The sequence below is a fragment of the Saimiri boliviensis genome, chromosome 19, assembly GCF_048565385.1.
Source record: "Saimiri boliviensis isolate mSaiBol1 chromosome 19, mSaiBol1.pri, whole genome shotgun sequence".
NCBI classification, from domain to species: domain Eukaryota; kingdom Metazoa; phylum Chordata; class Mammalia; order Primates; family Cebidae; genus Saimiri; species Saimiri boliviensis.
In genome coordinates, this window is record NC_133467.1 from 36,173,071 (window position 1) to 36,315,063 (window position 141,993).

General features: G+C 47.9%; 4 protein-coding genes across 7 annotated transcripts in view; 2 read left to right on the plus strand and 2 right to left on the minus strand.

The window, feature by feature from the left end:
• The first annotated feature begins 3,617 nt into the window (after positions 1–3,617).
• Positions 3,618–12,411, plus strand: UBE2Q1 (ubiquitin conjugating enzyme E2 Q1). Of its 2 annotated transcripts, XM_010348603.3 has the most exons (13): positions 3,640–4,129; positions 6,383–6,487; positions 6,822–6,926; positions 7,544–7,594; positions 9,189–9,329; positions 9,548–9,632; positions 9,905–9,965; positions 10,183–10,273; positions 10,397–10,455; positions 10,557–10,605; positions 10,884–10,979; positions 11,378–11,444; positions 11,912–12,411. In XM_010348603.3, the coding sequence occupies exons 1-13, from the start codon at positions 3,803–3,805 to the stop codon at positions 11,941–11,943; spliced, it is 1,269 nt and encodes a 422-aa protein (XP_010346905.2). In that variant the 5' UTR covers positions 3,640–3,802; the 3' UTR covers positions 11,944–12,411. The 2 variants fall into 2 exon arrangements, with proteins under 2 accessions (XP_074246285.1, XP_010346905.2); XM_074390184.1 differs by lacking the exons at positions 10,183–10,273; positions 10,397–10,455 and having other exon boundaries at positions 3,618–4,129.
• A 1,826-nt stretch (positions 12,412–14,237) lies between these two features.
• Positions 14,238–65,142, minus strand: TDRD10 (tudor domain containing 10). 2 transcript variants are annotated; one of them, XM_003937756.4, is made up of 13 exons: positions 64,635–65,142; positions 60,539–60,567; positions 60,123–60,202; positions 58,625–58,683; positions 41,357–41,427; positions 39,924–40,080; positions 19,881–19,923; positions 19,168–19,258; positions 17,868–18,015; positions 17,458–17,603; positions 17,041–17,195; positions 14,895–14,965; positions 14,238–14,698 (listed from the first exon to the last, which is right to left on the minus strand). In XM_003937756.4, coding segments are annotated over exons 2-13 (1,056 nt in total). In that variant the 5' UTR covers positions 60,541–60,567; positions 64,635–65,142; the 3' UTR covers positions 14,238–14,665. The 2 variants fall into 2 exon arrangements, with proteins under 2 accessions (XP_003937805.1, XP_074246286.1); XM_074390185.1 differs by lacking the exons at positions 39,924–40,080; positions 41,357–41,427.
• An 87-nt stretch (positions 65,143–65,229) lies between these two features.
• Positions 65,230–90,916, plus strand: SHE (Src homology 2 domain containing E). Its single transcript, XM_039460051.2, has 6 exons — positions 65,230–66,247; positions 68,730–68,856; positions 78,841–79,146; positions 82,430–82,586; positions 83,051–83,170; positions 84,787–90,916. Exons 1-6 carry the CDS (start codon positions 65,645–65,647, stop codon positions 84,971–84,973), a joined length of 1,500 nt encoding a protein of 499 aa, XP_039315985.1. The 5' UTR covers positions 65,230–65,644; the 3' UTR covers positions 84,974–90,916.
• A 10,244-nt stretch (positions 90,917–101,160) lies between these two features.
• The window catches only part of IL6R (interleukin 6 receptor), a 58,420-nt gene continuing 17,587 nt past the window's right edge, over positions 101,161–141,993 (minus strand). Inside the window, exons 2-10 of one of the 2 annotated variants that reach the window (XM_039460259.2) lie at positions 138,332–138,580; positions 136,853–136,976; positions 132,412–132,593; positions 131,959–132,125; positions 130,978–131,119; positions 118,718–118,764; positions 117,219–117,288; positions 112,621–112,714; positions 101,161–105,918 (exon numbers count right to left, since the gene is read on the minus strand). In XM_039460259.2, coding sequence (XP_039316193.2) covers positions 105,672–105,918; positions 112,621–112,714; positions 117,219–117,288; positions 118,718–118,764; positions 130,978–131,119; positions 131,959–132,125; positions 132,412–132,593; positions 136,853–136,976; positions 138,332–138,580 — 1,322 coding nt within the window. In that variant the 3' untranslated portion in view covers positions 101,161–105,671. Of the gene's footprint in view, positions 107,862–112,620; positions 112,715–117,218; positions 117,289–118,717; positions 118,765–130,977; positions 131,120–131,958; positions 132,126–132,411; positions 132,594–136,852; positions 136,977–138,331; positions 138,581–141,993 lie in introns of both variants that reach the window. The other variant, XM_074390067.1, reaches the window with a different exon arrangement.

The following is a 141,993-nucleotide window of genomic DNA, read 5'->3' on the forward strand; positions in this document are numbered from 1 at the left end:
ATTACAGGCACGCGCCACCATGCCCAGCTACTTTTTTGTATTTTTAGTAGAGACGGGGTTTCACCATGTTGACCAGGATGGTCTCGATCTCTTGACCTCGTGATCCACCCGCCTCGGCCTCCCAAAGTGCTGGGATTACAGGCTTGAGCCACCACGCCCGGCCTGTAATATAGCTTTTTAACCACCTTTCTTTTTAAAATTTTTTAAATCTTCAGCTCACTTCAGTCTAATCTTTTTTATTTACTATATCTCAAACTCCATACCAATTAAGTATTTTCGATAACTATTTTTCACACCTACATAGTGTTCCCTTTTAGGCAAATCTGTGCACATACCTTTTCTTTCCAAGTAAAATTGCTGGGTTAAAGTTTTACTGTTTTTTTGAATATTAATGACTAAACTGACTTCCAGAAGCATTGACACTACCAGGGTTACCCTGGGATCTAGGGCAACAGCACCAATGACCAACACCTCTTCAACTCTTTCCCTGCTTGTCCCTTTCCTTTTTTGAGTCAGTCTCCCTCTGTCACCCTGGCTGGAGTGCAGTGGTGCCATCTTGGCTCACTGCAACCTCTGCCTCCAGGGTTCAAGCGATTCTCAAGCCTCAGGCTCCTGGGTAGCTGGGACCACAGGTGCCTTCCACCATACCAGGCTAAATTTTGTGGTTTTTTTTAGTAGAGATGGGGCTTCACCACATTGGCCAGGCTGGTCTCAAACTCCTGACCTCAAGTGATCTGCCCACCTCAGCCTTAAGAGGTGGGGTAAGAATATAACAAGAGTAATGAGTAGGAGCTATCCTGTAAGGAGCCTCTCCTCTGTACCACAAATCATGCCAAAGCTTCCCACAGGGGCCATCATTCTCTTTTTTTTTTTTTTTTTTTTTTGAGACACAATCTTGCTCTGTCGCACAGGCTGGAGTACAGTGGTGCCATCTTGGCTCACTGCAACCTCTGCCTCCCAGGTTCAAGCAATTCCCCTGCCTCAGCCTCCCGAGTAACTGCGATTACAGGTATGTGCCACCATGCTCAGCTATTTTTTGTTATTTTCAGTAGAGACAGGGTTTCACCATGCTGGCCAGGCTGGTCTCAAACTCCTGACCTCGTGATCTGCCCGCCTCGGCCTCCCCGGGCCCGGCCCCTGCACCTGGCTGGGGCCATTATCTTCTTCATCTCTGCATCCCCAGTGCCCTCTACAATTCCTGCAAAGATCAAGTGCTCAGGACATTATTTGTTGAGTCAATGACAGAATTTTATGCTCAGGGAGCAAGTCAAAGGAGAAGGTTGCTCACTCTACTCCAAACATGGGCACCTGTAACAAATGACCTTTGCAGAAAAATAAAAATCCCTACAATCCATTTTCCAAAGAACAGCCAGAGTGAGCTTTTAAATTTTTAACCCAGCTGATGCCAGTCCCTGCTTAAAATCCTCCAGGGGTTTCCCACTGAGCTTTGAATAAAACCCAATGTACTGTGATCTCCATAATCTAGTCCCTACTTTCTTCCCTGGACTCATTTCCTACCCTCTGTCGTTTCACTAGATACAAGCCAGGCTGAGTCCTGATTTTTAAAAAAGCTTGTTTTCTTCCCATCTGCACTATTTTATGCACTTTACATTGTGTTGTGTTCTCACATAATCCTCCTAACAAGTAGGTACTATTATGATCTCCATTTTGCAGGTGTGGAAACTGAGGCACAAACAAGCTAAGTAATTTACCCACAGTCACATCATTAGTAGTCGGCAGAACTGGGGTTCAAAGCACTAAAAAGGCAGAGTGGGGTACAAGGGCATGGACTTTGGAGACAGACCTAGGAACTCTACTTAACAGACTGTATGTCTTTGCAGTCACTCTTTTTCCCCACTTGTAAACGAGTAAAAATACTTACATTGCAATGTTGTTGGGAGATTTAAAAATATATGCACTGGCCCATCACGGTGGCTCACGCCTGTAATCCCAACACTTTGGGAGGCCGAGGCAGGTGGATCATGAGGTCAGGAGATCGAGACCATCCTGGCCAACATGGTGAAACACTGTCTCTACTGAAAATAGAAAAATTAGCTGGCCGTGGTGGTGTGCACCTGTAGTCCCAGCTATTTGAGAGGCTGAGGTGGGAGGACAGCTTAAACCCAGGAGGTCAAGGCTGCAGTGAGCCGAGCCTGTGCCCCTGCACTTCAGCCTGGACGAGAGAACAAGACCCTGTCTTATACATATATTTTAAATATTTGCAAACACCCTGGCTCAGGAAATACTCAATAAACCGGAATTCCCACCACAGACTTTTATGCTATCAGCTTGCATACACAAAGTCAACATGTAGCAAACTGTTCAGGCTACTCAAACCAGATAAATGGCCCCAAGAGGACCAGGAAGAGACTGTAATCATCTTTATCCACACCCCAACTTGGCCAACGGAGGCTTCTGCAAAGACAAGTGAATAGCCTTCCAGCAAAGGCTAGTTCATTATAGCCCAAGTGGGAGAGAAAGGGGGCAATCCGGCCAGTGGTTTAAGGGCTGAGTTGGCCCAGCAGAACTGAGCAGGCCTTACCACAGGCTAATGACACCTGCCCTTGGCAAAGGAATGCCAGCTCGGGATTTCTGTAGCTTCAGCCAGCTTTGTCCTTTGTGATAGTGCCACCTAGCGAGGGTCTGGAGGCACTACCTATTCCCGGCAGCTGCCAGGACCACTGCGACAAGGTGTTAGCCATTTAGGCTTAGGACGGGGCATGGGGTCCACCCAAGTCCGCACTCCTTCATGACTCCGTAGAGGAAGTCCATGGTGCCCATCCCCCAACCTCGTCCAGACCCATGGGGTCTAAAAATCGCAAAAGGCCAGCTACTGACTACCACTTACACATAATAAAGCAGTGATCTATTACCATTCCTCATTTCATGGTCTCCTCTCATCGAATCCCTCCCTGGAAATAGGAAAAAACAGGCATCATCCTCATGAGAACCATTGTACAATGAGGAAACTGAGACTGCGCGGGAAAGTGATTAACCCAAGGTCACCAAACGCCGACAGAGCCAGGGCTGGGACGAGAATCTACGTCTCTTGCATCCTGGTCCCGGGCTCCTTCCCCGACCACACGCCCCTCATTCAGTGTGATGATACAGTATGCCCACCCCGCACGGGGAGCAGAGGCTCCGGGATCCTGCGCCGAAGACCAGCATGGGGGGCGCAGGATAAGGACCGCACGGCGGAGACTGCACTTCTTTCTTCTCTAACCATGGAGTGCCGGGCACACTCGCCACGGCTCGAGGGCGGGGGAAGCCGTGCCCGGGGCAGGAAACAGCGTCCTGCGCGGGTAGCCCCTGGGAGCACGCGGCGCTGGGTCACGTGAGAGGGGAGCGCCGACGAAGAGGCGTCTCGCGCAAGCACGCACGACGTACGCAAACACGCACTGAGGCGCTCACAGCGAGGCAAGCCCCAAGCCCCGGGTCACATGTGGAGGGTGGCAGGCGAGAACAGAGGGGCGGGAAAGACGGAGAGATCACGTGGAGGAGGCCAGAGCAGGGAAGTCACGTGAGGGGGACGGAGGCGGGGCCGCCGAGGAGGAGGAGGAGGAGGAGGAGGAGGAGGAGGAGGAGAAGGAGGTGGAGGAGGAGGAGGGGCGCGCGGCTTCCGGCGGCTGGAGGGGGCCAGTGAGCGGAGGGGGGGGCCTGTCCCGGAGGTGGCGGCGGCGCCATCTTGGCGAAGGGGGGATCAGGAAGTGCGGACCGCGGCGGCGGCGGCGGCGGCGGCGGAGCCCGGAGCGGAGGCCGGAGGCTCCCGGCCCGCCGGCCCCGGAGCGGAGCGGAGCGGAGGATGCAGCAGCCGCAGCCGCAGGGGCAGCAGCAGCCGGGGCCGGGGCAGCAGCTGGGGGGCCAGGGGGCGGCGCCGGGGGCCGGGGGCGGCCCAGGGGGGGGCCCGGGGCCGGGGCCCTGCCTGAGGCGAGAGCTGAAGCTGCTCGAGTCCATCTTCCACCGCGGCCACGAGCGCTTCCGCATTGCCAGCGCCTGCCTGGACGAGCTGAGCTGCGAGTTCCTGCTGGCTGGGGCCGGAGGGGCCGGGGCGGGGGCCGCGCCCGGACCGCATCTCCCCCAACGGGGGTCGGTGCCTGGGGATCCTGTCCGCATCCACTGCAACATCACGGTGAGGACCCTCTCGCTTGCGCTTCTGTGGGGGCCCCTTGTCAGGGACCCAGGATCACTACATCCAGCTTTTTGCTCTCGAAGGACCTGGGAGGCCGAAGCCCCTTTGGGGGCTCAGCTCTTTCCCTCCAGGTTACACTTGTTTCTGCTGCTTGAGGTTCTGCGGTGCCCCCAGAATCGCTACCATTGACCCCGATAGCGAGGGACACCCCGACATATGGCGCCTAGACTACCCATTTCCACGAACCCACCCACATCCCAGGGTTCATGATTTTGGCTTTTTTGGCTACTCCTCCACAACTTTTTTTCTTGCCACCTAGGAATGCGTCTTTCTTCCCCTTACTCCTGTTTCAAGGTTTTAGGCCTCGGCACTGACCCCAGCTGGAAAGCCCTGGCCTGGAACTCTCTGCACATTTCAGTGATGCCCCCTTCTCAGTAGTACCTCTGACTTAGGACGTTGCCACCTGTGGGATCCCCGCCTAGGCATCCCTCGTGGAGCCCCTCTTGCTCTCTGAACTTCACCAAGTCATAGTTTGCAATTCACTGACTCCTCTTCTTTTTCTGGATTCCCTCTTTCTGGTGTAACCTCTAACTCTCCTCTCTCTGCCTCAGCTGGTAGCAGTTGTACCACTCCCCTCCCTGTTCCCTGTGGATATGTCCAGTTGCCGTGGGTTGTTGCCTTTCCTGGTAATGATAGTGATGTGATGTGCCAGGGCTACCCCCATTTCTTCTGAGCAGTACCGGTTGCATTTCTCCCCTGTGAGCGGCATTCCATCCTAGGCATACACCTTACATGTCTCCTGCCTGGTCTACCCTCAGACATCCCTTGAACAGAGAACTGGCTTCTGCTAATCTGGGAATGTCTGGTACTGCATGGTGTAGCACTTACATTGGTTGATGTTACCTGCTGTGACGGTGTTCTCTCTACCGGGAGCAGTAGCTGAAATGCTAGCAGACAGTACTTTATCCAAGCAGGCAGACCGAATCGGAGTAGCCTGAGGAAAGGCAGAGTTGTGAATTCTCTGGTACTTCGGTGCCTAAATTCAACTGACACGGTGTTTTCTGTCCCTTTTCTCAATCAAACCAGGTCAAGGTTTGGTGAGGTAAGCCTCAGTTTGGATTGATTGGTGCCCCACCAAAACTCATACCATTTCATACCCCACTCAAACCATTTCTCTCATTTCCTTTCCTCTTTCCTGCTGAAAAGTTAGAATTGAAGGGCTAGGAGTGGCTTAGTCAAGTGAAGACTTGGGCGTCTTTGATAATTATTTTTCTCCTAGCATTGAGGATTAGAGCCGTGGCAGTGCCGAGATACCCAGTAGAGGTGGTTAGGGATTCCTTGGCTTGTATGGGAACTTCAAGAGTTAATTTTGTTCCTGAATTAAGCTTCTAATTCCTTAAGGGTAGGTTTGCCCCCATCCAGCTGCTTTCTGTTGCCTGAGGCCATTTACTGCCTTTGTCTCTGGCAGGAAGTTAAATTTAGGGAGTCCTCAGCCAGATGCCCCTTGGCCCCTAAACAGGAGACTTGGCCTAAACTAGCCCCCTTGGTTTGGGCAGAGGGGGAGTCTGGTCAGGCTGCATTTGGCACCGTGGCTCAGGAATGCTGGGAATGTCAGCAGCGTAGGCCAGCCTGCCATGTGGAGCCCTACAGCCCACGCCTGGACTGAGAAGGTGGCAGGTTCCCAAGGGAGAGGTGGGGAGAATTGGTCTTTGAGGGGTTCTTCTGGGAGTGGTGTGGAGAGATTCTCGCCGGTACCCTTTTACTCTTGGGTTCTAGAGATACAGTCGAGTTCTTATACTTCTTTCCCTACTGAACTCTGCTTTTTTCACTTCAGTGTGATTGTGATGAGGTGATCCCTTCCTCAATTGATTCTGGAGTTTGAAAAGCAAGCTTGGAGGACTCTGTTCTGGGTCCAGGGAGAACTTGAAGTCTGGAACTTGTATAGGCAGTGCAGGAGATCAGAAGCCCCCCCTCGCTGTTAGCTAAGTTTGGCTGTGCCGGGTTTCCTGGTTTGTACTCTTAGGAAAGAAAGAAAAAGGTCCCAGCCTGCTTCTCGGAAAGAGTCCTTCCAAGGACTGTTGTTTTTTTTTTCCAGTTTAGGATTTGTTGTGAAAGTGCTTGGTTAGATGCTGACCTGAATTGGGGGTTTATGTGTTTTGGGGGCTAGAAGTCTTGGGGGGCAGAGGGCAGGCAAAACCTGGCTTTCCCCCGCATCACCCATTTTGATTGCTTTTGTTGCTCTCTTCCCCTCAGGAGTCATACCCTGCTGTGCCCCCCATCTGGTCGGTGGAGTCGGATGACCCTAACTTGGCTGCTGTCTTGGAGAGGCTGGTGGATATAAAGAAAGGGAATACTCTGGTGAGGGGGCCACAAGGGTAGGGGTGCATTTTATTACTGTGAGGCTCATGCCATGAAGGCATCCTATGAAAGGGATCCTCAAAAGTGGACGGTACAGGCAGCTAAACATTTAGGGGCCAACCTCCCAGGGGAATTGCTTACTGAAGCCAGATGGAGACGCTGCACCAGCCCTGGGATTGGTCCATCAGGAGACTCATTCCCACAGCCACATGGCCCATAAGGCTTAGAGAACTAGGTATTGGTTTGGGGCCCAAGCTAAGAGCTCGTCCATGCACTTGTCCAGATTGGAGTGGGGAAGGGAGTATTTGATGTTTCTGTGGTCCCCTACCTGTAGCTATTACAGCATCTGAAGAGGATCATCTCCGACCTGTGTAAACTCTATAACCTCCCTCAGCATCCAGATGTGGAGATGCTGGATCAACCCTTGCCAGCAGAGCAGGTGAGCAGCTGAGGGTGGGCCCTGTTGTGCGGAGTTGCCCCACGGAGAGTACTCAGTAAATAATTGAGACAAATCTGCAGTAGTTTCTCTCCATGCCCACCGGCTTCCAAACACATACGTGTCTTATGACTCTCACCCTCGTTCTTCTCCAGATGGGAATCTACTCTTGCTAAATGGGGCACTAGTAGCTTTATCTCTCATATCAAAACTCACTCTCATGGGCAGCATCCCAAATGTTGAAAGGGAGGGGGAATTTTTACTATTATTTTAGCAGTAGCAGTTGGTGGCCACTGGGGACCAAGGCCCCTACCAATGCAGTATGAATCTAAAGAAGATCAAGTAAAGGAGGGGTTCTTAGGAAAATTAAACTGAGATTTATGAGGTGGGTGACATAGCCATTTTGCTTTTTTTTTATTCTGTGGCAGTGATAGGCGAAAAAGGTAGCAAAGCCATTCCCTGGGCTCTTGCTTCCACTCAGATCTGGCTGGTGGAGGGACTGGCAGCATTACAGGCAGGCACAGAGCTTCCAGACCTGGGGGCTCAGGGGAGTAGGCTGAAGGCTGCATTCTAGCAAGCCACTGGGGCTCTGATCTCCATCTTTCCCTTCCCCACTGCAGTGCACACAGGAAGACGTGTCTTCAGAAGATGAAGATGAGGAGATGCCTGAGGTAAGCTTGCCCCCCAAGGTGGCATGGGCTGAAAGCTCTTTCGGTCAGCAGCGTTGATCACCCATTACCCAGAACTCCAGTCTAGAAATGGAGAGAGAAAAATATCAAAGGAATAAAGACAGATTGACTGATCTGGAGGAACAGCCAGTGTAGTAGAGGAGACAGGGCACCCATATCCAACCACTGAAGACAGGTGCAAAGCAGGTACAACCAAGTACTTGGTAAGTTAATTTCAAATGGCTTTGGAGTCCAACAAACCGATGTTTGCATCCCAGCTATCCTAATTGAAGAATTTTATGTAATCTCACTGATCTACAGTTTTATTATCTGTAAAGAAGGATTGTAATACCTAATACATATGGTTGTCTTGAGATTAAGTGAGATGTTATATATAAAATGCCTCAGACGAGACACGATAAGTGCTAAACAATCCATCTGATGTATTCTCTAAAAACGTACTTGTACAGAATATAAAGTCATGGTTAGGAGTTTGAGCTTTAGAGCTAGACAGACTTGATTGAATCTTAGCTCTATTAAGAGTTCTGTGACTTTGGGCATGATAATTAACCTCACTAGACCTCGGTTTCCGCATCGGTAAAATGGATACTGACAGAATAATGATGTGGTGGTTGAAAGAATTAAATGAGTTAGCATGTGCGGCACCTAGGACAGAACCTGCCACGTAATAAACACTCAGTAGACCTTACCTGCCGATGTGATAATTAGGTTAGTATATCCTGCCAGAAATGGGAGATCACTCTGATTTATTTCCTAACATTAGATTAATATCCCAGGTTCTATAACTCCTTAAGGGTCTTGAGACTGGCAAAGGGCTGATGACACATGAAATTTACTCCTCCCAGACATTGGACAACCCTCTGGGCCACACCCCCAACATCTGCCCGAGGGGCTGAACCCTAGATATGGTCTCCTTCTCCCCCCATGCTCAGTGAGTTAGCCGCTTGCTTACTTGAAGTGGGATGAATAAGGGGCTAACTCTGTTCTTGACCTCTTCCATATATCTCTCTGGAAGTCCTTTCTCATTTCCATCTGGCAGTGGGTGCCTCTGCATATCCAGTTCATGCTGTGCATGCCCTCAAAAAACAGATTTGTAGCGAGGAGAGGAGATTTAATGATCCAGGTTTCTCCTTTAGGCTTGGGGCCCTGAGAACTCCCAGGTGCAATAGTCGCCCGGTGAAATAGGAGCTTTGAGTCACAGGGTCAGGCCCGAGTCATTTCTGGTAGGAATTAGGGAAGAGTCTCTGCTGCCAAGGGTTAGGAACAGTTGGAGCAGGGTCAGTCTAGAAAACAAGAGGGCTGAGTCCCTGCCTTGGTCTCAGCTGCAGCTCTGCTCACTCCCTAAGTTCTTGCTTAGCTTGAGAGCTGAAGAGATTCGCCTCATCCTTTAGATTGTGGAGGGATAGGGCTGGAAATTGTTCTAAAAATGGGACGTGTGTTGTGTGTGTGAGACTGCTAGATGGACTGCGGCACTTTAACTTTTGGCTCTTTGCCAGATGGGACTGCGAAGGTGACGGCCATTCTCTAACCTGAATTTTTTCCTTTTCATTTCACTCCCACCCAACACCTCCCCCAGGACACAGAAGACTTAGATCACTATGAAATGAAAGAGGAAGAGCCGGCTGAGGGCAAGAAATCGGAAGATGATGGCATTGGAAAAGAAAACCTGGCCATCCTAGAGAAAATTAAAAAGAACCAGAGGCAAGATTACTTAAATGTACGTGCCTTCTAGGGAGGGGCTGGCGAAGGGGTTGGTGGGAAATGGCTGGGAAGTAGTAGGCTGTCGCATCTCAGTATGGAGAGCAGACTCCTTTTTGGGGGTATGCCTAATCCTTCCCTAAATCCCGGGTAAGCTGCCAGACTGCCCCTAAGGTCTAACACGTGTGTGTATACACCACACGACCAAGGAATGTTCCTGTCATCCCTCCCTCACAGGGTGCAGTGTCTGGCTCGGTGCAGGCCACTGACCGGCTGATGAAGGAGCTCAGGGATATATACCGATCACAGAGTTTCAAAGGCGGTGAGTTTGCGCCAGAGAAGGGCCTGCACGGGCGTCGCCCAGAAAGGGGTTTGGTGGCATGGGGCCCCAAGAAGTCCTCTGATCCGGGAGTGCTTATGAACTTTTCAGGCCAAGGAGAATGGAGCTCTTCCAGCCAGTGGCTTGGTTGCATGTCCATCTGGGTCACCCTAGAGCTATTGATCTTTTTCTCTCAGTCTGGAAAAGGAGTTTGCATTAGAGACCACTCACCACCTGGACCGTCCTACTAACACCTATCTTTTTCCTCCTTCCAGGAAACTATGCAGTCGAACTCGTGAATGACAGTCTGTATGATTGGAATGTCAAACTCCTCAAGTGAGTGGGGACTCTGGGATTGGAGAGGAAGTTGAGGAGGAGTGTGAGTGGGGCTATTGTGGTGGGATCTCCAGGGCAGCCCCATCCAGCATTTTGGTTCAGGGTCCCAGAGCGGGTGTGGGCAGTAGTTCGGTGGTCTGCTGCTAGCCAGGGAAGGGCCCTTATGAAGCTCCTGAGCTGGACCCAGGCAGCTGAGCCCAGGCTCGTTGCTTCATAGAGTTGACCAGGACAGCGCTTTGCACAACGATCTCCAGATCCTCAAAGAGAAAGAAGGAGCTGACTTCATCCTACTTAACTTTTCCTTTAAAGTAAGGCTTTTCCTTTCCGGTCTCTCCCTCTGGCCTCGCCGTCTGCCTGACAGTCCTATGGAGGATGCTGGCCTCCCTCCCCTGACTGTCATCCCTCTCTCTGTCTCTCTCTCTCTCTCTCAGGATAACTTTCCCTTTGACCCACCATTTGTCAGGGTTGTGTCTCCAGTCCTCTCTGGAGGGTGAGTGGCTGGCATGCAGAAGAGGGCATCTCCTCTGGCTGAGGGCGGGGAAGGGACTTGGAGCTTTTGTCAGGCACAGCTGACTAACCTTTCTCATGCAGGTATGTTCTGGGCGGAGGGGCCATCTGCATGGAACTTCTCACCAAACAGGTGAGCCCGTCTCTCTTCCTTGGCCAGGCCGGCCTGGGCGAGGGTTGGCTGAGCTTTACGGCACACACACCCCTGCGGGCTGGGTGATAGGCAGTGATGTGGCCCTTTCGTTCTGCTGGGCTGGGTCTGCACCCACTGACCTAGACAGACAGGTGGCAGTGCTGGGAACAAAGGGCAAGGGCCCTCCTATATACCCAGCTGATTGCCAGGAGGACAAGCGTGAGCCTTCTCTGGAAGCTCCATCTGGACCTGCTTGCTTTGTCCCTCCCATCACCCAGGGCTGGAGCAGTGCCTACTCCATAGAGTCAGTGATCATGCAGATCAGTGCCACACTGGTGAAGGGGAAAGCACGAGTGCAGTTTGGAGCCAACAAAGTAAGGATCCTGGGCCTGGGGCCGTGGGGCTGGGTGAAGCCAAGTATACTTGGGGCCGCTAGCAGGCCACAGCAGCCGCCTTTAGAGGAAGGAGAGCCTGAGGCCCCTGCGCTGGTGGCACTGGATGAGAGGGCCTAGGGTGCCCATGGTGGAACAACTGTGGTTTGGCCCCTAGGGGCACCCCTAGGACTTTTGGGAGGTTGGGGGGTCTGGAAAAGGAAGACTGTGGGATTATGCCCCCAAGGGCCCTCCTAGGTGGAAGGTACTTAAGTGTTGTACTAGACCACAGTGCTGGGAGCCAGGACTCCAGGGTCTCTGGGTGACAGCCTGCAGAAGGTGAGGGGCAGCTCACAGGCCACAGCTGGCCATGGCCTGATGTGTTGGCTTCCTGTCCCCAGTCTCAATACAGTCTGACAAGAGCACAGCAGTCCTACAAGTCCTTGGTGCAGATCCACGAAAAAAACGGTGAGGCTGGAGCCAGGACTCAGGAGATTCGGACACTTGCCACGCCCAGGTTTTCACTTCCAGCCAGAGCAAGAACCCCTTCTTTTGGTTTCTGATACTTACCACCCATTAACACAGCACCTGCTCCAGTTCTCCCAGGAGGGACTGGCAGTGGCTGACGTTCACAACCTTTTCCAGAAACACACCAAAATGATCATATCACCGATAAGCTTGGCCAATAAGCTCCTCGGCCACCCTTTGAAAAGCTCATCTAACTCTCCCATCGTCTCAGGTTGGGCACATCATGCCCCTTTCTTTCTCATCTCCAGGTGTGCAGGTTCTCAGCTTCCCATACACCTCTCCCCACACTGAGTAGCCTTTCCCCATATCCTTTCACCTCTGACACTGGAGACGTCTTCAGAGATTGGGGCAGGGCAGGGAGGGTGGGCCCGAACCTCCACCTCGCTGACGGCTCCATTTCTTGGCAGGCTGGTACACACCCCCAAAGGAAGATGGCTAACCCCGGAGTATCACCCTTCCTCCCTCCCCAGGCACCACTGGACCAATTACCTTTGAATGCTGTATTTGGATCTCACGCTGCCTCTGTGGTTCCCTCCCTCATTTTTCCTGGACGTGATAGCTCTGCCTATTGCAGGACAATGATGGCTATTCTAAACGCTAAGGAAAAAAAAAAAACAAAAAAACAAACACAGAACTGTTTCAAGTACTCAAGACTGACTTACAGACCAACCAACCACCTTGCTGGAACCCTTGCTAGCCGGCATTCTTATAAAAGAAACTTTCGAGCCTCCTTATATTGCTGGAAACTCAGCTGTGCTCCAGACTAGAGCCTCCTTACCTATGCTATGGATTTTTAATTTATTTTCTCTTATTTCATGTACACTGCTTTTTTTGGTTACAGTGTATGATGGATGTGTATGAAAAAAAATGTATCTTTGGGAAAACAATTACAGTTTGTTAATTTGAAGATGCTGGTCTTGACTCATCTTTATTTTTATTCGCACATCCCACCCCATCCCCTGAACTACTTGGGAGGTGGGGAGGGGTACGAGTCCACTGTTGCTCTGGTAGAGATGAAAGGCTGCGTTTTGCTGCTAAAGCAAGAGAAACGTGGAGCTGAAGCACACCTGGTCCGCCCCTAGATTTCGCCTCAAGGCCTCTGGAGCAACCAGGACTTGCCCCCTTGGAATGCAGAGCCTGGCCTGCTAAGCTACAATGTAGTAGGCTGAAAAGATGGTGTCAATTCTTAGGACTACTTTTCTAGTCACAGATGTTTTCAAATTTCTAAGAAAGGAAAATGAGGCTCAAGAGGCTGCTTCATAGAATTCCTTTTGAATGAATTGAGTGGGGATGGGGACACAGTATCTGAGTGTGTATGTGGTCTTTTCTGATCTCAGCTGTGTGGCTGCAACTCCACTGCTCATTGGTTCCTCTCCTGGAAAGTGGCTTCTAACCGGCACCGGGTGGTGATCATTGGTAAGCTCTGCTCGCCTTCCTCTCTCTTGCTTCATTTGGTTTTGTCAGAAAGAAAAGGCGTAGCTCTGAAGTTGTTTGGCTTGGAAAACTGTAGATTCTTTGGAGCCATTCCCAGAAGGGTTAGCTTTTTAAGGGGGCTTGTTCTATACACCTGTGTCCTTACCCCAGGCTCAGGAACTGCCAGGGAGGGAAGGTGAAGTGGGGAGTCTGTACTGAGATGGAACTGTCAATGCTGTGTTGTATGTACTTGCTGTTGTAAAAGTTTGGGCATGACTTTGCATCTAGCGGGTGCTGCCTGCATCTCTTTGTCTGTAAGCTTGCTTTGGGACTGAGACAGCCTCTTAGGACCTACGATGCCAGCAGCTCTCAAAGATTGAAATGACAGAGGCCAAGGATGGCTAAGTGAAGACCCAAGTCTCCAAAAACCCAGACTGGGGACAGCTGCCTGGGAACTGTAGGATGCTAGGAGTTCTGCAATACTTTGAGACACAGCAATGTTCACATTGGCCATTCTGCCCCCCTCCCCCACCCCTTTTCTTTTGAGGGACTTTAATGTTTGCTGCTTTAGGTGGATGGAGAGTCCACCAGTCCCACTCAATGCTGCTCTAACTCTACCCACACCCACCTAATTAGGGGTGCTAATAATATATGCCGAGGTTGAGATAAAGACGGGACACAAGGGGAAAATTCATTCCATAGAGCTGAAATCTGGTTTTCAAGGCCTCTGTGGCTTTCTTCTGAACTTAACACCAGCCCTGGCTGGAATGTAGATTGTGTTTTTAGTAATGTGTACTGTGAGCTGTCTTCTGTATAATGTATTTTGTAATGTATTTTTCTCATCTACCAAAGGGTGAAACAAATAAAATTATTTAAATAGTTTGGCTCTAATAAAATTATTTGAAGAAATAGTGAGGTTCACGTTCACTTGACGTAGAGGAAAATGCCTGATCCCGTGAGCTGCAGAACACCAACTCTAAGAGTATCCTCCATTTTTCTTGCCAAACCCAGCACTCCCTTTTTTATGACCTTAAGTTTAGGGTTCTAATAAAGTACAAAGTATAAAAAAGAATCAAGACCATATCATCGTGAAACAATTTTCTTCTCTTCACTTAGAAGGCAAGGAGAAATGAAACGAACTCTTAGGTCATTACTCTACACTTTAAACATGTATCATCTATATCCCAGGCAGGGTTTGCATGGCCCAGAGCCCACACGGGCAGGCTCTAATCTCACTGCAGCAGTTTTAGAGGGCTGAGCAGGGCAGTGGAAGGGTGGCTGGAAAGAAATACCAATCACTCCAAACTCATGAAACATGCCAACATTTATTTGCTCATTGGTTAAATGTTACTCTACCTATTCTACATGGAATGCCAGGAAAACTAGCAGAGGAGGGCTTCTCCATTATCCAGAATCTGTTAGGACCGCCTCTATCGTGCTCTGGGGTGCAGAGAAGAGACATAGGAAAGAACATCCCCGCTGCCTCAGGCTTTCAACCTAATGGCAGCTTCCTAAGTTGGGTTCAAATGTTCATGCCAAGTTGGGGAACTGAAGACACATGACAAATGAGACTTCACTCTCTTCTGAGAGGGGAGCTGGGAGTAAAAGCAAAATGGAAATCAATCCTGGGCACAGTCTGGCCTTTTTCACCTCCTAGGCCTTAAGGGTTAAAGGGGCACAGGAGGGCAGGGCGGGCGGCCTCTGGATCCGTGGCACACAGGAGAGGGAACATGCTGAGGGGAGCCCCATTATTTAGACTCTTCAAACTTTAGGATGTGCGACTGGAAGAGAAAGAGAAGCCTTGATGGGAAGGTAGGCCCACACAGCCAGTTCACCCAACCCCTCAGAAAACCAGCTTGTTTGATCTAAGAGAATGCCAGGTAAATACTGTATCCAGGCCTGGGCAGCAGCCACTGCAGAGACCCCCAAGGGCAGGAATGGAGGGAGAAGAGCCAAGTTAGATGCAGAGGCAATTACCTCCGAGTTCAAAGCACCAGTGATTTTCCCTTTGAGGATTCGATGGACAACCTCATACGAACTCAAGATGTCTGCAAAACAAGACACAACAACCAAACCTCACTGGCACTGGGCTGGGCAGGAGAAGCAAAGGAGGGAAGCAAAAGGCGGGGGCTGCAGGGCAAGTGCTGTAGCCGCCAGCCAGCTCCAAGCAGCAAGTCTCTGCTAGTTCCTGCTAAATCCCTGCTGCCAGGATCAAGTGAGATGATAAACGCTGAAAAGGCAGCATGGGGGGAGGGCAAAATAACAGCAGATAAAGGGAGGAGGGACTTGTTAAAATAATCACAGGGATCTGGGATTTTTAAGGAGAAATTCTAGTGGGGACAGAAAATCATGTTCACTGAACTTTGCTCTGAGTTTCAGCTGGAGAGAGGAAGGTTAAAAGTGGAGTTTTTCACCATGAGAAGCAAGCTCTCTTACATGGCTGGAAACAGGAAGTGCAGGGAGCTCATCAAACACCCAGCTTTCCTCAGGACCTTGTCCCCTACGCAACTCCTCCCATCCCACCATATCCCTGAAACTCTGGGACTGTTTGTATGCATGAAACTGAATCACGAAGAGTCAGACCTAGGTTTCATCCCCAGCTATACCATTTTCTTGCTATTATAAATATTAGTTCATTTCACTTTTCTGAGCCGTATTTCCTCATCCATAAAGGAAGGAAAACTGAACACCTATCTTGACTTATCTCTGGGTTGGGGAATCTGGTCCTTCTGACAGGCTGGGAGCTGCACTTTGAGACAGGAAGCTCTTCTTCCCTGGGTCACCTGAAGTAGCTCCTGATGCCTGGCTGTTCGCAGGCTGGGCAGCAGGGACCCTCTTCATGCAATGACTCAAGACAACCTCTGGGTGGTGCTCCCTGCCCACTGGGCACAAACACCACCAGCCTCCCAGGAAGCTCTGGCCCTGCACTTTTGGGAGATGCCTTTCCATTTTTAAAAGACTTGTTTGTCTGTAAAATGTTTCCATAACAGCCAAGGCATGGAAGCTCATGCCTGTAATCCCAGCACTTTGAGAGGCCAATGTGGGAGGATCGCTTGAGCCTGGGAGTTGGAGGCTACAGTGAGTTATGATTGTACCACTGCACTCCATCCTGGGCAACAGAGTGAGACCCTGCCTCTAAAAAAAAAAAAAAAAAAGACTTTTCCATCTTACTTTCTGGGTAGGTATGCTTCTTCCCCTCCACTTCTGACTGCCCCCTAAAGCATTTACATTTAAATGTAAAGGATAAAATTTTATCCTTTTACATTTCACCTAACTTTGATCTTAAAAAGGGGCCTCGGGCCAGATGCAGTGGCTGACATATGTAATCCCATCGCTCTGGTAGGCCGAGGCGGGCGGATCACGAGGTCAAGAGATTGAGACCACCCTGACCGACATGGTGAAACCCCGTCTCTACTAAAAAATAACAAAAAAATTAGCCGAGCATGGTGGTGCATGCCTGTAGTCCCAGCTACTCGGGAGGCTGAGGCAGAATTGCTTGAAACCAGAAAACGGAAGTGGCAGTGAGCCGCGATTGCTCCATTGCACTCCAGTCTGGCAAAAAAAAAAAAAAAAAAAAAAAAAAAAAAAAGAAAGAAAGAAAGAAAGAAAGAAAAAAAAGAAAAGAAAAAGAAGGGGCTTCTCCATTTCCACCTATGGGGAAACCCACAGGTGTCTGAGGCTAAATGAAGCACATTAAGAGAAGACCCTGAGTGCAGTGCTCTGGCGTCTATAACTGGCATTCGAGGGCTAGTTTTCTTCTACCGCAGAATCCTTTTTCCAGTGAATCTGAAGCAACATGCAAAGTGTGTAAAACAGATGAAAGCTGAGCAGCTCTGGGTGGAAGCAGGATGGGAAATCCGCCCTCTTCTCTCCCCTCCCAGAGAATTCAGCTTTTGGGCAGCATCTGAGGTCCCTCCTGGGATCTTGGGGCTCCAGAGCCCAGGAATGAAAACCATTACCGGAGAAGCAGCTTTGCTAGGGTCAGATGCTGAAAATCAGGGTTGGGTGGAAAGAGAGACTGAAGCACCTTAGCCGCCCACTACGCTGTTCCCCACTCAGGTCCCAGAAGCAGGCATGGCATCTCCTGTCCCGAAACCCTCAGGAGGAGGGTAGAATATCTCACCTTTCTCCAGCATGAATGGCTGAGTCAGGGGTGGGATGGTCCAGAAGTCGTCGCTGTCCAGGCTGCGCAGTGACTGCACAGGGACGGTGGCCAACTGCCCAAAATCAATGAACATGACCACAGCCCAGGTGTCCACCCTGTCCAGCACCCAACACCTGGCCACAGGAAAGGGGAAAGACAAAGGAAAATCATTCCCCCCAGTGCCATGCAAGGCAGTCCTCAGCAAAGCGGGTGTGAACGTGGAGCGAGTTGGTTGCTTCTCCCCAATCCTTGAGTGGGGAAATGATGGTGAGCAACAACAATTTTGAGAGAAGCACCCACCGGGGAAAAACGAGAGCCCAAAGGAAGGGAACGCGAGGAGGGAGCATTCTCCCCGCAGGCCTCTCCCGTAGGCTCTGCCCATGCCCGGGCACACACCTGTTCCAGGCGCATCCATAATCCCCCAGGCGGTACTCTGCCAGACACCGGGTCCCACGCTGCACGGCGGACTCCTTCAGGTAGGGCTGCTGCTCCTCCGCCTGAGCCAGGGTGCTGAACAGCGCCTGCATGTTCTGGTGCAGAGCCTGTGGGGTATAAAACGCAACGGCCCCACTGCCTGCACTGCATTACGAATCTGCCTCTACAGATGTCACTTGTTATGTTAGCACTGATAATCTGTCCCAAGGGAATCAGGTATGAGGTGGGAAACAGAACGAGACTTAACCCGGGGATCAGACTGTAGTTACCACAAGCATCCTCACCACTGACCGGCTCTGTCAATGTGCCCACCCCAGGGAGGCCATACAGGAAGGCACAGGAGCCCGAGGGGGCCACCAACAAGTCCATACCTCAGTGATGTGCATGGCCCAGAAAAACGGGGTCTTTGGGACGATACTAGTCACCAGCAGCCCCGCCTCCCCACGAATACTGTGGATGAGCGCCAGCCAGCTCAGGTCTTGGAAGCATTCCCTCAGGAGCGCCACCAGGAAGGACCCTCTGCGGGAAGAGCAAGGGGGAGCAAGGAAAGGAGCGACCGACCGGACCCACACCTGTCCCGCAGGAGGCTGAGCTGCCTGGGGGATGGGTCCCCTAAGCAGGTAGGCTGTGCCCGCCCGCTCCGCTCCGCAGTGGGGGCCAGAGCGAATTCCCAAGTAATCTCAGTGCACGGAGGAGGAAAGGAAGCGCCGTTCTGGGGACGCAGGGGCTGGAGAGCTCAGGAAGAGGAAGCAGCAGAGGGAAACGAAAACACATAGAGAAACTCCGAGAGAGACAGAGAGATGGACAGAAGTCCCCACTGGTTAGATCTGGGGCCTCCTAAGTGATTCCCGAGCCTCCGGATGATGCATGTGTGGACTGTCTACCATGCAGGACATGCCTTTCATCCCAGAGCTGCTCCTCTCTGCGATTACGCACGTTCCAAATGTCTCCCTGCTGCTCCACTAACTCAATCACCTGCCTAAACCACATGTGGTTAGCAACAAAACCAAAGCCACAGGCCCTACAGTATTTCAAGTGAAACCAACGATTCTGGCACTCCTGACATTAAGAACGGTATCTGCTGTTAAAGCAAAGCACGGGTCATAGTGGCATGATGGTCTCCTGGCATCCAGGGTAGGTGACAGTCACAGGCCTTTGCTGTACATAATGGAAACTGATTTTATTATTATCATTTTTTTTTTTTTTTTTTTTTGAGGCAGAATCTCACTCTGTCACTCAGGCTGGACTGCAGTGACGCAATCTCGGCTCACTGCAACTTCTGCCTTCTGGGTTCAAGCAATTCTCCTGCCTCAGCCTCCCGAGTAGCTGGGACTACAGGCACATGCCACCATGCCCAGCTAATAACTTTTGTATTTTTAGTAGAGACAGGGTTTCACCATGTTGGCCAGGCTGGTCTCGAACTCCTGATCTCAAGTGATCCACCCACCTTGGCCTTGAAAAGTGCTGGGATTGCAGGTGTGAGCCGCCACGCCCAGCCGGGAAGCTGATTTTCTAAGTCAGTGTGAGTCACAGCCTGACAGCCTGGGTCTGACACAGGAGTTCCCGAAAACTATCCCCCACCCCAGTACTATCCCTGTCCCCACTCTCGGGGGGTCAGAAGGACATTTGTACCTGCCATTTGCCCTGGTGGTCTTTCTATATCTTGCTCACCTCATTTCCAAGGGGACTGCAAAGAAGGCTGCCCTCGGTTTCTCTGTCTCACACAGGTCAGCAGGAGCTTTAGAAGCGAGTTGTGTAATAGCTAGAAGGCAGAAGACTAAGTCCTGGAGAGCTACCCAGAGAGGCATGCACTCCCCTCACCCACAAGAGGCCTTGGCCCTGCCCTCAAAGGAAGCATAAAATGGGCCAAGAAGCTGCTCCCTCCCACTTCCCAGTCTCTAGATTCTCATCCGGGTGGGGAGGGTCAGTCAGATGATATTCTTTAAGAAAGCATCCTAGGGCTGGGTATGGTGGCTCACACCTGTAATCCTAGCACTTTGGAAGGCTGAGGTGGAAGGACCACTTAAGGCAAGGAGAGCAGCCTAGGTAACATAGAAAGAGTCCACCTCCATAAAAAAATTTAAAAATTAGCCAGGCGTGGTAGTCCTAGCTACCGTGGAGGCTGAGGTGGGAGGATGGCTTGAGCCCAGGAGTTTGAGGTTGCAGTGAGCTATGATCACGCCACTGAACTCTAACCCGGCTGACAGAGCAAGACCTTGTCTCAAAGAAAAAAAAAGCAAGCAAGCAAACATCCTGGAGAAAGAAAGGGAAAAGGGATATTTCCTAGACTAAGGATCATGAGGGGACTGAGCTGGAAGGAAGGCTGCAGCAACTGGGGCTGGAAGAGCCACATCCCGGAAACGGACGGCAGCGCAGAATCTCACCGGCGGTTTTGCCAAATCCTTCACCAGAAGCCTTCTCTGAAACCTGGGGAGAAAAATGAAAGGTCTCAGTCAGCCATGGTAGCCTCTGTTTTATTGATTTCCATGTTGAGTCACTCCAGGTAGACTGGGAGACAGAGCTTTGGCAGCCCCTGTTCTGACTCTGACTTTAGCTGACTTTTGAGACATCCACCCACTTTCTCCATCCTCAAGGCATCCTAAGCCAACCCAAGGAAAAGATGATCAGGAGCAGGGAAGGCAGGGAGCAGGGGCTGCTGCCAGGGAGTGCTCTTCTAGAGCTACAGCCACAGAATGAGCTGCCCAGCACAGCAGCCATCCCCACACAGGGGCAGAAGGCACTGCCAGGATGCTTAGCCTGGCGCCCTGCTGGGAGGAAAAGAAGGGATGGCAGTCACGCTGAAGCAGGGCTGGGTGGGGACAGAAAGACCTGGGTGCCCTGCTGCTCCCCACAGCCCTGCAGCCCCAGCCCACGTTGGTCTCCCTCTCTCCCCTGTTCTCACCTGAAAAAACCCCAACCCTGGGGAAACCCAAGTATCTGTCCCCCTTCCCACTGCCCTGCATCCAGGCACTTCCATCCCGCTACCCCCCGACCCCCGGCCCCCCACGTGCCTCAACTTTTCTTCTCTCCAAAGAACCTCACGTCCTCTCCTTTATTCAAAACACCCACAACTCCTGCCCATTAACTTGTTTCTTCATCAGAGGGCAAACAGGAAGCAATGAGTCAGGACTCCCTCATCCTCTCCCCACCCAAACCACCAACCCCTGTCCCACTCCTGCCTTCCCCGCCACCCCTCCCTGGCACACTCGGCTGCACGGACCTGCTCGGGCTCAAGCCCTCACTCTGCAGACCCACTCTCCCGCTCCTCCAGCACTGCCTCCCTCACATTTGAGCCTTTCCCACGGGAGACAAGAAGGTTCTATCACCCATTTGGAAAGACCCTGACTGACCTCACGCTCCCCCGACTCCTGATTCTGCGCTCCTCTCACTGCCATGCCGCGGTTTCACAGCCTCTGTGCTGCTTACCTCCACACTCACATCTGTCTCCTCTCGGGCTTCCCTGAAATGGCCCTGCACAGGGTCAGCACGAACTGACACGCTGCCAAATCCAGCGGTCACGTTCCTGTTCTGAATCCACCTGCAGTACCCTCTCGGCTCCCTCTTTCCAGAAATGCTTCTCTCGGCATCCCTGACAGACATCACACGTATCTGGGTCTCCTTCTCTTTCCATGGCTGGCCCTCTCAGCTCAGCTGCTCAACACTGGCGCCTCCCAGGACTTGTCCTCTCCCCATCCACCTTCTCTCTGAGGCCAGTTCCAGTGCCACAGATTTAGGTATCAACAGTATAGCACGGACTCTCGAAGCTGCAGGCCCAGCCCTCATCATTCTCTGGAATTCCACTCACATGCAATGTCCGCTTGACATGGGAGTGAAGAGGTACACAGACTCAGTGTGTCTGCCACAGGCCCGCCCAAGGAGCCTGCAATCACCAACAAACAAGGCAGATCTTCCCCAGCCCAGCTTTCTCCATTGGAGTGAACTGCATCATTATCTTTTTTTTTTTTTTTTTTTTTTTTTTTTTTGTAGAGATGGGGTGTCACCATGTTGCCCAGGCTGGTCTTGAACTCCTGGGCTCAAGTGATCTGCCTGCCCCAGCCTTCCAGAATGCTGCGATTACAGGCGTGAGCCACTGCACCCAGCCTACTACATCACTATCCACAGAGTAGTTCACCTAAGTTCTCTCTCTTCCAAGCTCCCTACATCAAACTCATCAGCAAGCCAAGCCACCTCCTCCTCCAAAACACACCCAAGTCCATGAATACTTTTCTCCGTGTCCATATCCACCACCCCAGTACTTGCCACCTCTTACCAGGATGACAGCAACAGCAAACAGGACACCCTGCTGCAGCACCTGCCCCCACAATCCAACCACCCGAGGACTGTGATCTTTTTCAAACAAAAAGTAGATCACATGATATCACTGGTTAAAATCTTCCAACATCTCCCCATTGTGCTTACAAATAAAACCCAAAGTCCTGACCTTGGTTCTCAAGGCTGCACCAATGGACGCCCCTTCCCAGTGACCTCTCCGCCTAATCCCCTCCCCTTCACCCACCAGGCTCATACACCTTGGGGCACCTGCAGGCCTCCCTCTGCCTAGAATGTTCTCAGTCGGGTCTTCAAGTGGCTGGATCTGAGCTGGCACTCAGATCTCAGTAGAGATGTCACTACCCCACAAAATGGGCCTCCCTAAGAACCATCTAAAGAAGGGACCTCTCGCTCTTCATCACATAATCATATTTTAGTTCTACGGCTGCTACTCATGATCTGGTATTTCCTTGTTTATTGTATCTTTTACCACTGGGATGTAAACACCACAAGAACAAGAATGACAACTGTCTTCCACCAATTAGCTTGATCACAGAGGTAACACCAGGGCCTAGGAAATGCCTGGTGCATGCTAAGCTCTCAGTAAATACATACTGAATAAAAGAATGAAATAAGAAATGACCTGGGGGCCAGGCACTATAGCTCACACCTGTAATCCCAGCACTTTGGAAGGCCTAGGTGGGCAGATCACATGAGGCCAGGAGTTCAAGACCAGCCTGGCCAACATGGCAAAACCTTCTCCCTACTAAAAATACAAAAATTAACCAGGTATGATGGCAGGCGCCTGTAATCCCAGCTACTTGAGAGGCTAAGGCAGAATGACTTGAACCCTGTAGGAGGTGGTTGCAGTGAGCTGAGATCATGCCACCGCACTCCAGCCTGGGCGATAGAGCAAGACTCTGTCTAAAGAAAGAAAGAGGGCCGGGCGCGGTGGCTCGAGCCTGTAATCCCAGCACTTTGGGAGGCCGAGGCGGGTGGATCACGAGGTCGAGAGATCGAGACCATCCTGGTCAACATGGTGAAACCCCGTCTCTACTAAAAATACAAAAAATGAGCTGGGCATGGTGGTGCGTGCCTCTAATCCCAGCTACTCAGGAGGCTGAGGCAGGAGAATTGCCTGAACCCAGGAGGCGGAGGTTGCGGTGAGCCGAGATCGCGCCATTGCACTCCAGCCTGGGTAACGAGAGCGAAACTCCGTCTCAAAAAAAAAAAAAAAAGAAAGAAAGAAAGAAAAAGGAGGGGAGGGGAGGGGAAGGAAGGGACCAGCCTGACCAACATGGTGATACCCATCTCTACTAAATACAAAAAATTAGCCGGGTGTGGTGGCACATGCCTGTAATCCCAGCTACTTGGGAGGCTGAGGCAGGAAAATCACTTGAACTTGGGAGGCAGAGGCTGCAGTGACCCAAGATGGCACCATTGCACTCCAGCCTGGGCGACAAGAGTGAAACTCTGTCTCTTAAAAACAAAAAACAAAAAACAAAAAAATACCACAAAGGTTCATTTGTGCAAAGGTCCAGAAGGCTTGGAGGCGAGGGGCCAGGGGTGAGGGGTGAGGGGTGAGGGGTGAAGGGTGAGGGGTGAGGCAAGGCGAGGTGAGGTGAAGAGAGGAGAGGAGACAAGACAAGACAAGAAAATAAAAAACAATCTGGGCAAATTCTTCCCTCTCTAAATCTTGGTTTCCTCTTCCACACCAGGAATTCCACCTGCCTTGATGTGAGGATTTAGTTGGGCTCAGGACAATGACATGCAGTAGGTACTAAGAAACAGAAACAGCACAACACAGCAGTTACAAGTGCAGACTCAGGAGTCAGGGTGTCCAGGCCACAATCCTATTTGGGGGATTGACTGGCTGCTTAAGTCTGGGTGAGTTTCTTGGTGCTCACATCTGCAGAATGGGGTAGTTCCCAGCACCTACTGCGGTAATTAAATGAGTTCATACAGCAAAACAATTAGACAGTAAGTCCTCAGTGAAAGTTAACTACTGCTGTCAATCAATGAAACACTGAACATATCCTCTGTTAAACCACAAGGTCTGCCTCTCTTGTTTACCCATAACAAAGTCAAGCCACAACGCTAAAAATTGGTCCCCTCCAGGCAACCACATAAGGTGCCTTTTTATTCAGAGTCTCCTAAGGCAGTTCTAAATACCAACCCCACAAACCAATTATCACCAGCAGTTTCGAGCTAAAAATGATTATTAATACAGAAGCATTTTACATCATTTTTGGTCTAATTATTATTCCCTAATGATTTAAGAGATAAATATAACAAGCCCGTTTTGACAGTTTGCAAAATTAAGTTCCAGAGGAAAATCTACATAATTATCATCCAACAGCCACAGCAGGCATGTCACCTAAACACAGAACTCCAATTTCCGGATGTGTCTGTAATACTAAGGTAACCACGTGGAAGCCACAGAGATCAAGGCAGCACCTCAATAGCTGCAAGGGCAGCTAATTTTAATTAATTTCCATTGTTGCTACAAGCTCAGTCACCCACATGCCCACATCAATCAGCAGCTGTTAATTATCCCTTTACTTTGTCCTGGGACATTTCTACCAGCTAGCCAAGTGTTCTAAGAGGTGCACCTGCTCCAGAGCAATGCTGGGGAGTCCGTGCAGTGGGAGAGGAGAAACAGGAATGCAAAGGTTGGCCGGGCACAGTGGCTCACACCTGTAATCCCAGCACTTGGAGGCTGAGGCGGGCAGATCACCTGAGGTCAGGAGTTCGAGATCAGCATGAGCAACATGATGAAACCCCGTCTCTACTAAATACAAAAAATTAGCCAGGCATGGTGATGCATGCCTGTAGTCCCAGCTACTTGGGAAGCTGAGGCAGGAGAATCGCTTGAACCTGGGAGGTAGAGGTTGCAGTGAACCAAGATCATGCCATTGCACTCCAGCCCGGGCAACAAGAGTGAAACTCTGTCTCAAAAAAAGGGAATGCAAAGGTTGGTGGCCAGAAGGCTTGGGGGCAGGACGATCCATCCAGTCCCCTCCACATGCCAGGGATAAGTTCTTACATACACTCAGCAGAGCACAGCCTCACAATACCCAGAACACAGGCAGCTTCCCAACCTGCAGCCTGCAAGTCTTCTTGCTGCCACAGCCATGGGCCATCTCTCTTTAAGCGGTGTCCTCCTCCCCACACCGCCCCTACCTCCACCAACCTGGGGAACTGCACCTGCGCACACACGAGGGGGCCCATCCTGGTGGAAATTTCGCACTTGCAGCTTTAGCCTCAACTGCTTCCCTCCTAGCCTTTAATCACGTGCACTTCGATGTGCCAGACACAAAATGACAAAGATGAAAAACAAAGATCTTTGCGTGGGCTCTACAGGGAGCCCCCCTTTAGTCATCCACAAATATAAAATGCCACCATGAAGCTCACGTTCCGACGGGGAGAGCAGATGCTAAATAAGTATACAAGAGGAATAATGTCTTTGGGTGGCAGAAAGAGAGATGAAGAGACTCAAGTACGGGAGAAGGGGTGAAGGGTGCCGGGGCGGGTGCTGCCTCACAGAAAGTCCTCCTAAGGTGGCGACTGCTGAGCAGAGCCCAGAGTGAAGGGAGACGGCAAACCCTGCAGACACCTGGGAGAAGAGCCTTCTGGGCTGACAATCATAGGTCCAAGGCCCTAAGGTGGGGACGAGCTTGGTGTGTTTAGGGGGCAGCCCCCAGGGCTGGTGTGACAAGACATTTTCATCTCTTCCCTGGACTGCCTGAAACAGGTCTTCCTGCCTCCACTCTAGCCTCCTCCAGTGGGTTCTAGGGGGTCCCTTTAAAAGTTAAATCTAGGCACAAGGACGAATAAATGGTGGCACATGATACAACAGAATATCACTCAGCAATAAAAAAAGAACTGCTGATGGTGCAACCACATGGATGCCTCTCAATCACATTCCGCCGAATGAAAGAAGCCAGACACAAAGCAGCACGCACAGCCTGATGCAATTTACAGGACACGCTGGACAAGCTCCATCTCATCCAAAGGATGGACACCAGCTCAGGGCTGCTGGGGGCCCTGAAAGGGGAAATCTTTTGGGTGACTGAAATGTTCTCTATCTTGATTATAACAGTGGTTACATGGCTGCATGCACTGGTCAAAATTCATCGACTGTACACTTAAATGGGTTCACTTTAAGTAAATTGTACTTCATTAAGTATACTGAATACGTCAACGAAGTTGACCTTCTAAAACATGTGAATGGGTTCTATCTGGCTATGTCACCCCCTGCTCAAACTCTCCAGTGTTCTATTATGTGACTGCCAATCCTGAGCACTGCTGAATCAAATTGTGTTCTTTTTATTCCCATGGAACCTTTTCTTAGGAATTAACTGCTGTTTTTTCCCAAGTCCATTTACTTGGATTTCCTTGAATCCCTGGCTAAGCTTTCCTACGACCTCTGGTGGCTCTTCATAATACTGCTCCTCTCAATTTTCCATTTTAATTCCTGCCAACATCACCCCTAGAGTCTCACCACACCCTGCTCTGTTCTGGACTGCTTGCTACACGGTGACTGTTACAGGACAGCCTTTGACTAATCTAGGAAGTGTCTCATCTCCCTTCTCTTGGATCTGGATTGGATACCAGATCCTGTCTTTTTTTGGCTTATTGATTCATTTTGTTGGAACACATTCCTTCATAGCTTTCTGAGAACAGGTACTTGGGGCATACTTTTTTTGAGACCCTACCTTTCTAAGCAAGTCTTTTTCTACCTTTTTAAAAAAGCAACAGTGTCTTACTCTGTTGCCCAGGCTGGAGTGCTGGCACAATCATAGCTCACTATAACCTCAAACTCCTTCGGCTCAAGTGATCCTCCCATCTCAGCCTCACCAGTAGTTGGGACTACAGGTGTGCACCACCACATCCGGGACATTTTTTGTAGAGATGGGTTTGCTCAGAATGTTCTCAAACTCCTGGCCTGAAGCAGTCCTCCTGCCTCTGCTTTCCAAATCCCAAATTTGAAAGCACTGGGATTACAGGTGCATACTACTGTGCAGTGGCATGATCTTGGCTCCCTGCAACCTCTGCCTCCTGGATTCAGGTGATTCTCCTGCCTCAGCCTCCCAAGCGGCTGGAATTATAGGTGTACACTACCACGCCCAGCTAATTTTTGTATTTTCAGTAGAAATGGGATTTCACCATGTTGGCCAGGCTGGTCTCAAACTCCTGACTTCGAATGATCCACCCATCTTGGCCTCCCAAAGTGCTACCCTTATTCTTGACTGACTTGTTTGGGCAGAGATATTATTTTCCTGAAGAATTCAATCATACCATGATTCCATATCCTTCAATGTGGATTCTCTTCCTAAAGCTTTATCCCCAATATTCTAAAACTTCTCTAATGTGCCTTCATGTAGGTTTTTATTTTCTTATTCATTATCCTGGGCACTCATTGGCTGCTTTGTATCTGAAAATTCACATCCTTGCCCCATGTGAAATTGTCTTCTATCATTTGATAATCTCTCCCCTAGTCTGACCTGGATGTGTGTGTTGTGCCACGTAAGCTGATCTTCTAATTTTTACTACAAAATATTTCAATCAACAAATCCCATCCCCAAAACCAGTAACAAATCTTGACAAATTGTCAAAAACAACCACTTCAGTACCCTGGAAACTGAAGCATATAAGACATTGAAAACATCTATTTAAAAAATAATAACAGTAACAACAACGACCGACACTTGTACAAAAACAGTGAGCATCTGGGGCTTCCCCACTCCCAGATCCTTCAGTGGATAGTTCTGCCAGGATAGGCAAAGCTATGGAAACCAGGAGCCTCAGAGGTGGCTGGCTTAATCGCAGCAGGTTGTGGAAAATCACCAGGTGTCTGGGTGTTGTCAGAAACTGCCACCTTGTGGTAAGCGATGGGAAAGTCGCAGCCTGAGGATGTGGTCCCATTGGCTTTGATGCATCTTCAGCTACAAAATGCCTATTCCTAGCTCTTGCCCATTTTTCTATTAGGTTGTTTTTTTCTTGCATTGATTTCCAGGCATTTTCATTCTGTTTATTTTTATTTCATTTTATTTTTTTAAAAAAGAGCCTGTATCTTAATCCAGGAACTGGCAAACTTTTTCTGCAAAAGCCCAGATGGTAAATATTTTCGATGTTGGGGGCCTTACAGTCTGTCATGAGTCCACTCTGGGAGCGAGGAAGCAGTGACAGGCAATGTGTAAACAAAAGGCTGAGGCTGCATGCCAGGAACGCTTTGTGGACACAAACAGAATTTCATACAATTTTCATGTGTCAGGAAATATTCTTCATTTTTTTCCCATTTAAAAATACACAGCTGAAGGGTCTCACACGTATAATTCTAGCAGTTTGGGAAGTGGAGGCAGGAGGACTGCTTGAGCCCAGAGGTTCTAGACCAGCCTGGGCAATATAGTGGGACCCCCATCTCTATAAACGATAGAAAATTTAAATATATATATATATACACACACACACACACATACACACACACACAGACACACATACATGACTGGGCATAGTGGCTCATGCACACACACACACACACACAGACACACATACATGACTGGGCATAGTGGCTCATGCCTGCAATCCCAGCACTTTGGGAGGCTAAAGCAGGAGGATTGCTTGAGGCCACATTACACGCCTGTAGTCCCAGCTACTCAGTAGGCTGAGGCAGAAGGATTGCTTGAGCCCAGGAGTTCAAGGCTGCAGTAAGTTCTGATCACGCCACAGCACTCCAGCCTGAGTGACAGAGCAAGACCCTGCTCTAAAAATGTAAATAAATAAAAACCATTCTTAGAACCTCCACTCTGAGAAGATGAAATATACATACTTCCTCTTAGCTCTGTTAAACACAACTAACAGCCTGGGACACTGCATATAAAACAAGCGTAAGAAGACTCTGAGAGGTGGAGAGAAGGCAACAGGCTGGCCAGAGACTTTGGAACCCAGGGTACAACATGGTGGTGGGTTCTCTGGGTTTTCCTTTTGCCTTATATATTCCAGACTTAGAACTGAAAAGGCCAGCAACCCAGAAACACTAATAGGCACAGAAACAAAACAAAACAAAAAACAGCAAAAGCCTGCTCTTTTTCACCAAAGCACCAGAAAAGGGACAGGCTAGCAAGACAGAAAACTTGCAGACAGTAACTCCTCTACTCCAGCTAAATGCCACCAAACAGGCGAGCCCACCTCCACGCACACGAGCAAAGACAGCGTGCAGGGCCCAGACTTCTGCCCTAAGGAGGCTGGGATAAGTCCCCCAACACCCCAACCCTGACGGTGTCGCATCAGGGCCAAGCAGGCAGCCAGGAAGTCCATCCCCAAGCCAATAACAAAACTGGCCTCTCCTTACAGCCACCCTGCCTGGGTGTCAAAAGAAACCCCCTGGGAAGTCTGGACTTCCATACCCACCTCACAGAAAGAAGGCCCCTCTCTCTCCCTGCTGGGGTGGTGTCAGAAAATGTCTAGTGGAGAGTCACGACTTTTCCCCGGGGTAGTGAGGACATCCACGCCAAGATGTCAGTGGAGACCATAAAGCAGAACTAGCGGTAACAAGGGGCTCCCGGCTGCCTTAGAGGCTGAGCGGGGAGCCCGACTTCCATCTGCAGCTGGCAGCAGCGAGGTACTACCGCGTCCCCCTGCAGGAGCAGTGTCAGAGGACGCCAGCTAAAACGCAAGGTGGACACACAATCTAGTCTAGCAACGTAACAGGAAAATGTCCAAGTTTCCAGTGACACTCACTCATCACACCAAGAACCAGGAAAATCTCACACAGAATGAAAACAGACAATTAATATCTGCCAATGCCAAGATGGTACTGGTGCTGGCACTACCTGAGAAATATTTTAAAGCAGCCATGACAAGAATGCTTCAAGGAGCAATTACAAGCACCCTTAAAACAAATGAAAAAATAGAAACTCTTAGCAAATAACCAAGTCTCAGCAAAAAACAGTATTTTAAAATGGAAATTTTAAAACCGAAAAACACAATAACCAAAATAAAAAGCTCAGTGGGTAACGTCTACAACAGAGCGGAGGGAACAGAACAAAGAATTGGTGACTGGAAGGCACAGCAATAAAAATTACGCATTCTGAACAACAGAAAGAAGGTAGACCGAGAAAACTTCGACTCAAAAAGGCAAGTGAACCCAGAACAGCAAAAATACAAAGAAATGCATGCCAGAACACATTCTAATTAAACTTCTGAAAACTAAAAACCAAGCAAAAATCTTGAATGCAAAAAAAAACAATATCCTCCTTTAGGGAAAAACTATTTGAATAATAACAGATTTTTCATCACAAACCATGGAGGCTCAGCTCGGTAATCTCAGCAATGTGGGAGACTGAGGCAGGTGAATCACTTAAGTCCAGGAGTTCAAGACCAGCCTGGGCAACATGGTGAAATCTTACCTCTGTTTCAAAAAAATAATAATTTAAATGAAAAAAAAAAAAAAAACTTAAAAAAAAAAAATAAAGAAACCATGGAAGCCAGAAGAAAGTGACACAATTATGTTTCCAGTGTTGAAATAGAAAAAACTGTATAGCTAATGAAAATGATTTTAGGCCAGGCACGGTGGCTCACGCCTGTAATCCCAGCACTTTGGGAGGCTGAGGTGGGCAGATCACCTGGTTCAAGACCAACCTGGCCAACACGGTGAAACCCCGTCTCTACTAAAAATACAAAAATTAGCCAGGCTTGGTGGTGAGTGTCTGTAATCCCAGCTACTCAGGAGGCTGAGGCAGGAAAATCACTCAAAACCAGGAGGCAGAGGTTGCAATGAGCCAAGATTGTGCCCCTGCACTCCAACCAGCCTGGGAAACAAGAATGAAGACTCTCAGAAGAAAAAAAAAAAAAAGAAAATATTCTTTAGAAATGAAGGGGAAATTAAGACATCCTCAGATGAAGGAAAAGTAAGAATTTGTTACTAGCAGACCTACCCTAAGAGAACAGCCAAAGGAAGTTCTCTAAACAGGAAAGAAATGAAAAAAGGAAGAATTCTGGGACATCAGAGAGTAAGAACACAGTTAGAAAAAATATGAGTAAATATTCAGTTGGTGCAAGTTATTGTGGTTTTAACAATGGCATTACTTTTCATGGCAAAAACTGCAATAACTTTTGCACCAACCAATATATTTTTCTTCTTCTCTTGAGTTTTCTATGTTATATTTGACAGTTGAAGCAAAAATTTTAATACTTTCCAGCCGAGCATAGTGGCTCATGCCTGTAATCCCAAGATTTTGGGAGGCTGAGGTGGGTGGATCGCCTGAGGTCAGGAGTTTGAGACCAGCCTGGCCAGTGTGGCGAAACCTGGTCTCTATTAAAAAATACAAAAATAGATGGGCGTGGTGGCGCACGTCTGTACTTCCAGCTACTCAGGAGGCTGAGGCAGGAGAATCACTTGAACTCGAGAGGTTGCAGCAAGCTGAAATTGCGCCACTGCACTCCAGCCTGGGTGACAAGAGCAAAACTCCATCTCAAAAAAAAATTGTAATTCTTTCTGACTTGGATCTAAATGTATATACAGTAAATTTTTATTTCAATTACAACTGCACTGTTAACAGGGAGAGGTAAAGGGAAGTAAATAGATGTACTCCATTTGGTAAAACCAACATGAGTAGGCTATCAGTTATGTGTATATGATGTAATAATGTAACGTCTAGCACAACCATTTAGAAAGGTATACACAGAGTTGTACTTTACAGATTAAATAAAAACAGAATTCTACTTATTACTGTTATTACACTTGTAGCCCAGGCTGGAGTGCAGTGGTGTGATCTCAGCTCACTGCAACCTCTGCCTCCAGGGTTCAAGTGATTCTCCCACCTTAGCTTCCTGAGTAGCTGGGATTACAGATGTGCACTACCACACCCGGCTAATTTTTGTATTTTTAGTAGACAGGGTTTCACTATGTTGGTTAGGCTGGACTCCACCTGCCTCAGCCTCCCAAAAGTGCTGGAATTACAGGCATGAGCCACCGTACCCAGCCTACTTATTATTTTTATGTTTAAAAAAATTTTTTGGCAAGGCACAGCAGCTCACACCTGTAATCCCAGCACTTTGGGAGGCTGAGGTGGGTGGACCACCTGAGGTCAGGAGTTCTAGACCAGCCTGGCCAACATGGCAAGACCCTGTCTCTACTAAAAATACAAAAAAATTAGCCAGGCATGGGGGTGGTGCACGCCTGTAGTCCCAGCTACTAGGGAGGCTGAGGCAGAAGAATTTCAAACCCAGGAGGCAGAGGTTGTCCAGTGAGTGGAGATCGTGTCACTGCACTCCAGCCAGGGCAACAGAACAAGTCTCTGTCTCAAAAAAACAAACAAACAAACTTATTTTTGGAGAAACAAGGTTTCCCTATGTTGCCCAGGTTGGCCTCAAACTTCTAGCCTCAAGCCATCCTCTTATCTTGGCCTCCCAAAGTGCTGGGATTACATGCAGTGGCATGAAGCCACTGCACCCGGCCAAACAATGGAATTCTAAAAAATGTTCAAGTAAGCCTCAGGAAAACAGAGAAACAAAAACAAGAGAACAAACAAAAGACAAAAAGTAAAACGTTCTATTTGGACTAGGTCAGTGTTAACGTCCTGGTTATGATACTGTTTTGTAAGATGTTACCATTGAGGAGAAACTGGATAAAGAGTATACGGTCTGTATTGTTCTTACAATTGTATGTGAATCTGCTATTATATCTCAAAATAAAAAGTGTAATTGAAAAAAAAAAAAAAAACATTCCTAGCTTGCCAGCAGTATAAAACGGGCAGTGGGCCAGATGTGAATCACTGGCCAAAATCTGACACCTTTCCTGATCCTTTGTTAGCTACATTATTGCAAACATCTTCTCCCAGATCTTGGCTTGAATTTATCTCCCTTTATGTATCAACTTTGGAAGAAGTGGTCTTGTATGTTTACTTACCCATCTTTCTTTTTCACCTGACAAATCTTTATGCCTTGACAAATCTTATCCTGAGATCATATCTGGTAAGACATTTGATAAGATCAGCTTAACTGAGATCATAAAGATATTCTACTATGTTTTTTTCTAAAAGTTTTTAAGTTTTGCCTTTCACTGTCAAGTTAATAATCCACCTAGAATTCTTGTGCATGGGATAAGGTAGGGATATAATTTCATAGTTTTCTACACGAATAGGCAATTGTCCCAGTTCAATTTATTCAAGTGTGCATCCTTTCCCCAGAGGTCTACCACTCCACCTGAATAATAAGTAGTTTCTGCATACAAATGTGCCTCTTTTTAAGTTCTCTATTACATTTTATTGGTCAAACTGTCTGGCCCTAGGCCAATACAGTTAGTCTTCCACATCTGTGGTTTCTGCATCCACAGATTCAACCAATATTAAAAAAAATTCAGGACCGGGCACAGTGGCTCACACCTGTAATCCCAGCCCTTTGGGAGGTGGAGGAGGGTGGATCACCTAAGGTCAGGAGTTTAAGACCAGCCTGGCCAACATGGTGAAATCCCGTCTGTCCTAAAAAATACAAAAATTAGGTGGGTGTGGTAGCAGGCGCCTGTAATCCCAGCTACTCAAGAGGCTGAGGCAGGGAGAACTGCTTGAACTGGAAGGCAGAGGCTGCAGTAAGCCGAGATCACGTCACTACACTCCAGCCTGGATGACAAGAGCGAGACTCAATCTAAAAAAAAAGAAAAAAAAAAAAAATTCGGGCCGGGCACAGTGGCTCACACTTGTTATCCTAGCACTCTGGGTGGCCGAGGTGTGTGGATTACTTGAGGTCAGGAGTTGGAGACCAGCCTGGCCAACACGGTGAAACCCTGTCTAAACAAAAATACAAAAATATTATCCAGGCGTGGTGGTGCTCGCCTGTAATCCCAGCTGCTTGGGAGGCTGAGGCAGGAGAATCGCTTGAACCCGGGAGGTGGAGGCTGCAATGAGCCGTCAGGCAAGATGGCACCACTGTACTCCAGCCTGGATGACAGAGCCTCCATCTCAAAAAATAATAAAAATAAAAATAAAAAGTAACAACATAAATTTTAAAATACAGTATAACTATTTACAGTATAAGCATTCACACTATTATCTGGCATTATAAGAAATCTAGGCCAGGCGCGGTGGCTCACGCTTGTAATCCCAGCACTTTGGGAGGCTGAGGCGGGTGGATCACGAGGTCAAGAGATCGAGACCATCCTGGTCAACATGGTGAAACCCCGTCTCTACTAAAAATACAAAACATTAGCTGGGCATAGTGGCGCGTGCCTGTAATCCCAGCTACTCAGGAGGCTGAGGCAGGAGAATTGCCTGAACCCCGGAGGCGGAGGTTGCGGTGAGCCGAGATCGCGCCATTGCACTCCAGCCTGGGTAACAAGAGCGAAACTCCGTCTCAAAAAAAAAAAAAAAAAGAAATCTAGAGCTGATTTAAAGTACAAGAAGAGATGTGTACATTACATGTAAATACCATGCTATGTTACGTTATAAAAGGGACTTGAACACCAGTGAATTTTGGTATCCATGGGGGTCCTGGAGGCTAAAGGATGTACTACAATGTCGTCTAGGAGAGCAAATTTCTCATCTTCCTTTCTTCCAAGAAGTGTCTTAAATATTCTTAGACTTTGGATCTTCCATATAAACTTTAATACCATCCTGTCCTGTTCTTAAGAAAATATCTGAAAGGTTTTTTTTTTTTTTTTTTTTTTTTTTTTTTTTTTTTTTTCAGGTTTTTTTAGAGAAAGGGTCTTACTGTGTTGCCCAGGCTGGAGTGAAGTGGTATGATCATAGCTCACTCCACCTCCCAGGTTCAAGTGATTCTCCCACCTCGGCCTCCCAAAGTGCTAACTGCAACCTCCGCCACCCAGGTTCAAGCAATTGTCCCTGCCTTAGCCTTCTGAGTAACTGGGATTACAGGCACCAGCCACCATGCCCAGCTAATTTTTATATATTTTTTTTAGTAGAAATGGGGTTTAGCCATGTTGACCAGGCTGGTCTTGAACTCCTGATCTCAGATGATCTGCCCACCTTGGCCTCTCAAAGTGCTGGGATTACAGGGTGAGCCACTGTGCCCAGCCAATAATGTCTACTTTCTACTTGGGTTTTAAAATGTTTTTACCTGCTTCTTCAATCAACTCTTAGCTCATTAATATTCAACCTTTCTTCTTTGCTCATTTAGAATTAGATGTTTCTCTCTAAATATTGCTGTCACTGTACCCCAAAACTTTTCAGGGGTAGTATTTTCCTCATTATTCAGTTCTAAGCGTTTTTAAGTTTCTTTATAATTTCTTCCTTGACCCATGTGTTGTTTACATAGGAATGTTTGTAAATGCCCACATGTGTGATGATTTTGTGTTCAGCTTTTGTGTACTTATTTCTAATTTAAAAGCAGTGGGAATACTGGGAAATCATCTTTATCCCAAGATTAAAAAAAAAGGTGAGAGCCATGATTCTCTTTCCCAATGTTTGGTTCTGGCATGACACATGTTAACTCTCTCACCCCAAACGACTCTAAAACTGGACAAAATACAGGAACTCACAGTTTCCAGCACAAGACTAATGAGAGTGAACAGCAGAGGGCTGTTTCCTGAGCAAAGGAAAGCCAGGGAGAGCCACATTCACCCTGGCCTGGGGGCATTATCTGCCTGGGGGCATTTTCCCAAACCACAGCAAAGGGAAAGGAAGCCCAGGCAGAAAGTGACAGTCTCACTGGACAGCAACAAACAGAGTTTAGGTGACAGGAATTTGTGGGACAGAGGACCAGAGAGGAAGGAGCCACCCAGAGGTCCAAGGAATCTAGGTGTCTGCCTCAGGTCCTTGGCTGAAGCCCATGCTGTCCACCTGAGGGACAAGTATGGGGAGGCCTTAAAGAGAACAGCTGCTGTCAGGGTAGGAGACAGGGCACTGAGAGAGGACACAGATGCCGGAGGTCTCACAGTGCGGGAGACAACGGAGTTCCAACCTAGCAAGGGGAACAGACCTTGGCAAGCACCCAGAACACTCACCTGAGAAGCTACAAAAGCCAAGCCTTCGGAAAAATGACATGACCCAAGAAGAATGCCCCGAGTGAAACATTCCGCTTCTATGATACACACAAAAACCCTTAACAGGATAAAAGATTGGCTAGTCATTTCATTTTTGCTAAAAAAAAATGTTAACATCATTTAGAGGATAATAACATAAGTCTCTATAATATAGCATCCATAATGTCCAACATACAATAAAAAATTACTGTAAGCTGGGCGCACTGGCTCCTGCCTATAATCCCAGCACTTTGAGAGGCCAAAGTGGGCAGACCACTTAAGCCCAGGAGTTTGAGACCAGCCTGGGCAACATGGCTAAACCCCATTTCTGCAAAAAATACAAAAATTAGCCAGGCATAGTGGTGCATGCCTGTAGTCCCAGCTACTAGGGAGGCTGAGGTAGGATGATGGCTTGAGTCCAGGAGGTGGAGGTTGCAGTGAGCCATGACTGAGCCACTGCACTCCAGCCTGGGTGACAGATCAAGACCCTATCTCAGGAAAAAACAAAAAAACTATTTATAAAGGGGCTTGAAAATTGTACCCATAATCAAGGGATAAATGTCAATAGAAGCAGATCCACAAATGACCCAAATGGAATTAGCAGAAAATGAGTTTATAATAACTATCACAAAACTGCTAAAGAATCTTAAGAAGGCTGGGCACGGTGGCTCACACCTGTAATCCCAATACTTTGGGAGGCCGAGGCAGGCAGATCACCTGAGGTTGGAAGTTTGAGACCTGCCTGACAAACATGGAGAAACCTTGTTTCGACTAAAAATACCAAATTAGCCGGGCATGGTATCCATCTGTAATCCCAGCTGCTCGGGAGGCTGAAGCAGGAGAATCACTTGAATCCAGGAGGCAGAGATTGCAGTGAGCCGAGATCATGCCATTGCACAGCCTAGGCCACAAGAGCGAAACTGTCTCTCAAAAAAAAAAAAAAAAATCATTAAAAAAAGAGATGAAATAGGGGAAAAGATGAAAAAGTTAAGCAGAGAAATGGGGGGAAAAAAAAGAACCAAATGAAAGTTGAAAAATCTCTAAAATGGAAAATTCATTTGATGGGCTTAAGAGTCAATTGGACATAGGAGTGGAAAAGATCAGAGAATTCTAAGACGGGTCAGTTTGGAAGAGTAGGAAAGCCTGTGACCACACATAAAAACCGAGACCAGTTAGCAAGGTTGTGTGAATGTCTTCAGTGGCTCAGAGGGTGGGTTCAGAGGAGGCAGAGGGCTGGGTTCAACTAGGATTAGTGTTTTGCAAGCTATAACCTAGTGAGAAGTGGGCAATGGAGTTAAAGACGTTTGAACTAAGGGAGCTATTGACTCTAGAATCTAGGCTGAAAGGGAAATGAGAGAACAAAGAGAGTACTGAACAATGGAGAAACGGTGGGGTCAGTGGACTTCGGATGCCTATGTGTGCCGGTGCATTAACTGTTGGACGGAGGCTGTAAAGCCTTGCTACTAAAATGTGGTCCTAGGGCCAGGAGCACCAGGGGCATCAGCACCACCTGAAGCTTGTGCAAATTCCCAGGCCCTGCCCAAATCTACTAAATCAGAATCGCTGCGGCTAGGGCTCAGAACGCTGTGTTCACAAGCTCTTTTGCTGATTCTGATGCTCGTTAAAGCTTGAGAACCACTATTCTAGAGTGAGAGAGCTGCAAACATTGGCGGACGGCACACAGGGAGATGCTGGAAATGGTCACAGCAATGACGAAGTCTGAAATACAGCTAGGGGAATGAGAAACCGTGACCAAGCGACAGAAAAGATGATTAAAGATGCAAACTCCAGGCAGGCTGCCATGGCTCACACCTGTGAAGGCTGGAGGATGGCTTAAAGCCACAAGTTTGAGACCAACCTGGCCACCACAGCAAGACCCCATCTATATAAACGGGGGAAAAAGAAAAAAAAAAAAAAAGACTGTCAGAGGTGGCTCCCTTTGCTAATTTCAAACTCTTTCCCGTTCTTTCTCTCTTAACCCCTCTTTGAAAGGGAAAACTGTAAGACTGTCCTGCTTACAAACCTTTCTGGTTGCAGTTGTCTGCTCTTCTCTGTTACTCCCTTCACTGAAAACTTGAGCTTCTGGCTCACTATCTGTCTTATCATCATGCAAATTTAGCATCCCCGTGGATGATTCGTCTAAGAGTCCAGTCACTTCCTAGACCGTTGTGTCTTGTCTTTGAGACAGGGTCTCATTCCGTGGCCCACACTTGGAGTGCAGCGGAGCCATCTCAGCTCACTGGAACCTCTGCCTCCTGGTTTCAAGGGATTCTTCCACCTCAGCTGGGACTACATGTGCACGCCACCACCCCTGGCTAATTTTTATATTTTTTGGTACACCTCTGAAAATCTTTGTGTGTGTGTGTGTGTGTGTGAGAGAGAGAGAGAGAGAGACGGAGTTTCGCTCTTGTTACCCAGGCTGGAGTGCAATGGCATGATCTCGGCTCACTGCAACCTGTGCCTCCAGGGTTCAGGCAATTCTGCCTCAGCTTCCTGAGTTGCTGGGATTACAGGCATGTGCCACCATGCCCAGCTAATATTTTGTATTTTTAGTAGAGACGGGGTTTCACCATGTTGACCTCGATCTCTTGACCTCGTGATCCACCCTCCTCGGTCTCCCAAAGTGCTGGGATTAAGGTTTGAGCCACCGCGCCCGGCCCCTGAAAATCTTATTGTAGTAATTCCAACCCACCTCTGGGCCTCCACCTCCAACTTCTCCAGTTTTGTGGCTGACCTTCTTAACTGCCAGCCATAGGCATGCTCTGCTTCCTTGCTGATAGAACCCCAAGTTTAGCAACAAGGTGTCCATCTTTTAAAAGGACATCTCTCAGCACCTGTGCACTGAGTTACAGGGACAACCAGTGAAAAATAAGCAGAACTGTGGTCAGGGCTTCTGGAAGTGCACCTTTTAAGAGAACACAGGCCCCTTTTGCCCTCTGCTTCTCCCCTTCTTCCTGCCTGGAACCCTGATACCATCATGGAGGCCTCACAGCAACCCCAGACTCCCTACTCCTGACTTCTACAAAAAAGAAAAACAAATCACTAACTTGTTTAAGCCACTATTGTTCAGATTTCCTCAAATGTGCAGCCAAGTCAGCTTCTAGCACTAACACTTAAGGTTCTGGAATGGGATCTTTTCCTCCTGGTTCACATCTGCAAACCAAGAATGGGCCCTCTTCTTTTGAGAGAAGCTCCCAGGGGTTACTTATGGACCTTCCCTTCTCTGCCTGCAGAGGCAGCCCCCACCATTAACTGACTCCCGTATCTCATATTTGGCCACGTTTATCTTCCTCCCAAGAAGAACGAGTTTGTTTTTTGTTTTTTGTTTTTTTTTTAATTAAGATGGGGTTTCACCATGATGGCCAGGCTGGTCTTGAACTCCTGACCTCAGGTGATCCATCCTCCTCAGCCTCCCAAAGTGCTAGGATTACAGGCGTGAGCCACTGCACCCAGCCGAACGGGATTTTATTGACTTTTGTCTTACACTTCATGCTGGCAACCAGAACAAGGCTATACAAACAGTAGACACTCATTGTCTGCTACATTAACAAGAAAAACCTGAATTTCAATAATCTAGGTTGAAAAAGCCCTGACTGAATTGCCTAATGACCCTTTTTATCCTTGCCAAAAATACAGTCCCCTTAATTTACACATTCCAGGTTTTCTGCATCTGACTTACTTCTGACTGTTTTTTTTTTTGTTTGTTTGTTTTGTTTTTTTTTTGAGACGGAGTTTCGCTCTTGTTACTACCCAGGATGGAGTGCAATGGCACTATCTCGGCTCACCGCAACCTCCGCCTCCTGGGTTCAGGCAATTCTCCTGCCTCAGCCTCCTGAGTAGCTGGGATTACAGGCATGCGCCACCATGCCCAGCTAATTTTTTTGTGTTTTTAGTAGAGACGGGGTTTCACCATGTTGACCAGGATGGTCTCGATCTCTCGACCTCGCGATCCACCCGCCTCGGCCTCCCAAAGTGCTGGGATTACAGGCTTGAGCCACCGCGCCCGGCTACTTCTGACTGTTAAAGGTCGTAGAAGTTCTCTGACTTCACCCAGGACCCTGCCTTCTTCTCCACAATCAGACTGGACTGGAGGAGGGTGAAAGCACCGAAAGCAAAGTCAGCCACGCTCCAAAGCATGAAAATGGAAGGCCCCGGAGCACGGAGAGGCCAGGAGACATACCGGCGGTGCCCGGGGCTGCTGGATCACATCAGGGGTCCTCTTGGGGGGCCTTTTGCTTGTATTCACGAACAGTTTTCGCTTGTGGAAGAGTTTGCCATTCAGCTCCTGGATTGCAAGTGTCACTTTCTGCATGGAGCCCAGATCTACAAATGCAAAGCTGAAAAGGGAAGAGAGAGAGGGCAGCTTTGGCCGGGCGCGGTGGCTCACATCTATAATCCCAGAACTTTGGGAGGCCAAGGCGGGTGGATCACCTGAGGTCGGGAGTTTGATCAACATGGAGAAACCCTAGCCTGACCAACATGGAGAAAACCCGTCTCTACTAAACAATACAACATTAGCTGGGCATCGTGGGGGCTCCTGTAATCCCAGCTACTCGGGAGGCTGAGGCAGAATAGCTTGAATCCGGGAAGTGGAGGTTGTGGTGAGCCGAGACTGCACTACTGCACTCCAGCCTGGGGAGCGAAACTCTTGTCTCAAAAAAAAAAAAAAAAAGAGGACAGCTTTGAGCACATCTCCAGAGAAGGCCAGACCTGCAGGGAGGCATCAAGCCCAAGCTGGAAGGGCAGTGTCCTCGCCTCTCTCTCTGCAGTGACAGAGGATGAACTGTTCCACCTACACAAGAAAGCTACAAGTATGTCCAGGCTTGGGTCTGGGCCAGTGTGAGACACTGCCAGGGGCCTCTAAGGAGCAGAAGAAATGAGCTGACTTTCCCTGCGCGTCATTTGTCTATGACTTTGAGTTTCTTTCATACTACTGTCCCTAAAAGTTCAAAGCAAGCCAGGTGTGATGACTCACATCTGCAATCCCAGCACTTTGGGAGGCCAAGACAGGCGGATTACTTGAGCTCAGGAGTTCCAGACCAGCCTGGGCAACAGGGCAAAACCCCATCTCTATAAAAAACACAAAAATTAGCCAGATGTGGTAGTGTACACCTGTAGTCCCAGCTACTTCAGAGGCTGAGGCAGGAGGACTGCTTGAGCCTGGGAGGCAGACACTGCAGTGAGCTGAGACCGTACCACTGCACTCCAGCATGAGTGAAAGAGCCAGACCCTGTCTCAAACAAACAAAGGTTCAAGGCACTTTTTACTCCCTTGAAAAGAAGGGAAAATGTAAGTAGGTCCAATTTTCAGGACTAACAAGGCTCAGGGTGGTATAGTAACTTATCTCAAGTCAGAAAACAGAGCAAGGACGTAACCAAAAATACACCCACGTCTCTGTACTTCTAAGCCAGGGTTGTGTTGATAAGACAGTTTTCGCTGCTGGGTCAGAGGGTTAAATATGGAAAGGGGGTTTCCCAAATGTCCCTTTGCCAAGTCACAGTGGGTGTGGATGTGGCGGTTGCTGGGTTAGTCTGCAACGTGAGTGGATCAGCAAAATGGACAGGGAGGAAAGGAGCTGCTTCCCGAAGAAAACAAAGGAAGAACAGTCATTACCATTTGCAGCCATTCTGGATTTTGTGGACATAAAGAGGGCTGAAGTCCTTTAGAAGGTACAGAATTTCCTCCTACAACAGCAGGGTTTAAAAGAGAGAGACCCAGAGACATGACTTACAACCAGTTCTCAAGGTTTCAGATCCCCAGCCAGCTAGTCTGTACCCAATTTAACCCATACTAGATGAGGAGCTATTATGTGCCGTGTGTGTCAGGTTTTGTAGAGAGAGACAGGAAGGGCGGCAGCCCTGTCTTCGGTGAAGCCCACCAGTCAAGCAGGGACACAGACAAGACAATCAGGTAAACGGACCATTTCATCACTACACACACAGCTGGCTATGAGTGCATACGGCCTGGCATCTCATCCAGATTTGGAAGGAAAGGAGGTGGTCAGGGCAGGCTCCCAGGAGGAAGTGACTTCCACAGCTTTGCAAGTACCTCCTCCTGACCGCTTCTCAACCCTGCGTGGCCTCTGCCCAGGAGTATGGTTCCCTTCCTCTTCCCTGGACATTTCCCATACCCTTCTGGACTCCTCTCCTAGTCTGCCCTCAGGCCGTCTCCCTCACCCCACCCCTCCTTCCCATCCTGCTCCATGGGCTTGGGTTGTTGTTGCCACAGAGAAACCAGCCTCCCCTGCTTTAGGATAATGTCTATGCCACCCTGATGCCTTTTTGAGCTACACCCTATTTTTTCTCTTTTCTGCCAAACTCGTAGAAAGAGCCGTCTCCACCTAATGCCTCCATTTCCTCCCTGCCCACTCCCTCCTGACTGCCTGCGCCGGGCTAGTTCCTGCCCTAGTGAAATGCTTTTTTGCAGGTCACAGACGTGCACCCGCAACCCACTGCAATGGCTTCGATTCAGGCTTCAGCTCTTTCAACTCCTGCCCGCATCCCTCAACACTTCCTCCTTCCTGGGCTTCCCCAAGAGGGTGCTAATGATTATAAAATTTCACAACCATGGTGAAAACCAATTTTTCTCTGGAAAACTCTTCTGGAAATAATGTATATTTATACCATCTTCCAAAGTCACTTTGTTGGCTTAGGAAAATAGAAATGCATTATGTATAACTCATTTTTCTCAGTCTCCATGTTTATATTACATTTACATTCAAATTTTCTAATTTGCTTTACTCTTAAATATTTAATGTTTATTATACATGAATCTACAAGATGCTGAGCAACAAGCAATTTGTGAGAACAAGCAATGTGTGCTTAGCATTTTCAGTTTACTGAGCACTTTCGTATCCTTTATTCCATTTGGTCTTCACACCCGCCCTGTAAAGTACATATCATTACTGTACTCATTGCACAGAGGCATAAAATAAGGATCAGAGAGGTTAAATGGCATCTCTAAGGCTATATAGCCAATTTAGAACTAGGATTTGAACTCCAGACTTAGCTTCAAATCCTACATGGTTTTTTTTCATTATATCATGCAAAACCATAGTTTTCTTCTCAGGTTTTACCATTATCAAAATAAAATAGAAAGCTAATATTTTGGCAGGTATCAGGAAACCATAGCCTTGGGCCAAATCCAGTCCACCACCTTTTTTTTGTAAATAAAGTTTTACTGGAACACAGCCATGCACATCATTCACTCATTGTCTACAGCTGCTTTCAGGCCACAATGGCCTTCAACACTTAAAGTATTTACTATCCAGCCGGGCACAGTGACTCACGCCTGAAATCCCAGCACTTTGGGAGGCCAAGGTGGACAGACTGCTTGAGTCAAGAAGTTCGAGACCAGCCTGGGCAACATGGTAAGACCCTGTCTCTACAAAAAAACACAAAAAATTAGCTGGGCATGGTGGTGCATGCCTGGAGTCCCAGCTACTCTGCAGGCTGAGGTGGGAGGATCGCTTGAGCCCAGGAGGTCGAGGCTGCAGTGAGCTGAGCTCCTACGACTGTACTCCAGCCTGGGCAACGCAGAAAGACCCTGTCTTTAAAAAAAAGAAAAAGGGAAAACAAAACAAAAAGTATTTACTATCTGACCGTTTACAGAAAAGGTATGCAAACCATTGTGCCACATCAGTGGTTCTCTATCCTGACTACAGACAACACTCGGCTGGGGAGTAAACATTTTTTCTCTTTTAACTACCAATGTAACACCTAGCCCACCCCAGGCACACAAAATCAGAACTGCTGGGGTTGAGACCGCAGCACCTGTGTTTTTTAAGAAGCTCCTCAGATGATTTTAATGCACAGCCAAGGTTAAAAACGAAAATGGCTGTTCCATGGTGTCAGATTCAGGAAGCATGTGTTTCCAGAAAATGTACCTGAGGGTGCGAAGAATCTCCCTCACTCCCCACAACACACACATGCAAATACTGCAAAGTGAGTTCATCAGCAAAATGGACAGGGAGGAAAGGAGCTGCTTCCCAAAGAAAAAGGAAGAACAGTCATTACCATTTGCAGCCATTCTGGATTTTGTGGACATAAAGAGGGCTGAGATCTTTTCATCGATAGAATTTCTTTTCTTTCTTGCTTTTTTTTTTTTTTTTGGATGGAGTTTCGCTCGTTACCCAGGCTGGAGTGCAATGGCGCGATCTCGGCTCACCGCAACCTCCGCCTCCTGGGTTCAGGCAGTTCTCCTGCCTCAGCCTCCTGAGTAGCTGGGATTACAGGCACGCGCCACCATGCCCAGCTAATTTTTAGTATTTTTAGTAGAGAGGGGGTTTCACCATGTGGACCAGGATGGTCTCGATCTCTTGACCTCGTGATCCACCCGCCTCGGCCTCCCAAAGTGCTGGGATTACAGGCTTGAGCCACCGCGCCCGGCCGCTTTTTTTTTTTTTTTTTTTTTTTTTTTTTGAGACGGAGTTTCGCTCTTGTTGCCCAGGCGGGAGTGCAATGAGTGGTGCACTCTCACTGCGACCTCCGCCTCCTGGGTTCCTGCAATTCTCCTGCCTCAGCCTCCCAAGTAGCTAGGATTACAGGCCCCTGCCACCACACCCGGCTAATTTTTTGTATTTTTAGTAGAGACGGGGGTTTCACCATGTTGGCCAGGCTGGTCTTGAACTCCTGACTTCAGGTCATCCACCCTCCTCAGCCTCCCAAAGAGCTGGGATGACAGGCATGAGCCACCGCGCCCGGCTCATCTGTGGAATTTCCGTGTTATCAGTGAGGGTGCCCCATCAGAAGATGCTGCTACAGTTGATAGTTATCACTAGGAATTTCTAAAATCTGAAGGCATGCCCTAATTTTGACAGTTTTCTTGCCCCTTAACAGTTTAACTTGTTTAGTTAAAAATGTTTTGATCAATTACAGATTTGAAAGGAGGTTTGGTACATTAAGCTAAAATTGCCTCATTCCCCACAGGGAGTTTTACATCTCATTTTAAATCATAAAAATAATTTATTAGGATTTTTAAATTACAAAGACATTGAATGTTTATTGTAGCATATTTTTAAAAACACGGATAAGCAAAATAGAAGCACTGTCCATAATTCCTGCCACCAAAACATGAACACTGCACATCTTCTATAAATATCACGAGACTACACTGTACCTTCTGCTTTGTAACCTATTTCACTAAAAGACACATTCCTTTCAGTCAATCACCACCAACCACATGGTTTAAGGGATCTATAGTCTGCTATTTGTTAAGGCACTGGCATTTATGGACCACTGACTTCGCACCAGACAGGTAGGAGGTTACTGCAGCCACCTATGTGCCAAGTAATTTCATGCCCATCCAACAGGCCGCAATTTAACAGCTGGGCAACACCAAGTGTTTGCGATAGAGGAACCCTGCGCTGCTGGTGGGAGTGCAAGTCAGTTCCCTTCCTGGTCCAGCTGTGAGGCCCTTGTGGCCCTGATGCCCCACGCTTCAGTACAGGTCCCAGAGGCACTCACACCTCGCACACCATTATGAGTACAAGCTGGTTCACTGAAGCTGTTTGAGGTAGCAAAAACTAGGAAAATATTGATTTGAACCATGCGAAACTGAGGATTCTGCAGATTAAAAAATGGTCCAACGCGAGCGACTTCATATGATACAACCTAAGAACAGGAATACCTATTTGCAGGTAAACACACTGTGGCGGATTCATACAAAGGATTATTAGACAACAGCCCAAATTACTGCCTAGAGCTGCACATGCCAACACGGACGTGATCAAGGCAAGCCACAAACACTCAGACAGAAGGTGAGGGACCAACAGCCACCTGCCCAGCACCTCAGCTCCCTGCTTTCCAGGGCACCCCCTAGACCCAATCATTCCCAATGCCTAGCCCAAACAACAGCTTGGAACCCCGCACTCTCTGACCCCCTCCCATCTTTCCTGCTCATACGTCTAGTTCTTCAACTCCACTCCCCAGTACCGTGACTCTTCAAACTCTGCCACTTTCCACCCTCCTGCAAACTCCTGACTCTTATCACTTTTCTCCTAACCATCCTGCTCCACCCAAACCTGCAATGTCCTTGCTGTGCCGTTTTCTTTTTTTTTCCCCTCTGGAGACAGGGTCTGGCTCTGCTGCCCAGGCTGGAATGCAGTGGTGTGATCTTGGCTCACTGCAGCCTCCGCCTCCCAGGCTCAAGCCAACCTCCCACCTCAGCCTCCCAAGTAGCTGGGACTACAGGTGCGCGCCACCATGCCTGGCTAATTTTTGTATTTTTTTGGAGAGATGGAATTTTGTCACGTTTCCCAGGCTAATCTGAAACTCCTAAGCTCAAGCAATCCACCCGCCTGGGCCAAGGGCTGGGATGACAAGCATGAGCCTGTTCAATGCGCCTGGCCCCCCTCCCCTCGTCCTCACTAACCAGCATAGATGCCGGCGTCTATCAGTGCAATCAGTACCTGGCGTCCAGCACTTCACATCATTCCTGACACCTACTCCTCATCATCAGCCCCCCACCCTCCCAGAAAACACTACGGCACACACTTGGCACACCCTTTCTACTCAGCAGAGAACCCTGATTTTTATTTCGCTGAGAAAAGAGAAGCAATCAAAGGGGAACTTCCGTTCTCCTACCACCCCACATCTGTCCTCATCCTTCTACGGGGAAGATCTGTCCCTGCCCTTCCTTCTCTCTCCTTCTCACCTTCTTGGGGCCTCTGCTGCTAAATCAGCTCCTCCCTTTCCAGCATCCGGTTCCCTCTCTGCTGGATGAACATACAAAGTCGCCAAGCTAAATCTTATCACACATAACGCCTCTGACCCCATACGTCCCTCCTGCTACCACTCTATCTTCCTACTCTCCTTTTTGATGAAAATCCTTGAAAAAGTCATCTATGCTACCTTCACTTCCTCTCATTCTTTCATTCAACGGATATTTATTAGGTGCCCACTCTGTGCTAGAAATGTGTTAGGTGCAGACAGCCTAGCCCTCCTGGGCTCATCTTTTTAGGGGAAGAGATCATCACTAAGAGGAGTAAGTAGCAGGTGGCCGGGTGTGGTAGCTTACACCTGCAATCCCAGCACTTTGGGAGGCCAAGGCGGGTGGATCACCTGAGGTCAGGAGTTCAAGACCAGCCTGGCCAACACGGCGAAAACCCATCTCTACTAAAAAAAAAATACAAAATTTAGCTGGGCATGGTGGTGGGTGCCTGTCATCCCACCTACTCAGGAGGTTGGGGCAGGAGAATCACTTGAACCCGGGTGGTAGAGGTCGCAGTGAGCCAAGATCACGTCACTGCACTCCAGCCGGGGTGACAAGAGCGAAATTCCGTCTCAAAAAAATAAAAATAAAAAATAAAAGGAGTACGTGGCATGTGTGGTGAGTTCAATGGTGTAAGTATTAAGGAGACAAAGACCAGGAAGGACAGGAAGAATGGGGGCTGCAACCGAGGGAGAACAGCCAGGGAGGGCCTCTGAAGAGGCACCGCCGAAGCAGAGCAGCAAGCAGAGGAAGCTGCAGCTGTAAGAGCTTAGAGCAGGTTCTGGGTTGAGCAACGAGGCCGGAGAGGCTGCTGTGGAGCAAACAAGGAAGAAAGCAGGACTGCGGCGGGCACAGGGAGTGGCTCAGGAAGGGCCACACGGGGCTCTGCTCTTCCTAAGTAGGAAAGAAAGCCAATGGAGGCTTCTGAGTGAAGGGGTCCAAGACAGGCTTGCCACTTGATGGGGTCTCTCTGGCTGCTATGTTAAGATTAGACTGCAGGTGAACAGGGCAGAAAAGAGAAGAGCTGGCTGGGCATGGTAGCTCACACCTATAATCCCAGCACTTTGGGAGGCTGAGGCCGGCAGATCACTTGAGCCCAGGAGTTCGAGACCAGCCTGAGCAACGTGGTGAAATGCCGTCTCTACAAAAAAATAAAAATAAATTAGCCAGAGGCCGAGCACAGTGGCTCACTCCTATAATCCCAGCACTCTGGGAGGCCAAGGCGGGCAGATCACTTGAGGTCAGGAATTCGAGACCAGGCTGGCCAACATGGTGGCTCTACTAAAAATACAAAAAGTAGCCCGGCATGGTGATGCACGCCTGTAACCCTACTTACGCAGGAGGTTGAGGCAGGAGAATCTCTTTAAACTGGGAGGCGGAGGTTGCAGTGAGCAGAGATCACACCACTGTACTCCAGCCCGGGCGACAGAGTGAATATAAATAAATAAACAAATATATAAATAAAGCAAGCTGGGTATGGTGATATGTTCCTGTGGTCCCAGCTACATGGGTGGCTGAGGTAGGAGGCTTGCTGGGGCCTGGGAGTTCAAGGCTGCAGTGAACCATAACTGCACCACTGCATTCCAGCCTGGGTGACAGAGCAAGACCCTGTCTCAAGACCCTGTCTCGAAAAATAAAAATAAAAAGAGAGGCTGGACGCAGTGACTCATGCCCGTAATCCCAGCACTTTGGGAAGCCAAGGCGGGTGGATCACGAGGTCAAGAGATTGAGACCATCCTGGTCAACATGGTGAAACCCGTCTCTACTAAAAATACAAAAAATTAGCTGGGCATGGTGGTGCGTGCCTGTAATCCCAGCTACTCAGGAGGCTGAGGCAGGAGAATTGCCTGAACCCAGGAGGCGGAGGTCGCGGTGAGCCGAGATCACGCCATTGCACTCCAGCCTGGGTAACAAGAGCGAAACTCCGTCTCAAAAAAAAAAAAAAATAATAATAATAAAAATAAAAAAAGAGAGAGAAATGAGCTAAGAGCCCTGGCAGTAATCCAGGCAGTGGGTCGGCCAGGGGGCATGCAGTGGCATGACACAAGGTACCCAGGTTCTGGATATAGGTAACTTTTTATTATAAAATAATGCCAAACATACACAAAAGTAGAGAGTACAATGAACTCCCACAAGCCCATCACCATGCTTCAACCAGCACCCCCATTCTGTGTGTTTCACCTGTCTCTCCAGCCCTCGTTCGCCAGTGTGAGGGAATCCCAGCTCTTCTGTCATTTCACCTTATATACTTTAGCCTACTTCTCAAAGAGGCATTTTCTCCCTAGACACGCCATTATCAAACTAAGAAACACAATAATGTCATACTATCAACTAAAAGGCAATCCTCACCGATTATCTCAGAAACGTCGTTTTATGATTGTTTTGTCCAAAACTGGATCCAAACAAAGCCTACTCATTGTATTTTGTTATTATTTCTAAGTCTGTTCTATTTTTATTTTATTTTAATTTTGAGACAGAGTCTTGCTCTGTCACCCAGGCTGGTGTGCAATCTCGGCTCACTGCAACCTCCCACTCCAAGGTTCAAGCAATTCTCCTGTCTCAGCCTCCTGAGTAGCTGGAATTACAGGCAGCTGCCATCATGTCTGCCTAATTTTTGCATTTTTAGTAGAGATGGGATTTCACCATATTGGCCAGGGTAGTCTCAAACTCCTGACCTCAAGTGATCCACTTGCCTAGGCCTCCCAAAGTGCTGGGATTACAGCCATGAGCCACTGCACCAGGCCTCTAAGTTTCTTCCAGATCTCCTTAAATCTCTATAAGATCTACTTTAACTTTCTCATGATTGACTTGTTCTGGAAATCAGGCCGGCTGTTCTATAGACAAGAGTGCTGCTGCTTTATGGCGGCATTATCTTGGTCTTCTATTCCCTGCAGTTCCTTTTGCCTACAAATCTGCCATAGAACTTGACTAGTAAAGGTGTTTTTTTGTGGGAGTAAAATACTTTAAAACGCTGTGGTCACCTTTATCTTTTTTTTTTTTTTTTTTTTTTTTTTTTTTTTTTTTTTTTTTGAGATAGAGTTTCGCTCTTGTTACCCAGGCTGGAGTGCAATGGCGCGATCTCGGCTCACCGCAACCTCCGCCTCCTGGGTTCAGGCAATTCTCCTGCCTCAGCCTCCTGAGTAGCTGGGATTACAGGTGTGCGCCATCATGCCCAGCTAATTTTTGTATTTTCAGTAGAGACAGGGTTTCACCATGTTGACCAGAATGGTCTCGACCTCTTGACCTCGTGATCCACCCACCTCGGCCTCCCAAAGTGCTGGGATTACAGGCGTGAGCCACCGCGCCCAGCCTGGTCACCTTTATCTTGCATCACTTTTTAGGGGGCTCATAGCTGGTTATCTCATTTTTAGTGAGGCTATAATTAGTCAGTAACAGCCTGATCCCTCCATTGTAAACTGCCCATTGATACTTTACCTAATGAATTAAGCAAGCTCAGATAACACTGTCTGAGACAGGTATTTTTATTGGAGTTTGCACAATGGTCATTTTCTAATTCTATCATATCTTCTGCATTTACGACTAGAGTTCTTCTCTAAAGAACTTTCTCTCATTAACTACGGTTGTTTGCTCTGAAAACGTTATTACATTGGTGTTGGAAAAGCAAGATAAATACCTCTTCCTTGTCTTTAATTATCAAGTTTTATGTTAATGAACCATTATCTTTCCATTTTCAGTTGTATTCAGTGAGTGTTATTTATTTCCCCTTTCTTTAGATATTATTACAAATTAATGCTGCTTAAAATCATTGGTAAATTTTAATCAAATGTGGTACTTGATGCTCAAACTGTGGCCCATGGGACACCCTCTTCGCTTGCTCTTGTGTTATTTTTATTTGGAAACATTCAAATTGGGATAAAAATAGAGAAAATAGTATTACAAATCCCTATGCGCCTATCACTCAGCCTCAGCAATTCTCAGTTCATGGCCATTCCCATTTCATCATAACCTTTCCCAGCCACTAGGCTATTCCGAAACACCGCATTGCTTCACATGCCAACGCTTCAGCACAAACTCCAAGAAACAAGAACACCACCTCTAAATAAACCAGCTCTAAATAAAACTGCTCTGTCTTTTCATTCAAACTTCAGTAGTCTCTGATAGCTTTCTGGCATAACGGCTCCAGATCTGGAATCAGCCATTTCTCTAAGAAGACCTGGTTCTCTTTAGTGGGAAAGAACACAATCGAGCGGGTAGGTGTGCTACTGCTGCTGCATAGTTAGAGCTCCAAGGTCTCTCAGTGGACCAAGCTAGAATACATGCACCTTACAAGAGGAAAAAAATTATGTTATCCTTATGGATTTCAATTCGTATTTATTTATTTCTCTTTAACTTCTGTTATCTCTCTCTCATGCTGAAAATCTTGATTCCTAACAATATAATTGTTTTATCATAATTTAAATACATAACAAGTTCAAAGTATCGGTACTATTACTGACAATAAAGCTACTGAATAAGTTTAACATTCCTTGGCTAGGCATGGTGGCTGACGCCTGTAATCACAGCACTTTGCAAGGCTGAAGTGGGCGGATCACAAGGTCAGGAAATCAAGCTCATCCTGGTAACATGGTGAAACCCCGTCTCTACTAAAAATACAAAAAATTAGCCGGGCGTGATGATGGGTACCTGTAGTCTCAACTATTCGGGAGGCTGAGGCAGGAGAATCGCTTGAACCAGGGAGGTGGAGGTTGCAGTGAGCTGAGATCGCGCCACTGCACTCTAGCCTGGGTGACAGAGCGAGATTCTGTCTAAAAAGTGTGTGTGTGGCCGGGCGCGGTGGCTCAAGCCTGTAATCCCAGCACTTTGGGAGGCCGAGGCAGGTGGATCACGAGGTCAAGAGATCAAGACCATCCTGGTCAACATGGTGAAACCCCGTCTCTGCTAAAAATACAAAAAAATTAGCTGGGCATGGTGGCACGTGCCTGTAATCCCAGCTACTCAGGAGGCTGAGGCAGGAGAATTGCCTGAACTCAGGAGGCGGAGGTTGCGGTGAGCCGAGATCGCGCCATTGCACTCCAGCCTGGGTAACAAGAGCAAAACTCCATCTCAAAAAAAAAAAAAAAGTGTGTGTGTGTGTGTGTGTGTGTGTGTGTGTGTGTATTTCTTTGCAGGTCTTTAGTATGTCCTACTGAAGATATACAGTCAAACAGTATTTCTCTTCTCTGACACCAAACTGGTTATATAACCAATTTCTTTTCCATTTCTAGAAAATGCTATAATGTATAATTTTTATTAATTATGAAAGTGTTTATATATTCCTAGTCAGAAGTCATGCATCCGTCTTCCTTCCACCCTCTTCCTTCCTTCCCCTTACAAGTAACAACCATCTTCATTTCTATCATTCTATTTGTTTTCCTGCAAATTTAAAGAGATATTCTACTTGCTTCCTCTCTTCTTGTACAAAAGATTGTGTGAGTCTATGTATATTATTAAGGTAGAGTCAAAATGACCTGCCAACAGACTGAATGTGAAGTGTGAGAAAAATATGAGGTGTGAGATGAGAGTATGTCTCAGATTTTGGCCCTGAGGAAAATGGTACCGTCTTTTACGGAGACAGGGAAGCCTGTGGGAGGGGCCGGCTGGGGAATACCAGGAGCCTGGCCTGGGACATCGGAAGTTTGAAATGCCTACTAGTAATCCATGTGGACATAACCAGCAGGAAAGTGAATATACAAGTTTAGAGTTCAAGAGAAAGGTACAGGCCTCAAATACGGATTGAAGTCATGATTTATCTTACCTTCTTAGGAATCAACTACCCATTTAAAAATATTTTAGCCTCTACTTCCAGATTTTTTTGTGTGAGGTTTTAAAATTTTTTAGTATTTCTTATATTTTAGCCTCTACTTCCAGATTTTTTTGTGTGAGGTTTTAAAATCTATAATTATGGAAACAGAGTGCATTTGAGCATTTCTAATCCATTTGGCATCATGTAGGTTACTTGTACAATCAGCAAAAACAGTTTCAGAAAACTGGTGAGGACAGAAGGCAAACTAGTGGGTTCAAGAGTGAATGGGTGACTGACTTTGAAACTTTCTAAACACCTACAGTAAGTAAATGCAGTCCCAGCATAAGGACACACAGATCAGTGGGACAGAATGCAAATCCAAAGTAACTGTTACATTGATAGTCAGCTGATTTCTGACGAGAGTGCCATGATAATGCAATGGAGAAAGAACGGTCTTGCCAACAAATGATGTTGGGATAACTGTATATCCACATGCAAAAGAATGAAGTTGGAACCCTACCTCACACCATACACAAGAATTAATTCAAAAAGAATTACAGACCTGGCCGGATGCAGTGGATCATGCCTATAATCCCAGCACTTTGGGAGGCCAAGGTGGGCGGATCATTTGAGCTCAGGAGTTCAAAATCAGCCTGTGGAACAAGGTGAAACCCCATCTCCACAAAATATACAAAAAAATGCTGGGCACAATAGCTCATGCCTGTAATCCCAGAACTTGGGGAGGCCAAGGCGGGGGGATCACTTGAGGTGAGGAGTTCGAGCCAAGCCTGGCCAACATGGTTAACACCCCGACTCTACTAAAAATACAAAAAATTAGCCAGATGTGGTGGCACGTGCCTGTAATTCCAGCTACTCAGGAGGCTGAGGCAAGAGAATCACTTGAATCCTGGAGGCAAAGGTGGCAGTGAGCCAAGATTGTGCCACTGCACTCCAGCCTAGACAACAGAGCAAGACTTCATCTAAGTAAAAAAACAAAAAAATTAGCTGGGCATTGTGGCATGTGCTTGCACTCCCAGCTACTCAGGGGGCTGAGGTGGGAGGATCACTTGAGCCTGGAAAGCCAAGGCCATACTGAGTTGTGATGATACCACTGCACTCCAGCCTGGGCAATAGATCAAGACCCTGTCTCAAAAAAAAAAAAAAAAAAAAAAAATCACAGACCTAAAATAAGAGCTATGACTATTAAATTCTTAGAAAATATTACAGGTGGCTGGGGCCAGTGGTTCACACATGTAATCCCAGCACTTTGGGAGCCCAAGGCAGGAGGATCATCTGACCCCAGAAGTTTGAGGCCAGCCTGCGCAATACAGTGAGACCCCATCTCCACAAAAAAATAAATAAATAAATTATCCCAGCATGGTGGTGCGCCTGTGGTCCCAGCTACTGTGCTCCCAGCTACTTGGGAGGCTGAGATGGGAGGATCACTTGAGTCTGGGAGCTCGAGGCTGCAGTGGGCTGTGATGGTGCCACTGCACTCCAGCCTGGGTGACAGAGTGAGACCCTCCTGCTCCAAAAAAGAAAAAAAAATAACACAAAATATTTGCAAATCATGTATCTGGCAAGGGACTTGTATTCAGAATATATTTTTAAAACTCTCACAACTCAATAAAAAAGACTAATAAACAAATTTTAAAATGTGGCCAGGCGTAGTGGTTCATGCCTGTAATTCCTACACTTTGGGAGGCCGAGGCAGGTGGATCACTTAAGGCCAGAAGTTCGAGATCAGCCTGGTCAATGTGGCAAAACCCCGTCTCTACTAAAAATATAAAAATTAGCCAGGTATGGCCGGGCATAGTGGCTCATGCCTGTAATCCCAGCACTTTGGGAGGCCAAGGCAGGCGGATCACCTAAGGTTGGGAGCTCGAGACCAGCCTGACCAACATGGAGAAATCTCGTCTCTACCAAAAACACAAAATTAGCCAGGCATTGTGGTACATGCCTGTAATTCCAGTTACTTGGGAGGCTGAGGCAGGAGAATCACTTGAATCCAGGAGGCAGAGGTTGCAGTGAGCCGAGATCGTGCCACTGCACTCCAGCATGGGCAACAAGAGTGAAACTCCGTCTCAAAAAAAAAAAAAAAAATTAGCCAGGTGTGGTGGCACAAGCCTGTTATCCCAGCTCCTCAGGAGGCTGAGATACAAAGTCGCTTGAGCCCTATGAGGCAGAGGTTGCAGTGTGGGCCAAGGTCATGCCCCTGCACTCCAGCATGGGTGACAGAGGGAGACTCTGCCTCAAACAAACAAAAAAAAACAAACTAAAAATGGAAAAAGGATTTGAACAGACATTTCTCCAAAACAGATATACAAATGGCCAATAAGCATATGACAAGATGCTGATTAGTTATTAAGAAAATGCAAATCAAAACCATGAGATGCCACTTCACATCCACTAGACGGCTATAATGAAAAAAGACAACAGTGGGCCGTGGCGACAAAGCAGAGAAATGGCAATCCTCATGCACTGCTGATATGAATGCAAAATGGCACAGCTACTTTGAAAACCGGTTTGGCAGTTCCTGAAAAAGTTAAAGACAGGGTTGCCATGTGATCCAGCAATTCTGCTCCTGGGTATGTATCCAAGAGAACTAGAACATATGCTCAGACAAAAACTTATGAACCGATGTGCATAGCAGCATTATTCATAATAGCCAAAAAGTGGAAACATCCTAAATGTAAAACTGATGGGTGAACAAAATGCAGCGTATCTGTATAATGGAATATTATTCCACCAGAAAAAGGAACAAAGTACTAAGACACACTCTAATACAGATGAACCCTGAAAACATGCTCAGTGAAAGAAAACACAAAATTCCACATTGCATGATTCTTTGTATATAAAATGTCCAGAATAGGAAATCCTTAAGAGACAGGAAGTAGATGCAGGGTTATCAGGAGCTGGGAGGAAGGGGGAAGGGAAAGGACTGCTAATGGATATGAGGTTGATTTTGGGGCTGATGAAAATGTTCGGAAATTAGTATTAATGGTTGCATAATCTGTGAACATACTAATAATTGAACTGTACTTTCTGTCTGTTTTTTTGGAGACACAGTTTCGCTCTGTTGCCCAGGCTGGAGTGCAGTGGCCCGATCTCATCTCACTGCATCCTCTACCTCCTGGGCTCAAGTGATTCGCGTGCCTCAGCCTCCTGAGTAGCTGGGATTACAGGTGCACGCCTCCACACCTGGCTAATTTTTGTATTATTAGTAGAGATGGGGTTTCGCTATGTTGACCAGGCTGGTCTCAAACTCCTGACCTCAGGTGATCTGCCCACCTCAGCCTCCCAAAGTGCTGGGATTGCAGGCATCACCCACCACACCTGGCCTGAATTGTGCACATCTTTAAATGGTAAATTTTCCAGCCTGAGCAACATGATGAGACCCCGTCTCCACTAAAAATACAAAAATATAGCCGGGTGTGGCGGTGCACACCTGTGGTCCCAGCTACATGGGAGGCTGAGGTGGGAGGACTGCTTGAGCCTTGAGGGCAGAAGCTGCAGTGACCTGAGCTCGCACCACTGCATTCCAGCCTCGGTGACAAAGTGAGACTCTGTCTCAAAAAAAAAAAAAAAAAAAAAAAAAATTGGAGAGAGATCCAAGATGGCTGATCACTAGCAGCTCGGGATTGTAGCTCCCAGTGAAAGCGCAGAGAACGAGAGGATGCCACACTTTCAGATGAATTCTTGTTGCTCACGCACCAGGAGATTCCCAGCGGAGGAGCCCCACGGGTCACCGGTGCGACTCTTGTGGCCAGCAAGGCGGTTTTGCCGGCGCCTCGGAGCAGTGGTTCTTGGTGCAGAGTCAGAAAAGCACCATCAATCTTAACGCCGCTGTTTTGGCCAGCGCAGTGGTTTGCTCAGATTCTGACGTTGCGAATCAACAAGTTGGATGTCCACTCAGAAACCCAATTACAAAGACGGTAATTATAAAGACAACAGATGGATAAATCTATAACGAAGGGAAGAAACCAGCCTAAAAAGGCTCAGAATACCCAAAATCAGAACGCCTCTCCCTCTACAGGGGCTCACAGTTCTTCATCAGCAATGGAACAAGGCCTGATGGAGAACGAGTGTGTTCCATTAACAGAAGCAGGCTTCAAAAGGTGGATGATAAGAAACTTCTGTGAATTAAAAGAACTTGTTCTAACTCAATGTAAAGAAACTAAGAATTTTGAAAAAAGGTTTGACAAAATGTTAACAAGAATACACAATTTGGAGAGGAATATAAGCGAACTGATGGAGCTGAAAAACACAACACGAGAACTTCACGAACTATGCACAAGTTGTAACTGCCGAATTGATCAAGCAGAAGAAAGGATATCAGAGGTCGAAGACCAACTCAATGAAATAAAACGAGAAGACAAGATTAGATAAAAAAGGATAAAAAGGAACAAGCAAAGTCTCCAAGAAATATGGGACTATGTGAAAAGACCTAACCTACGTTTGATAGGTGTACCTGAATGTGACGAAGAGAATGAATCCAGGCTGGAAAATATGCTTCAGGATATTATTCAGGAAAATTTTCCCAACATAGCAAGGCAGGACAATATTCAACTCCAGGTAATGAGAGAACACCACAAAGATATTCCTCAAGAAGACCAACCTCAAGGCACATAATCGTCAGATTCACCAGGGTTGAAATGAAGGAGAAAATACTAAGGGCAGCCAGAGAGAAAGGTCAGGTTACCCACAAAGGGAAGCCTAACAGACTCACAGCAGATCTCTCAGCAGAAACTCTACAAGCCAGAAGAGAGTGGGGGCCAATATTCAACATCCTTAAAAAAAAAAGAACTTTCAACCCACAATTTCACATCCAGCCAAACTAAGCTTCATAAGCAAAGGAAAAATAAAATCTTTTGTGAACAAGCAAGCACTCAGAGATTTCATCACCACCAGGCCTGCTTTACAAGAGCTTCTGAAAGAACCACTACACATAGAAAGGAACAACCAGTATCAGCCTTTCTAAAAAATACCAAAAGGTAAAGGTCTACGGGGAGAGGGGAGAGAGAGGTGGCAGCGTTGCTCAGCATCTTACCTGCCCAGACCACTGCAGGAACCACATGTAGGGCTCCTCTGCCCACTTCACTGTCAACAACAGGTTGGACCAGCCTGTCAAATGGGGAAGGAGAACCAGCCCCAGTACACTCATCTATCAGGTGCAAGGAATCCCCCAACCTGGCCCTTTGATCAAATATGATTTCATTTATTGGATCAAAATGACTTACTATGCTCCAATACCATTTTCTTCTCTCTGTCAGACAAAACGTAATAGGTCCATCTTTCATTTGGTGCGTTATTTCCACATCTTATAGGTTACATGATTTGGCACCAAGCAAAATACATGGGATCCGGGAGCAACTGAGCCTGGATTCCACTCGTAACTGACCACTCACTAGGTCTGTATACTTAGCTGAGGGACTTGACCTCTCAGAGCCTTGGCAGCCTCAGCTCCAAGATGAGGGCATTACCACCACCCAGAGTTACAATAATAACTTTAAAAACCACATGAACGAAGCATGTAGCTCATGTCCTAGAGCATGCCTGACAGTTAAAATGTAGTAAATAGTGTAAAGGAAGAAAGTACAACTTGGGCAGAGATGACTGAATGTGTAACTGGTTGGCAAGGGAACGTGGAGATCATGAACATTTTGAAAAATGCCTGGCATGCTACAGGGGTTCCACAGAGGTCATTTTCTCTTATCCTTCTTACAGGATGGAGCTCCTTGAAGGCAAGGACTAGGCTGTTTATCTTTAAGCATGCCAAAGGGGGGACACAGTATTTCGTATGCAGTAGATGCCCAAAAAAGCATCAGGGGGCGCTTCAATAGATCACACTTTCTCCTTTCATCTGCATTTCAAATGCACTTACTAAAAAAATTTAAGCATACATTGTTTTATAATTATTTCAGGTTTGTTGGTCTGGCCTCCCCAAAGAGACAGTAAGTTTCCTGGGGTCAAAAATGCGATTGCTTACATCCTACTCTCTAAGTCCTCCTAACACAGCCCACTGACCGAATCAGCTCACTTCAAAGTCAAATAGGGCTCATTTTTGGGGCTGAAACCAACTGCTCCCTATTGCCAAAGGATCAGCAGCTGAGCCCTAACAAGGTCTCTTCCTAAGAAGAAGCTGCCTCAACCCAAAATGCCAAGTAGGCTGACCAGTCATCCAGGTGTCCAGGGATAAAGAGTGGGGCTAACCGTTCGGGATGCCGGGTTAGCATTTCAGTGCTAAAAGTGGGAAACTCCAAGGCAAACTGATGCGCTGGTTACCACAGTCACCAATGAGTGATGGTTTGCACTATCATAGCTCTCAAACGTCTTTAAGAAACTGGGGAAATTAAGTTACTAGCAGGTTACTAAGTCATATGGGGAAGGCCTAGGGAGATAAGCAGCCTGTCGTGAAGAATAAATACCTTAGAAACATCCAGCGGAAGATTGCCAACATACACCTCTGTCTCTCTTTTCTTGACTCCTAGGAAGAAAAACAGCATTAAATGGGACTTGGAACACATAATTCACTTTTTCTATTTCTTTCTTTCTTTTTTCTTTTTTGAGACAGAGTCTTGCTCTGTCATAAGGCTGGAGTGGAGTAGTGTGATCATAGCTCACTGAAGCCTTGACCACCCAACTCCACACAATCCTCCCACTTCAGCCTCCCAAGTAGCTGGGACTACAGGGACATGCCCCCATGCCTGAATATTTTTTTTTTTTTGGTAGAGATAAGGTCTCTCTATGTTGCCCAGGCTGGTCTTAAATTCTCGAGCTCAAGCAATCCTCCTAGCTCAGTCTCCCAAAGTCCTAAGAGAAACCCCATCTCTACTAAAAATACAAAATTAGTCGCACGTGGTGGCATGTGCCTGTAATCTCAGCTACTTGGGAGGCTGAGGCAGGAGAATCATTTGAACTTGGGAAGCAGAGATTGCAGTGAGTTGAGATCGTGTCACTGTTCTATAGCCTGGGCAACAAGAGTGAAATTCCATCTCAAAAAAAATTAATATAAAAAATTTTTTAAATATTCCCATGCACATACATGCCTACAAACATCCCCCCACCCCCATGAACACTGAATGGCTATACTGTACCCAATCATTCAGCAATACTTATCAATATTAAGGAGCAGTCCACGATAAGTGCTGGCTGTGCATATCCCTGCCTTCTTGGCAGGGGATCACTCTGCAGGGACAGAGAGCCATGGGCACACCAGGAATTCAGTGCCAAATTATTAGGAAGTGAGGGAGTTATTAGGAAGTGTTTCGGGACCCATGGGGTTGTGCTTCCCCAAGTTAACATTAAGCTGACAGTGGGGAGCACACAGGGGGCCAGGGGAATGCAGGAGGCAGGCTGAAGGGAATCCAAGCAGATGAACAGTCCATGCCAGGACATGGAAATATGAAAAAGCGCAGCAGATTTGGGAAACTGCTCATAGCCAGTACTGGGTGCCAGGTGGATTGCACATTGCATGCAGCAAGTGGTGAGAGAGGAGGCTAGAAAGGCAGGTGAAGCCAAACTATGAAATCATGGAAGGCTGTACTCCAGCAGTCACAGTTTATTCCACTAGCTAGGAGATGTGGGTGGGGGCTGTAACTGGTCAGGGGGTGTCAATAAACCTGGGTTTCAGAAAGATCACTCTGGAGATGGTAGAGGGCAAATTGGAATAAGGCACAAATGAAACAGAAGCACAGGGTCAGGAGTGGCAGGTGCACCAGAGAGTAAGGGTCTGCATCGCAGCAGTGGCAGGGGCCGCATGCTCCATGAGACAGGAAACATGGTGGCTGACTGGAAGAAGAGCAGAAGCTAAGCAGATCCCAAGTTTCACATTGAACAGAAACTGGGCAGACTGGAAACCATTAACCGGGATCCAGGTTACAGGATGAGAGTCCCAGCACCAGCGAATTGCCCAGCCTAACTTACCTGGAGATTTCCGCTCCTCCAATACTCCATTCTTCCCAACCAGTTTAGCAGAGGGTTCAGAGTCACTGCTGTTCCAGGACCTGTCAAAAACAGGTGTCAGCATCGAACCTCCCAAGCTCAGATTCCGACAAAAGGAAACACGTGCCAGGCATAAGCAGAGGGGCCTTGCATAAACCTCCATTCCTCTTCCTGACCAAGGGCTTCCTTTCCTCCTCCCAGAACCAGGCTCCAAGCCAAGAAACCTGCCACTGGACCTTTTAAATCACTAACAGTTAAAGTATACTTAGGGTTAGGATTGACCAGCAAGAGATGCTAGGGTGACTCCTAAGCCCTGGGCACACTGAGGCAGGAATGGGAGAAAGAGAAGGCTAGGGGATGGAGTGAGCCTTGCTTATGAGCAAAGGGAAGGGACTTACATGCTGCGGTTGCTTTCCAACAGGATTTCCTGCAAAGCCAAAGGGCCACAGTTAGAGGAATGCCAGGATAATCCACCACTATATAATCACTAAATAGGTAATATGGTAAGCAGAATAATGCCCCTCGAAAGTGGTGCATATCCTAATCCCTTTATATTCTATAAATATATAGATTCTATATATTTATAGAACCTATAAATATATTAGGTTTCATGGCAAGGTTGCAGATGGAGTTAAGGTTGTCCATAAACTGACGAAACAGGCCCAGCACGGTGACTCACGTCTATAATCCCAACACTTTGGGAGACCAAGGTGGGTGGATCACCAGAGGTCAGGCATTTGAGACCAGCCTGGCCAACTTGGCCAAACCCCTTTTCTACTAAAAATACAAAAATTAGCTGGGCATGGTGACAGGCACCTGTAATCCCAGTTACTCAGGAGGCTGAGGCAGGAGAATCGATTGAACTCGGGAGGCGGAGGTTGCAATGAGCCGAGACTGGGCCACTGCACTCCAGCCTGGGCGACAGAATGAGACAACACCTCAAAAAAAAAAAAAAAAAAAGAGAGAGACAGAGAGAGAGAGAGAGAGAGAGGGAGATGTGATAGTAGAAGCAAAGTTAGAGTGATGTGATATGAGAAGGACTCAACTACTGTTGTTGGCTTTGAAGATGGAGGAAGGGGCCACAAGCCAAGGAATGCTGGCAGCCTCTAGAAGCTGCAAAAGTCAGGAAAATGGATTCTCCAATTAAAGCCTCCAGAAGGAACACAACCCTACTGAAACCTTGATTTTAGCCCAATATGTGTGTCAAACTTGTGATTTACAGAGCTGTGGGATAACATATTTGTGTTGTTTAAGCCACTGAGGTTTTCGCCTTTTGTTATGAAAGCAAGTAGAAAACGAATACAGATAGCATACGCAAACCACACACAGCTCTGCACAGTGGCTGGCCTGTGGAAAGAACAGTACTTTTGGAGTTAGATGCATTTGTGAGTCCGCCCCAGAGACCCTGGGCAAATTTCATCTGTCCAGTCAGAATCAAAACACCCATGTCATAGATCATGGCAGTGAAGTGAGATAATGCACTTAAAGCACTTATCATGCGTCAAGAACTCAATAAATGATAGCCATTGTGGTATTTTTTTGTTTGTTTTGTTTTCTTAGATGAAGTTTCACTCTTGTTGTTCAGGCTGGAGTGCAGTAGAGCAATCTTGGCTCATTGCAACCACCGCCTCCTGGGTTCAAGTGACTCTCCTGCCTCAGCTTCCTGAGTAGATGGCATTATAGGCACCCACCACCATGCCTTGCTAATTTTTTGTGTTTTTAGTAGAGATGGGGTTTCACCACATTGGCCAGGTTGGTCTCAAACTCCTGACCTCAGGTGAGCTGGCCTCCCAAAGTGCTAGGATCACAGGCATGAGCCACCACACCCAGCCACTGTGTTTATTTTTATGGCTTTTATTGGCACTTTCCTACAACTCCATGAGTATTATCTCCCCATTTACAGATGAGAAAACGAAGCTCAAGGATATCAGGTGATTTTATAAAATTATAAAAGATACTGAGATAACTCAGTCCTGTGATTCTAAAGCTTTGGTCCTCTTTCTATAGATAACAAAGCTATTAAAGACATTTTAAAGGGATTTTTTTCCCCTTTACTTTAGGGAAAACATAAATTAAAACAGTAAATTTTAAAATAAAACAGTACTAACTCTTTCACTAAATTATGCCCAGCTGTAGGAGGGAACAACAATTTTAGCTGCAACCAATTCTAAATAGAACTAAAAGTAGTTCAGATAATTAAAAGACTTAGGTATGAATGGATAAAAATGGAGAGGTTTATGGGCAAAATCAGAGATCTAGGATGTTAGTCCCAGTTCCGGGTAATTCCTGGAAAAGCCTATGGGCTTCTGGAATAGAACAGGCACTGAGACCTCCCAAGCCAAGGGCCAGCATAAGTCTGTCCAAGATGCCTTTAAGGGCCTGCCAGGTACTATGCTAAGCAGCTAATACACATTCTCATTTAATCCTCACTCAAACTCCAAGAGGGAGACATTGTTAACCCATTTTACAGATGAAGTTCTGGAGGTGCACAGATGATAACTTAGTATTTGGCCAAGATCACTTAGTATCTATACTCACAAATGGGAGAAGTCTGTTTTTGTTTTGAATCCAAATGATACGATTCCAAAGTCCTGAATTTCCTTCTATTGTTTGATCTGGAGAAGTATCCTATTTGTGTTATTTTTGTTGTTGTTGTTATTGTTGAGACAAGGTCTTACTCTTTCACCCAGGATGGCGTGCAATGGTGTGATCTCTGCTCACTGCAACCTCTGCCTCCCAGGTTCAAGTGATTCTCCCCTCAGCCTCCCAGATAGCTGGGACTACAGACACGTGCCTCCACATCTGGTTAATTTGTTTTTAGTAGAGACAGGGTTTCACCATGTTAGCCAGCCTTTGTGTTTTTAAAAAGACCTAAAGAATCCATAAAGAACTCCTACAACTCACCCACAAAGACAACAAATAAACCGATTAAAAAACAAGCAAAGGATCTGCTAGACATTTCTCTAGAGACATACCCACAGCCAATAAGCACATGAATAATCTGCATCTTTAGCCATTAGGAAAATGTAAATCAAAACCACAATGATAAACTTTGTATCAATCACGGTGGCTACAAGTAAAAAGACTCTATCAAGACATGAAGAAACAGGAACCCTCATATTGCTGGTGGGAATGTAAAATGGTGCAGCCACTTTGGAAAGTTTGTCAGGTTCTCAAAAAACTAAACAGAGAATTACCAAATGACCCAGCAAGTCCACTCCTGGGTAACTATTCAAAATAAATTCAAATACATATTCACACAAAGACTTTTCCAAATATTCATATTAGTGTTGCTTCTAATAGCCAAAAAGTGAGAATAATCCAGATATTTACCAACTGATGAATTGATGAAGTGTGGTATATCTATACAACGGAATATTATTTGGTAATATAAAAGGAATGAAGTACTTATACATGCTATATAACCTAGATGAATCTCAAAAATGACGCTAAGGGAAAGAAGGCCACATGTTACATGATTCCACTTCTCTGAAAAGTCCTGAATAGACAAATCTGTTAAGACAGAAAGTAAATTAGTGTTTGTCTAGGATTGGGAGGTGGAGAGGAGAATGAGGAGTGACTGCTAATTGACGGGAGATTTCTTTTGAGGGTGATGGAGACGTTCTAAAATTAGATTGTTGTGATGGTTGTACTGTAAACACAGCAAATACACTGAAAATACTTGAGGTGTACACTTAAAACAGGTGAATTTTATGGTGTGTGAATTATATCTCAATAAAGCTTTCTTTAAAAAAAAAGTCAACACGCATTTTAAAGAATGGTCAGTATGAGCACGCATTTCTTTCACTTTCCCACCTCACAAACCACCACCCACATAAATGAAGCTGTCCACGGCGCGATCATTCCGTTTCCATGACTTCCACATGAGGACTCAGTGTTGGTCGGCCCCTGCAGCACATTTAGTTTGCTAAACTGAAAGATTTCCGTTTAGTAAACTAAGTTTAAATTTCGTTTTTTAAACCAGAAAGTTTTTTTTGTTGTTGTTGTTTTGTTTTTTTTGAGACGGAGTCTCACTCCGTCGCCCAGGCTGGAGCGCAGGGGGGCGATCTCGGCTCACCTTAACCTCTGCCTCGCGAGTTCAAGCTCTCCTGCTTCAGTCTCCCGGGTAGCTGGGATTACAGGCGTGCGCCACCACGCCCGGCTAATTTTTGTATTTTTAGTAGAGACGGAGTTTCGCCCTGAGCCACCGCGCACAGCCTCAGAAAGTTTTTAAACAGCTTCAAAGGAAAGGGGGAATGACAGAGGCGTCCTTTCCCATAAAGCGGCCACCGTTCCGCACACTGCGCTCCCCACCTGCACGGATCCCGACTGGGAGGTCAGCTCCCACCCGACTCGAGCGAGCGACGGCCCCGCGGAAACAGCGCCCCCTTTCCCCATTTCTATCCGGACGAGAGCAGCTTCCATCGCTGCCTGCCGACGCCGCTGTCCCCAACCCTTGCTCAGCAGCCCGGGACCTGGGTCCGGGAGTCCTACCTCGTCTCGCGTCCACCTGCGGTCGCGACGCCCGGCCTTCGCACCTTCTCCCTCCGCGCTCCGCCTCCTGGGAGCCCGCCGGGCGCGGGGCGGGGCGATGGGCGGGGCGCGGGGCGGGGCTTGCCGGCAGCCAATCCCCGGCTGCCGCGGCGGGACGCGCCTGGTCCCTGCGGCGCCCCGGACCCTGTGCCCCTGAGAGTAACGGAACGAGCGCAGGAGCGGGTGACCGTTGTCCCTGCGTCCGACTCCTAGCGGGCAACCACTGCCCCACCACCAAAAATAACGTTTGCAGAAAGAGCGGAACGGAGTGGGTGGGCGAGGGGCGCCCGGCGCTGTCCGGGCCGAGGGGCGTGCTTCCGGGGGGCGGGCGGCGCACGTGGCGCACTCCTGGGCGCGTGGGACGGCGGCGCCGGGCCGGGACGAGGTCGGTGCGGACGCGGGCAGTGGGCAGCAGTCGGGAGCTTTCCGCCCAGGGGGCGCGGCCGGTCCGCACGTGCGGCCGCCGCCCCCGGACCCGCCCCTGCCGCGACGCCCACCCAGCCGGCCCTGGCTCTGGGCGGGAGGTGGCGGGGCTGGGAGGTGCCAGCCGCGGAGGGGAGGGGCGGCGGGATGGGCCGCCCGCCGTCCGTCCACCGTCTGTCGCGGCGCCGGGGACGCTCCAGCCGCCTCCGCTCGGTCCCCACTAGTCCTGGGAGCGGGGGCCGGACTGCAGGGGGCTTCCGTGGGCCTGACCTCTCCCACCGCGGGAGGAAAGAGTGGGGGAATCCCCCGGCGCCTCCGAGAGCCACGGTGTCCTCGGGCCGTGCAGGCGCTGAAGACGAGCCCGGGCGGGGCCCCTGCGCGTCGTGCCTGTCGCCGGCCGTGTCCGGAGCGGAGGCCAGCGCCCGCCCGCTCGGCGCCCCGGGCCGCGAGGACCCCACCCTACCGGGCGTGGGCGACGGCCGGCCGGGGGCGCGCGGAGCAGCCGTCGCGGGGCCTCGCCGCGGCCTCCAGCGCCCGAGTCACGGGGAATGCAGTGGCCCCCGACCCCTGGCGCCTCTCCGTGTCTGGGCTGGGCCTCCTCGCTCGCCTGCTCCACCGCCGCGACGCTCCTGGTCCGAGCCGGCCGGGGCCCCCTCATGGCGGCCAAGTGGTTCAAGGAGTTCCCCCTGAACCTGAAGACCGTGTCGGAGCGGGCCAAGCCCGGGGGCGGCGGCGGCGGCAAACTGCGCAAGAACTCGGAGGCGGGCGGCGCGGGGCCGGGCCCCGGCAAGGGCCGCAAGAACTCGGCGGCCGAGCTGGGGAGCGGCAGGGCCGGCGTCGGCCCCAAGGACAGCCGGCTGTCCCGCGACAGCCTGCAGGGTCTGATTCAGGCCGCCGCGGGCAAGAGCCGCAAAAACTCCCGGGCCACGGAGGAGGAACCCCACCGGGGTGCGACCAAGAGCTCGGGCTGCAGCACCTACATCAACAGGCTCATCAAGGTGGACACGCAGGAGAAGAACGGGAAAAGCAACTACCCCAGCAGCGGCAGCAGCTCCAGCTCCAGCTCCAGCTCCTCTTCCTCCGCGTCCTCTTCCCCTTCCTCCCTGGGGCCCGAGCTGGACAAGGGCAAGATTATTAAGCAGCAAGACACGGTAAGCATACAGCCTCCGTTGGACCCCCTGTCAGTGGGAGGGGAACCCGGGGCACCTGCTAAGCCCTCGGCTTTTTTAGACCTAAGAGGGGGTGACGTTTCCTAAGATCCTTTCTCCTTCCACCGTTTGGGGACTCCTAAGTGACCATTTACAATTCTTAGACTTTTTTTAGTCTCGAAAAATTCTTCCAGAGGTGGGAGCTTTGCAGAAATGTACTAGCCATTGAATTTTGTTAGCAGTTTAGAAGTGTCGTTGAATGAGATATTCCTGTTTGGTTAAATTTGACCCCTTTATAGATGTGTTTTATTTTAATTTTGATATTCAGGGGAATTGCAAAATTGGACTTATGTATGACTTTTATGCTTCTCGAGCATAAGAAATGGTAGCCTCTAAACTGTGTAAGTATGCATTTCAAAGCTTCAGGTTGGCCAACCCCGGTCTCCACTGATTTGGAATCTCCATTCTCTGCAGTTCTACCTAGTTAAAGGCTACGTGGAGCTTCAGCAAATCTCCAAGACTACTGCCCTTTCATTCATTCCATAGGCATTTGTTTTGCAGCAGCCATATGGGAAAAGGGGCACGGGGCATTAAGGGCTGTGGGGATACAGAATATGACAAGGAAACGCACTCAAGGAAATTACAGATGAGAAGAGAAGGTGTTTCCTGCCGCGGACACACTGGAGGTTTTCTGGGTGCTGTCCAATGTGGAAAAGCTAGGAAAAGGAGTGTGAACGTAGGAAGGGACGCCCTCTATTCTTACTGAGATGAGTTGGTCTGTTTCATTTGCTTGTTTTTATCTTCTCTCCGATGTGAAAGGAAGAGAAGAGCTCAGACTGAGATTTCAGACTCTGGTCCAGGCAATCACTTCCTAACATGGGAGCTTTAATTTTCTCCTGCCCAGGCTTCAAACATGCTGCCTCCCTGGATGAAGTCAAGAGCCTGTAAGACATGCTATGTATGTCTGCATTGAGCACTTCTGTTCATTTCTCCATTCATTTTTTCATGCTCTAAAACAGCATGCCCACCCTGAGCCAGGCACTGAGTGGAGAGCAGTGTAAAGATGGACGGGGCCCAGCTCATAGTCAGTGCCCACCTGACTGGGTGCCTAGCCCACAAGCACCTTGAAACCAAGGGCTGAGTATCATCTTAGGTTCCTCACTGTATCTTGCAGCTGCAGTACACATGGTGGGCAGTCAAGAAAAACGGATTAAGTGAATGGCAGTCACAGCCCCTTGCTGTGGTTGTCTGGTCATGTTTATGGTTGTCACTTCTGGATGTATGAGGTTTCTGAGGCTTTTTCCAGGCTGTTTCCTCCCCTTCGCTTCTCCTCATTTATCTGAATTCTTCTTACCAACTCCAGCGTTACTTTTAAACTCTTCGGAGAATGTAATCGGAGGTTGTGGAGCTTCCTGCCTGAGAAGGGTACCTAACGTCTGGAGTTGTCACCCGTGACGCACAAACCACCTCCTCAGGCACCTTCTATTTTTGGAAAGACAGATGCTTTCTGACACAAAACGGGATCCCACATAGTGATCAAAACCCTATCTGATCTGTAGCCTGTGACGATCAGTTTGTCTGTGATTATTGAACCTAGAACTCCTACAATACTGTTAGCACTGACCTACTTCTCATCTATGAAGCCTGTCTCTTTGGAGCTGTGATCCACTCCTTGAAGGCAGGAAGCATGTCTTAGGTTTATTTTGACTCCCTCACAGTGCCTAGCCAGTGCTGATAGATGACTGACGGACTCATTATGACTGTACTGCTCAGCTGATTGGAGTTTTAAAAACTCAATTCATAGGGTATGTGGTAAAGCCACATACCTTTTATGCTGTAAAGCTACAGATACCCTTTACTCCCAACATTCACCCCTGTCACCCTGTAACCCAGAAAATGTTTTACTTCTTGGGGAGAGAAAGCGAGGTAAAAAGAGCCTTGGGGATAAGTGAAGGAATTTACACGGGGCCGGACGCGGTGGCTCACTCCTGTAATCCCAGCACTTTGGGAGGCCGAGGCGGGTGGATCACGAGGTCAAGAGATGGAGACCATCTTGGCCAACATGGTGAAACCCCGTCTCTACTAAAAATGCAAAAAATTAGCCGGACGTGGTGGCACATGCCTGTAATCCCAGCTACTTGGGAGGCTGAGACAGGAGAATTGCTTGAACCCAGGAGGCGGAGGTTGTGGTGAGCCGAAATCGCGCCATTGCACTCCAGCCTGGGCAACAAGAGCGAAATTCCATCTCAAAAAAAAAAAAAAAAAAAAAAAAGAATTTACGTGAATTGTTGCAAACCAACTATGCTACCAAAAAAATCAGATGTTTGTCTAACTGGGACCCATGATCAAGTGCGAAAGCTATCTGGAACCGGTTAGAGATTCTGACCTCTTTGGAGAAGCAGGAGATGTCAGTAGCCATTTTGATACCATTGCCATGTTGGTATATGGTGGTCCTTAGCAACTGTCCCCTCTTGTTCTTTGACAGGTCATCATTTTAGAAGACTATGCTGACCCTTATGATGCCAAACGGACAAAGGGTCAAAGGGATGCAGAGAGAGTCGGAGAGAACGACGGTTACATGGAACCGTATGATGCACAGCAAATGATAACAGGTCTGTAAGCAGGCTCTGCGTAATAGAGACTGAAATCTCACGCCCAGTGAGCGTGTAGCGACTGGAGTGTATGGGGGAAGAGGGACAAAGCAATTTAACCAGATCCTGCTGATTTGGAGAAACAGAAATTAGACCCCAAACTAATGTCAGACTATCTAGGTAACTTCCTCTATGATTTAGTATCCTTCAGAGTTTTAGAATTTGCAGGAGTCTTTAAAGTTTTTCTGGTTCTATGCAAGATGACATTTATGAGTGCAGATCTGCTCAGAATGTGATGTTCGGTTTTAACACAAATATATACATTTCGGGGCCACTTTCAGAAGCTTTAACATTCATAATGGGAGCGGTATATCTTACCAAGGAACAAATATATACTTAAGGCATTTTTTTTTTTTTTTTTTTTTTTTTTTTTTGAGACAGAGTTTCGCTCTTGTTACCCAGGCTGGAGTGCAATGGCGCGATCTCGGCTCACCACAACCTCCGCCTCCTGGGTTCAGGCAATTCTCCTGCCTCAGCCTCCTGAGTAGCTATGATTATAGGCACGCGCCACCATGCCCAGCTAATTTTTTGTATTTTTAGTAGAGACGGGGTTTCACCATGTTGACCAGAATGGTCTTGATCTCTTGACCTCGTGATCCACCCGCCTCAGCCTCCTAAAGTGCTGGGATTATAGGCTTGAGCCACCGCACCCGGCCTAATTAAGCTATTAAAAAAATGCAAGCATAGCCAGGCGCAGTGGCTCACTGCAGTGCCTGTAATCCCAGCACTTTGGAAGACTGAGGTGGGCAGATCACATGAGGCCAGGAGTTTGAGAACAGCCTGGCCATCATAGCGAAACCCCATCTCTACTGAAAATACAAAAATTAGCTGGGCGTGGTGGTTTGTGTCTGTAATACCAGCTATTCGGGAATCTGAGGCACAAGAATCAATTGAACCAGGGAGGTGGAGGTTGCAACAAGTCAAGATCGTGCCACTGCCCTCCAGCCTGGGCAACAAAGTGAAACCCTGTCTCAAATTTAAAAAAAAGCAAACCTGATATAATCCTCTACTTTGATTTCTCAACAAGTTGTACAACGTTGGAGCCAAAAATTTAATTACTAAGGAATAATTAACAATCCCTGCCATAAACCAAGCCATTCAAGGCAAACCACCTAAAACAAAAGTGGACTAATACTGTAACTTTTCAAGTCGGGACAATTCCAGTTTGTGAGCTAGCAGTCACTCTGTCATTCTTAGTATCGGACTTTTGCCTTTTATTCATAATTCTCTGAAGTTGATGTAATGATACTTAAATAAAAATAATACAGTTATTTAGATTTGTGAACTTTTTATGTATTCACCTAGTTTTCCATACACATTCTTCAATCCATAATGAAAAATGTAGTTGCTGAGTGCTGACTCAAGGAAGGCTTACTTGAGTATATGCCTGAGAAAAGAGTAACTGGTCCCACATTAAAGACTTTGTCCCTTCTGTTTAGAACAGATTGAAGAGCTATCAGACTCAGGTTCTGCAAGTATAGTCTCAGAAGAGTTGAGCAGAGGGTAGGAGCAGCACACTGGAAGGGCCAAGACAGGCTTCAGAATGAAAACGAGCTGCAACAGGAAAGCCAGGCTCTGCTTCCTGCTTCTCTGCTTACAGAGATAAGGCAGTGAGGGTGTACCCTGGCCAGGCTGTGACCCTGAAGGTCACTGGACTGTGACCCCTAATGAAATCTGTGAATGAAAGGAAGTGAAAATGAACTGTCAGAATTTTAAAAAACATCAGAGTCTCAAAAGGAATAGGGAAAAGGATTTACTTCTACATAATATTGAGGGAAAGGATTTTCTTTTAAAGAAAAAAGCTTGAAGCTTAACTGTGATTCACCTTTCTTTGTCCTTTGGTTTTTATTCTAATCTTTCTCTTTAACTAAAATAGGTAGTTTATACCTTACAACTGTTTATTTGGAGAGCTGCACATGAATGTAATTTTTTTTTTTTTTGTAATTCCGAGAACTCTGTCAGCTAGGGGATAGCAATGCTGTCCCCCTTGTGACAGGGTGAAAAAAACAAGATCAAAGGGATTTGGGCTTGCCTGAATTCAGGAGACTTTTTAAGAGACAGAGCAGGAATTAGCATCCGGATCTCCCACTCCACATTGAGTCGTCTGCCCTGACACCGCATGACTTTCAGGACACACTTGAAATGCTGTATGCGAAACCACCATAAACTTCACCCCTCAGTGAGGCATCTTTCCACCCAACCAAGAATGTTGTCTTCAAAAGTCAAAATTGTCCAACATGGAATAAATATAATAATCGTTCACATTTAATATTTGAGTGTGTATTAAGTTCCAGGCTTTGTCTTAAGCAATTTCTGAAAATAAATTCATTTAGGAATACAAAATTAATATATTAAATTGGTGAATAAATTCAAATTTATTAAAAATCCAAATTATTAATTCTCTAAACTAGTGATCTAAATATTCTTTGCTCTTTAAAAAAAATTGCATTCGTGGTTTTTTAAGTTTTTTCATTTAGAATATATATCACAAAGCACCTTCTCAATCAATGTGGAGACTCTATCTCTTATTCTACCCACAGGTTACAAGCTGGACAGAATAACAGGAAGTGAGTTTATTGGAAGCTAGGAATAAAAAATTTGCCACTGGGCTTTTGTTTTTTAAACCATTTTTTATTCAGTTTGCTCCTTTTGTACCTGATCGTCAAGTCCAAGTTCAGAAATTTGCCATCTTTCTTGAGAAATGATAGAGTTTTAAAAAAATTTGTATTTGTTTCAGCTTTTCTGAAGATGGCAAGGATCCTAGTGAACGCAGTTGAACTGTGGAGTGGTTAAATCTGTGTTGCTATTCTCTGTATTGCCTTTTTTCTACTGGTGAAATGGGAATTACAGGCCTGGTTTTAACACCTGGGGCGTATAGAACTGCCCATATGTTGTGTTAGAATACTCAACAAATATTTCTTGGGGATTTATTTATTATATACTAGGCCCTGTCCTGGGCTCTGGACATACGGGAAACAAGACCCACATGATCAGCCCTTGGACCTCACAACCTAAGCGGGAAACAGACCTAACACCAGCAAAGAAATCAGTCATTGAAAAAAGCACGATAAGTGCTATGAAGTAGAGAATAGGAGCCAGTGTCTACCTCGGGGGCAGAGAAAGGCAAGAGAAGCCCATGGCTTTCCTGTGGCCTAATTGCTATGGGACCCAGGCTCCCTAGCCCCCCACCCCCAAACTTTGCTCTTAACTTTTTAAAAGTTAAGAATTTGTGAATTTATGAGTAAATTATCACTGAGATTTATCCAAAGGATTGTTCATAAAAAGATACGACTATGAATACAAGGCAATATTAGTATAAACTTCTGTTCCTTTTCTGCTAAATTCACAGGAACATTTTAACTAATATTGACAGAAATATTCTACATAATCTAGCATTAGGAATTTGAGCCACCACGCTGAAACGTTAGCATCGGACAGGTCTTTAGAAGTTCCCATCAGTTAGTTAGCATGAGAATTCTTTCCGCAGTTGATGTGCCATACAGCCGTAAGTTGAGAGCTTACTAGGTACCAGCCTGGCCAGATTACCTCACTACCCTTACAGAAACTCTTTTAAGTAAGTTTCTTTTTTTTTCTTTTTCTTTCTTCTTTTTTTTGAGACAGAGTCTCACTGTGTCACCCAGGCTGAAGTGCAATAGCACAGTCTTGGCTCACAGCAACCTCTGCCTCCCTGGCTCAAGCAATTCTCCTGCCTCAGCCTCCCAAGTAGCTGGGATTACAGACGCCCACCACCACGCCTGGCTAATTTTTGTATTTTTAGTAGAGACAGGGTTTCACCATGTTGGTCAGACTGGGCTTCAACTCCTGGCCTCAAGTGATCAGCCTGCCTCGGCCTCCCAAAGTGCTGGTTTTGCCAGCTGCAAAGTGAGCCACCGCGCCTGGCCTCAAGGGGGCTTCTTTATACAGTTGAAGAAACCTAGGTTCAAAAAGATTAAGTAATTTGTCCAGATTGCACAACTGAAAATACCACGTCAGCAAGCTGCGGTTTTAGCTTTTGAGCTCCAAAGATTATTTTTAAAAATTTATTTTTGCTTCCAAATGATTTTGTTGGTTTGTTTAAATAGTCAAATCTAAAAGAGGACTTCACTGTTCAAGTCTCCATTAAAAAACCTACTATGTCCATCTGGCCAGGCACAGTGACTCACGCCTGTAATCCTAGAACTCTGGGAGGCCAAGGTGGGAGGATCAGTTGAAACCAGGAGTTCAAGACCAACCTGGCCAGCATCTCTTCAAAAACAAAAAACTACTATGTCCATCTTTGCCTATGATTTAAACAGAAAAAAACTATTATGGAAAAAAGTGCAAATGAAGACTGGTTTTGATGTAATTTGCCTTTTTTTTTTTTTTTTTTTTTTTTTGAGATGGAGTTTCACTCTTGTTACCCAGGCTGGAGTGCAATGGCGCGATCTCGGCTCACCGCAACCTCCGCCTCCTGGGTTCAAGCAATTCTCCTGCCTCAGTCTCCTGAGTAGCTGGGATTACAGGCACGTGCCACCATGCCCAGCTAATGTTTTGTATTTTTAGTAGAGATGGGGTTTCACCATGTTGACCAGGATGGTCTCGATCTCTCGACCTCGTGATCCACCCGCGTCGGCCTCCCAAAGTGCTGGGATTACAGGCTTGAGCCACCGCGTCCGGCCTTGTAATTTGCCTTTACTCTCCTTGCTAAATTTCAGGGTTTCTGAATTGTACCTGCTTTTGTTCAGATGTTTAGATTTATTCAATAAGACAATATTAAAGTAATTTTTTAAAAGTTTGAGCACTGATCAAAGATGTAAAAAATTGCCTAACAGCCCTGTTTCTGAGTCTTAAGAGTCTCTAGGTTTAATGTTTTAGAAACGTGAAATGGATTAAAATGGATTAGGGGAAAAGGCACATTATTTGGAAATTGGAATTAACGTTTTACATGAAATCATTTGAGCATAAAGCATGGACTCTGGAGTTCATCATAATTGGCCCCACCGTAACTACTGCATGACTGTGGCTTCCATTTATTCACCTGTGAAACTGGGGTAACACATCTGTCAGTGCCTTAGTGAGGCATCAGTGAGATTCTGTGCGTAATACACCTATAGCAGGTGTATACCTAGTCAATACAGCCATGATTTAGACACTCTAGAGACAATTCTATTTCCAAAGAGAATCCTGGACCACATAGGGGAATACTTAGTGCTAACTACAATTAATTTAGTAAAAGAAACTCTTAGTCTTATGCTAAGACTTTGTTTCTGTGTTTTCATGTGAATGGCATAATTACCTGCAGCAAGCTGGGGATTGAGAAGGGCAAATTTTCGGCCCCTGTGTTTCACACCAATCAGCTGCACGTGTTCAGTAGGTGCAGGTCTGCCCTGGGCTTCAGCCCCGGCTGCAAATGAGTGATTATCTGCTGCTGCCCGTCCCCTGCATTCTGTTGTCTGGTGTGGTAAATGGCCTCTATCGGCAGCCAGGGTGTAGCTTCCTCTTGCCATTTCCTCCTTCTCAGGCTCGTTTCCTCTTGGAGCCCGCTCTGCACGTCAGGGGCTATTCTCCCTGCAGGAAGGGTCGGCTTGCAGCCCCACGATTGTTTCTGTTTCTATGGTGCCTCAGGTTTGGAGGCAGCCAGGTGTTGGAATGGACTGAAAGGTTACTCCCCTTCAAGAGGTGGGGGTGGGGAGGGGAGGGCTGTGCTCAAGACCTTTCTTCCCCTAATTAAATGTTGTTTCCAAAAAATTGGTAGCAGTTTGCAGACTTTGCCTAATCCCAGGACCCTGCAAGAAAGCATTCTCAACTCCATGTTTTGTGTATCTCCCAGAACTCTTAAGTGTGAGGGGACTGTCTAAACAGAAGGACCTCACTGCAAAAGTAAAAACTCAAACATATGTATAATAAGAACTCGAGATTCTAATCACTAGACATCATTTTATTTTATTTTAGGGGAGGTGGGCTGGAGGGCCCGTCCGCCTTGTACATCATTTGAGTCCAAATGTATTGAAATATCCTTGTGAGCAGGGCTCCTTCTATCTTAAGGTTGGAATCACCGCTTTTTCCTTTTTGTTCAGCTGGGGCAGAATTGCAGCAAGGACCTTGGGAAAGGGTTTCCCCAGCCTGTGCCAGATGGTCTTAATTGAACGTAAGCTATGATTAGAAACCGAAAAATTCTATTCTATATTCATCCTTTGAACTCCTTTGTGTTTTCTGCTTCCTTTTTCGTAGTTCTTTTAGAAAAATTCGCTTTAAAAAATTCCAGTCTTGCATGGTGGCGGGCGCCTGTAGTCCCAGCTACTTGGGAGGCTGAGGCAGGAGACTCGCTTGAACCAAGTAGACAGAGGTTGTAGTGAGCCGAGATTGTGCCACTGCACTCCAGCCTGAGCAACAAAGCAAGACTCCGCCCTGGAAAAAAAAAAAAAGAAAAAAAAAGGCAAACTAGGCATGGTGGCTCAGGCCTGTAGTCCCGCCCTTTGGGAGCTCAAGGCGAGCGAATTGCGAAGTCAGGAGATGGAGACCATCTTGGCCAACATGGTGAAACCCTGTCTCTACTAAAAATATAAAAAATAGCTGGGCATGGTGGTACACGCCTGTAGTCCCAGATACTCTGGAGGCTGAGGCAGGAGAATCGCTCGAATCCAGGAGGCAGAAGTTGCAGCGAGCTGAGATTGCGCCACTGCACTCCAGCCTGGTCACAGAGGCAGACTCTGTCTCAAAAAAAAAAAAAAAAAAAAATTCCAGCTTTGCCTCAATTGAACCAAGAACAGAGTATATTTTTGTTTCTTGTTTTCCATAGCTGTGTCTGGAGTAAGCAATGAAGAAGAAAAGCTGTAGGATTGAGAGTCCAGGGACTCAGGAGACAAAGCTCTGACCTCAGACAACCCCAGACACCGGCCTGGCCTGGGGGTGGGGGCCAGGGACAGTTCATCCAACTCTTATATTCTGATATGGAAGTTGTAGACACAGGCACCTTTCTCCTCGGGAGGCTCTGGAGGGCAAGAGGAACCAAGATGGAGACTGTGGGCGTCCAGGAGGTGTGGAAGTGGTTCTCAGGTTTAGCTGCTCTTTAGAATCACCTGGGGGATTTTTACACTCAATTTCCACACTGCGCCCCAGACGAACCTAGTCCAAACCTCTGGTGGTTAAAGCAGTATGTGTTAAAGCCCCGGGTGATTTCAATGAGCCGTCCCTGCACAGAATTTGAGACAGATGCTGACAGCCCCTAGTCAGCAGAACTGTAACCTCAGCCTATACCTAAGTTTTGCACTTTTGAACTTGGTGTCCTGATTTTAACAACGTTGCCCTCTTTTTGTTAGAGAAGTCTTAATGAGTCAGTGATGTTTCTCCATGGAGCATCCCCACGCCTGTTTAGAAGTTACAGATAGTCTTTCCACCCTTTGTGTCCGCGGCCCTGCAGTCCTCTGAGCCTCTTCCTCCTCACCTGACCCCTCAACCTTCTTTGCTGGCACCTCTCCCTCCAGCCACCCTGAAGGAGTCCCAGATTCTGCCTTTGATCTTTTTTTCTTTTCAGTCTGCCCTCCTTTTCTCTTGTGATTGCTTTCAGTTTCACAGTATTCACAATCATCCATCTGTACCCCCTTAACATATGCCTCCAGAGTCACATGATCACCTGCCTAGAGACATTGTAGAGCTCCCTCCCCTCCCATCCATCCATCCAATCATTATTTAGCACAATGATGTGTCCTACAATGGTAAGATATGCTGGTCCCTGCCCTGGCAGACTCCACCACACTGAAAATACTGATGTATTGACATATACATGGATGCAGTGGGAGAAGAGCAGGATGAAAGTGGGTTGGTCCAGCCATGGCACCTGATCAACTCTGTGGGGCATCAGAGAAGGTGGTAGGCAGGAAAGGTCTTCTCCAGAGAGGAGAAGATGCTGAGTTAGATTGTAAAGGATGCCAAGATCACCAGGACACTGGTGGGCTCAAGACAGGGTAGTATGCAGGGAACTACAGAAGTTCCACTTGGTCAGAGCAGAGTTGGATTATGGAGAGACAGGACAGGGTAGTGTTGAGAAACGGGAGAGAGACAGTGACCTGCTCATATAAGCCTCCTGTGCCATTCTGAGTGTTCAGCACCTCTTAAATAGACAGTCGGGAGCTTATGAGGTGTTATGTGATGAGATGTCTGCATATAGAAAGTTCCTTCACTATGATCAAGTAGAGTATGGTTTGAAGGCTTCCTGATGGGCATTCAGAAGAGCCACAACATGATGCTTCTGTTGGCCTATAATATAGACTGTATATACCACCAGCTCTAGTTGTCCAGACTCCAGCCATCTGTAACTCTACCTAACAAGGCCCCTTGACCCCAGACTGCTCACCACCCTGTACTGCTAGTTCCTTCTCACTGTGGCTGACTGGCTGGTTAGCTAGCTGGTGGTTGGTTGGTTTGCATCTGTTTTTTTCCATCTATTTTTATGCACCATTTCAGACCATACCTTTCTGATTTACTCCATCCTGTACACCATGGTTAGAATTATCTTCCAGTGAAACACAAATATAATTGTTATTCCCTGCTAAAAAAAAAAAAAAAAAAAAAGCCCTTATAATCATTTTGTATTACATACAGACTATCTAAACTTTTTGTCCTTGCTTTTAAAATGGGCATCTGGCTTGCCTGTGCTTCCAGCCGTGTCTCCCACTACCCACTGCCTCTCTCGTGTGTGGCCTTCTGGCCTTTTAGACTCATCTCTTAGCTCCCCATTATGGGAACAAGCCCTCTATGCTTCCCACCTCCATATCTTTACTTATGCAGCTTCCTCCACTGGAAATGACCTTCTCTATCAAAGTCAACTCATCTTCCATTTCTCTTCCACTTGGAGTCAATCCAGGTGTAGTGGCTAAGAGTATGGCTTCTAGGGCCCAACTTCCTGTTTCTGAATCCAGGCTTTGGCACTTACTGGTTTATACAATTTCCTTAAACTCTATGCACTTCAGTTTTCTCTGCTGTAATAATGGGGAAATAATGGTATCCCATAATCACAGAGTGATTGTGAAAGTTACTAGACACTTAGAGTAGTGTTGCACACATGCATAGTAAGCCATCAATAAATGTTAGCTGTTGAGTTATTACTGGTTTTCCCTATAACGCCTCTTTTATCTTGATTTATCCTGGAATTATTAGCCTGATACGTATTATTTAGGAATGTGTTTGGCTTCCCTCAGTATATTGAAACTGCATAGGAGTCAAGAATTCTGACTAATGCACATAAATGCTTGCCCCCAGTGTATATGCAGCAATGCTTTGAATATCCAGACAGTCCCTGACTTACCATGGTTTGACAACCTTTACAGTGATGCAAAAGTGATATGCATTCAGTAGAAATTGTGCTTTGAGTCCCATACAGCCATTCTGGTTTTTACTTGCGAGATTCAGTAGATTACAAGAGATATTCAAAACTGTATTACAAAATGGGCGTTGTGTCAGATGATTGTGTCCAGCTGTGGGCTCATGTGTTCATTTAAGGTAGGCTAGGCTAAACTGTGATAGTAGGTTAGATGTATTAAATGCATTTTTGACTTGCAGCCGATTATATTACAATTAGTTTATCCAGGCTTCCTGACAAAATGGAAAAACGCTGAAGGTGAGCTATACTCCAGCAGACACCAGACCCGGAAGTGAAGCAGGTTACCCTGAGGCCACTACTTAGAAACTGCAAGTGGTATCCTGGAGGTGTGCTTGTCTTCAGATGTAATCTCCCACCTTAACTGTGGATCGCATTATCTGATTCAGGCAGCTGGAGGGAAGAAGCTGTAGGCACCTTCGTTCCGCTTTGGTAGCACAGCTCGGAAGCAATCAGCCCATCAGGGAACAATCTTGGCGTTACCTGCCACCCTCAGCCAGCCAGCCAGAGGTGCTGAGGTAACTGGGTTAATGACCAGGGTTTTACAGCACCTTTCTTTCAAGGCATTGTGTACGGCGTGTATTTTTCAGAAATTAGGCGACGGGGTTCCAAGGATCCCTTGGTGAAGGCTCTCCAGCTGCTTGAGAGTCCCTGTGAACCTGCGGAGGGCGGCCTGAAGTCAGAGACCTTGGCCAAAAGACGGAGTTCCAAGGACCTGCTGGGGAAGCCGCCACAACTGTACGACACTCCCTACGAGCCTGCAGAAGGGGGCCCCAGGGCAGAGGGGAAGGCGCGGCCCCCAGACAGCCGGTTGCCCGAGAATGACGAGCGGCCCCCGGCCGAGTACGAGCAGCCCTGGGAGTGGAAAAAGGAACAGATCGTGCGGGCTCTGTCAGGTGAGGGCGCCAGCCTGTCCCGCCCCGATGTGGCTTCCGGCTTCCGGCCAGTACGGGCTCTAACAGGTGAGGGCGCCAGCCAGGCCCGCCCCAGTGTGGCTTCCGGCTTCCGGCCAGTGCGTACCCTGTCAGGTGAGAGCGCCAACTAAGGCCCGCCCCGGTGTGGCTTGCAGCCACCGGCCTCTTCTTGTTTGTTCCTTGTGGGTACTTTCATATTCCTTTATCTTCTCGGTGTGCAACTGTTTTGGAAATGCCTGAAATGACTATTGAAAGAATACACCTGGCTAGACACTGTGGCTCGCGCCTGTAATCCAGGTTACTTCAGACCAAGACAGGTGGATGAGTCGGGTCCAGGAGTTGGGAGACCAGCCCGCCCAACTTGGCGAAACCCCATCGCTATTAAAAATAGAAAAATCAGGGCCGGGTGCGGCGGCTCACGCCTGTTATCCCAGCACTTTGAGAGGCTGAGGTGGGCGGATCACAAGATCAAGAGATCGAGACCATCCTGGCCCACATGATGAAACCCTGTCTCTACCAGAAAAAAAAAAATATATATATATATATATATATATATATATATATATATATATGTTTATATATGTATACATATATATAAATATATGTATATATATATATACACACACACACACACACGTACACACATTGGCTGGGCATGGTGGCACATCTGTAATCCCAGGTACTTAGGAGTCTGAGGCAGGAGAATCGCTTGAACCCGAGAGGCGGAGTTTGCACTGAGCCGATTGCGCCACTGCACTTCAGCCTGGGCAACAAGAGGTAAACTCCGTATCAGGGGAAAAAAGAAAAACAAAAACAAATTAGCGGAGTGTGGTGGTGTGCTTCTGTAATTCCAGCTACTTAGGAGGCTGAGGTGGGAGAACTGTTTGAACCTGGGAGGCGGAGGTTGCAGTGAGCCCAGATAGCACACTGCACTCTAGCTGGGGCAACAAAGCGAGACTCTGTCTCCAGAAAAAGAGAAAAGAATGCTCCTGATCACTGTACCTTTATTTTCTCATCACGGAAGCTATCAAATTGGGAGCAGCTTTTTCTAGCTCTGACTTAGTGTATCAAACCTGTTAAAATCCCTCGTTATAGGCCGGGCGTGGTGGCTTACACCTGTAATCCCAGCACTTTGGGAGGCTGAGGCAGGTGGATCACTTGAGGTCAGAAGTTCAAGACCAGCCTGACCAACATGGTGAAACCCTGTCTCTAAATAAAAATTTAAAAAAAAAAAAAAAAAATCCTAGTTATAAAATGGCAATGCTGGATAAAATGGATTACAGGTAGAGATGGTTGGAAAGCTTGGGAAATGAGCGAAACTCCATCTCAAAATAATTATAATAATAATAAGTAAATAAAAGTATAACCAGGCCAGGTACAGTGGCTCACCCCTGTAGTCCCTGCACTTTGGGAGGTCAAGATGGATAGATCACTTGAGGTCAGGAGTTTAAAACCAGCCTGGCCAACATGTTGAAACCCTGTCTCTACTAAAAATACAAAAATTAGCAGAATGTGGTGGTGCATGCCTGTAGTCCCAGCTACTCAGGAGACTGAGGCAAAAAGAATTGCTTGAACCCGGAAGGCAGGGGTTGCCGTGAGCCAAGATCGCACCACTACACTCCAGCCTGGGTAACAGCAAGACTCTGGCTCAAAAATAATATTAAAGTATAACCAATGTAAAGGGTGAATGGAGAAGTTAATGTATTTGATAGTAACTATTTGAGTCAGTTTTTTTCTTTGTTTTTTCGAGACAGGGTCTCACTGTGCCACCCAGACTGGAGTGTGATGGTCTGATCATGGCTCACTGCATCCTCAGCCTCCTGAGCTCAAGCAGCCCTCTCACCTCAGCCTCCCGAGGAGCTGTGACTACATGCGTGCACCACCACTCCTGGATTATCCTTTAATTTTTTAGTGATGGGGTCTTACTATGCTGCCCAGGCGGGTCTTGAACCCCTGAGCTCAGGTGATCCTCCCAGCTCTGTCTCCCAAAGTGCTGGGATTACAAGCAAGAGCCACCATGCCCAGCCCAGTCAGTTTTGTTTGACATTTTAATGTTTTCTTTTCTTTTTTTTTTTTTTTTTTTTTTTTTTTTGAGACAGTCTTGCTCTGTCGCCCAGACTGTAGTGCAGTGGCGGGATCTCGGCTCACTGCTACCTCCACCTTCTAAGTCCTAGCGATTCTCCTGCCTCAGCCTCCCAAGTAACTGGGATTACAGGAGTACACCACCATGTCCAGCTAATTTTTGTATTTTTGGAAGAGACAGGGTTTCACCATGTTGGCCAGGCTGGTCTTGAACTCCTGACCTCAGGTAATCCACCGCCTCAGCCTCCCAAAGTGCTGGGATTACAGGTATGAGCCACCGCACCCGGCCTTTTGTCTTCTTTTCAACATATCTTTCTGGGATACCTGCTGATTTCTTGGTACTGTGCTAGGTGCTGCCATTTCATCTCCTGTCCAGCTCAGGGTTCATGGCATCTCAGGCATATCATATGGAGTCTCTTTCTGTTTCTGAGTTGATTTTTCTTTTTGTTTTATTATTTCATATTAAAAACTGTTGGTTTGGTTTTACAGGATGATACACATCCTTACAAGGGTTCATTACCTGTAACTATGTTTTTTGTTTTTTCGTTTTTTTCGAGACAGTTTCGCTCTTGTTACCCAGGCTGGAGTGCAATGGCGCGATCTCGGCTCACCGCAACCTCCCCCTCCTGGGTTCAGGCAATTCTCCTGCCTCAGCCTCCTGAGTAGCTGGGATTACAGGCACGCGCCACCATGCCCAGCTAATGTTTTGTATTTTCAGTAGAGACGGGGTTTCACTATGTTGACTAGGATGATCTCGATCTCTTGACCTCGTGATCCACCCGCCTCGGCCTCCCAAAGTGCTGGGATTACAGGCGTGAGCCACCGCGCCCAGCCCACCTGTAACTATGTTTAATCTCTTATCCTAAAAATAGCAAAACTACAAGTTGTTAAAAAGTTCATGTTGAACTGTGTTAAAGTGGTTTTCTCTCATAACCTAAAACCGTTTTATACTGATGAATACTTTACAGAAAAAGTGTCTGTATGAGGGATGCTAGCACTGTGATCAGATATCAAAGACAGCAGGAGCTCAGCTCACCAGGCTGTTTTGCAGTATATCATAGTTGATGTTGAAGGGGGAAAATGCTGCTTTCCTGAACCAAGGCAGGCAAGGAGGTTTTTTTCCTTTGAAGTTTACATGAATCACCTCAGTGGCCTGTGATGTTAAATGGAGTCTTCCTTCCAGTCCAGTTTGAAGGAGCTGAGCGACCTTCCGTCAGGGAGGAGACAGTGAGGCAGCACCACCGGCAGAAGAGCTGGACCCAAAAGATCCTGAAGCCAGCCCTCTCAGACCACAGTGACGGGGAGAGAGTGGACCCGGGCCTGCCCCTGGAGAAACAGCCGTGAGTCTCCGCCACAGGCCCTTGTAACAGACGGTGGCTGGGAGCTTAATGACAGCTTAGTATGGGGGGACACACTGGCCCATTTAACATGACGATTTTTTATTAATAAATACTTGCTGGGATGGGGCTTTTAATGAAAGCCTCTCTTCAAAGCCTGGCGCATTGTGCAGTTGGAAAGTGCGCATCTCAAGCAGCTCATTGTAGGTGTTACTCTTCTGTGGACAGTGAAAACCATTCACATGACACTAGCGCCATGACCTCACTCTTGTATGATTGATGGGTTCTGTGCTCCCAGATACCTAGATCTGCAGGTCGTCTCTTGTGAATGTGAAGCAGGATCCAGTTCAGTCTGTTGCGTCCCTGCTAGAAGTGCATTTCAAACAACACTATATGGAATGATGCCCAGTCTGGATTTGTATTTTGACACTCACGCTGCCTTCCCCTCTCCCGTCCCCATTTGTCAGCTGGTATCATGGTGCCATTAGCCGTGCCGAGGCTGAGAGTCGACTGCAGCCCTGCAAAGAAGCTGGTTACCTGGTTCGAAATAGCGAGTCAGGGAACAGCAGGTACTCCATTGCCCTAAAGTAAGTAAGCCCCGTGGCTTTCCTCATCTCCAAGGGGAGGGAGCACGGTATGACAGTCTTCCAGTCAAAAGACAAACTGCGAAGGTGATTCACAGGGGTGTCCATTGCAGAATATAAGAGGCATTTGTTTGTACAGCGGAACATGAGACCCTTGGAATGAGAATGCAAAATTAGTATTGGGTAAATGCCTCCATTATCTATGATGATAACCAAGGTCTTATTGCATTATCTTTGTACATTAGTCAATTTCTACCTAACGTTAGCTAATCTGGAGTAGGCCCCCTCAGTAGAGAAATAATTCCTGATGAAAAGAATTATTTCTAACAAGGTAGTGCAGTCATTCTTCTTTTACTCCCTAGTATTGGGGACTTTAACAAATCAAGATCCCCCTGATTGTCAAAATGCCAACTGCAATTTCAATGCCAGTTTTTTTCTGGTGAAGAAGGAAATGCTGACTTGCCTGTTACTCCCCCTGTCTGACCGTACACAGAAAATTCACTTTTGCCTAGTAGGCCTGGTGGAGTGTGTATCATGGAAATTCTCACTGTTCTGTGAGTTCAGTGGCCCTATATTGGAGGATCATTGTCAAGAGCCCTAACAGCATTTCCTTCCTGAGGAAGCTGAGCCCCTGCAGCTGAAACAATCAGGCTGGAGGAGAACAGAGGGGGGCGGGGGAGTTGAGCAATATGGCTCAGAAAATGGGATAGGCCACCAGATGTACAATACCAGGAATAGCTTGACCATGTTCCTGAAATTGGTGCTTGTGGATTAAATCTTTGAGCCTTTGGTGCCAGCTTTCATTCTGTACAACCAGGAATGGTCTTTCCAGATGCAAGGGGAGGAAATGGTTTTTATTATTATTATTATTTATGTGTTCTTTTTGGGAAAAAGGAAGACGTACCGTTACATATGTTCTTTTAACTGTGGTGAGAAAAATGAGTTTCTTTTCTTTTTTCTTTCTTTCTTTTTTTTTTTTTTTTTTTTTTTTTGTTTTTTGAGCCAGAGTCTTACTCTGTTGCCCAAGCTAGAGTGCAGTGGCGCAATCTCGGCACACTACAACCTTCACCTCCTGGGTTCAAGTCATTCTCCTGCCTCAGCCTCCCTAGTAGCTGGGATTACAGGCACCTGCCACCACGCCTGGCTAATTTTTGTATTTTTAGTAGAGCCAAAGTTTCACCATGTTGGCCAGGCTGGTCTGGAACTCCTGACCTCAAGTGATCCACCTGCTTTGGCCTGCCACAGTGCTGGGATTACAGGTGTGAGCCCCAGAGCCCAGCCAGGGCTGAGTTTCTAGCTCACCTTAGTGGCCTCATGCTTGGGTATAAGCACTAGTTTTTCAATTTGAAGGCTACAAGGGACTTGGCATTCTTTTTAATTGTTTTCTTTGGTCCAGTACCTGATAACTCTTAGGGAATAAGGATAAAGCACTCAAGGGTTACATGCATTTAGTCTGAAATTTCTGAGAGCTCCACTAGAGTGTCGAATGCATTTCTGTGTGTATGGAACCATCCTGGGACTGGATGAGAACCTGCCAGCCTAGCGTGAATCTGGCTGCAGTTGTTTTCAGTGGGGAAGGATCCTCTGCCTCATTCATGTCTCCTTGATTTTCATTCCAGGACTAGTCAAGGATGTGTCCACATCATAGTGGCTCAGACCAAAGACAACAAATACACACTGAATCAGACAAGCGCTGTGTTTGACAGCATCCCTGAAGTGGTACACTATTATTCCAATGAAAAGCTGCCTTTCAAAGGGGCAGAACACATGACTCTACTCTATCCCGTGCACAGCAAGCTTCACTAAGGCTCAGCCACTGCAAGCCCTGGGCCTCTAGCACCTGCGAGCGCATCATCAGCGCACAGCCAGCGTCTCAGAGGACAAGGCTGGATGAACAACTGCTAGAAAATGGGAGTCTTCCTTGAAAAGTCAGTCTCTGGTTCCTTTTTTGCGTTTGTTTTGTTCTGTTTTTTAAGACGGAGTCTCATTCTGTCACCCAGGCTGGAGTGCAGTGGCGTGATCTTAGCTCACTGCAACCTCCACCTCTCGGGTGCAGGCAATTCTCCTGCCTCAGCCTCCCAAGTAGCTGGGACTATAGGCGCAGGCCACCACACCCAGCTAATTTTTTTTTTTTTTTTTTTTTTTGTATTTTTAGTAGAGACGGGGTTTCACCACATTGGTCAGGTTGGTCTCGAACTCCTGACCTCAAATGATCCACCCACCTCAGCCTCCCAAAGGGCTGGGATTATTGGCTTGAGCCACCACACCCTGCCGAGTCTTTGGTCTTAAAGTGATTCCGTGACACTTGGTTTCTGACCTGTCGCTTGTTTCCTTGCTAAGTAGTTTTACAATAAGAAATCATGACTTAGCTGTTCCCTTCCCCTCTGGAGTAGGGTGTTCTTTTTACGATGTGATCCTCAGGAAAGGTAAGCCAAGAGTTCAGGAGCACCAGGGTTCTCCAGAAATGTGCCTGCTTGTTACTTGGAATACGTGGTCTCTAAACAAACCAACAACAAGTCCATATGGCTTTTCCAGTTGATGGTGCGGACTGGAAGAGTGTGTTATGTCGGACTCGTTGTCGGGGAAATGGACGAACGGTAGAAAACGTGAATGATGGGCAAGAAGACAGTCTTTCTCCCTCACATGTCCCAAGTCAGCTCTGGAGTTCATGGAAACTCACAGCTTCAGAGTGTGGCCTAAGGATTATTTTGTTGGTCAGCCTTTCAAAGAAAGTGTGTGTTCGCTCAATCTCTGTGGATTTACTGATTTTTGTTTTAGCAAATCAGTGAGATAAGCATAAATAGGAAGGAAGATACCCCAGGTTTAAGAATCACCAATACCGGCCAGACGCAGTGGCTCACGCCTATAATCCCAGCACTTTGGGAGGCTGAGATGGGTGGATCACGAGGGCAAGAGATCGAGACCATCCTGGTCAACATGGTGAAACCCCGTCTCTACTAAAAATACACAAGTTAGCTGGGCATGGTGGCGCATGCCTGTAGTCCCAGCTACTCGGGAGACTGAGGCAGGAGAATTGCTTGAACCCAGGAGACGGAGGTTGCGGTGAGCCGAGATCGCGCCATTGCACTCCAGCCTGGGTAACCAGAGTGAAACTCCGTCTCAAAAAAAAAAAAAAAAAAAAAGAATCACCGATACTGTTAGTCATTGGCATCATTATTAGAATTCTCAATTATAGAACAAAAGGTACCACAAAGATTTCTGATTTGTAAAATTCTGATTAAATTTTAAAACAACTCAACAGCTATTACTGAATAATTATATAGAACTTCTGATGTCTTTTGTTTCATCATCATTGGGCATTTCTGTTGGTATGGAATAATTTTTAATTTTTGTCTATAAAATTTAGATTTACTTTGTGTTTGTAGTAAATTTTTTAAAAATGCAACCCTGAGATCTGATTGTCTGAACTGGGTCTCTGAAGCCCACAAAGATTCTCTCATTCTGTCCTGAGCAGACTGCCTTGCAGTGTACAGAAGTGTTTGAAAAAACCTGGAAGTTTTCTCTACATACCATTACTTAATATTCACAGTGTTAGGATCTTTATGATCTGTCATGAGCTTCTGTCACCAGTTTACTGACTGTGAAAAAATCCATGGGAATGGTTTACTGTGAGAAGAGAGCTATGGTGAGTGGCGCCAGAATTAAAAACTCAGCAGATGTGTCTGTGTTCTGGGGTTGGTCATTTGGTTCTCAAAACTGCTCCAGATGTCAATGTACTGACTGTCATCAATGAAGAGTTAACCTCTGTAGCTTATAAATACACAAAAAAGATGTTGATTTGGTTAATTTTTTAGGAAAGTATACCTTACTAGTTATTAGTTACATTTGACTATTAAGATTTAGAGGTTAGTAAATCTTTGCTTCTTTTTTCGGATAAGATCTCAGCCAAAAGGTTGTGTGATCTTTGATTTTAAAAATTTAAGAAGAACTTTTTCTCACTGGAACACAATGATTTTATTAATAAGGAATGTAGGCTGGGTGCGGTGGCTCATACCCGTAATCGCAGCAGTTGGGTAGACTGAGGGGGCAGATCACCTGAGGTCAGGAGATCTGACACCAACCTGGCCAAGATGGTGAAACCCCAACTCTACAAAAAGTACAAAAATTAGACCAGGTGCAGTGGCTCACACCTGTAATCCCAGCACTTTGGGAGGCCCAGGCAGGCAGATCGTTTGAGGTCAGGAGTTTGAGACCAGCCTGGCCAGCATGGCAAAACCCTATCTCTACTAAAAATACAAAAATTAGCTGGGTGTGGTGGCGGGCACCTGTAGTCCCAGTTTGAGAGGCTGAGGTACAAGAATCGCTCGAACCCAGGAGGTGGAGATTACTGTGAGCCAAGATCATGCTACTGCACTCCAGTCTGGGCGACGAGCGAAACTCCATCTCAAAAAGAAAAAAAAAAGAAAATTAGCCTGGCCTGGTGGTGGATGCCTGTAATCCCAGCTAATCAGGAGGCGGAAATAGGAGAATCACCTGAGCCCAGAACATCAAGGCTGCAGCTGAGACCCTGTCTCAACAAGCAAACAAACAAAAAACCAAAAGGAATGTTTTTTCAGATAGTGATAGAATGTTTTTAATGTGTATTGGTTCATGTACTATATCTTTAGTGTAAGATTTTAAAAGTTTTTTTCAGCATCCATTTAACAAGTATTTATTATCTTCTTTATACAAATTATTCGTTGTGTTAAACTTGTTTTTAGTTTAACATTCTAGAAATGAAACCTTATTTTTTACTTAACCTTATTCTACAAAAGGAATACAGCAGTTATTCTAATTTTAATAATGCTAAATGCTGTACACAATTTTTCTTTGTGCACTAAATGATTTTTGGCCCATACCCAGCAACTGTGATGAATGTATAATGAAATAACATTTTGAAAGCAGGCCAGATACATTATTTATTGAGCTTCTATCATATGCCCAATATTGTGCTTTTTCTATACTGTTTTTCTGTGACAGTCATACTATATTCTTTATAGAAATAAAAGTAAAAGAGAGGCAGAGCTTATATATTTTTCAGTTGCTTTACAGTTGTACAGGAGGTTATAAGAAGAAATACAGTAAATTAGTGGGAAGTGGGGGGTAGTGAGCTACTATTTTCTTCTTGAGGTTGTGACACAAGCTGACAAAAGCCAAGGAGTTCACAGCTGTGTGGTGGCACAAAGTCCCATATGTTCTAAAAACAATTAAGCCCAGCAGGGTGTCCCTAATGGCTTCCTTGTTAAGCCTCCCTGGCCAGCTGATCTGAAGCTCTGTGACATGTTCTCTGAGCTCCGAATGCTTTGGCTTTTTGTCATTTTTGTCTGGAGACAAGTATTTTCCTGTAGTTTTCATTCCTTTGAGTTAATTCTGTCTCCCAGGATATCCTCTGGTGAGAAGAATGTCTTCTAGTAAATTTGCCTTGAGTTTAGCATCCACAGAGCTGTGTCAGTGCTCTTTACCACACATCCTTTTAAAAATACTCTTACTTCCGATGACTGGCTAAGGTCCGTTGGTTAGTTTCAGGCCTGTAAGAATAGAGAGTAAAGGACCTTGCTGTTTACTTTGATGCCATACCTATGTCTATCACAATGGCCTGCAGCCACTGGCGTGTGTATTTAAGTGGGAATAAAATAAGGGAGAAATGTTAATATGTATACAAAAAGATAAATATTGATCTACCTACTCTGTTGGGGGCAGAAGTGTCATTTTAAGTTATTTAAAGCACTTTTGTAAGCATTTGAGAAAGCCTTCATTCTTTGCCGTTAGAAGTCTCCATAATTTGCAGAAATAGTGTTTGTAAACTAGCCTCTGCCACAGGATGGGGAGGTGGGCAGGTCGTTGATAGGGGCAGCCAGGCATTTTTGAGGCAGGTGGGAAATTGTCCTAATCTGTTCATTGGATTCTGTAACTGTGTTACTAGGCTGTTACTGGCTGCTATTGGATGCATCTTGATATTTAATTCAGAAGAACTGAGGCATTCTTCAGTTTCTTGTTAAGTGGGGGTAGCCTTTCTGTTCTGTCAGATGCCCTTTTTAATCCAAGTTTAGCTCCTTGTTTCTGCCTCCTTCCAGGACCCAGGGAGCGCAGGGAAGTCGATTTCATTTCCCTTCCCTGCATGCCCTTGACACTCAGCAGGATTTCACTGAAACCCTTCTCAGATCTCTCGTTCATTAGTTGTCTCCTATTTTCCATAACCAGCACTAGTTTGGCCTTATGACCTGGTTAGAATCGTTCTTCCGTATTCTCATTTCCCATTTTTGTACCCCACGAACTTGGCCCGCTGTGCAGTGGGCCTTCTCTTCGCACTTACCCTCCTTCCCAGCTGACCCTGTGTGAAGAAAGATGGTGCGTTACTGCCATCTCGTGGAAAAAGAGAAAACTGCACTTGGGAAAACCAGCCGTGCATTGAAGGGTAGGGTTTTCTGAAGGATTTCCAAAAGGGGAAAATGATGACACAGCAGTTGCCATCTTGAAAAACGCCCTTTTCTGCGGAAAGGGTGCTTTGAAGCCTCATGCAGCTCTCATCACAAGGCCCTGGACTAGCGCTGGATCGTGTCATTCAGAATCTCAAAATGTGTTTCAGTGACTATGCTGGCAACAGATCATTGAGACAGGTATCTCATTTTGTTCTTAACCGTTCCGTTACTTTGTCAGGGGCTTTAATATTTTAGAAATCAACTAATAACATAGTTTCAACTTTTAGAAATATTTAAAGATTGTATGTAATATAGGTGCCTATCTGTAGTGCCTTAGTAATTTATGTCAGAAAAATTTTCTAAAATTTCTGGTTGTATTTCAGTAGCCAATATAGGCTTCCTGCCCTCCTGAAGATGGTTTACTCTGAAATGTAACTTTAAATAAACATCATTCCAAGAAAACTACAGTGGTTTTGCGTAATTGTTTTGTGAATCATCTTCCTTCACAAAAATACTTCCCATGACAAAAGCTACAGCAGCTTCATTTGCAATCACTGTTAATGAAACGTAGAAACACACCGAGATGGAACATAACCAGCAGAGCCGATCTTTTTTTTTTTCCCCCTCTGTTCACATTTAGAGCCCTTCGATTATGTTTTTCTTCCCAAATAAAATAGTAACACAGTGACGTTTTCCTCCCATTTCCCTGGCCCATCTCTTCCTGAGTCGAAGAAATATTGCACTGGTTCTCAGCCCTCACTAGATAGAAGAATTGTGCTCTGTTTCCGTTTTTGTCAGTTTGTTATTGATACAAATGCCCCCATGCCATCTGTGGGGTGCCCTAAGACTGTTGCAAAGCTCAAAAATCTATTTTGAAAAAAAATTCTACCAGGTGATTCGGAAGTTCCAACAGGACTTCTCTTGCGGTGGCTGAGACGTCCCATTGGAAGCTCCTATTTGGAAATGCTCAAATCAATTCACGTGAGGTCCTAGAAGGGTGTACTGTTGAGTCTGCTATCAAAAATGTTTTCCCCTCAACAATTCCTGTTTACCATGGTATCAAGTTTTTAATTTCCATCGAGCATTTATATAAATTGCCACCAGGTGGAACAAGTGCCTATTGTTTTTCCTCAGGTGTTTAAGAGAAGAGAAAGTTCGCATTGAGAAATGCTCGCTCCACCCGCCACCCAAGCAATTAGAATAATGGTTTTCAGAATTCAGCTTGAACACATGTTCACAAGCGCCCGGGGTCTGGTTGTTGAATGTTGGATTCTGACCCTGTGAAAGGCAAAGATGTAGGTAGTGAGAATAGACTCTTGCTACCCACCAGCTGTGCTGCTGAACAAATGCTTTTCATCCTACAGCATCTCACCTTTTTTTTTTTTTTTTTGAGACGGAGTTTCGCTCTTGTTACCCAGGCTGGAGTGCAATGGCGCGATCTCGGCTCACCGCAACCTCCGCCTCCTGGGTTCAGGCAATTCTCCTGCCTCAACCTCCTGAGTAGCTGGGATTACAGGCACACGCCACCATGCCCAGCTAATTTTTGTATTTTTAGTAGAGACGGGGTTTCACCATGTTGACCAGGATGGTCTCGATCTCTTGACCTCGTGATCCACCCGCCTCGGCCTCCCAAAGTGCTGGGATTACAGGCATGAGCCACTGCGCCCGGCCTCAGCATCTCACTTTAATCCACAACTCAGCCAGGTGGGAGCCTCATTTTTTAGATAAAGACACTGGTGCTTAAAAATGATCAAATAACTTGTCCTGGGTCAGTCATATATAAGTGGAAGAACCCAGATGGCAGCCCAGGTCTCTCTTTAGAGTGGTGTAAGTTTTTTTGTTTGTTTTGGGTTTGTTTTTTTGGTTTTTGTGTGTGTGTGTGTGTGTGTGTGTGTGTGTGGTTTTTTTTGGGGTTTTTTTTGTTTTTTGTTTTTTGGTTTTTTGCGGTTTTTATTTTTTCATTTAAACAAATAAACATACAGGGAGCTGTCTGTTCTAATTTTCTTCACTGCACAGCCCAGCCTTGGGAGTGGTGACTGGTGGCCCACAGGGCTGCTAACTCCACAATGGCGCTGTGGTTCTGGAGGAAACTTTGAGCAATCTCTGCTCAGAACTTGCTGCACATCAGCAGCACTTCACTTCCAGCTCCTTGACCTTGTAGATCAGGAACATCTGGAAGCCACTGGGGCAGCGTGTGCTTCGTTATCTTGCTGCTCCTATAACCGATGCTGGCAGTGTACACATGGGAATATCATTCAGCCTCAACAAGGAAAGGAATCCTGACACAGGCTACAGCATGGATGAACCACGAGACCATTACGCTGAATGAAACCAGCCAGTCACAGACAACTGCTGTATGATTCCACTTATATGAGGTACCCAGAGTAGTCAAATTCATAGAAAATAGAATGGTAGCTGCCAGGGGGCTGGGGAAAGAGGGAACAGGGAGTTGTTTTTCTTCACAGAAATAGGGTCAGTGTGTAAGTGCAGAGTTTCTTTTTTTTTTTTTTTTTTAGACAGGATCCTGCTTTGTTGCCCAGGCTGGAGTGCAGTAGTACAATCTTGACTCACTGCAACCTCCGTCTCCTGAGTTCAAGCAATTCTTCTGCCTCACCCTCCCTAGTAGCTGGGATTACAGGTGCCCACCACCACGCCTGGCTAATTTTTGTATTGTTAGTAGAAACAGAGTTTCACCATGTTGGCCAGGCTGGTCTCAAACTCCTGACCTCATGTGAGCCATCTGCCTCAGCTTCCCAAAGTGCTGGGATTACAAGCACAAGCCACTGCACCCAGCCCAGAGTTTCTGTGTGAAATAATGAAAAGTTTCGGAGATTGGTTGCACAACAATATGAACATAGTTAACACTACTGAACCGCACACTTAGAAATGGTTACTATAGGCCAAGCATGGTGGCTCATGCCTATAATCCCAGGACTTTGGGAGGCTGAGGTGGGCGGATCACTTGTGCTCAGGAGTTTAAGACCAGCCCAGGCAACATGGTAAAACCCCATCTCTTATAAAAAAATAAACATACATGGTTAAGATGGTAAATTTTATGATAATGGATTTCTTACCACACACACACAAAATACCAGTCTATTACCTTACAATGGAAATGCATCTAGCAGGCTAGACATTCAGGTCACCTGTGCGGTCAATGTACTCTCTACCCGTAGATGGGCCAGGTGGGCTCAGGACAAGGGAAATAGGAATTGAGTTTCGGTATCCACCTCTACCTCCAGGACAGTCCTGCGCAGGGTCTGCCAGGTTGTGTCCATGGGCCCAGGAGCCTTTCCCTGCTTGGGAGAGGCTCTGCAGAGCTGGGTAGTGTGAAGGGCTGAACATAATTTAAGCTCTGATAAACATACTTTGAGGAGATTCAGTCTGAGGCTTGAAGCATCAGGTTATCACTTCCAGAAGCCACAGGTAGCACCAGAATTACTTCCCCTTTGTGAATCATGTAGTATGAATCGCTGTAATATCTTGATTCAAATTTAAAATACTTCCTACATGACATTTTTAAATGATTGCCTTCTAATTTATGTGCATAAACAGGTTTGCTAATTTAGACTAATTGAGGGAAAGATACATTATTACTTGATGAGCACATAAAAGCCAGTTCGTTGATCAAGCTATCAACCAGCATGTTGCTGGTAAGAAACAGATTTTACGTAAAAGATAAGAAAGGTGTGGATTATTTTGGATTGCTTTATTTTATTTTACTTTATTTTTGAGACTGGGTCTTCCCCTGTTGCCCAGGCAGGAGTGCAATGGTGTGATCATGGCTCCCAAAACCTTGACCTCCCAGGCTCAGGCAATTCTCCCACCTCAGCTTCCCAAGTAGCTGAGACCACAGGTGTTCACTACTACACCTCGATAAATTTTGTGTAAAGACAAGGTCTTGCTATATTGCTAGGTTGATCTCAAACTCCTGGGCTGAAGCGATCCCCCTGCCTCAGCCTCCCAAAGTACAGGGATTATAGGCATGAGCTACCCCACCATCCTGAACTGCTTCAGATAGTGTGTTTGCAAGTGAGACATTCTTTCTAAAACCCTTGCACATTTTAAAATGGAGAATCTCAAGCATTTTTAGAAACTAATAAAATGGGTCAGGCACAGAGGCTCATGCCTATAATCCCAGCACTTTGGGAGGCTGAGGCGGGCAGATCACTTAAGGTCAGGAGTGATCCCCCTCCAACCGAGAGGTGGAGGTTGCAGTTAACTGAGATTGTGCCACTGCACTTCAGCCTGGGCAACAGAGTGAGACTCTGTCTCAAAAAAAGAAATGAATACAATGACCCACCCTGTCCCATCACCCAGCTTCAACAATTACTGTCTTACAGCCAATTTTGTTTTGTCTGTGACCCCCACCTACTTCTTAGACATTTTTTTTTTTTTTTTTTTTTTTTTTTTTTTTTTTTTTTTGAGACGGAGTTTCGCTCTTGTTACCCAGGCTGGAGTGCAATGGCGCGATCTCGGCTCACCGCAACCTCCGCCTCCTGGGTTCAGGCAATTCTCCTGCCTCAGCCTCCTGAGTAGCTGGGATTATAGGCACGCACCACCATGCCCAGCTAATTTTTTGTATTTTTAGTAGAGACGGGGTTTCACCATGTTGACCAGGTTGGTCTCGATCTCTCGACCTCGTGATCCACCCGCCTCGGCCTCCCAAAGTGCTGGGATTACAGGCTTGAGCCACCGCGCCCGGCCTTCTTAGACATTTTAATGAACATTTTTTCATAGGCGGTATATGATTGGACTATTCTAAAATAGAGGGGTTATAATTAAAGCTATCTTTAATTATAAAAACAATGCTCATAGCTGGGCGCGGTGGCTCAAGCCTGTAATCCCAGCACTTTGGGAGGCTGAGGCGGGTGGATCATGAGATCGAGACCATCCCGGTCAACATGGTGAAACCCCGTCTCTACTAAAAATACAAAAAATTAGCTGGGCGTGGTGGCACGTGCCTGTAATCCCAGCTACTCAGGAGGCTGAGGCAGGAGAATTGCCCGAACCCAGGAGGCGGAGGTTGCAGTGAGCCGAGATCGCGCCATTGCACTCCAGCCTGGGTAACAAGAGCGAAACTCCGTCTCAAAAAAAAAAAAAAAAAAAAAAAAAAAAAAAAAAAAACAAAAAACAAAAAAAAAAAACAAAAAAAAAAAACGCTCATTTAAAAAATTTAAATAAGTACACAAGAAAAAAGAAAGAGCAAATCTGGTCTTCAGTGACTTTGTAAATGTGCTTAGAATATTGCAGAGGTGCTCTGCATAGTACATCCAAGGCGGCCTCCCTTCCACCTGGCTCCTGCCCTCAGCCCTCCCCTGCAGCCCCAGCCAGGCCTCCCCTTCCCCAGAGCCTCCTGCTCTGCTCCCTCACTCCTTAGACCAGATTAGTCATTTGCTTCCAGACACAGCATTTGCTTGTTAATTGTGTGGCTGGCCAGGCATGCTGCCAACTCCTGGAGGAGGACATCGGTTTCTCCTGTACCCCACACCCAGCACAGCGGTCCAGTAAACATTCCTTGAATGAATCCTTGCACCCAGAGAGCAGCTCCACTCACAGTGTGGTGACCATTCATCCTTTCATAGGGCGTGGATGTAATAAGACTTCCATAGCATCAATAAAGCACAATTTGACCGGGCGCAGTGGCCCATGCTTCCAATCCCAGCACTTTGGGAGGCCGAGGCGGGTGAATCACTTGAGGTCAGGAGTTCAAGACCAGCCTGGCCAACACGGTGAAACAACATCTCTACTAAAAACACAAAAATTAGTCAGGCATGGTGGTGTGTGCCTATAATCCCAGCTACTAGGGAGGCTGAGGTAGGAGAATCGCTTGAACCTGGGAGGCAGTTGCAGTAAGCCAAGATCACATCACTGCGCTCCAGCCTCGGCTACAGAGCAAGACTCTGTCTAAAAAAATATAATAAATAGGCCGGGTGCGGTGGCTCACGCCTCTAACCCCAGCACTTTGGGAGGCCGAGGCGGGTAGATTACCTGAGGTCAGGAGTTCAAGACCAGCCTGACCAACATGGTGAAACCCTATCTGTACCCAAAATACAAAAATCAGCCGAGTGTGGTGGTGGGCGCCTACAATCCCAACTACTTAGGAGGCTGAGGCAGGAGAATCGCTTGAACCCAGGAGGCGGAGGTTGCAGTGAGCCGAGATGGTGCCAAATATATATATATATATAAAATAAAGGACAATTTGAGGATTTTCAGGAAGTTTATTGAAATTTATACCAAGGAACCAGCTGGAGAAAATCCAAACCATTCACTCAGTCCAGAGTTGTGGGTAGGTATAGATGGAGGAGAAGTGGCTTGGTTTGGCCCCTGATCAGAAAGTACTGTGTTAGGAACTAGGGTCACTTATGAGAGCCCCCAAGCCATGCCTTTGTATGTGGGCTCAGACTCCCATGGGTCAGCTTCCAGCCCCTGCTCACACCAATAAATGTGACAAACTGCATGAGGACACCAGGTCCATCTCCCTGGGTGGCAAGTGGGTCAAGCCCCACCCCACACAGGGTGAGGGCACCTGGCCTGAGAAAGGACCACCATGAGGTGGTCCCAGTGGCTGGGGGACCTGAGCCCCACGGCAAAAGCAAAGAGCACCAGCCTCGGAATCCAGCAGACCAAGGTTCGGAGCCTAGTTTGGCCTTTTAAATAGCCTGGGCATCTTGGACCACTGTCTTCAATATAAGCCTCAGGTGCCTCATCTGTAAACAGGTGAGAATACTTACACTGCAGCCACATTAGGAAAAGGAAGAATATCCTGTTTGTAAAGCATATGGTGGAGAGGCAGTAAATGGTAGCCTCTATTTCTTTTTAAATTTTATTTTTATTATTATTTTTTGAGGCAGTATCTCACTTGTCACCCAGGCTGGAGTGCAGTGGTGCGATCACGGCCCACTACAGCCTCAGACTCCCAGGCTCAGGTGATCCTCCCACCTCAGCCTCCTGAGTAGCTACTACAGGAGTATGTCAGCATGCCCAGCTAGTTTTATGTGTTTTTAGTAGAGATGGGGTTTTGCCATGTTGGCCAGGCTGGTCTCGAACTCCTGGGCTCAAGCAGTCTGCCCATCTGAGCCTCTCAAAATTCTGGGATTACAAGCATGAGCCACCGCACCCAGTCACCATTATTCTTTTTCTTTCTTCCCCTTCCACCCCTGCGCTCCCTCCTCCCCCTCCCCCCACCCCCCGCCTCACACACACACACACACACAGTGTCTCAACCTGTTGCCCAGGCTGGAGTGCAGTGGTACTATCATGGCTCACTGCAGCCTCCAACTCCTGGGCTCAAGGAATTCTCCGCTTCAGCCTCCCAAGTAGCTGGGACTTACGGGCATGCACCACTATGCCTGGTTAATTGCTTTTTTAAAAATTATTTTGGGCCGGGTGCGGTGGCTCACACCTGTAATCCCAGCACTTTGGGAGGCCGAGGCGGGTGGATCACAAGGTCAAGAGATCAAGACTATCCTGGTCAACATAGTGAAACCCCGTCTCTACTAAAAATACAAAACATTAGCTGGGCATGGTGGTGCGTGCCTGTAATCCCAGCTACTCAGGAGGCTGAGGCAGGAGAATTGCCTGAACCCAGGAGGCAGAGGTTGCGGTGAGCCAAGATCGCGCTATTGCACTCCAGCCTGGGTAACAAGAGCCAAATTCCGTCTCAAAAAAAAAAAAAAAAATTATCTTGTAGACAGGTCTCACTGTTTGCCCAGGCTCGTCTTGAACTCCTGACCTCAAGCCATCTTCCCGCCTTGGCCTCCCCACATGCTGGAATTACAGGTGTGAGCCACTGTGCCTGGCCAGTAGCCATTATTATTAGATAATTTTAGTAGATATCTCTAATACAAAGGGTCTGTGGACTCGTAAGTAACCAGTAAGGTCAGTGGTGTACCGCTCTGCTGCCATAGATTTTTGTTTTCTAGTTAATACCTTCTGAAACACATTTCGGTGGAATCTTACCTGTAACCCTGCGGTCCCCAGCACAGAGATCTTCAAAGTTGTCTGTAGAGCAGCATCACATGTGGAACTTACACTCGTGCTATTGTGATTGCCCGGTTTGAGGGTTGGCACCTGGCCTCCTTCTGATGCACAAGCCCGCCCACAGAAGGACTCCACGGAAGCCCGCCAGGTCCCAGAGTATAAGGAACCCCAGCACGCACGTCATTGTGGAACTCATGGTCCAGTCACTCTCAGGATGGACCACCGCCTTGATCAGAACCATCTGAGCGGCTTGTATAGCTTTCTGGGGGCCCGTCTCAGACCTACTGAACTGGAATCCCTGAGGATGAAGCCAGGAGCAGGGTGCTAACAAGCTGGCCGCATTGCACGCCAAGGTGCATTGTGCTCTGCTGGAAAACGCACTGCCCACGTGAGTGGTGCAGGCAGGTGCTCCCCCCTCTGCTGTTTACTTCATCTATCTCTGGTAAGACTCTACAACGCTGCACCTGTCTCCACCATTTAAAAACTCTTATTGAGCAGCGCACAAACTTAAAAACCAAAATAGAATACAGCTGCCCTTCTGAGACTTTATTTTTATTTGAGACAGCCTGTCACAGGCTAGAGTGCAGTGGCACAATCTCAGCCCACTGCAATCTCCACCTCCCAAGTTCAAGCAATTCTTGTGCCTCAGCCTCCTGAGTAGCTGGGATTACAGGCACCTGCCACCACACCCGGCTAATTTTGGTCTTTTGAGTAGAGCCAGGTTTCACCATGTTGGCCAGGCTGGTCTGGAACTCCTGACCTCAAGTGATCCACTCACCTCAGCCTCCCAAAGTGCTGGGATTGCAGGCATGAGCCACCGTAGCGGCCTCCTGATACATTTCATTCTTTAAAAAATCATACTGACATATCAAAATGCAGCTTCCCATGACGAAGTGAGTTATTTTCTTTCAGGACATCGGGCAGCTTTGTTAAGCAATTTGAAGTTATCTTAGAAGAAAGAACACCCTTAAGTCAATAATGCATACACCTAAGCTGTGAATGTTTAATCACACACACGCTATACTGAAAAACTATTCAAGTTGTGGATTGTCACCAAAAAAAAAAACAACTGTATGAAATAAGACATGACTGAACTGTTGTTTTGTTTGCTTGTTTCTTTTTTGAGACGGGGTCTTCCTGTCACCCAGGCTGGAGCACAGTAGCACAGTCATAGCTCACTATGATTGAACTCTGGGCTCAAGCAATCCTCCTGCCTCAGCCTCCCGAGTAGCTGGGACCACAGGCAGGTGCCACCATGGCTGGCTAATTTTCTTATTTTTTGTAGATACAGGAAAATGTCTTTCTCTTTTCTCATTATTTTTATTTTTATTTTTATTTTTATTTTTGAGACAGAGTTTCGCTCTTGTTACCCAAGCTGGAGTGCAATGGCGCGATCTCGGCTCACCGCAACCTCCGCCTCCTGGGTTCAGGCAATTCTCCTGCCTCAGCCTCCTGAGTAGCTGGGATTACAGGCACGTGCCACCATGCCCAGCTATCTTTTTGTATTTTTAGTAGAGACGGGGTTTCACCTTGTTGACCAGGATGGTCTTGATCTCTTGACCTCGTGATCCACCCACCTCGGCCTCCCAAAGTGCTGGGATTACAGGCGTGAGCCACCGTGCCTGGCCTATTTTTTCTTATTTAGAGAAAGGGTCATGCTATGTGCACCAGGCTGGTCTCAAACTTCTGGCCTCAAGTGATCCTCCCACCTCAGCATCTCAAAGTGCTGGGATGACAGGAGTGAGCTACTGTGCCTGGCCTGTTTTGTTTTTTAAGTGACGTACACCTGCAGAAGATGGGAACTTCCGTAAAGACACTAGAGATTGGGCAGTGTTTGAAAGATGGCACCACAGGCCCCTCATCCTGGGGCCCCCTGGCTCCCCACTCTGCCTAAGGAGTTACTCTGAGTTCCCGTCCCAGCCCTTGTACACAGCAGTGCTGCATTTGAACCTTTCTCTTTTTTTTTTTTTTGAGACAGAGTCTCACTCACTCTGTCACCCAGACTGGGGTGCAGTGGTGTGATCTTGGCTCACTGAAACCTCCACCTCCTGGGTTCAAGCGGTCCTCCTGCCTTAGCCTCCCTAGTAGCTGGAATTACAGGTGTGTGTCACCACACCCGGCTAAGGCTGGTCTTGAACTCCTGACCTCAAGTGATCTACACACCTAGGCCTCCCAAAGTGCTGGGATTACAGGAGTGAGCCATCACGCCCAGCCTTAAAGGCCTTTCACCTCACCAGCACACCTCTGCTACTGCAGGATGGCAAACACTGTTTCCTGCCCCTGCCCTATAATTCTCGGGATATGTAGGAAGGTTTGGTTGCCTTGTGCCTCAAATGCTTTCCTAGGAGGCTGTTCCAATTACTGCCTGTTCCTTGCCGTCCTCTGCAGAAACCACCATCTGCTCTCCCGAGTTCTTCTGGAAAGAGCCCCGTAACCATGTCATCCTACCAGCGATGTCATGAAGAAAGGGAGGCAGCTCCCTCCACTTCCTGGCTCCAGTGCCCACTCCTGTACCCCCTCCACAGCCCACACGGCCTGGCCACCTGGGTGACATCTGGTCCCTGCATTGCTTTCTGCAAGACAAGGACCAGCCTCCAAAGAGGAGAGCCTGGTGTCCTGAAGGAGACGGCAGCCGCTGTCACCTGTCCTGTGGCTTTCCTCTAACTGCCCAGGTGGGGGCCCAGAGGTGGCGCCGCTCACTCCAGCTTTGAGTGGAGTTACATAACGTCCAGGCTTCCCTGCAGCTTTCTCCTCCCCATCCCTGAGCTGTTTACACAGCAGCTGTCACCCACAGAGTCCGCACGATGGCTTTTCCTCTGGAAGATGTGGATGGCTGTGTCCCAAGTTTTTCCTACCTAAGATCCTTTTCATTAGGGGATGGATTCGGCCTATCTGATGATCAAGACTTCAGGGTGGCCTTTGTGATACTGTTACACCCCCACCCAGGTCCAAAAAACAGTCTTCTGACAAGTAACAGCCCTTCCTTTTCCTTCCCCACCTGTCCACCACCATGTGATGTAAGCATGGCAGGAGCCCAAACACCCCTTCCAGAAATCCCAGGACTCATGTGGGAAAGACTTTCATAATTAACGCCTTCTGAGAAACTACTGCTTCCTTGAACTTACCTACTTTTCTTTGAGAGGTCCTTTAATCCTGCATTAAGGGGATACCCCCAAGAAAGGTTCTACTGAATTACCCACCCTTCCTCACTCCCTTCTCATTAATCATCCAAGCCTTTTTTTTTTTTCTTTTTTGAGACAGAGTTTCGCTCTTGTTGCCCAGGCTGGAGTGCAATGGCGCGATCTCGGCTCACCGCAACCTCTGCCTCCTGGGTTCAGGCAATTCTCCTGCCTCAGCCTCCTGAGTAGCTGGGATTACAGGCACGCGCCACCATGCCCAGCTAATTTTTGTATTTTTAGTAGAGACGGGGTTTCACCATGTTGACCAGGATGGTCTCAATCTCTTGACCTCGTGATCCACCCGCCTCGGCCTCCCAAAGTGCTGGGATTACAGGCTTGAGCCACCGCGCCCTGCCCATCCAAGCCTTTTTTAAGATGACCCAGGTGCCCAAAGCAATAATTACATTTCAAGTGTATTTTTAAAAATTATTTATTCCAAACATTTACAATGTTCGCTTTAAATGCAAAATAACTGGTAAAAGGAAAAAAAAAAAAAAAAACACTGAAAAATATACTGACCCTTTGCCCCATATACAGACATCAGCCTTTGGTATTTGCTTTCAGGTAATTAGGTAAAACAAAGAGACAAACAAAAACTTGAAACTATTATTTCTCTCTAAGAAAACAGTGTAGAGTTGAGGTATTTAACAGATGTGATCTCCATCCAGTAAGGTCTCTCTGTGAATTAACACGCTTGCCACACGCTGTTCCGATCCTTTCCTCCTAAAGTAGGTTTTCATTTGAGCGTATGTTCATAAAGCTGACTATGTTCCTTAATAATCTCTAAGTTGCCATAGAAACTCCCTGGTGCTGGCGCCCAGCCACAAGGACAGGAGGCTGAAGGGCCTTTAGGGGGACCTGGTAAGGACCCTGAGCTGCGCCGCCTGCCCCTCCCTGCGCAGGCCCCCGCCTGCAGCTGCACGGGACAACGGGGTGCGGGGCTCTCGCCCCAAAGGGTCACGGGTTGCCGCTGCATCTCCAAATGAAGACATTTCTTCTCACCAACTCCACCTGGAGCTGGTGACAGCATCCTCCCCACCTGGGTCAGCCTTCAGAATGTGCTGTAAGATGATACAGCTCAGCGCCAAAGCAGCCAGGAAGACATTCCTGAACATTCTCCAGGAAACAGACCTATAGACGACAGCACTTCCAGCCTGCCCTGCGGGGCCCTGCGCACCGCCAGGCGGGCTTCCAGCCCCGTTCCAGCAGCAGATTCCACACCCTGCTGAGGCAACCACTTGCCTTTCTCCCAAGACAGCAAGGAGATGCCAGAGGCTTGGTGTGAGCTCAGAGCCTGAAAAACAAACGGCAAGGACAAGTCCCCATCAAGGCCAAGAGCTCTCCGAGTTACCAAGAGCCTCTCAACACAGCCAATGCTAGCCCTGGACATAGTTCTTAAAATATTTCATTAATGCTACAAACATTATTGATCATTTTACGTTAGATGTCGAACCAGCCTGTTTTTGACTTTCCCCACCCAGGAGGCTAAGATGTCTTATTTCATCTAAATGGTCTCTGTCCCAGCGTTTGACGTCTGGCTGCGTGGCGGACGGCCACAGGTGTTAGTCGAACAACAGCACTGCCGCAGAAACGCTGGTGGAAATGCCCCGTGGATGGAGACACGTGTGCAGTCGCCACAGATTAGAGGACAGAGAAAGCTTAGGGTGTATAGCTGTGTACACTGAGCCAGGCCTAACAGCCCAAAGAAGGCACTGTTTCTTCATTTACATTTACATTAGCTTATGAAAAATAAAGGGGGAAAAAAACCCTCTTAAATACAAAAAAAAAAAAGCAGTTCCATTACAATAATAATGAAAGCAATAACAATTTGGAGATCAAAGCTGCCTAGCTCTTGGCAATAATGAGCTATCTGGATTTCACATCTTCCGCCAGCGTGGTTCTGCCCCGGCTTTGGTAACACCACATGTGGGTAAAACAGTGTCAGGCATCAAAGAACCGTGGGCACAGAATCAGCTCTGTTCGTGCAGATCCTCGTTCTTAATATTTCCCTTTAACAGCAGTTTTGCTGTTCTCAAGTCTCAGAAACTTTATGTGGCAGGATGGGAGGGAACCACCATAACCACCTGCCTGCCCTTTTTTTTTTTTTTTTCCTTAAATGTTGTTGTTTAATAGAGACAGTGTCTGTGTTGCCGAGGTTGGTATCAAACTCCTGAGCTCAAGCAATCCTCCCACCTCGGCCTCCCAAAGTGCTAGGATTACAGGCCACTGCACCTGGCCATCCTGCTTGACTTTTTGCCAACTTAGGGGTCTAAAATCTACAGTCAAACCCAGCAATGAAAATCTTCAGCCTGCTGAAGATAGTAACAACTTGAACCTGACAAACTGTAAATAAAACACAGTCATTTTCATCCTTTGGCACCTGTCTGGTAATGGTTGTTTTTCTAAGAGAAAAGGTTTGTGGGGCCGGGCACAGTGGCTCACACCTGTAATCGCAGCACTTTGGGAGGCCAAGGCTGGCGGATCATGAGGTCAGGAGTTCAAAACCAGCCTGGCCAACATGGTGAAACCCTGTCTCTACTAAAAATACAAAAATTTAGTTGAGTGTCATGGCACCTGCCTGTAATCCCAGCTACTTAGAAGGCTGAAGCAGGAGAATTACTTGAACCTGGTAGGCAGAGGTTGTAGTGAGCTGAGATTGTGCTACTGCACTCCAGCCTGGGACAGAGAGAGACTCCATCTCCAAAAAAAGAAAAAAAAGAAAAGAAAAGAAAAGGTTTGTGGTCTGGTAAATTTTGGGGCCACGCTTGCACAGCAGATTTAAATCATATCCCCACTCTGAAATACCCTGATGAGGGCTAACTGGGTAATTTTCAAAGCTGGGACAGGAAAGTCAGCTGAGGCGGTTAATCACGGTGTAACTGCTAGATGTTCAGCTGTGCTTCAATTCTTGCTGAGCTGAATCAACTCAAGGAACTAATAAAAAGAGGAAGGCACCAAGGTAAGGGATTTTTTAAAATGGATCTCCCCTTAGATAGCAGAAAGCTCATGGTTTTCGGGGTGGGGTGGGGAATTTCTAGGACCCTGCGTGGTAGTTGTGGGAGGCTTCCTTCCCAGCACTGGGACAGGGACCAGACACCCTCTCCATGACTGCCTGGGGTGGGGTAGGCACAGCTGGCTGGTTTTTCCCTAGAGTAGAGAAGAAGCAGACAATTTTTCCACTTTTTAAGACAAAAACAAAATATAGAATGAAACCACAATCTCTAATAGGGAAAAATATTTTTTCTTTTCTTTTTTTGGGGGGGACAGGATCTCACTCGCTCTGTCACCCAGGTTGGAGTGCAACGGTGCGATCTTAGCTCACTGCCCGGCTCAGAGATCCTCCCTCCTCAGCCTCCCAAGTATCTGGGACTTCAGGTGCACTCCACCACACTCAGCTAATTTTTGTGTTTTTTGTAGAGATGGGGTTCCACTACATTGCCCAGGCTGATCTCAAACTCCTGAACTCGGCCGGGCACGGTGGCTCACGCCTGTAATCCCAGCACTTTGGGAGGTCGAGGTGGGCGGATCATTTGAGGTCAGGAGTTCAAGACCAGCCTGGCCAACATGGTGAAACCCATCTCTATAAACAAACAAACAAACAAACAAACAATCTCCTGGACTCAAGTGATTCTCCTGCCTCAGCCTCCCAAAGTGCTGGGATTAGAGGCATGAGCCACCGTGCCTGCCAGGAAAAAATATTTTTTCTCTTCCTCCTTTTTCACTTGATTTGGTTTTGGGCTAAACAAAGTTATGGTGCTTCCCCCACACCTAAGTAAGTTACTTCTATGCTGACACAGCAACTATTGGCTATTCCACCCTCTCGAGATAAAATAGTCAGCAGTTTTTTAAAAAACCGAGTTAAAAATGCATCCTTGCCAGGCTCATTTTTCTCTTCACATTGTCCTTAATAGTATCTTCCCTAGTTACCCAGGTTTGGCCGACAGCAAACAAAAGTGCAGTGAGACGGTTTTGATCTCGGCACTGACAGGAGCCCTCCCCGCTGCCAGCTCTCCTCTGTGGGAGGTGCAGCCCGGAGAACACTGGTTTTCTGGTCTTCGGAGGCTGTGATCGCCCGCGCAGCCCCCACTGCAGGGGATGGCGGAGACCCTGTGCCCTGCTCCCCTTTCCCCTCTTTCCCCCTGAGGTCCTGCAACCTGACGCCAAGGCGGTGGCCTCTGTATTCAGCAGAGGCCTAGGATTATCATTCACATTTAGCAAAATGCTAATGAGGAACTAATTAGAATTCCGTTTAAAAAAACGACCAGGCCCTGAGATACTGTATTATTCACCCACCCACCCTCAGCTGTTTTTCAACTGTGGGGAAGAAAGGGAAGAGACAGCTTCTTCCCCCGGCCTTGGTGGTTTCAGTAAAAGCCGTCCCCAGGCCTAGAAGAACAGAATTTGCGAAGGCACTTGGGTTTTAAGAGTTTGAGCTGGAAGATAAAACCCCTGCTGTGGGCCAGGAGCGTGCGGCTGGAGGCGGCTTTGGCTGGAAATTCACCCCACCTGCCTGAGGGTGCAGCTCGTGCAGAGGTTGGCGGGGGGTGGGCTGCCAGCCACTTCACACGGGGGCCTCACCACGCTGCCCAGCTTTGAGTGTCCACACGAGTGTCCAAAGAGTCTCGACACAGGTCTCTCCGCAGTGGCCCAAGTTCGCTGTAACGCCTTGAAGCGGGGCCTTTGGAAAGGGAGGTTTGAAACCGGAACCACCTCTTCCTTCTGAACAGCTGCGGCAGACTGACTCTCCCCGGCATAGGAACCTCCACAAGGCTCTTCTGTAACAGTGAAGCCAAAGGCCCCACGCCCCTGAGACAAGCTGGCGTGGCGGTGACAAGCATCTTCTGCTGAGCCCGTTTGGACTCACTCCATCATCCACAGGGTCCAACGTGCCTGACACCCAGCCTGCCGGCCCTACCCGGCCAGCTATCCGGGGAAGAAGTAGTCTCTGTTGCTGATGTCATAAGGGCTCCGTGGGTCCCTGGCATCTGGTCGGCTGTGGCTCGAGGTGTTGTCAGACCCCAGGCTGCTGGGGGACACCGGCGGGGAGATGAGAGGAACAAGCACTGGGGTGGGTCGGGGCCTCTCCGGAACCAGCTGCCCCAGAGAGTACGGCGGGTGCATGCTGGTCTTGCCTTCCTTCTGAGCCCGCCGCTTCCACGTCTTCTTGAACCTTCACACAAACAACCAAAGACAAACACACAGATGTTTAGCTCCCCCTGTGACAAGTCCACAGTGGAAAACACCAACCGCTGGCTGCCCTGGTGGCCTGGTGTTCCCAGGTTTTAGCTCAAAGGAGCAATAACTATCCCATCAGCTGTTTTTTTTTGTTGTTAGTTCGTTGTTTTTTGAGATGGAGTTTCGGTCTTGTTGCCTAGGCTGGAGTGCAATGGCCCAATCTCGGCTCATTGCAACCTTCACCTCTTGGGTTCAAGCGATTCTCCTGCCTCAGCTTCCCGAGTAGCTGGGATTGCAGGCATGCACCACCATGCCCGGCTAATTTTGTATTTTCAGTAGAGACAGGCTTTCTCCATGTTGATCAGGCTGGTCTCCAACTCCTGATCTGAGGTGATCCACCCGCCTCGGCCTCCCAAAATGCTGGGATTACAGGCGTGAGCCACTGCACCCGGCCTAGTTTGTTTTAAGATGGGGTCTTGCTCTGTTACCCAGGCTGGAGTGCAGCGGTGCGACCTCAGCTCACTGCAGCCTCAACTTCCTTGGGCTCAGGTGATTCTTCCACTTCAGCCTCCTGAGTAGCTGAGGTGTATGCCACCAGATTCAGCTGATTTTTGTATTTCTCATAGAGGCAGGATTTTGCCATGTTGCTCAGGCTGGTCTCAAATTCCTGGGCTCAAGAGATTTGCCTGCCTCAGCCTCCGAAAGTGCTGGGATTACAGGCATGAGCCACCACACCCAACCCGGCTGTTTTCATCACCAGGGATTTCACCATACTCTGAAGTAGGGTGAAATTCAGAGTATGGTGAATTTGGGTGAGTTTCCAAAACACTCCCAAGGAAATAGGTATGTATTGTATTGTTGGTCCAATTTACAAGTGAGGAAACTGAGGCACGTGTGGCCATGAGTGTCCCTTTAACACCCCAAAAAGTCACTTCACAGTCCCTTAATCATCCCATTCCAGAGGCTGTTCATTAGATACACATCATCAGTCCCAAATCCATTTACTTAAAAAAGAGAAAAATAAAGTATTATTTTAGTAGAGAAACAAAATGGGCCTCTTGGACTGGGCGCAGTGGCTCACTACATCTCAGCACTTTGGGAGGCCGAGGCAGGTGGATCACCCGAGGTTGGGAGTTTAAGACCAGACTGACCAACATAGAGAAACCCTGTCTCTACTAAAAATGCAAAAATTAGCCGGGCGTGGTGGCGCGTGCCTGTAATTGCAGCTACTCAGGAGGCTGAGGCAGGAGAATCGCTTGAACCCGGGAGGCGGAGGTTGCAGTGAGCTGAGATCAGGCCATTGCACTCCAGCCTGGGCAACAAGAGCAAAACTTCGCTTCAAAAAAAAAAAAAAGAGAGAGAAAGAGAGAGAGAGAAATGGGCCTCTCAGTCAAAGTAAGGCTGGCAGGAGGCAGATAATTTACAACCACCATGTGATAGCAGGAAAAGGGCCACATTGCTCCCTCAACAGCCCTGCTGTTCCTCTCACTCCCAATGCTGCCGACCTCCCCAGTTCTCCCCACGCCTCTGGGTCCACTCCCACCACACTGGTGAGTTCCCACAGACTCAGCCGTGGGCACCACTGGGCACAAGTTGACTCATCTGACAGGAAAGTCAGTGCTACACAGGAAGGAGATAGACATCTCTCTGATCACAGCTTCGTTCACAGCGCTCCACTCTGGGCCCAAAGCCAGGGCTCAGGAACTGAGAAAAGTCACTTGACAGCTCAAAGAAAGATGAGACGGTGACATGGATCTTCAAAGCCACAGTCACGTCCCTTCCTGAAGGGGCCCTTCAACTGTGCCGGGGTGGCCAGTGCCCCAAGCCTCAGCACCTCCCTCTTGCTTCCCACTTTGTGATTGGCATGCCTACTAACCCCAAAGTGGGAGCAAGATGGCCTCCCTCAATTCCATCGAAGATCAGTTACTCCAGGAAGGGCTGGGAAAGAGGAGGGGAAATCAATGTCAAAAACAAGATTTGGGGTTTTTCCTTGCGTTTCTTTTTATATCGACAGGTTATTCCTGTCCTTGTTATGATAAATAATTAATAGTTGGCTCTGAATCTGCCACTGGCTCTTAGCCTGGTATCCAAATGGGATAAACAATCTGCAGAATGTTACTTAGGGCTTCACCATTTGGACACCACACAGGAAGAGAGCCGAGCAGGACTGCTGACTGGAGCTATGCTGACTCATTGAATGGAGTTCTCCTGTAGGAGAGGACTGAGGAGCAAGGCATTAGTTACACCCTGGATTTCAAAGAATTCAGGAATTCTACTTCTGGGAAAAGAAAGAACATAGCAATGGAAAAAGATTAATGCACAAAGATGTTCAGCACAGTGTTGTTTATAAAAGCAAAGTAAGGACCGGGCATGGTGGCTCGCGCCTGTAATCCCAGCACTTTGGGAGGCTAAGGCGGGTGGATCACTTGAGGTCAGGAGTTCAAGACCAGCCTGGACGACGTGGCCAAGTCCCATCTCTACTAAAAATACAAAAATAATTAGCCAGGTGGCATGGCACACACCTGTAATCCCAACTACTCAGGAGGCTGAGGCAGGAGAATCGGTTGAATCCAGGAAGCGGAGGTTGCAGTGAGCAAAGATCGTGCTACCAACACTCCAGCCTGGGCAACAGAGTGATACATCTCAAAAAACCAAATAAATAAAAGAAAAGCAAAATAACACCTAAATAATTGGTAATGTTTGGGTGCCACCAATTAGGAGTAAGGTGAGGTTGACTACGAGAACTTGGTTTATCCATCCAACACTACGGCTTATGAAAGTGAGACTTACAAAGAATTTGTGCTCATGTGAAAGAAAGCCTATGTCACAGTGCTGAGTGTGAAAGGCAGGATGCAGGGCTGAGGGTACAGAATAACCATGGCTGTGAAAAAACAAATAAGAAACTAGGCAGAGGAAAAAGACTCAGGAAATTCGTCTAAATATTAAGTGTTCTTGATCTGGGTGTTGATTGTGAAACCATCTCCACGGGGTTGATGAAAACTGCACGCTGGGTTCTGGACAGAAATATATTCATAGTTATAATGAAGCATTAATCAGGCTGCACTCTGGCCCATTTCCTTGTTGCAAAAAGTCACGTAGCCGTAGAAACTAACCATCTGCATTCCTGTTGTTTCTGTACATGGGATTTCTGACATTAGGGTCCTAAGACTTTTGTTTAAGGATCACTAAAGATGCTTTTCAGAACTCAAATTCCAGCAACCAGTTTGAAGACCCTCACAGCGGAACGGCACTGGCATGAGAAGACAAGTTCTTACCTCTCTGTCGCAGGATTTCACCCTGCACTCTGCAACCAGCCAAATATCTCCATGCTTTGGCCCAGTCCAGCATCTTTACGACCCTAGCCCCAAATTCCTTGGGGAGCTGGATTTGAGGTTTCCTCCCATCTCCCCACTAAGTGACCTTATCATTAAACCTCTTTCTCTGATGCAACCTGGTGTCTTTGCATCTTGACTTGACACGTGTATCTCATGATTACAATGACATGGGCGTGTGCAATTCATGGTGCGGTCCACATGATGTGTGAACTTTTCTGTATGTTTGTTAGATGTCAATCACATTTACGTTTTGAAAATTAACAGTGGCCCCCTTTGGAGGACATATATTTTCTTCCATTTGTCATTATTAGCAAATCACCAGTAATAGTAACGTATCACATACATTTGTGTATGTGTGTATGTATATGTTTTTAAAGTCCCTATTGACCTTATTTAACTCATATGGAAGCAATCTCTGCCCTCGGTTTTTTTTTTTTTTTAAAGTAACCGAATGAGTAACCAAGAAAGGTGAGCTTTCCTTTTGAAATATTCTGAGGAGAGTATGAATCCTTTGCTGAAAATCATTAAACTCAAAGAGGGCTTTGAAACCAGCCAGCCTGAGGGTATCCAGAGCTGGCCCGGATGGGTATAAACAGGGCCTGGGGACTGGAGAGGAAGCAGGCAGGAAGAAGAAACCTGTGAGCTCTCTGCTGCCTTCTCTTGTACCTTGACCTCCACTTTTTATCTATTTCACATATTTGGGCTTCAAAACATTTTGTTTAAAGAAAAGATTCTGTAGCTAAAAGAGGTTTTTTAAAACGCTCAAAATTTTCACTGTTTTTAAGAAAGATATGTAGAAACCAAGATGCCACCCCTTACCCCAAAGGCCACAGACAGCACCCACTGCCCCCAGCCACTTCCATGGCCTAGGACACTGTGAAAGCCCCTCTGCCCACATCCCCCCACCCACCCCCTTGTGGAGATAGGAGAACTCTGATTTTAAAATACTGGAACGATACACTACATTCAAAACAAAATGGTATTTAAGTCATAGACATACATGTAGGAGGTCCTCACTGATGTTAAGGTCATTCTAGATAAATACACAGAAAAGTAATTCTCTACTAGGAGAATCCTATTTTCCCAGTGCCTGAAAACCTAAAATAAAGACAGAGAATCGGTGGGGGACAGGGACTAGGGTGGGAGGAATTGGCTTCTATAAGATGGCAAGCCTTTTTCAATAGCATATTTAAATTGTTAAAAATTATCTATGATTCAGAAAAAAAGAATGAGTTTTTTAAAAAAAGAGAAAAAAATCACTGATACTGCTGGAAAATATTTAGGGCAATACAAAAAATATAGTATAGACTGGCAGGACAAGGTTAACCTGCCCCTCACACTCCATCTATTGTAAATGTGGCCATCCCATGGTAGCCATGGTTCAGCCATTTTGGCAACCCAGAGCCCCACAGTATTTCTAAGTTTATACACTTTGCTGGATAGATAGGATTTGGGATATAGAAGGCTTCTTCATCACTTGAAATAACTGGTCTCTTTCCAAATAGATTTGCCTTATATAGAAGAAAAGGGAAACTCACTAGCCTAGGAAATAAATCCCCGGCAAGTTCTCAGTACAGGGCGCCGGCCCTGTCTGTGCCTGCAGGGACTCTGGTTGTTTAGCAACCAGCCAGTGTCCAAGCATCAGCAACAGAAGAGCAAACCAGGTCTGTTCCCAACCCACTGCTCCTCCATTAGCAGTGACAACACACCAAGATGGCACTGCATGGTAAGGGCCAGTGGTGGGCCGATGGGACCAGCTGGGCCCAGCACGTAGCCAATAGCAGGTGAGGACCATGGACAGGGACTCTCAGGCCTCCTGCCTCTTGCTTGTCCTAGGGCAAGTCATTTTACCTTTGGGGGCTGTTCCCTCATCTATAAAATGAAAGAGTTTGACTAGATGACCCCTAAGGCCCTAACAAAAGAACAGGAGTTTGGTTAGACTCCTGGCCTTATCCTTCTGTCACCCAGGCTGGAGTGCAGTGGCTCGATCTCAGCTCACTGCAATCTCCGCCTCCTGAGTTCAAGCGGTTCTCCTACCTCAGCCTCTCAAGTAGCTGGGATTACAGGCGTGCACCACCACGCCCAGCTAATGTTTGTATTTTTAGTAGAGATGGGGTTTCACCATGTTGGCCAAGCTGGCCTCAAACTCCTGACCTTAGGTGATCCACCTGCCTCAGCCTCCCAGCGTGCTGAGATGACAGGTGTGAGCCCCCCGCCCGGCCTATTCTCACTAGCTGCTATCGATCCATCTCTTTCAGCTTCAGTTTCCTCCCTTGTCAGATGGATATCATATCCACTCTATCGGGGCTGTGGTGGGTTATGAGAAAAGCCTGTTGAAGCCCTAATGTAGACAGAGAGCCAGAACCCAGGAGGGTATGCCTAGGACAAGGAATGGAATCCTCTGTCAGGCAGGAGGTGGACCCCTGAACGCTGACATGGCCCCTCGCTGGCCAAAAAACACAAAAGGCTTCACATCCCCAAGGAGCTACCTCCACTCATGAAGAATCTTATCTTCCACACACTCTTTAGATGGCTTGTTCTCTACCTCCTTGAAAAAGCAAAGTGAGAACAACCCAGGATCCAATTTGAGTCATCATCTTGCTAATCTTTCAACCCACACCACACGTGGTGGTCAAGCGAGGTCAGGGCCACCAGCAGGGTTCGATGAGCTAACATGTAGAAAGCACCGGCAGTCCCTGCTACTCCAGAGGCTGGGGTGGGAGCATCGCTTGAACCTGGGAGGTGGAGGTTGTCCCATGAGCCAAGATTGCACCGAAGCACTCCAGCCTGGGTGACAGAGTAAGTTAAGACCCTGACAAAAAAAAAAAAAAAAAAAAAAAAAAAAAAAAAAAAAAGGACCCTCTTCTTTCTCTTCTTCCTCAAACCAATTCTTTCTCCTTAAAACCAGGTCAGTTCTCACCAGGGCACGCTATTTGTAGCTCTTACCACACCAGTGAGTACCTCTTAGTGTCTGGCTTCCTCCTGAGACTGCACGTGTCCTGCCCAGCACTGCCTCCTGCAGCATCTACAAACGGTTTGTACACAAGCCACAACACACACAGCACCTACTCCACCTCCCGGGTTCAAGCAATTCTCCTGCCTCAGCCTCCTGAGTAGCTGGGATTACGTCCACCCACCACCATGACCAGCTAACTTTTGTATTTTTAGTAGAAATGGGGTGTAAGCATGTCGGTCAGGTTGGTCTCACACTCCTGACCTACTGTGTGTGTTGTGGTGTGTGTATCCATTTGATGAATGGATAAATGAATGAATAAATGCACTGTAAATTTCCGAACGGGCAAAGGAAAGCTAGATACGAAATACGAGAACACCACAGGGCCATCCCGCAGGACCCATCTCACCTGAGGCCAACAGCAATGCAGAGGAGCGTTCCAAAGGCCAGGCTCCCTCCAGCCACCAGGAATGTGGGCAGCGGTACGGAAGAAGAATCTTGCACTAGGTTAAAAAAAAAGATGAAGATAGAGGAGGAAGAGGAGAATACAGAGAAAAAGGAACAGGAGGAGGAGAAGAAAATCACTTAGCTGGTGCTGTCAAAAGCCTCAAAGGAACCTTCCCCTCCAACCCCTTCCAGAAAAGGAAACAGCTCTGCCAATCAGCAGGCCACCTGACAAGCTTAACTGTTTTGTTTGTTTGTTTTGTTTTCTTTCTTTCTTTCTTTTTTTTTTTTTTTTTTAAACAAGACCCGCTCTATAAGAATTACCCCCAGCCTAATCTGGCAGACTCCAGGATTCTACCACTTGGCAAGAGAGGCACCTCAAGCTCAGGGGTTCTGAGCACCTGTGGCTAGCCACGGACTCCCACTCACTTTCAGGGTGGCTTTTCTGGTGGCATCCCACCTGCCCCCGTAAGGCTCAGAGGGGGTACAACAATGGAAGGCTCTGGGGACCTCCTTGATGGAACGGCAGTTCCGTTGAAGACAACGTCAGAGAGGACCAGATGCTTTCAATCAAGGATTTGAAAGCAGTTTTCCCCACAGGGCTGCCATCTCTTGCCAGTCTCTGCATCTGGTTCTCAAGCCCCAGCCGTAGGAACTTCATTCCGTTCTCCAACAGGCCACCCACTTTTCCCTCCAGGGTTCTCCACACATCTCCCCTCTTCTCTCCTGGCTGCTTTCCCCACCTTTGCTGCACCCTTTGCTTCCAGTCCCTACATGGCCTTTGGGTCTCAGATGAGGTGATGCCACTTCCTTTGAGAACTGACCCCACTCCAAGCTGAGCAAGCGCCCCTCCCAGTTATTTCTCCAGTTCCACCACTAGACTGAGCTCCCTGAAGTCAGGGACCGCACGTGTCTTTTTCACTGTAACACTGCCAGCTGCTTACGCAGTGCCAACTACAAAGGAGGATCTCCAAAACATTCCCTTAAATCAAGGAAAGAACAAACTAGCTCTGCAAGCAGCCATGCCTTCCCACAGAAAGGCTCTTCCTACCATTGCCAGAGACTCTGGACCGAACAGAAGGTACATCTAAGCAAAACCATCTCCTGCTGGGAATGCAGTCACAGTTGAATGGACCCAGCATTCAGCTCTTCTACCTGAAATGCCACCACTGTTGATGAAGAGGCTGCCTGCCAGCCCTCACTTCAGATGCCTACTGGAGGCAGGCAGTGCAGTGAGCCCAGGCTGGTGAGTGGACACTGGCTCCGACAAGTTTCTCCAAGCGCGTCCCACATCTCTTGAGGGACACAGCCGTGTGATGAAAGCAGGATGCTTGGCTTGCTCACTTATTATTATTTCATCATCTTTTATATTTGTTCCTTTTTTTTTTTTTTTTTTTTTGGAAATGGAGTCTCGCTCTTGTCGCCCAGCCTGGAGTACAGTGGCACGATCTCGGCTCACTGCAGCCTCTGCGTCCTGGCAATTCTCCTGCCTCGGCTTCCAAGTAGCTGGGACAACAGGCAAGTGTCACCACACCCGGCTAATTTTTGCCGAGGGCTTTGCCATGTTGCCCAGACTAGTCTCCCGCACCCCCACCCCCCGACTTTAGGTGATCTGCCCACCTCAGCCTTTAAAAGTGCTGGGATTACAGGTATGAGCCACGGCGCCTGTCCATATATTTGTTCCTTCCTCCATCCGACAAATATTCCTTGAGTGCCTATCATGTGCCTAAATGGATGCTACATCCAGTCAAGGGAGACAGACAAACAAATGTTTTTTGAAAACATTTTCAGGAAAGAGCTCCCGAGAAGGGTGCATCTGAGCAGACGCGAGTGATAGGAAGGAGCTGGCCAAACGAACGTCAGAGGAAGACTGTCCAGGCAGAGCACACAGCCTGGTTCAAAGGCCCTGGGGCGGAACGTGTGTGGAGGAGCAAGGAGGGCAGCGTGGCTGGGGCAGAGCGAGGAAAGGCAGAATGGAGAGGCAACGTCTGAAGACAGGGGACCACATGGCTTCGCTGGGACTCCCCGCAGGGGACTTTGTCAGGACGTAGACTTTTACTCTGGGGGAGATGGCACTGAGCCAGAGAGAGCTTAGATTTGTGTGTTTTTTGTTTGTTTGTCTGTTTTTGGGACGGAGTCTTATTCTCTTGCCTAGGCTGGAGTGCAGTGGCGCAAATCTCAGCTCACTGCAACCTCCGGCCTCCCTGCAACCCCCGCCTCCCGGGTTCAAGCAATTCTCCTGCCTCAGCCTCCTGAGTAGCTGGGATTACAGGCGCCCACCACCACGACCAGCTAATTTTTGTAATTTTTAGTAAAAATGGGGTTTAACCATGTTGGTCAGGCTGGTCTCGAACTCCAGACCTCGTGATCCAGTCACCTCAGTGCTGGGATTATAGGCATGAGCCACCACGCCCAGCCTGGATTTGTGTTTTAAGGGACACTCTAGGTCAGGCCTCCCCAAACTTTTTACACAGGGGGCCAGTTCACTGTCCCTCAGACCGTTGGAGGGCCGCCACATACTGTGCTCCTCTCACTAACCACCAGTGAAAGAGGTGCCCCTTCCTGAAGTGCGGAGGGTTGGATAAATGGCCTCAGGGGGCCGCATGCGGCCCGCGGGCCGTAGTTTGGGGACGCCCGCTCTAGGTGCTGGTTGGAAAAGGATTGGTTGGGGGTTAGGACTAGAAGCTGGTAGACCGGTCGGCAGCCCTGGAAGCTCTGCTGGAGGAGAGGTGGCAGTGGCTGGCCCGGGTGTTGGCACTGGCTCCTGGACATGTCTCAATGCATAAGGACAAGGCTTGCTGAGGGACTGGGCACAGGATGAGGAGTAGGGAGGAAGCACGCCCGATCCCCTGCACCTGAGCAAATGCGGTACCAGTTACTGAGATAGGGAACAGGGAGAAGAACAGATGTGGGTTGAAGAGGTGGGGAGGCGTCAGGCATCGTCTTTTAGGCATGTTAAGTTTGAGACTGCTAGTGGATGTCCCATATGCCAACTAGGCAGCGCTGGGTACGTGAGGCTGGGTCTTAGTGGACAGATCAGGGTGGAGATATAAAACTGGGAGTTGTCAGTCCATGGATGGTTTCAGTGACGGGGGGACAGAGAGGACTGGAGGGTCCTTCTCTTCCTTAGCAGCCTTTGTTAACATGGACTCTCACTCTGGCCCAGGCTGGAGTGCAGCGGCATGATCTCAGCTCACTACAACCCCCACCTCCCAGGTTCAAGTGATTCTCCTGCCTCAGTCTCCCAAGCAGCTGGGATTTACAGGTGCACACTACTGTGCCCAGCTAATTTTTGTATTTTTAGTAGAGACGGGGTTCCACCATGTTGGCCAGGCTAGTCTTGAACTCCTGATCTCAGGGGATCCTCCCGCCTCAGCCTCCCAAAGTGCTGGGATTACAGGCGTGAGCCACAGTGCCTGGCCCACAGCAACCCTTGAACACCTAACCTCTTGCATCTCACCCATACCATTCAAACCCCATTTCAAATGGCACTTCCTCCATGAGCTTTCTGTGACTGCTCCGCTTGATACACTCTCTCAAATCTCTAAACTCCACTTTGCTTTACTTGTGCCTCCCTTTTGGCTCATCTCACACTCTGCTCTTTTCACAGTTACCAGTTTACTCTTTGTCAGAGCCTGGACTGTAGCCTCCTTGAGAACAGGATGGCTCTAATCCCCTCCGAGCCCCCAGCTGTGCAGAGCTCCACAGGTGCACTGCCCCACGGTAGGGCTTTTACACCTGAGCTGGTGTAGCAGAGGCAGCCAGTATCAGGTGCAGGCAGGAATCCACCCAGAGACGAGGAATGAGGCCAAGGACTCCCTCACAAAGCCCAAAAGCCATCAGCTGGAGTCACTCAACTACTGAATCTCTGGAGTCTGGATTCCACAAGTCCCATACACCTAGTCAAACACAGGACTTGTGATCTTTCTTGATTCAAATACTGGTAAGTTTTCCTGGTCTTGCAGGGATAGGGAATCAGAACCATTGAAATCATGGGCTCCCAAAATAAAGATTTCCCTCAACAGGTATTCCATTTCAGACTCCAACAATCTTGTTTACAGCACATTCATTTGTATTGTGGGCCCATTGGATAATATTTCACTGCTTCATCCCACTCTTCTTACGGTATCCTCATTTTATCTTAGCTGACAATACCAAACTTCAACATATAAAGTAATAAAAGAATATTTTTGGCTCAGTGCGGTGGCTCATACCTGTAATCCCAGCACTTTGGGAGGCCGAGGCAGGTGGATCACCTGAGGTCAGGAGTTCAAGACCAGCCTGGCCAACATAGGAAAACACTGTCTCTACTAAAAATACAAAAATTAGTTGCGCGTCGTGGCACGTGCCTACTGCCCCAGCTATTCGGGAGGCTGAGGTTGTGGTGAGCTGAAATCACGCCATTGCACTTGAACCTGGGCAATAGAGTGAGATTCCATCTCAAAAAAAAAAAAAATTCTGCCGTTGATCCTCTGACGACCTGTCCAAATAAGAAAGGACTTTCTCTAGAGACAAATCTTCTATCCATCAGACCCTGGGAATATGAAAACACCCATTCCTTACCTGGGAGGCTTGTCGCATTTGCAGAATCTCTGGGGAGAGTATTATTGTTGTCTTTATTAGTAGTAGGCGCCTAAAAGAGACATTTTTCACCATCAGCCTGTTTCTGCAGATTCCACCATCATTCAGAACCAGTTCAGGAATTACCCCCTCCTCAGAGCCCTCCCTGATCCACCCAAAGCTTTCCTTTCTCCATTTCAACCGTAGCAGTGGAAAAGACAATAATCCTATTATTTGCATGTTTTTCTATCCACACCTGATAAGTGGATAGAAAAGGTGAGGCTTTCTTTCCACCTGTCTCTCCAATCAAAGCTTAAGGGCACAGCACCCTGCACAGAGAAGATACTCAACGGATACATGAAAGCAGCTGACGTCCTTACAGGTCCGATGCTAGGAGCAGGTAACACCTAGACTGGAATCCTGGCTCCACCACTTACGAGCTATGTCACCTTGGACAGACTTCTTTTTATCTTTAATTTTTTTGTGAGATGGAGTTTCACTCTTGTCGCCCAAGCTGCAGTGCAGTGGCGAAATCTCGGCTCGCTGCAACCTCTGCTTCCTGGGTTCAAGCAATTCTCCTGCCTCAGCCCCCAAATAGCTGGGATCACAGGCACAATCCATCAGGCTAAATGTGTAATAATTAATCTTTAGTAGAGACGGAGGTTCGCCATGTTGGCCAGGCTGGTCTGTAACTCCTGACCTGAGGTGATCTACCCGCCTCGACCTACCAAAGTTCTGGGAGCCAAAGTGCTTATAGGCGTGAGCCACTGCGCGGGCCTCAGACTTCTTAACCCATGGTAAAAAGCTCTTACAAGGCCTCCCTTGTAAGGTCAACATAAGGAGCCAATGAAACAGCTAATGCCAGGCTCACCGTTTAGCAGGATGTGGCCAGTCCTCAGTTGGTGTCAGTTCCCCCAGAACCCATGTGGGGAGCACTGTAACCCCATGGGTACGGGCTTCACCTGCAGCTGTTCCTACATGGAACACAGATACGGTTCAAGAGCCCCCGGCTCTTTCCCTGTGCTGCACAGCTCCAGAAGTGTCTATGCCTCCCAGCTTAGCATTTAGGGAATTAAGGGGCCACAGGAGGAGACACAGTTGGATAGGAAATTGGATCACTCCAGGAATTTACTAAGCGGCTTCAGAGGTAATCCTCTTTCCAGCAAATTATGACACCAGGAGTCCACAGGGAAAGGACTCAGATGAACAGAATCCAATCTCAAGCTAAGCCGTGAGCCGTGCCCAAAAAGCTCAGAGATGAAACAGCAGCCGCTAGACACAGTTCTGCATGCCAGGCCAGGGCTGCTCCATACCTGACAGTCCTAGGACGAGAGAACTTCTATGATTCCCTTTCACAGGGGCTTGAAAAGCACAGGTAACTCACCATGGTCACATTTCTAGTGACAGAGCTGGGATTTAAACCAAATTAAGTCTGGCATCAGCCTGAACGCCTACGCACTAGGTGCTGCTGCCCTGGCCCTCTTACAAGAACAGGAGCTCACCTGCGTGGGGGTGAACACCTCCTTCTCAGCTGGAGGACTCCTGGATTCTGCGGACAGAAGAAAGGGTCCATTATTAGTGATTCATAGGCCCTGGAGTCCTGTCTCAGGGGCTTCAGAATCAGAAAAAAGTTCATCTCAATGTTATTTAAAAGAACAGCATGCTGGAAATAACCAAATATCCAACCATAAGGGACCAGCTATATAAATTATGGGATAACTACATAATGCAAAAACCTTTAAAATTTATTTTATACGTGTGTGTGTGTGTGTGTGTGTGTGTGTGTGTGTGTGTGTATTTTTCTTTTTTTGAGATGGAGTTTCACTCTTTAGCCCAGGCTGGAGTGAAGTGTCATGATCTTGACTCACTGCAACCTCCATCCACTGTGTTTAAGCAATTCTGCTTCAGCCTCCCAAGTAGCTGGGGTTATAGGTGCCCGCCACCACACCCGGCTAATTTTTGTATTTAGTAGAGATGGGGTTTCACCATGTTGGCCAGGCTGGTCTCGAACTCCTGACGTCAGGGGATCCCCACTTCAGCCTCCCAAAGTGCTAGGATTACAGGCATGAGCTACTGCACCTGGCCAATTATTCTATTTTTTGAGACAGGGTCTCGCTTTGTTGCCAGGCTGGAGTGCAGTGGCATGATCATGGCTCAGTGTAGCCTTAACTTCTGAGTTTCAGTGATCCTCCCATCTCAGCTTCCCAAGTAGCTAGGACTACAGGCGTGGGCCACCACACCTGGCCAAAAGTATTTTAGAAAAACATTGAAGACATGATACACGAAAAATGCAAGACAAGAAAAATTCCATGTATTTTGATCCAAACTTTCTAAAGAAACATATTTACATGATTACTTATTGTGTGATATAATACATAATACTATATATCTACACACAGGAAGAAGAAAATGGAAAGATACGCATCACCACATATAAGCACTATTTCCATTTCCTTCTCTGCACCTTTTTGCAAAAAAAAAATATATATAAACAAATATTCACCTGCCTGCATGGGTCTAATAAACATTGCAGCAGCGGGGATGTGGACCAGGCACCCTCACGGCTCCCTCCCCATCTGCGGGAACAGCATTTCTGTAGAAACCCCAAGCCAAGAGAAGGCTAAGTATCTAAGTGAAAGCCCGGGTCTTAACCATAACAGGCAGTGAGTGGAATGCTCTGGATTTCAAAACATTTTCTTGTCAGCTCATTTTTCCATCAAGAATTCTAAAATTCCACAGAATGGTTTACACAAAAATGACGAGCCTCGCCTGGCCGGGAGTGAGAAGGACTAGCAAGGAGGCGGGGGAGGGATTCCAGAATTCCTGGAGAATGCTGTCACCAGAAACGGGGAAACCACACACCAGCAGCGCTAGAGGGGGTGTAAGAATGCATCCGTTCTTCTCATTGTACAGAGGGGAAACAGGCCCAGGGAGGGAGAGTGACTTGTCCAAGGCCACACAGCAAGTGTGACCAGAATTGAACCTAGAATTAATTCATGGGAGGGACCAGTTTCTTATTCTTTTGCGTTCTGCCCAGCCCAGCCCAGCCCAGCCGAAAACAGTTACACTCATAGCCCAGGTGTGTAAAGGATGACCTGAGGGCGTGGGGGCGCTGGAATGAAAGCTAAAATCAGAAGACGAAGAAGATGGGGACAGGCCGGACTCAAGGCTGCCATCCTAGCACTTCCGGAGGCTGAGGTGGGAGAATCGCTGGAGGCCAGGAGTTGGAGACCAGCCTGTGTAACATAGTGAGACCTCATCTCTTAAAGAAGATGGGGCAGCACTGAATAGAAAATACGGCTGACCACGGACGCTCATGCCGTCCAGCAGTTTCCCAAACGCAGAAGAGTAAGCTTCGTCTGGAACCTTTTAGGTTCCACTTTGTCGCCTTAGAACCATAGAAATGGGACCCTGGCTTTTCTTTTCTTTTTTTTTTTTTTTTTTTTGGGCAGAGTTTTGCTCTTGTTGCCCAGACTGGACTGTAATGGTGATCTCAGTTCAACCGCAACTTCTGCCTCCCGGGTTCAAGCGATTCTCCTCCCTCAGCCTCCGGAGTAGCTGGGATTACAGGCGCCCACCACCACACCCTGCTAATTTTGTATTTTTAGTAGAGACGGGGTTTCTCCATGTTGGTCAGGATGGTCTTGAACTCCCAACCTCAGGTAATCTGCCCACCTTGGCCTCCCAAAGTGCTGGGATTGCAAGTGTGAGCCACAGTGCCCAGCCCGGGTTTTTTAAAGGCTCATCATACTATACTCAAGAGAGATGCTTTAGAAAAAAAGTTTCTACCCTCAGTCCTGACCCCCAACACAGCCAGAGAAAGCCCAGTAACTTCTGGCTGCTCAGGTTTCTGGGGTTAAAGTGGGAATGAACCACAAAGCCACAGGAAGAGGGGAGGAGAGACCATGGGACCCACAGGCTCAGCAGCGCCGGGCCACTCCCCCATGCTGAGCAAGCGGGCCTACTTCACACCTTTCCTCGAAGCCTTTAAACCATTGAACAGAGAGCTCATCACTGCTCCTCCACTTGTGCAGAAACAAATAAATAAACCTCTTGAGGATCCGACAGTCTGCTGAGGAGAAATGACTCAGGTCCAGCTGGGTTGCAAACACCGCCCGGCATGGTCTGCGGAGAGAAGCCCAGAGAGGACAAGCACAGAAGGCTGTGTGTCCACCTACACAGTGTCTGGGTGCCAAAAGTGCCCCTCATTCTGAGGTTTCACCCTTCCTCATTTGTGGGGTGGCCGTGGCGGGCAGTTAAAGCAGTCTTTTTGTTGTTAAGACAGGATCTTGCTCTGTTGATCAGGCTGGAGAGCAGTGGTGCAATCATAGTTCACTGTAGCCTGCAACTGCTGGGCTCAGGCGATCCTCCTGCCTCAGCTTCCCGATTAGCTAGAACTACAGGTGTGCACTGCTATGCCCGACTAATTTTTTTAAAACTTTTTTTTAGTAGAGACAGGGTCTCCTTATGGTGCCCAGCTGGTATCTATCTCCTGGGCTCAGGCAATCCTTCCCCCTCAGCCTCCCAAAGTGCTGGGATGAGAGGCCTGAGCTACCACGCCTGGCCAAGCATCCTTTCTTTCGTGAAATTATGGTGATAATAAATGCTAGTAGCTATTTTTCACTTACTTGTTTAATTTTCTGTCCTTCCTTACCAAAATTGAAAGCTGGCAACTGGCTGGGTGCTCATGCCTGTAATCCCAGCACTTTGGGAGGCTGAGGTGGGTGGATCACCTGAGGTTGGGAGTTCGAGACCAGCCTGGCCAACATGGAGAAACCCCATCTCTACTAAAAATACAAAATTAGCTGGGTGTGGTGGCGCGTGCCTGTAATCCCAGCTACTCGGGAGGCTGAGGCAGGAGAATCGCTTGAACCCAGGAGGCAGAGGGTACAGTGAGCCGAGATGGCGCTGCTGCACTCCAGCCTGGGAGACAGAATGAGACTCCATGGCAAAAAAAAAAAAAAAAAAAAAAAAAAAGCTGGTAACCTTAACTGGTCCCCAGAATTGTTTTCAAAACTTTACAGACCCGTGAAACCCCAGCATTTAGGAATCACCCAGTTGTGCACAGGAACGTCAGACGGCGGGGAAAGGCAGGACGCGGGAGGAGGCTCATGGAGAGGGACATGAAAAGTGGAGTGCACCAGGACGGCTGACTGCCAGATGCTACTGAGATGCAGCGAGCGGTGAGAGCCCAAACCAAGGCACAGGCATCTGGCGCAGGCTCAATGTGCAGCCTCCTGGCTGGGGAGCTGGGTGGGTGGGGCGTCCCCTTGACATGTTGGGCAGGGAGGTCTGTGAGGGACGTGGTATGTTTGGTTTGGGTCATGCTGAGCACCTGGCACGGGAGGGAGGCTCTGGCCAGAAGTCAGGGCTGAGCTGCAGATGTGAATCCAGAGCTCAAGAAGCAGGCTTGGCAGGAGACACTGGTGAAAGGCAGTCACGCTGGCATTGACTGCACCCTTGTCATGTGCCAGGCTCTGTGCTAATTGCCTCTCACCTCACTGAAGCCTCACAACCCAGCGAGGCTGGGTTTGGGTTTTCTGAGGCAGGTATTATTATTCCCACTTGACAAATAAGTAAACTGAGTCTCAGTGAGGTACTTCCCCAAGGTCATGCTAGACAATGGCAAGGGCAGCAACTAGACCCAATGCCGGCTGCCTCCAGGGCCAGTACTCTGCACAAAGTGGCAGATGACGCAGCGGAAGTGGGCAGGGTCCCCAGTGGAATGTTCTAGAATGCTGCAGAAAACAGGGCAGAGAGGGAATTCGGGATGCCACACAGAGAAGTGAACAGGGCAAAAATCTCTCCAGAAATGTGTGACCAAGGCTCTTTAACCCTAGAATGTCCCACTTGGGAGTGCTGCAGAGAGGAACAAAACAAATTCCTCCAGAATGCACAGCCAAAGAGTTTGAGAAGATAATATATTGCTGGAGGGGCCACCGCCAGCCCTGGCTTCATGTGCAAATACAAATCTTTGGCAGCACCTCCTCCAACAGCTGTGATTCCCACTCTTAGGGAATAAGAGAGGGAGTTAAAGGATTATTTGTGAGGAGCAAGGAATAATTCATGGGCTCTTCCCAGGTACTTTGTCCACACCGTCTTTGAAAAGGGGCTCCAGCCTGGCACAGTGGCTCATGCCTATAAATCCCAGAGCTTCGGGAGGCCGAGGCAGGAGGATCACTCAAGGCCTGTGCAACATAGGTGACCTCATTCCATAAAATGTTTTTTAAAAAATTAGCCAGGCATGGTGATGCATGCCTATAGTCCTAGCTACTCAGAGGCTGAGGCAGGAGAATCATTTGAGCCCAGGAGTCCAAGGCTGGAGTGAGCTATGATTACACCGCTGCACTCCGGCTTGGGCAACAGAGTGAGACCCCGCCTCTAAAAAAAAAAAAGAAAGAAAGAAAAGAAAGAAAGAAAATGATTTTGTGGTTTCTCCAGACTCAATGTTGATATGACAGGGAGAACTCCCATCACGAGAGGATACATTCAGAACTCGCGCTTGGGAGGAAGCCGCCGACCATGCGTCCTGTCCACAGGTACCGTCTGCCTTTCCTGCCCTGCACAATTTCCATGAGCCGCTGCTTCGGGTGCTGACAGACGTGACCTGGCTGTGCTGGCCAAAGCAGGACTAAGACAGAGTGACTCTGGGGCCCCCTGCTTCATACAAAAGGCTATCCTGGGGCTACAGTCTGTGCGGGGGCCAGGCCCCAGCCTCAAGGGGGCTTCACCTGCTGAAGTCCAGGCTCCAGAGCCCCCTCTACGGCCTTCCACCTCCACTCCTACAGGGGCCCACCAAGGCTGGCCTCCGCCTGCCCCACTCAGACCACCCACCCACACAGCTGTGTCAGCCTCACCAAGCAGCTCCCTGTCACCTCCCGTTGCTCACAGCTCCATGCCTTGGCAGCTGCTGTTCTCTCTGCCTACAATCCCCATCTTCTATCTGGGACCCTCCTACACACCCTTCAAGACATTATTCAATTGTCATCTCCTCCATGAAGCTTTTCCTGCTATGTCTAAACCTCCCCAAGAGAACAGTCTGCTTATGGCCCTATGGAGCTGTGAGCACCATCTATTACATATTAGATATAGTATGGTGGGACTCATGCCCTCCTCCAGCCCCCTCAGCACATACTAAAACCACCAGGAGAGCCTTCTCAACCCACCCACCAGATTCCAACGCAGTGAGTTCAGGATGGCATCCAGGATAGTGATTCTGGGATGTCCCTGGTCCCACTCTTCTCCTCCCGAGAACCAGCACTGCCCTCCTAATTGCTGACCCCTTACATGTGCACTATGCTTTAACATTTCTAAAGAATATCTTTCCATCGGACTCACAAAAACTCTCTGAAAGGCACAAGATAGGTGCTATCATCCCTACTTTACAGATGGCAAGACTGAGGCTCTGAAAGCGGAACTAACTTTACCGGTGTCGTACAACCTGATTCCCAGGTGCTTCCCAGGACCTCTGTGTCTCCCAGAGGCCACCACTCCCCCACCTAGGCTGGGAGCAAGGAGCATCCTGCCTGTCTGGGCCATGAGAGCTGAAGGCCCTTGGGGTGGGTAAGCTCACGCCATACGGTGACACAGTGTCTAGTACACCGGCGCGTCCCTCACAGCCACATAACCGAGGACGGTAACACACACCTCACCCAGTGTTCTAACCTTCCTCTTATTTTTCAGAACTGCCCACCAATTTCCAACCTGAATCCCCCTCTTACATCAGAATTATCTAAGTTCCTCTTGCTCTGCCCTCAGCAGAGAGGGAAACAGGTTTCTTTCATGGATATATTCACCGCTGGTTTTGAAGAGTTCCCCTGCCTCAAACCACACATGTATACGGTGGAGAGCTCAAAGTCTTCCACCGCTTATGTGAGAAGAAACCGACTGTTTTGTCTGAGCTCCCACAGAAGCACATCACCTGGAAAGTGGAGATCGTACCCAGTGCCGGCCCGACAGCCCCCATCGCACCATCTTCCAATAGAGGGAGGTGTCAGCAACTTCAAGAGGGACATCCATAAATGAGACCAGATTCAGGGGAAGGTGGCCAGGCAGGTGAGAAACTCACAGACCATCCCATGTAACAACCTGGGAAGAGGAACCCAAGCAGAGGCAGGTCTGGGAACTCCAAAAGAATTCAGAGAGAGCGGACTAGGAAATCTGTCATCGGTTATCCCCAAGGACAGAGCAAGGGCCAGTGAGGCCAGAGTTAGGTTCACATAAGAAAGAACTTTCTATTTGAATAGATAATTCTCCAAAGATACATGAATGGCCAAGAAACACATGAAAAAAATGCTCAGGCTGGGCGCAGTGGCTCACACCTGTAATCCCAGCATTTTGGGAGGCCAAGGCAAGTGGATCACTCGAGGTCAGCAGTTCAAGAGCAGCCTGACCAACATGGTGAAACTCCATCTCTACTAAAAATACAAAAATTAGCTGGGTGTGCTGGCACATGCCAACCCCAACTATTCAGGCATGAGAATCACTTGAAGATGGGAGGTGGAGGTTGCAGGGAGCCAAGATTGTCCCACTGCAGTCCAGACTGGGCGACAGAGAGAGAGGCTCTGTTTCAAAAAACAAACAAAAAAAGACATTAATTATTAGGAAATGCAAATCAAAACCACAATGAGATAACACTTCACATCCATAAGGAGGGCTATTGTAACAAAACAGAAACAAGTGTTGGCAAGCATGTGAGAAATCGGAACCCTAATACACCCTGATGTAAGTGTAAAACGGTGCAGCCACTGAGGAAAACAGCATGGCATTGCCATGAAAATCTAAAAATAGAGGCTGGGCGCGATGGCCCACACCTGTAATCCCAGCACTTTGAGAGGCCGAGGTGGGTGGATCACCAGGTCAGGAGTTCAGGACCAGCCTGGCCAACATGGTGAAAACCCATCTCTACTAAAAATACAAAAATTAGCCAGACGTGGTGGCGGACACCTGTAATCCCAGCTGCTTGGAAGGCTGAGGCAGGAGAATCGTTTGAACCCGGCAGGCAGAGGTTGCAGTGAGCTGAGATCGTGACACTGTACTCCAGCCTGGTTGGGTGACAGAGTGAGACTCTGTCTCAAAAAGAGGGGGAGAGAGAGAGAGAGAGAGAGAGAGAGAGAGAGAGAGAGAGAAAGGAGGGAGGGAGGAAGGAAGGAAGGAAGGAAAGACGGACCTAGAGTAGTCAAACTCACAGGGAAAGAAAGTAGAATGGTGGTCGCCATGGTGAGGGGAAGGAGTGGGTGAATGGGAGTTACTATTTAACAGATTCTGTGTTTCAATTTTAAAAGATAAAAGAAGTTCTGGAGATGTAAAGTGGTGATGGTTGCACAATGATACTTAATGCCACAGAGTTGTGCACTTAAAAATAATATAAATGGGGTCTCGGTCTCGGTCTTGGTCTCTCTCTCTCTCTCTCTCTCTCTGTCTCTCTCTCCCTCTCCACCCCCAACCCCAGATTTAAAAAAAAGAGAAAGAAAAATAAATAAATAATAATAATAAAAATATACATGGGCCAGGCACGATGGCACATGCTTATAATCCCAGCAATTTGGGAGGCCAAGGTGACTGGATCACCTGAGGTCAGGAGTTGAAGACCAGCCTGACCAATATGGTGAAACCCTGTCTCCACTAAAAATACAAAAATTAGCCAGCATGGTGGCAGACGCCTGTAGTCCCAGCTACTCTGGAGGCTGAGACAGGAGAATTGCTTGAACCCGGGAGGGAGAAGTTGCAGTGAGCCAAGATCGCAACACTGCACTCCAGCCTGGGCAACAGAGTGAGACTCCATCTCAAATAATAATAATAATATAAATGGTAAGTTTTATATCATGGATATTTTACAATTTAAAATTTTTTAGAAGAAGTAACTTTAACAAAACGAGACTGCTTAAAGCTGCTGTGGCCGGGCGCGGTGGCTGAAGCCTGTAATCCCAGCACTTTGGGAGGCCGAGGCGGGTGGATCACGAGGTCAAGAGATCGAGACCATCCTGGTCAACATGGTGAAACCCCGTCTCTACTAAAAATACAAAAATTAGCTGGGCATGGTGGCGCGTGCCTGTAATCCCAGCTACTCAGGAGGCTGAGGCAGGAGAATTGCCTGAACCCAGGAGGCGGAGGTTGCGGTGAGCCGAGATCGCGCCATTGCACTCCAGCCTGGGTAACAAGAGCGAAACTCTGTCTCAAAAAAAAAAAGCTGCTTGTGACTATCTAAACTAAGTGGTTGGAATAAAAGGTAAAACAGGGGTCAGCCTATATCTGGAATTCCTCTTCCTCTGCATGATGTTAGAGCTGATTTTCCCCCTTAAAAAGGCCTGCAAAGCCACACTGATGCTTAGCATTCAGATAATGAGCATGTTTGGCTCAAAGTCTACACAAATAAAAGAAAACCACGGACAGGTCAGCACGATCCCCGCTGAAGGATGTACCGTTGTATTAAAATGGTCTCCTGAGTAAGATATAGTAGTTAGGACCCACTCTTCATCCAGGTCTGAGCAGGAAATAAGCTTTTGAGGAGAGGGGCCAATAGAAAGCTGGCTCCTGTTCTTTCTTTTTTTTTTTTTTTTTTTTTTTTAGACGGAGTTTCGCTCTTGTTACCCAGGCTGGAGTGCAATGGCGTGATCTCGGCTCACCACAACCTCCGCCTCCTGGGTTCAGGCAATTCTCCTGCCTCAGCCTCCTGAGTAGCTGGGATTACAGACACACGCCACCATGCCCAGCTAATTTTTTGTATTTTTAGTAGAGACGGAGTTTCACCATGTTGATCAGGATGGTCTCGATCTCTTGACCTTGTGATCCACCTGCCTCGGCCTCCCAAAGTGCTGGGATTATAGGCTTGAGCCACTGTGCCCGGCCCTTTTTCTTTTTTTTGAGACGGAGTTTCGCTCTTGTTACCTAGGCTGGAGTGCAATGGTGTGATCTCAGCTCACCGCAACCTCCGTCTCCTGGGTTCAAACAATTCTCCTGCCTCAGCCTCTCGAGTAGCTGGGACTACAGGCGTGTGCCACCATGCCCAGCCTAATTTTTGTATTTTCAGTAGAGACGGGGTTTCACCATGTTGACCAGGATGGTCTCGATCTCTTGACCTCGTGATCCATCCACCTCGGCCTCCCAAAGTGCTGGGATTATAGGCATGAACCACCGAGCCTGACCCTGGCTCCTGTTCTTGATGAACAGGGAAAGTGCCAACAAAGACGGAAGCCTGCACTTGGTATTATTGCACCCAGCTAGCATTACATCCTAGCCCCCAGCCTACTCCTCTGGTTCTCCCCAGCACGGGAAAGGCAAGGGACAAGGACCCCGCAGTACAAAGCCAGCCAGGAGGAAGAGCCATCACCCCCCACCATCCAATCTGCGGGAAGAATGTGCAGCCCGTAGGTAAAACGCTTCTCTCCCTGGGGCCAGGGCTAGGAGAAAGTGGCAGGGGTAGGGATGGGACTGATGGCATTTCTAGCTTTTCCTTTTTATCCATACTTAGTCAAATAAATGGGTATCTTAATCTTTTTTTGTTCTAACTGCCAAGTATTTAAGAATGATTCATTTGGTTCAACTATGCCACAGAGCTAGAAACATGTGACCCCAACATAAGCCAGGAAGCCATTCTACAACAAAAACACTGGGAACAATAAAACAGATTGCTACAAGGGGTAGTAAGCTCTCCGTCTCTGGAAGCATTCAAGTGATTCTCCTAACTCAGCCTCCTGAGAAACTAGGACTATAGGCTCACACTACCATGCCCGGCTAATTTTTGTGTTTTTAGGAGAGCTGGGGTTTCACCATGTTGGCTAGGATGGTCTCAATCTCTTGACCTCATATCCGCTTGCCTCGGCCTCCCAAAGTGCTGGGATTACAGGCGTGAGCCACTGCACCCGGCCAACATTTTTGTTTGTTTGCTTGTTTGTTTTTTTGAGACAGGGTTTCTCCTCGTCGCCCAGGCTGGAGTACAGTGGTGCAATCACAGCTCACTGCAACCCCTGCCTCCTGGGCTCAAGCAATCCTCCCGCTGCAGCCTCCTAAGTAGCTGGAACCACAGGCACGGGCCACCACGCCCAGCTAATTTTTTTTTTTTTTTTTTTTTTTTTGAGATGGAGTTTCGCTCTTGTTACCTAGGCTGGCTAATTTTTAAAAATTTTTTGTAGAGACGGGGTTTCGCCATGTTGCCCAGGCTTGTCTAGAACTCCCTGACCTCCAGCCATCCACCCACCTTGGCCTCCCAAAGTGCTGGGATTGCTGGTGTGAGCCACCATACCTGGCTAAACTTCTAAAATCTTTTATCAAATTAATACATGCACATGGCAAAGAAGTAATAAACAGCTTATAACACTGAGCAGTGGTCCCTTGTCCCACACCTTCCATTTCTACTCCTGCTTTCTAAGGAAGCTGCTTGACTCTGTTTCTAGTTCTTCTGCTGGTGCCCTCCTTAACTCTAATCAAGCTTACACGGCTTTCTTTTTTTCCTGATAAAACAATTTGAGACATTATCTATCAATACCCTGCTATGGAAGGTTAGGATTTAGACCTAGAATGCAGAAATCTCCCTGACCACAACCCAGAAAGTGGTCAGCCAAAACTTAGCCAGGTATGGTGGCGTGAGCCTGTCGTCCCAGCTACTCGGGAGGCTGAGTCAGGAGAATCACTTGAGCCTGGAAGGCGGAGGTTGTAGTGAACGAAGATCGTGCCACTGCACTCCAGCCTGGCGACAAAGTGAGAGTCCGTTTCAAAAAAAAAAAAAAAAGTTAAGTTTTTTAAAAATTCCACAGGGTTTTAAAATATATTAATCATTAATCATGCAGTTAATAATAACTTTCCAAAAGTAATTGACAACATGGGGAATATTGCATTTATACATATAAACACACACGCACGTATCTAGAAAAAAGAAAGCAGCATACTACATGATCTCACTGTTTTCTCTAGGTAACAAAAATACTGGTGACAATTATTATTTTCACGTTTTTCTGGAATTTTTCATGTTCTACAACAAACATGCTAATTTCAACAATCCCCAAATGGCAATTATCATTACCTTTAACATTTGAAAAAAAATAAAAAGCGTGAGTAACTACCCTAGATTCAATACAGCTAACTTCTCTGCGGCTCGTCCCTCCAGCTGTGGCAGGATCCCCACTCGCCTGCCCTGAGTCTGGGCTGGCAGCTGAGGATGAGAAGGCACAGGGAGAACCAAGGGCCCTGGCCACCAGCCAGCACCATCGTCAGACGTGTCATCGAGGCCACCTCGGACCATCCCGATCTGATGGCAGCTGCATTCCTGATTCAGGCAAGACCAGCAGAAGAGCTGCCTAACTAACTGTATTTTTTGAATCTCAAGAAGATAAATCGTTGTTGTTTTAAGCCACTAGTTTTTTGCTTTTTTTTTTTTTTTTTTTTTGAGACAGAGTTTCGCTCTTGTTACCCAGGCTGGAGTACAATGACGCAATCTCGCCTCACCGCAACCTCCACCTCCTGGATTCAAGCAATTCTCCTGCCTCAGCCTCCCGAGTAGCTGGGATTACAGGCACCTGCCACCACACCCAGCTAATTTTTGTATTTTTACTAGAGATAGGGTTTCGCCATGTTGGCCAGGCTGGTCTCGAACTCCTGACCTCAGGTGATCCACCCGCCTCAGCCTCCCAAAGTGCTGGGATTATAGGTGTGAGCCACTGTGCCTGGCCTAAGCCACTCATTTTGAGGCCACTTGTCACATAGCAATGGATACCTGACGCAGTGAGAGTTGAAACATCCCTTCCTTCCTCAGTGCCCACTGCCGTACCTGTCCAAGGTGTGCCCGTGGCCTCTGGGCTCCACTCGCTCCACTTGCCTTGCCCGAACTCCTCCTGGGCGCGAAGCTGCACCACGTGCCTCAGGCCGCTCCAGGCGTCGTGGATGACACAGTGATGTTGGAGGTCCCTGACCTGAGGGGGGGGGCACAGTGACTCTGGGGAGGGGCCTAGGGTCGTGCTAGGCAGGCAGCTCCCTAGCGGGTTGGTGCCTTGGTCAGCCCTGTGCTTTGGCTGGCAGAGGCCTCCAGAGGCTCCCACCTCCCCGAAGCCTCCGATAGAGAGGGGGTTGCCCTCAGGGCCCGTGGAAGCTGAATCGCAAAGTCCCTGCCCCACTCATGCACTATAGAATTGGACAAGCCACAACCTTTGATGTGTCTATAACCCAAATCCCTTCCTACATTGCTCTCCTCACAGACAGGCCTGGGAAGAGGAGATTGGCCTGGCATTATCCTTCTCATTTAATAAATGAGACCACCAAGGCTCAGAAAGCTTAAAACATTTATCCAAGGCCACAAAGGTAGCCAATTGTGAAGCAGGACCTAGAGCCTATGGTTTTCTTTTTCTTTCTTTCTCTCTCTTTCTCTCTCTCTCTCTCTCTCTCTCTTTCTTTCTTTTTTCTTTCTGATGGAGTCTCACTGTGTCACCCAGGCTGGAGTGCAGTGTGCAATCTCTACCCACAACAACCTCCACCTCCTGGGTTCAAGTGATTCTCCTGTCTCAGCCCCCGAGTAGCTGGGATTACAGCAAGTCCTACCATGCCTGGCTCATTTTTGTGTTTTTAGTAGAGGTGTGGTTTCACCAAGTTGGCCACGCTGGTCTTGAATTCCTGACCTTGCATGATGCGCCCACCTCAGCCTCCCAAAGTGTCAGGATTACAGGCCTGAGCCACTGCACCCAGCCTCTAGTACCCTTTCTACTACACTCAAGCATCTGGGAGCACCTTTCCGACCAGAAGTAAAACATAAATTTACCATCCACGTTGTGAATGTCTTTGATCGTTCAGCCCGATATCTGAGCTCAAACCGCAGTCTGTAGAAAGATGAGTTCCAGGAGTGGGGGTCTTGCCAGGTGACACTAAGCCAGCGGGGGTTTCTGGCCACAGCAGTGACTGTGATGTTGGCAGGAGGATCGGGCTGCACTGTGGGAAAAGGGAGCATGGATTTTATGCAGCAGCAAATACAGTGCGGGGAAGCCCAGGCAGGCTGAGATCCCAGCAGGCGGGCCCCACCCAGCCCCGTTCACTCCCCATGCACAGCACCACAAGGGCCTGCTTCACCCCTGCCACACTTCCCGGCAAGCAACGCCCAAAATGCACCAACCCACCGAACCCCTCCACCACCTCTTCCCTGCCCCTCCGAGAAGTCAATAAGGAGGATTACACTAAAAGAGAAGAAAAGTGCCGGAGCGGGGAGGAGCTTACGTACAGATTCCACAGCCCTGAAAGGTTTGAACTTTGCTGAACTTGCTCCCGACACTATTGGCGACGCACAGGGACACTATATAGAAAGAGCTGTCTCCCTCCGGGACGGCCAACTGGCAGGAGAACTTCTGGGACTCCTGGGAATAACCGCACGGCTCCTGGAAGTCTTTGGCCGGACCGTTATCACTGTTAGACACAAAACAAGGGCAGGGCTCGTCTGTCAGTTTCTGCACAGACTCAAGAGGGGAGAGAAAGGGGAAGTGGAATCCCAGCACCAGAGTTTTGTTTGTTTGTTTGCTTGTTTTTGAGACGGAGTCTCGCTCTGTCACTCAGGCTGGAGTGTAGTGGTGCGATCTCGGCTCACTGTAACCTCTGCCTCCTGGGTTCAAGCGATTCTCCTGCCTCAGCCTCCTGAGTAGCTGGGACTATAGATGCGCACCACTACACCTGGCTAATTTTTGTATTTTTAGTAGAGACAGGGTTTCACCATGTTGGCCAGGATGGTCTCGATCTCTTGACTTCATGATCTGCCCACCTCAGCCTCCCAAAGTACTGGATTACAGGCGTGAGCCACTGTGTCCAGCATTTTTTTTTTTTTTTTTTTTTTTTTGAGATAGAGTCTCCCTCTGTCGCACAGGCTGGAGTGCAATGGCGCAATCTCGGCTTCGGCTTACTGCAAACTTCACCTCCTGGGTTCAAGTGATTCTCCCTCCTTGGCCTCCCAAGCATGCCCAACTTATTTTTGTATTTTTAGTAGAGATGGGGTTTCACCATGTTGCCCAGGCCGGTCTCGATCTCCTGATCTCAGGTGATCAGCCTGCCTTGGCCTCCCAAAGTGCTGGGATTACAGGTGTGAGCCACCATGACGGGCCTTAATGTTTGTATTTTTAGTAGAGACGGGGTTTTACCATGTTGGCCAGGCTGGTCTTGAACCCTTGCCTCAGGTGATCCTCCCCCCTCCACCTCCTCCACCTCCTGAAGTGGTGGGATTACAGGCGTGAGCCCATGTGCCCGGTCGGTTCTGTTAAGACTGAGAAATAAATGTAAAATCCAGAGATGAAGAAACTAGCTGGATTTATAAATATATATAAACATGTGGTGCCTGGTACAAGAGGTGAGAGGGGCTAGGCTGGAGGGCTCAGCCAGTCACTCAGGCGTCAAGACGGCTGGCCAGCTCTGGTTTCCCGCCAGGCACTTTAGGGGATGTAGAAGTGAATCAAGAGAGGCCCCACCCTGGCTTCAAGGCACTAGCCAAAAAGATCTGTCAGCCATACGCAGTGTCTCACGCCTGTAATCCCAGCTCTTCGGGAGGCCGAGGCGGGTGGATCACAAGGTCAGGAGTTTGAGACCAGCTTGACCAACATGGTGAAACCCCATTTCTATTAAAAATACAAAAAATTAGCCAGGTATGGTGGCACACACCTGTAATTCCAGCTACTCAGGAGGCTGAGGCAGGAGAGTTGCTTGAACCCAGGAGACGGAGGTTGCCATGAGCCGAGATCGCACCACTGCACTCCAGCCTGGGTAACAGAGCAAGACTCCGTCTCAAAAAAAAAAAAAAAAAAAAAAAAAAAAATCTGTCCTCAGATGACTAGACACCCAACAGAAATGCCACTCCAGAGACACAAAAAGTGCTAGAGGGGTTCTGGCAGGTGAGTCCAGAAAAGAATGCTGGGTGACTGAAGACATTCAAGGTGAGTCAGCCACCATCCTACCTGTCCTGGAAACCTGAGGCTTCACTCTCTTATGACACGTGTGGGCATGTGAGGCCACGTCAGCCACTCACTCTGTGGCTGGGGTGACGAGTCTCCCACCTCTGACTCAGGTTTGAACCCTGGGCTCCCACTGAGTCCAGCACATGGGACAAACTCAACCTTCCCAGGCTTAATTAAAGTCCTTTTCCTCCTTCCCCCAACACCACCCAAACTTCCATTAAGCCACACTAGGAAGGCAGGGTCAGCGACTGCTCTACGCACGTGCCCAGGTGAGGTGAGAGGGCGGGACTCACAGTCTTATTGGCCCGCACCTCTCCCACTGCCCCAGCGCCTGGTCCAAGGCGGAGGCTGAGCTCACCCACACCTGTGGAAGAAGGGGTGAGCAGTACTGCAGTTGGGCAAGCGTAGGAAAGCAGACACACCAGAGAAAAAGCGGAGCTCCCAGTGATCCCTTTCCAAGGGCCTATCTCTTCCAGGCCCTGCAGCGTCCGGAGGTCTGGGTGGCACCTGAGTGGGTGCTGGGGCCCCTGAGGCTCTTACAGCCACTTCCCCTGCTCTTTCCTTACTCCAGTGACCATGCTGACTCTTCAGAGCAGATGGAAGCAAAGGCCCGAGGCTGCTCCTGCCAGTGCTGCAACACTGCACCCTCTCCCACTCCCGCTGTCAACATAGAAAGTATTCCAGTCGGTGGCTCATACCTGTAATCCCAGCACTTTTGGAGGCCAAGGCAGCCTGGTAACCTAAGGTCAGGAGTTTGAGACCAACCTGGCCAACACGGTGAAACTCCATCATTACTAAGAATACCATCATTACTGAGAATACAAAGATTAGCCGGGTGTGGTGGTGCACAACTGTAGTCCCAGCTACTCAGGAGGCTGAGGCAGGAGAATCGCTTAAGCCCCGGAGGCAGAGATTGCAGTGAGCTGAGATGGCACCACTGCACTCCAGCCTGGGTGACAGAGCAAGACTCCCTCTCAAAAAAAAAAAAAAAAAAAAAAAAAAAAAAGTATTCTGGTTGAAGTGGCAGAAATGACAGAGCTTTCCATGGGCTGGCCTGGGAAGCTGCCAGCCACCATCTCTATCCTGCCTAATCTTGTCTATGGTACAAGCCTTTGAGGTACAAACCAAGGCGTATCCTTCACTGGTCTGTGGAGCGATCTTGGCTGGCAGCATGAGCTACAGGGGTAATGGCAGCTGCATCATTTGCAGATGTGTAATCCGCACTTTTCAGCATAGAAGACAGAACAAAGCTGTAACCGCCAGGCTGTCCAGCAACTCGGTGGAAACAGACCCAAGCAGGAGCCGAACCGCCCCATTGAAGTCACTGCTCTGGCTTTCTGATCCAGTAGTCCTGCCTTATCTGAGGTCTTGCTTTCTAAGATTTCAGTTACCTGTGGTCAACTGCGGTCCAAAAATATGACATGGAAAATTCCGGAAATTAGCCCGTCAGAAGTTTTAAGCTGCCCACTGTTCTGAGAAGTGTGATGAAATTTCGTCCGTCCCACCCAGGACGTGAATCATCGCTTTGTTCGGCATTCCTCTACTGTGCATGCTACCCGTCGCTCAACCTGACATCCACCACCAGCATCACGGCTCGGTTATCCAGAGCGACCCAAAACCGATGATCCTCCTTCTGACACATAGTCAGAAAGTCACTAGTAGCCTACCACCGAGTCACAATGCCTACGCGTCTTTCACCTCACTTCATCTCGTCATGCAGGCATTTCATGACCTTACATCATCACAAGAAGGGTGAGTAGAGTAATAAGACATTTTCAGAAAGAGAGAGACCACATTCACATAACTTTTATTACAGTATGTTGTTAGCGTTCTATGTTATTATTGTTAACCTCTTACTGCACCTAACTTATAAATTAAGCTATCAGAAGACATATCTATAGAAAAACATAGTATATACAGGGTTCAGCACCATTTGCATTTTCAGGCATCCACGAAGGGTCTTGGAACGTGTCCTCCTTGCCACGGTATTCTGATGACTGACAGCTCAAACTCAACTATAAACCTCTGGCCTAGGGAGACCGTGGCTCTGGGATGGAGACCCGCAAAACTACAGAGGTAGATTTGTTTTCAGCATCTTCCACCTCCTCTACATCCATGCCTGATCCCATCCCAGGTCTTCCCACATGACGCCATCTTCCAGTGATGGTGCAGGGACCCCCATGCGGGTGTGACTTCTCGCCCCAGGGCCCCCAGCTCCCTCTCCCCTGCCCATCACCACTTTCTCTCATGCCTTTATCATGGAAATAGCCTGAAGTGCCCACAGGCTCAGACACTGATAACGGGGCTGGCTGTCCTTCCCAGGAACATCTGCATGTTTTTAGAGCAACGCCCATAACCTTTGGACTTTGAATGAAATCAGACAGACTGAGATTGAATTCCCAGCAGAGCCACTTACTAGCTAAGTGACCCAAACCCAGTTAATCAGTCTCTGGGCCTCAGTCTCTCCATCTGGTAAGTGAGAAAAGAATCCCCACTTCCCATAGCTGTCGTGATAGCCAAGGTCAAGTGAATAGGACAAGGTTCCAAGCACAGTGCCCAGTTCAGGGGGGCAGCCAGATGTAAATCTCAGTTCCCTCTCACCTCCTCTTCCTCAGCCTGAAGGAATTACTCCCTAATGATAACGTTTTGGAATCATCTGAACCAGCCCCTCTCTGGGGACCTCGGGAAGGAGGCAGCAGATAAGCTCGCAGCTCAGCCAGAGATACTTACAACTTCCTCACCAACAGCACAGCCTTGGTGGTCGGGGACGGGGTGCTCCGAGGACCCCACTCACAAACAACGTTGCTGAGGGGGCTCTTCCGGAAGCAGGAGAGCTGGGGCTCCTCGGGAGGGACTGAAAGGAGAGCATCACAGGCGTGAGCAGGCGGGCAGGGATCCTGGGGCACACCTGACCTCGAAGGCAGGGCAGCCTCCCTTGGGAGGGGAGCGTGTGGCTCAGTCTCTCAGCCCCAGCCCCAGGAGCCAGTCAGGACCAGACGCCACGGCCACAGTCAGCCACATGCAAATGGAATCGCCACTGGGGAATTAAAGGACACCCAAGTCCTTGTGTCAGGCTGGGACACGAATCCAGGACAGGGGAAGGGAAGCACCCCAGGGCCAATTTGCCTAAAGAGGAGAGAGGATGATTTAAAAAAAAAAAAAAAAAAAGGAGGGGCTTTGGAGTCACACAGACCTGGCTGTGTGGCCTCGGGCAAGTCCTAGCCACTCTTGAGTTTCCTCCAGTGTAAAATAAACTGATGACAATGAAATGATGCCAGCAATGATGATAAACCTGCTTTCCCCGGCAGGGCTGCTGAAGGATTACAAGAGATACAGGAAGAAAGTATCTTGGCGTAGGGCTCGGCACACAGGACACGGGTTCTAGGAAGTCTTTGTGTAGGTGTGAGGGAGCTAAGAGCTTGCTAATTCTAAAAAAAATAAGAACCGCTAATTTGAGAGCTTAGGGTGTGTTATGCAGACTTTTTAGCACCACATGTGTGATACACACACACAGACACACACATATGCAAAGTCACATATAATTCCTTTGCAGCAACTCTAAGGTAAGGTAATAAAATTAACCATATAGGGTCGGTCTCAGTGGCTCACGACTGTAATCCCAGCATTTTGGGAGGCTGAGGCAGGTGAATCACAAGGTCAGGAGTTCAAGACCAGCCTGGCCAAGATAGTGAAACCCCATCTCTACTAAAAATACAAAAATGAGCCGGGCATGGTGGCAGGCGCCTGTAATCCCAGCTACGCAGGAGGCGGAGGCAGAGAAGTGCTTGAACCCAGGAGACGGAGGTTGCGGTGAGCCAAGTTTGTGCTACTGCACTCCAGCCTGGGCAACAGAGTGAGCCTCCGTCTCAAAAAAAAAAAAAAAAAATTAACCTTATTTTGCAAAGATGAAACTGAGGGATGGAGAAGTGAAGCTGTGTGTGAAGGGGCAGGATTCAAACCCAGGGCCCCAGGCTATTCAGTTCACCAGAAGTCCTAACTCCCAAAGCCAATGTTCCCCATCAGTTAGACACCCCACCCAGCCGCAGCCTTGGCCGGCATCGAGCTGGCAGACATTGGTGGGCCTTCCCCAAAATTCTTGCGCCAAGGAAATGGCAGGAGTTTGAAGGTTCAGACAGGGACTGTCTCTGGAATGCACAGGGCCTCATTTCTTACGGGAACTGTCTCCGGGAGCTCTGAGGCGCAACTCACCCTCCACCAGCAAGTGCACAGTCCCAGCTGGGCGGCCGGCCCGGTAGCAGGAATAGTTTCCAGAGTCCTGGAGCTGCACGGACCTCAGCAGCAGCCTCCTTCCCACGCCAGCCCATCTGCCCGGGTGGGCACCTGCAGCCGGCTGCCCGAGCACCCAGTCCACAGTGGCATTGTCTTCCAGCTCTCCCCCGGGGCAGGTCAGGGTCACGCTGTCTCCCGGCTGGCTGGTCAGCACGCCTCTCGCCACCTCTGGGGAGGGAGGAGACACTCGGTAAGCCCACAGCCACTGAAGAAGCGGCTTCCTTCTGACCTGAGGAAGCCACGAGAGGCCTCAGTGCTAATCATGAAGGGGTCCGGGCCACCTTCACCTCTGCCTGGATTGGGGCAGCAGTATCCTAGTGGCACCCCCCACCTGGTCCCCACCATTCAGCTGCCTGGGAGAGCATTCTGAAGCAACGATCCAGCCACCCCGCTCCCTGGATTAGAAAACCCCTCAAGGGCCTGCCACTGCCCACGGGATGAAGTCCACGCTCCTCAGTGTGGCCGGCACAGCCCTGCTGTCCTTGGAGGCCTCCTCGTTCCCCACTCCTTAGAAGGTGTGGAGCCCTCCCCTCAGCTCCCCGCACTCTCCTCCTCACACTCGTTCTTCCCCACTTCATCCCCACGACCCCCTCCTAGTCCAGGTCTAAACATCGCTTCCACTCCCCCAGCTGCACGAGGCCCTCAGTCAGCACTACGTCACCCACACGCTGCCATGTAATTACCAATCCCGTGGCTCTCGTCCCCTCAAGACTCCAAGCACCACAGAAATAGGCACCCTGCTTTGTTCTCCATGATACTCCAGTGCCCAGGACATTGCCTCGCCCGTGGCAGGGGCCTGCTGAGCACCTGGTGAATGTGTGAATGAATGCACGCCTGTAGGGATGAATGCCAGGCACCCAAGTGCACAAGAGCACAGGGGGTGTCCGAATGCAGGGTCTTCATGGCAGAATGCTCATTGTACAAGTGGTAACAGAGGCCCAGAAGAATCAGGAGGCTGGCCCAGATGCACAGCTGGGGTGGGAACCAGGGCTTCTGATTCCCTGTTCCATGCTCCCTCCAGAACCCTACATTACCAACGAAACCACCTAGAGCAATGCTGTGTTTACTCCAGGGACCAAACCGGAAAGGTTAAAAAAAATGCACTCTCTAAAAGAAACAAACCAAAACCCAAAAAATGCATTCTTTACTCCTTGAAAAAAAAATTGGGTGTATTCTACTACTCAAGAAAAAGGAGATTAAAGATTAAAGGAACAAGTAAACTATTTTTGGTAGAAGTTATAGATTCATGGAATCTAAGATAAAAATTAGCCCAACCACCTTGGACTCATTTATTAACCAATCAGTCAAATTAGTCCAATCGGCTAAGGAAACAAGAGGCCAGGGAACACAGCCAGTTTTCATGTAAGCACACCTGGTCCTTCAAACCCAGTGCATAACCATTCATCAGCAAGCAGTAGCAATAAATCTGGCCAAAGATCTCAGAGAGGACCAACAGCCACTGAGCTCCTGACCTCACCTCCTCGCCCACGCCCCTGGGACTCAGAAGCAGCACAGGGCTCTCTGCCTGGCCTGCAAAGCCCTTCTTGCTTATGAGGCATTTTTTTGGTTTGTTTTTTGGTTTTCTGTTTTGTTTTGTTTTGTTTTGGGACAGAGTCTTACTTTGTCTCCCGAGTTGGAGTGCAATGGCATGGTCTTGGCTCACTGCAACTTCTGCCTCCCAGGTTCAAGCGATTCTCCTGCCTCAGCCTCCCAAGTAGCTGGGATTACAGGTGTGTGCCACCACACCTGGCTAATTTTTGTATTTTTAGTAGAGACAGGGTTTCACCATGCTGGCCAGGCTGGTCTTGAACTCCCCGACCTTGTGATCTGCCCACCTCAGCCTTCCAAAGTGCTGGGATTACAGTCATGAGCCACTTTTTTTTTTTTGATACGAAGTCTCGCTCTGTCATTCAGGCTAGAGTGCAATGGCATGATCTCAGTTCACTACAAACTCCATCTCCCGGGTTTAAGCGGTTCTGCCTCAGCCTCTGGAATAGCTGAGACTACAAGCATGCACCACCATGCCTGACTAATTTTTGTATTTTTAGTAGAGACAGGGTTTCATCATATTGGCCAGGCTGGTCTCAAACTCCTGACCTTGTGATCCGCCTGCCTCAACCTCCCAAAGTACGTGAGCCATCATGTCCGGCCACTTATGAGGCATTTTAATCTCATGTTTGGCAAACTGTCCTTCCTTTCACCCCATCCAAGGTGGCTGTCAGAGGAGGGAGTAAGGATCAGTGACTCCCAGGCAGATAACACCCCCAAAGCTGGGGGAGGTTGGAGTCCACACTGGCTACTGGCCACAGTTCAGGGACAGGGACATAAGCATCAAAGGGGCAGAGACAGCTCTGCCTGGCATTGGGCCCTGCCTAGCTATACAGATGCCCTTCCCTCTCACTTTAACACCTGGAGCCAGAGTCCTCCTCCCTGGTACCCTCTGCCCCGAGGCTGGCAGAAAAGGGACGAATACAAGGCCAGCATCTAAGGTTTTCTAAGGTTTTCTCTCATCACCACCAGAGCCCCGGAGCTCGGGTAAGAAAGCTGGCTGGTTGTCACCGTGCAGCCAGGCGAGTTTGGCGAAGTTCCTGAGACCCCTATGGCCTTACCTTCCCCCATGGCGGGCAAGTCCTATGTTTGATGAACATTCGAGGAGGCTGCAGCAGCCAGGCCCCAGCGAGGAATACACACACACACAATCAGGCATCCAGAGACCCTGCCCTGAGAGATGGGAGACGAATTTGCTGCTGCAGGACCGGGACACGGCACACAGTACTCTCCTGGTCATCAGCAAAATCTGAGTCCCAGCTGGGCGCTGTGGCTCACACCTGTATTCCCAGCACTTTGGGAGCCCAAGGCAGGTGGATCACCTGAGTTTGGGAGTTCGAGACTAGCCTGGTCAACATGGTGAAACCCCGTCTCTACTAAAAATACAAAAAATTAGCCAGGCGTGGTGACACATGCCTGTAATTCCAGCTATTCAGGAGGCTGAGGCAGGAGAATCACTTGAACCTGGAAGGTGGAGCTTACAGCAAGTCAAGATCGTGCCACTGCACTCTAGCCTAGGCAACAGAGCGAGACTCCGTCTCAAAAAAAAAAAAAAAAAAAACTGAGTCTCTAGAAGGTGAAGTTCACGGAGGGCAATAAGGGAGGACTGCTCTTGCCCAGAGGACTTGAAAGGGTTATGAAAGGCCCCAACTAACAGCGTAGCTTTCACATAGAATATTCAACAATGTATTTTTAGCATTGCAAACATTGTTTTTTAATGCATTACATAATATTGAATACATGCAAATTCATATATGTAATGTACATAAAAGCTACATATATGAAAGTTAATTTATGAAGCATAAAATACCCAGGAGACCCCAGCAACCTAAAAACTACCACAGTCATTGTCTCTGAAGCTTCCTCTCAGCTTACTCAAGTAGCTGAGACTACTGGTACATGCCACCATACCTGGCTATTTTTCTTTCTTTCTTTCTTTCTTTCTTTCTTTCTTTCTTTCTTTTTTTTTGAGAGATGGGGTTTCACTATATTGCCCAAGCTGGTCTCAAACTTCTGGCCTCAAGCTATCCTCC

Bases quoted from the DNA above. Each gene is read 5' to 3' on its own strand.
- UBE2Q1 (XM_010348603.3), top strand. From the start codon at position 3,803: ATGCAGCAGCCGCAGCCGCAGGGGCAGCAGCAGCCGGGGCCGGGGCAG. The intron at 6,927-7,543 runs GTGAGCAGCTGA...TCCCCACTGCAG, and splicing joins AACCCTTGCCAGCAGAGCAG to TGCACACAGGAAGACGTGTC. The intron at 11,445-11,911 runs GTGAGGCTGGAG...ATTTCTTGGCAG, and splicing joins GCAGATCCACGAAAAAAACG to GCTGGTACACACCCCCAAAG.
- TDRD10 (XM_003937756.4), bottom strand. The intron at 40,081-41,356 runs GTAATGACTGTT...TTCCCTTTTCAG, and splicing joins ATCCAGAATGGCTGCAAATG to CTTTGCATTTGTAGATCTGG. The intron at 14,699-14,894 runs GTAATTGCCTCT...TTTCTCTTCCAG, and splicing joins CTGGTGCTTTGAACTCGGAG to TCGCACATCCTAAAGTTTGA.
- SHE (XM_039460051.2), top strand. From the start codon at position 65,645: ATGCAGTGGCCCCCGACCCCTGGCGCCTCTCCGTGTCTGGGCTGGGCC. The intron at 68,857-78,840 runs GTCTGTAAGCAG...TGTATTTTTCAG, and splicing joins TGCACAGCAAATGATAACAG to AAATTAGGCGACGGGGTTCC. The intron at 82,587-83,050 runs GTGAGTCTCCGC...CCCATTTGTCAG, and splicing joins CTGCCCCTGGAGAAACAGCC to CTGGTATCATGGTGCCATTA.